Source organism: Muscardinus avellanarius, assembly GCF_963383645.1.
Source record: "Muscardinus avellanarius genome assembly, chromosome: 9".
Classification (NCBI taxonomy): Eukaryota; Metazoa; Chordata; class Mammalia; order Rodentia; family Gliridae; genus Muscardinus; species Muscardinus avellanarius.
This window is the reverse complement of record NC_137795.1, coordinates 32,829,976-32,974,154: the sequence shown is the minus strand read 5'-3', so window position 1 is coordinate 32,974,154 and position 144,179 is coordinate 32,829,976.

The window sequence follows — 144,179 nt, the reverse complement described above, 5'->3', positions numbered from 1 at the left end:
CACACGTGGCCTCCAGAAATAGGTCAGGTGGTATTAGTATTAAAATAGCAGATTGAATTGATCTATCATTCTATTACTCTTACAAGCATTTTCTCTGTATCCAAAATTACTATTGTAATTTTTTAAAGTTTTTAGGGAAGATAAAATCCACATATTTTAAGCCTTTGTTTTGGCAGAAAAAAATAGGACTTAAGAATCTGCAATTTGTTCAAAGTGCAAATATGCTGTGGCATTTGGGCGTTATTCCAAGGGCACAGATTTAACTTGGAATTTTGGTGACTGTTGCTGGGAATGTACTGTTTATCAAATTCAGTGTTAACTGCACAGTTGAAGATTTTCTAGCAAAACTCTTTCTCTTTTTAACACTTAAAAAATCTTCCGCCAACTTCTAAGGGTTGATAAGTAAAAATTCATAAGGAATTAGGCCTTTGATGCACAAATCTTCTATTAAAGGGTCAGTGAGGTCGTTTTGTAGAGTTTGCATAATTGGGATTTGGCTGATCTGGCCTCTGCTAAATCCTCATGGCCTTGCATCTTAATGGAATAGTACAGGATGGTGTCGGTAGTCCTTTGCTGTCTTAGTCTGTTGGGCGGTAGTAGTTACTCCTGAGAGGTTTATAGGTGGTATTTTAATCAGGTGCATTGGGATTCTCTGAACTGTGAGGGTTTGATTCCAAAGAGTGTCTAAGTAATGCTGTTTCCTTATGTATAAAATATCTTGAAAGGAAACGCTATGAACAGGGAGTGCCTTTCAGCCTGTTGTTGAAGGTCTTGTGAGCCTCCTTCTTCATTGCTTTCAGAATCTGTCCCCCTTCTGTGCTTCTGCCTTGTCCACTACGACAGGTCTTGCTGGTGTCCTTCCCTCTCATGCACTGGAACAAATGTCTGATTGAAAAGCTATTGACAATAGGGATCATAATTCTCCCAGCCGGTCACACAGCAGAATTCAAGAACCTGTTAACATAATACATTCTTCTTAAAGACAGTACATGGTATCTTCTCTTGGGGCAGTTTGTTGTTGTTGTTGTTGTTGTTAATCTACAAAGGGTGAAAAATGGTCTTTTTAAAATTCAAAATACTAGAGGATTGATGAAGAAATGCCCTTATTATGCTCCCTAGAACCTGTATAGGAAAAGGCAAAGGAATTGGTGAATGTATAAAATGTATAGAATGAAATGGGTGCATTATAATTCTAGGGCATTTTTGTCATCCTTGGGCTAAGGCCCTAAGGGAGTCAAACCCCTTGTTGGCGGGACTGATTCCCTCCGGTTGTGTTCATTCAGCATTCTTCTTCTCTTTCAACCTGTATCTTGGGGGTTTTACTCCCCCTGCTGGCTCTTGTCATGCATTAGAGTTGAGCCTTTCATTGCCTCTCGATTGTCTTTCTCTAAAGGAAGTCTCAGGGCTTAGTAATGTTTATATGTTCCAAACACCGCAGCAACCTTGTGAGCATAAAGGTATGGATTTTACGTGTGCAGAAACTCATTACTTTGCAAAGTTTTCCTAGAGAGGCGAGAGTAGACCAATGCTAATTTAGGACATACAGAAAAGACAATTTGAATTTTTGAATGCTAAATGTAATTGGTTTAATTACAAATCATTTGCTAAAAAAAAAGTTATGTTCTGGTCCATAATGAAGAAAGTTTCTTTCTCCCTCTTAAGATAGCAGTAATTGTGCTACAAAAAAAGAAGACAAAATGTTTGCATTTTAAAAGAATTCATAAAACCTTTGAAAACTGATAGCTTGATGTTACAAATACACTGAAGTAGATGATTTCAGAGTAAATTTAACTTGACAGTGCTTTGAAACAAGGATCGCCCATTATCATTATATCTTTATGGCTATTTCTTTATGAGAGAATTTGGGTCATTTAAATCTCAAACTTTGTCACAAGCTTTTTTTGTCTTTGTAGTTTAGAGTTTTTGGAGGCCTCAACTTTTATTACACAATTTTCTTTTTTTTTTTTTAATTTGGTTGAAATCAAAGATGAATGTGATCATTTCCTGAGAACCATGTGTTTTAGTTTGAAGAGCTGTGGTTTTCATTTTGTTCTTTGGATGTCACAAAAAGAAAAAAAATCATTTGACTTGGAAATAGTATTTTTAATCAATACTGTCTCAAAATAGTCTTTCTATTGGAAAATCTTTAGAATGTCATACCTTGTTCTTCATAGTGAAATTGAAAGACCTCTTTTTTTCTTTCTTTCAACATTTGTAATAGACATTGTCAAGTGTTTTTGATGATTTCCATCATTTAATACTCACTGATACTTTACAGCAAGAAAAGGTAGACATTTCCCTTTGTTGTCCTGGAGGCCAGGGGAAAGGCAAGAGGAGGGTAGCTAGCATGCTGCTCTGATTTGTTTTCTGAGTCTAACAAGCTTGCTAGTCTTTCCTAATTCCCTGGGCTGCTATGGTTTGAATGAGTGTCCCCAGGGTGGCAGTGAGAGGTTCATAGGTCACTGGAGTGTGTCCTCAAAGGGGACTGTGGGAACTCAGTCTCTCAGTATGTCTGTTCCTGGTTTGCGATGAGAATGGTTTGTTCTGACATACAGTGCCCTCAACAGAGGCCCAGAGTAACCTGATCTTGGACAGGAACTTCAGAACTTTATAAGTAAATTGCCTCAAGTATTTTGTTTTACCAATGCCAAGCTGACTAGTACATGAACATTCATAGGAGGGTCACGCAGGACAAATATAATAGGATAACTATTGGACAGGTCGACTTTTTTTATATTATTACACAGGATGAGAGTTTTTTTTTCTTTAAGTATTCTCATTTGTTTTATGTATGACCACACAGAATGATTATCTTACAGAACCTTTTGGGACACAAAATTTTATGAAGATATAATAAATCATCATACTAACATAGCACCATCTAATTCAATCCTAGTTATCAGCACTACAAAATTTTCCCACCACTCAACAATTGCCAGAATATACAGCCATGTGTATTTTTAAAGCATATTAAAAACTTTCCAAATGAAGACTGTTTTCCCACTTACCAGAAAGAAAGGAAAAATGAGCACTTCATTGGCAACAGTCTTAGTAATGTTACCAAGAATTAAAATATGAATTGAAATTTCTTGATATTATAAAAAACATGATCATGACTCTCTGGGAGTGATTATAAAGGGGTGCTTTTTACAGTGAGCCCATGTAGGAATTTCTAGCCCTAGAACATGTTTCCTTAGACATTTGCTTGGATTCACAGTAGTGGAAAAACAAACTGTAAACAACAGCTCCCATATAAGTCAGATTCACTCCCATCCAGTTAAAATAAATAGGGATCTTGGACAAACTTGATACACTGCAACATTTTTAAATCTATATTTTAGAACCCTTTCTCTTGGCAAAACAATACATTAAATACTGCTCTTAAAAATAGGTAGAGAGTCCAAAGAGCCAAGCATTCCTACTCTCTCTCTTTTTAAAAAAGAGAAGAACAAGGTAACAAATATAGAGCTAAGGGTCGCATTATGCAGTAACTACCCAGTGTTTCTCAAAATTCTCTCATCATAAACATTATTTGTGATACTTCTTAAAAATATCAATAGATAGATTCCTCCATGAAAGAGTCTGGGTTCTGCAGTACAACCCAGAAAACCACAAGCACCACAGGTACTTCTTATTATGAGGAGAATTTGGGAAACACTTATCTGATTTAATGAACTATAGAAGCAATATCAGTGATTAAGATGAAGGTGTGATTTGGAGTAAAGATTCTTATGTTCTATTTATTAATATTTATTGAGCACTTACTGTGGACCAGATTTGTCCACCCTTACTAGATGTGTGATTTTGGATATTTCTTTTACCTTCTTTGAATCTGTTCCTTTTTTCAAAAATTTATCTAATATCTCAACTATAACTGGGGTGATTCAACTATATATGTCCTAAGAAAGATGAAATTTTACAAAGCTGATATCACTGTTTTTATTCATTTATTATGCTGGAGGGGAAGTAATTTAATTATATTAATTAGCTGTTTGTATTGTATACCAAAGTCTCTTTATCATTCAAACAACTCACATGTTGTTCTGATATATCATCATTGCTGGCACCTTTAGGAAACTTACAGCAAGATCTCAAGAGTTCCTTCATGTCTTCTAGGATTCAAAGCCTGTTTGAATATTAACTTTCCTCCTGTTCTTTTTTGTCAGCCCTTTTAAGATTTATGTATTTTCTGCCTGAGCTCACTTGTTGCACTTCTGAAAACACTGTTAAATCAACAACTGCCAGGTGTGGTGGTGTACACTTGTAATCCCAGCTCTTGGGAGGCTGAGACAGGAGGATCACACAGGTTTGAAGCCAGCCTCAGCTACTTAGTGAGGCTCTCAGCAACTTAGTGAGATCCTGTTTCTAAATAAATTATAAAATTGGGCTGGGGTGTATCCCAGAGGTAGCAAAACCCTGGGTTCCACTCTCCAGTACCACAAAACAACAACAACAAAAAACTGCCCTTTATTAAGTACTTACTAAGTACTTACTATAATTCAGGCACAGTCTAAGGTGCTGTTTGTAATACCTAATCTTCCCACTAGCACTTCAGTATAGGTGTTGAGAAATGTGCTACTTGGGATAGGATCTTACAGGTATGACAGAAAATAGAAATCATTTTAAACCACATATGCCTCTCTTCAAGTTCATGTTCTACTTAAAATAGAAATTATTCTTATAATTTGGACGCAGTCATTTTTTTCTCAAGACTAGAAAATGCATCTTTCACATCAGCTTCCCATTGGCTTTCCCGTCTCCCAGGTTAAAGTTCAAAGTCCTTATCAATGGACTGTGCCTTACATACTCCAAAACCCGTGCACTTGCTCCTCCCTCTGCCTGGAACAACCTTCCCCTCCACGAGCCACACAGCTGCCACCGCTTCACAGTGCGATGGGGTAGGAGCGCGTCTGCAGGGGGCACGCAATGGGGCTTCTCCTCCTTGCCGCCTCTTCTCTGTAGCAGTGATCAGCAGCTGAGATAGTATTTGTTTTTTAAATTTATTTTTAATTTCTCCCTAGTTTAATATAAGTTTGCAAAACAGTGATTTGTTTATGTTCTCTGCTGTATGCCCAGTGCCTAAGGCATAAGATGAACTCAAGAAATATTTGCATATTGAACCTTTTGAATTGGGGACATATTTCATATTCATTTTATTAGGAATTTTATTTAATTTCCATTGAAGTAAAGCTTAATACATAATTTCTTGGTAATTACCCTTACATTGTCTGTATTAGCTGTACTTTTCATAACAAAGTTCCTGATCCAAAAATGTGCCATTGAGTTTCAATTTTTTTGGTACCAACTGGAATATCATTATGTAGAAAATAAAGTGTATCTTTCAAGATGGAATATTTAGGGTTTCTATGAAAGGATTTTTAAAAAGATTCATTAATCAAGTAACTATGTGGCTATTCATTATTAATAGTGTATATCCCTTGGTCTCTTCCTTTAGGAGCTACAGCATTGGAATGTATGTGAGCATGACCTCAGTATTATGAGTTTCTTTGCTGATAAAATGTTTCATGTGCATTAGCTTAGGTCATCATCATCATCATCATTAGTAGCAGTAGTAGTATATAAAACATAACTTTAATTCCAAAGTGTGTGTGTGTGTGTGTGTGTGTGTGTGTGTGTGTGTGTGTTACTGGAGACTGGACACGGGGGCATTCTACCTCTGATCTACACCTCCTCCCCTCTTTATTTTTTTATTTTGAAATAGGGTCTTGCTAGGTTGTTGAGAGCCTCACTATGTTTCTGAGGCTGACCTCAAATCTGTAATCCTCCTGTCTCAGCTACCCACATACTGTGATTACAGGCATGTGCCACCACACTCAGATCCAGAGGGATTTTTTTTCCTCTGCTAATGTCTTCTACTCTGCAGTTTGCCATTTTAACAAATTGAATTTGAGTGTCAGAATTATTGTACAATGTTTAATTCAGTGACTTAACAGTAATTATTCACCTTGTCTTTTTTCCTTTAAAATATTCAAGTAGATTTGGGCAACATCATTTCAGTGAATCTTACGTAATGTTAATGCTAAATTTTGAAAGGCAGTTTTTTTGGAGAAAGCAACATTTTTGAATATGTAGACTCCATGAAAAAGATAAATTTAGAAGCTGATCCTGCACCAGGTCTACTGGCATTCATGCAGATCACATGTAGCAACTATTAGTGGCACTGTCCAGCTGATTTCCTTTATCACTAACTTGTCAGTCATGTGCTTTTGTCAGTGTTTTAGTTAGTATCTTTTTCCAGATCCCTTTCTGAATTTCCTTCCTTATCCTCTCTTTATTACCCTCCCTCTAAGTTACTTTAAAACTTAATAAGAATTTAGTTATGTTTAAGATGCAAATCACTTGGAGAACAAGGGGGTAAATATTTAAACATGTGTTCAGTTACTGGAATGGTTAATACAATTCCACTGCATTAAGGGGAAAATCCAACTTTCCCAGAAAGAAAGGTCAGAGACATGGAACAACTATTTTATTATTTGCTTTGAAAACAGAGGAGATATGATTTATGTCACATAAAAGCTTACATCATAGCTGTGCAGGTGCTGTGGGGATGCTGTGACCCCATCTAATCCCCATAACGACACTGAGCATTGACCACGGTGGCTTTGTAGTTCCCGACTGCTTTCCCAGGGGCCCTCTTGTTTCTGAACCCTGCCACCTGGTTCAGAAACTGCCTAGTGCTTGGTGCAAAAATATTGTTTTTAATGTGCAACCTGAAATATACTTTATCATCTTGTGTGAATCAACTATAGGTTTGTGATGAAACCCCTGTGACTGATGATAAAATCTTCTACTAATTTTCATTTTTTTCTTCATGAAATCAGTCATAAGCTATAAATAATATTTTCTTCAGCTTTTAAATTTTTATTGTAGGAAACATAACCACAGTTATTTATTTAAAATAGCTTGATATTTATAAGCAGTTAATATCATTTGATATTTATAATTTGTTTTCTTTTTGCGGTACTGGGAATGAAACCTAGGGGCATGTTACCTCCAAGCTACACCCCTATTTTTTATTCTTTATTTTGAAACAGGGTCTCACCAGGTCTCAACTAAGTAGCTGAGATTGTTTGGGAACCTCAATCTTCCTGTCTCAGCCTCCCAAATGCTAGGATTACAAGGGTCATTCCCAGATAAATGTATATTTTATGTTGAGTTTGATAAGACCTTAGATTCATTATTGGTATGATTCATTTTTGTGACTAAAAACAGTTAATATTCTTTTATATTGTTCAATATTATTTTTCCCCTTGAAGATTAATGACTTACTATTTACAACTCATCAACAAAAACGTTTTACAATTTTATTCTTTCAATCTATCAGGGTTTTGATACTTTTACATATTTCTATTTGCTACTGTCTATAAATAAATTATTTTAAATTTAACTTTATTTGCTGGGCGTGGTGGCGCATGCTTGTAATCCCCACACTTGGGAGGAGGAGACAGGAGGATCGTGCAGGTTCGAAGCCAGCCTCGCTGGCTTAAAAGACCCTGTTTCCAAATAAAAAGTATAAAATAGGTCAGTGAGTGTAGCCTGGAGGTAGAAGGGTTTCCAGGAACCCCATTACCACCAAAATAAAGTTAACTTTATTTAAAAATGTATTAGTGCATTTTATAATATATAGGAAATCTATGTATTTAAATTACTATGTCAAGAAGTTGAGCACCAGGATTTTGCAGTTAAATTCTTTGAGTTTGAATCTCAGTCCTGTCACATCTCAGCTCTGTTATTTCAAAAGAATTCCTTATGTCTCATCTGCAGGAAAAGTGGATAATAATAAATCTAATATCTTTCATAATATGATGATAATTAAACATGTTAATACTTGCAAAACCCTACATAAGTATTAATTAGATCAAGTTTAACTTTCCCAAGTATATTCTTTTCGTCCATGTGTTTTGAGTCATTCATACAGGCACACAGGTTATTACAACTTTTATCAAGAGACTATTAGCTTTGTCTTAAATTTAAAAAAATTAAATCATAGTGAATAAACAGAAAGTGACAGTCCCCCGAATCACCCCCCTATTTGAAATAGCATGTGGGACAGAACAGAAGGAGATTACATAGCCGTAGAGAACAAAAGCTTAAGAAGAAAAAAGTTCAAAATAAATTTGTATTTTCCTCACAATAGCTGTGGGCACCCTTCAAGCTTCTGTGAAGTGATGACAACATAATTAGACAGTAAAATATACAGTTTGTGAGCTGTTCCTTTACGTGCCTGTAAGTCATCTCTGAGGAGCCTCTGCTTGGTTTCCTCGGGGTATATGTTTAGTCTGATCTCCCTGAAAAATGTACATAAATAAACAGGCCCTCCAACCAAAGTAATTAATATTTAACACTTAGTAAATGTTATAGCAAATATTACTTTTGAATAGAACAAAAAGAAATACGGTACGATAGAAGAGTGAGAACAACTGAGTAATCCTCTCAGAGGAGGATGGAAGGTTGTCACTGTTTGATATTTTTAAAAGTATTTGAGAAGGGCAGACTAAGATTGCCATGAGGATTACCATAGCACCGACCTTGGTCCTCCAGTCATTAACTGATCTGAAGTCCTTGCCAAGGAGTCCCCTCTGGAGGGCAGTGCAGTCTCACATTTGTAGTAGAAGCATCAGGTACCTTTCTTTAAACTTTTCAAAAAGCCCTTTCAAAGATTCCTACTTCATAAGATGTGACTCACTGTTGTAAATACTCAAAGGGGCCACAAAAGTCAAGGTCAGGTCTTTCTCTGTTAAGATAGTTAGCATGCTAGATCAGGGGCTGAAACAGGACTTTGAAATATCACATGGAAAACATGCCGTGTCCTGGGCCCACAACGCTGAAGCTGGAGTACAGATAAGGAGCTCACTGATCTTTTTCCCCCTTGGTTCAAGGGGAAAGTTTGTGTACCCCAGTTTTATGATCTTTGTTTTCTGTCTCTGCTTTACTCTAAAATACAAATTTATATATTCTAAAAAATTCTGTTGACAGCCTAACTATACAGGGGTCTTGCAGAAGGTCAGCCCTGCAGCCAGCAAAACGTATCGCCCTGTACCTTAACAAATTAGCAAAATATTTTGAGAAATGCTCTACTTTTATGAACAAATACCCTGATAATTATTTGATTTGCCATAGCATCTAAGGTTTCTTTCATAACCGTAATGACCTTCACATGCTATTGTATTACAAAACCAACTCTTTATGTAATCTACCCAAAGGAAGGATGCTTAATTAGCTGTACATGACCCAACCTGATATGTAGGCACACAAAAAATATTTTCTGCAGCACTATCTAACCATTATACAGAGAAATTTCTTTATACAACAACAAGATCTGGAATATTTGATGTCTGACTCTCTCTCTGTGCATATATATATATATTTATTTATATAAATATATAAAAATATATATGAATAATATACATATATAAATTTATACATATATATATACATATATATATATATATATATATATATATATATATATATATATAAAATTTCTGACTGAAGGCTGAGAGTTTTCAGCAGGAGGAGACCATGTGGAAGGTGCCTCAAATCCTAACTACAAGTGTCACAAAAATGTGTAAGCTATGAAAGACTTTTTTTTGTGAGCAAAACAACTGTTCTTTTCAGCCCTAAATCATGGTAGTCTTGTTATACCACAAAGAATTAAAGAATGCTAAGTAAATGGCTTTCTTCCCTTCCTCTGTGCCTCTGAGGATAGTTATTAATGCCAGTTCTTTCTGCTGAGTGATCCTAAAGCTACTGTCGCAACCTTTTTATTCCCTGAGTACAAATGAATCCTTTATGAGGTAATTGAAGGAAATTGATGAAATTATTTGCTGTATCTTGGGTATCAACAGCATGTAAATGAAAAACACAGCAGAAAGACTGTTCTGTGTTACTATATGACTAAACATTTGAATTAAAAAGATCTCAAACTTTCTGCCTAGGAAGACTTGTACTGTTCTGTAGCAAGTACACAATTGTGTGTGTGTGTGTGTGTGTGTGTGTGTGTGTGTGTGTTACTAAGAATTGAACCCAGGGATATTCTTCCTTCGAGCTACACCCCTAGCCCTATTTTTTTATTATTTATCTTTTAATTTAAAACAGGGTCTTCCCAAGTTGCTGAGGGCCTTCCTAAGTTGCTAAAGCTAGCTTCAACCCTAAGATCCTCTTGTTTTAACCTCCTGATACTGGGATTACAGAGGTTTACCACCACGCCCAGTGGGTACACAACTTTTTAAGGTGATGAACTCCTGGTATTAAATAACCACCACCTGATATAAGGTAGATATTTATATATTCATACCATATAATATTATATTATATATCTTATATATTATATATCTATAATATAGATATTTATATATACATACCACATAAGATACATATAATATACATTATAAATGGTATATATACATACCATATAAGACATATAATTTATATATAAAATATATAATTTATATATATGTATATATTTGAAGCACAAAGAGCCCGTATTTATTCTTTTCATTTTTCTCTGTTTATTTTAATGTTATCTTCATAATCTGAATAGTGACTTGTTTTATGTTCTTTTATTTTGAATATTTGTGCATGCATATCCATGAATGGCTTAAGCCTTTGTGTTAAATCTTGCCATTTGGGAAATAGAAAAATCTGGATTGTGTGTTTTAGGAGTGAAAACATACTAAAGAAATTAACTTTTTTTTGTTGTTAGAGGGTACAGGTGAATGATTTAAATAGAAAATCTATTTTACATCAGCCCTATTCAATGAACTATACTAAATGAACATTCATTTACCTAGCAAAAAAAAAAAGTCATCATAAATATGGTCTTTGGTTGCTTTCTTTTTCATTTATTACATTTGCCACGTTTCTGTGACCTTACGGTGACCTTGTAGTTTATGGGCGAAAGGTAACCATTATGCAATAATGAAAATATGCGGCCTGTGCTTACCACCTAGAAAAAATTGGTTTCTTATATTTTGTTTAAATTAACACACTTTGGTGTTTATAAAACCGCTCCATGGTACTTGAAAGAGGAGAGAAACATTAATCTCAATTAATGCACAGATTTGGGCTTTTAGAGACTGTGTTTAGTGGAGGTGAGTCAGCAGGCCTAGTTATGTTAATTATGGTTGTGTGACTCTCCACTGGTTTTGATTCACAAAGATGCACACTGTTCCTAAGTTGATAATGCTTTACAACATACATTGCTTAGAAAATCAAAATGAAACCTAAAAATCAAACGATTGATACCCATCTTTGCTTTCTTGCCTAGTTAGATTTATTTTATTTGTCTAAATCTGAATGTATTCCACTTCTGCTGTGATCTCATAATCTGCCATTTTTGAGGTGAGCAGCTTCTCATTTGGATGCAGTGAGGGAAACACTCCTCAAATGATCCCAGAGCAAGGACCACAAAGAAGCTTGACAGGAACACTGGTAGCACAACAGCTCTGGTGTGGCTTGTTATCTTTGTAAAGACCAGTGTTTGAATTCTCCCGGGCTTGGTCCTTAGGTTTGGAAATGAACTGGGTCACAGAGAGCCTTTGAGGATCCACAAAACATGTGATTAAAAACAGTTGTAAACTGCTGATTAAAAATCTTTGGTCTGCTTATTGCCAGCTGCTTTTCTACTATCAATCATAGATTCAGTCTTTATTCTCAATAGATGTGAATATAATTATCTGTGGTAAAATAACTCTCAGATAATATTGATTACAGATAGACACTGTGGGCAGTTTCAAGCATCATCCCTACCACTACTACACACAACATAATGACTCTTATTATTTCTATTCCTCCAGAAGGAATCTGAGATACAGGAAAACTGAGTACCCTGCTCAGGGCAACAGAGTAAACTTCAGAGCCCAAAGAACACTGTAGTGGTCCTGGTCTTCACATCCTAGAATCTGGGATCTCGAGGCGATCTTCATTTTCAGCAGAGGGTCTGTGTCGTACCACCTCAACTGAAATGTTCTGGACAAATCTGAAATAGATATTTAAAGAAAAAGCTTATTATTAGTGAAGAAGAAAATTTAGAATTTTTGGACATTTACTTAAGATGGGGTTTATGAAATGAAGGCAAATATTAAAATCATAAATTATTTATAAATTTTGGATATAAAACTTTATTTTTAAATGGACTGGTAACTTGTACACTAAATGTATACCCATGGCCAGTTTTCACAGAGATATTAGAGACAGATTTAACATCAGCCTCAAATCCTCAGCACATTATGCTATGTGAGATGTTGAGAATTAGGCATTTGCAAGATTTTCCTCCTAGAGTTTTGTTTGGCAAGGGATTTACCCCCCATTTTGTGATACTGATCAGGTCAAGGCATTTTGAAGGAAAACAAGTACTACAAAAAAAAGAGAAATTGTCTTAATGGTTATGTTAAGAAGTGTTTAATTCAAGACTTCCCTATTTGAAAAATGAAATAAGGGGCTTCTCTGTAGAGATACAAAACAACTTTCTGGTTTTCAAGGGCTGGGGTAGAAATGTACATTAGCCATAAGTTGACAGGAGGAATCTCACTAGGGATGATTGAAATGTTTTAAAACTGAATTGATTATAGTGGTAGCTGCACAGCTTGGTTTAAATATACTTTTAAAACTACGAGATTATACCCTTAAATGATTAAATATATAATATGTAAGTTTACTTCAAAAAAGGTGTTTAAAATGCATATCATGCCGGGTGTTTTGTTGTATACCTATAATCTCAGTATTTGGGAGGCTGGGACAGAAGGATTGCAGGTTTGGGGCTAGCCTCAGCAGTTTAGCAAAATCCTCACCAACTTAGTGTAGGTTAGAACTACTGCACCCTGGGTTCAAACCCTAATATTCCCTCTCCCAAGTACATATCATAATTAAGAAAAAAAGACCCAGTATTGTGTTTTCATGCCAAATTATTATTGGAATAAAATTTCAAATTTACTCCCTAAGGCTTTTATTTACTTTTAAAATCTAAAGTCTAGCTGGGTGTGGTGTTGCATGCTTGTAATCCCAGCATTTGGGAGGTGGAGACAGAAGGATTTTGGTTTGCGGACAGTCTCAGCTACTTACCGAGGCACTCTGCAACTCAGTGAGATCAGCTTCTTAGAGAACCTTTGCTACTCAATGTGACCCTGTTTCAAAATGAAGGATAAAAAAAAAAAAAATAGGACTAGGGGTGTAGCTTGGAGGTAGAAAGCCTCTGGGATTCATCTCCACACAAAAATAATCTAAATTCTGACATTAAATGTAGTATGTTTTCCAAAAAACAGCAAGGATCAGCATAACCTCCTGTTTCTGTTCCCCTTTTCTTTTTCAGTGTTTTCAAGTTGAGTTGTAATTCCTTGCAGCCTCCAGAGGGCAGCACACGTGTTTTTATTTGAAAGATGAATGCCATCGGCTTGGCTTTTCAGAGCCAACTTCAATAGTGATTCACTAGCATCAGAAAAGCCAGGTCCCTTCAGGTGAATTTTCCAACCTCAGGGGTTCATCCTGGGGAGGTAGAAAGTCAAGGCCCCTCCTTTAGCAACTCTTAAGAATTAATCCGCTTTTTTCTGTGTCTTCCACCTCTGGTATTTATGTCCTGGGAACATCTTTTAGCTCCCTCTCCAAGGGGAAAGAGGAGTGATTTCAGTTTAGTAAAGAACGATAGTCAGTTAAAGAATAAAAGCACTATTTGCACATAGGGACGGTTGGGGCTCAGGAGGCTGTGAGCGTAAATCTTCTGTATAAAATTACATTGGAAGAATTGGTTTATGCCAAAAGACAAGCACAATGTCAGAGCTGTCATTAACATGAACAATCAGAAGTGCAAAACTTAAAAACCTGTAAGAATTTGGAAGACGTAAACATCTGGTTTGTCTTTTGTTTCTTTTTTTCATTTACTATTATTATGATTGATTCATTGTATATAGTAGAAGTGGACAAATAATGGTTGAAGAATAAACTAATTAGCATGAGGTATCTACCTGAGGTCATTTTAAGAAATGACTCCCCTCTTCTTATCCCCACAATAGATGGCTTTTTTCCTTATAAAGACTTAATTTAAAAAATCTATAAAATTATATCATTCTGGCATTTTATAAATTCTCATGGAATTCATAAGCATTGCCTTCAGTGGTAAGGATCTGAAATAATTTTGGACCCTCAACATTTCTTATCTTTGCTGTAGTTATGAAGTTCTTCCTGTATATCCAATCTAATATATATGCGAAGAAAAGGCATCATAAATAGGTACAAAATGTAAATAGTAAAAAGGAATGAGAAATGAGTTGGGTGTGGTGGTGTATTCCTGTAATCCTGTACTTGGGAGACGGAGTCGGGAGGATCACCAGTTTAAGGACAGCCTGGGCAACCTACTGAGATGCTATTTCAAAATAAAAATACAGGGTGTATTCTTTTCAAGTCACCCCCCCCATGCCATTTTGGCATGGGGCTGTATTTCTATTTTCTGTATTTCTATCTTTCTAATAAACTTTAAATCTTAAAAAAAAACCCAAAGTTTTGGTGTGTAGCTCAGTGATAGAGCATCTTTGGGTTCAGTCTCACCCCGTCCACACACTAAATGAAAGAAAGGAAAAGAAAGAATGAGAACTGGTTGAACAGACTCCACAATCCAATGATTAAAAATTGCATGTGGGTGCACATACTGCTTACATTAATTTCTCTTCTTTTTTCTTTCCTTCTCTCCCCCTTTTTTCTTTTCTCTCAGTAAGTATTGTATCTAATTGTGTGCCAGATATTGCTTGATTTCACCAGTACAGCACTATGAGCACAAACACAATTTCCACACTTGTGCAAGTTTATTGACTGTAGGCAATAGAAAAAAAATCGCATATAAAAATCTAATTATGGGTGGAAATGAATTTTGAGGAGAAAAGTGATGGGAAGTGTCTGTTGGCAGACTGTAGGCTGGGGAGTTAGGAAAGAACTTGGGGTGAGGTGACTTTAGATGTTCCCACACATACAGGACTGGGCAAAGAGTTCTTCCAGCCAGGGAACAGAGTGTGAAAAGGCCTTGAATGGGGAAGGACCTCAACTTGTGAAGCTGGGCAGATGTCGAGGTATCTTACTGTGAACAAAAAAGCAGACATAGGGGGGAGAAGTGACAGGCAGGGCCAAAAGGTCTTGTAAGGAGTTTGAATTTTTTTTCTAGGTTCAGTTATGGCCTTAAAGGGAAAAAGAAAAACGGTCTATTGTCCGATTTAGCTTTTGAAAGGGTCATTCAGGGTTTTCCATGGAGAATGGATTGGAGAGACTCAAGGGGATGGAGACATTAAGAGAAGGTTGTAACCTCAACAAAATTTTCTTCTAGTGGAATTTCACCTGCACTTGAGGTACGAGAAGTAATTTATTGAGTCTACAGATGTAGGGAGTAGAAGTAAAGCTTCATTTTTCTTTGAAGGTATACAGAGTTTTCAACTTGTTAATGTGGCCATACTGGGACAGTGGTTAATGATTAGTGGGATATTTTAAAGTATTTTTGGAAGTCTGAAATCTTTCAGTAACACATTTAAATAACATAGATATATACATTTGTGAATACTGCTAAGCCATTATATATGTATATCAGTCTAGATCAAAGCATCAGTGCTATTGAAAAATTTCATTTTTAATATTGCATACCTAACTGATAAGATTCTTTCTTGCCAAAGTAATGCTAAAAATAAAGCTATCACATATCTCCATTGAAGCACCTCTGAGGGACCAGAAGACAGCCAAATTCCACAGCATCCTCAACTTTACTATTCTTCCCGGTTTTTTTTTGGGGGGGGGGTGGGGGAGGTTAATTGGGGATTGAACCCAAGGAAATTTTACCTTTGAGCTATATCTCTAGCCCTTTTAAATTTGTGTTTTGAACTTGGTCTCACTAAGTTTCTGGGGTTTTCACTAAATTGCTGAGGCTGGTCTCAAACCTGTGATCCTTCTGTCTCAGTCTCCCAAGTACTAGGATTATAGAAGTATGCCACTGTGCCTGGCTTGTCTCTCCTAATTAAGGAAGGTGTTGTCTACAGGAATGAAGGGTTCAGACCCTGGAGGTAGCCATCTGGATTTAAATCCTGGCTTACTAGCTTTCTGACCCTGAGAAAGTTATTTAACCTTTCTGTGCCTCAGAGTTTGTTTTTTTCCCCTTTCTCTTTATAATATACCCACCTTTTGCAGCCTTGGAATGATTTAAAGAGTTGTTCTATGCAAAACTCTTTTTTGTTGGGTTTTTTTGGGGGTGGTGGTACTGGGGTTCCTGAAAGCCCTTTTACCTCTGGGCTACACTCCCAGACCTATTTTATATTTTTATTTGGAAACAGGGTCTCCTAAGCCAGAGAGGCTGGCTTCGAAGCTGTGCGATCCTCCTGTCTCCACCTCCCAAGCACGGGGATCACAAGCATGTGCCACCACGCCCGGCTATGCAAAACTCTTAAAAGAGTGCCTGACATATGTGAAGCGAGGTGCCGATGTTGGTCATATTCCCAGTAACACCCATTAGTTATGGAGGCTCCTTGTGAATCTGAATACATCACACAATGTGTCATCATCAGGTGCTACGAGGCGCTTCTTAGAGAATCCTGGAACCATTGAGGCATGGTCATTTCCATTAAAAGAAGCCACAAGAGCTTTGAACAGCATTGCTCTCAGCTGACACTAGAGTAAATGACCTTAGTCCCATCTGTAGAGTTTGTGACTCAACTAAAAGTACTTATATATTGCTGACCCTCTTAGTCATTTTAAAACACTTTGAATTAGTTACCAGAATAAAAATTCTCATATTGATGTCCTTTTGGAAAACTGAAGATCCATAAACATAGACTTGCTTTATGCATGACAGTCATTGGCTGGCACTGAGTGTTGGCGGTTCCCCAAAGCTCAGAACATAGTTGGGTGGCTGTCCAGCCCCTGGGTTCATTTGTCACCTACCTGGATCTTGGAGGCATTTGACTTTAAGGAATCTATGGGTTGGGTATATGTTAAATAAGATGTGTAGAAGCAGAGATGTAGAAGGTGCAGTGTCTGGGATATGGTACTTATACCTGGGAAGCCATCACAGGGCATGGGATAGTACATTCCACCATCAGTTTTTCCCTCTCCACAGCATTTAGTAGTGAAGAACACAGACTCTAGAATAGACAGTTCTAGTTCGGATTCCTGGCTTTATGTTTACCAGCTACAGCTTTAAACATCTATACCTTCACTGCTCTTCCTAGAGGTGAGAGTTGTGAAACAGCCATTTGGTAATAGTTGTAAAGATTAAATGAAATACGATGTATAAAGTACCTGTCATGCAGCATTCAAGAAATCCAAGATTAAGTGATTTTCTCAAGGACAACAGGTAATAAATTGCAGAGCTGATGTTTTAGCCACACGATCTAATGCCCAAATCTGCACTCTTAGTGGCTGCCTTTAAGTTGGGCATTCAGGTATCATTTTTCTCCACTCTCATTCACATTTTTTTTTTAATTTAAGGAAACTTTCAAAATCTCACAGTAGAGAAACTGGTATAGTGACCCTCCATGTAGTCATGACACCCAACTAAGCTTTGGGGATTTTCTACCCAAATCCAAGAGTGCTTTCTTAATCTCACCCTTCTCCCCTGTTGAGGCTCCTGCCGATGGTGCTTCCTCCTCCAGCTTGAGCATCCTGGGCTCTCATGCACTGCTCTGCCACCTTCTCCAGCCCCCACTCTCCCCCAACACCTCTGTATTGCTTGCTCCTTTGCTTTTTTTTGTTGAGATTGTTTTTAAAAATTCCTTATTATTTTCTTGGTTTGACTGTGATTCCAGTTTAGGGATCAATCTCATTTTCATTCCTAACCTCCTAATCCATGTATATTTCTACATTTTTCAGTCCCTTTTCAACCTTTCTGAAAAAACTCATCATCTCCCTAACCAAATGAACTTCTTTCAGGCCATCCTTTTTCTCGTTCACACAAGAGACATTTTGAAGTTTTTCTCTACGCTTTCAAATCCCACCATTAACTCTTTATCTACACTGGTATGTTTTTTGGGTATTTTCTCCTTACTTTATTTTCTCTTCTCTAGAAACACTGTCAGCCTCATGACTTATAACCTTTACTTTAATTTTTTCTCCTAAACTTCCTCAAACATATCTTTCATCAAAAGTTTCCAGAGGCTCTCACTGACTACACAAAAGAGAAAAAATTGAGAATCACCATTTTCCTTCTTTGCCTCTCTATCTAATATCATTTTCTCTCTTTTTTTGGTGGTACTGGGGTTCCTGGAAGCCCTTCTACCTCCGGGCTACACTCCCAGACCTATTTAACATTTTTATTTGGAAACGGGGTCTCCAAGCCAGTGCGCGCGGCTGGTTTCGAACCTGCGCGATCCTCCTGTCTCTGCCTCCCAAGCGCGGGGATTACAAGCGTGTGCCACCACGCCCGGCATTCTAATACCATTTTCTAATTCTCACTTTAGTAAGTTCTTTATATCTTCCAAAGTCTACTCTGATGTCATCTCTCTTTTGAGGACTTCCGTGTTCTTCCCTCAAAGAATAATTTCTTTCTTTGGATATTAGTCATTCCTAGTTTACATAGTATAATGTTGACAGTTTTTACTCATTTGACTTGCTATACCAATACATGTTTATTTTCGAGAACTACAGCGATTTCTTTATACTTACTTAAACTCACTGTAAAGCATTTCTTTGTCCATAATTCTTGAATTACGACTCTCGCACTGGCAATGTGGCAGGAGAATTATCCTTGTTTGATATCCATTTGTAACATGCCACGATTACAGGCAAGTTTTCAGTTTATTGTACCTATTCCAGAATAACCTGTCTTCTAGTGTAAAATGGTGCTTCTCCTCTGGGAATTATAAGAAAGTGTTTTAGTTAGCAAAATATGGTTTTACTGTCAACTGTGTTTGTCTCCATATCTTCTAACTTCTATAAGAGTATATTTATAGAATGTACAAAACTTTATGAAAGCTTTTAGAATTTGGAATTTCTTTCTTTCTCTGGTCCAGCCTAGTGAGGAAGGAAACGGGTTTTTTTTTTAAGTAATCCACAGGTAAGTGCAATTAGAGGTGAATCGCTCCCTTTTCCCACTCCTGCCTCTTGCCTGAGGTTACCCACACCAGAGCTCTCCGTCCCTAAAACACCTAATCCATAACATGTTGATTTCATCTTGGGATAACATTCCCCCTATTAAATTTTAATTTCAACATTCTCATTCTGTATATTTAGTAAACAATTAAATTCACTTATATTACACCAGGGAAAGCAAAAGAAACATTCATTTCTCTTATTTTAGAAACACAGACTCAATAGGTATAAAATCTTACTGAGGATTAGATTTCTGTTCAATATATGGTTGATACCACTGCCTTTTAAAGCAAGGACCTTAACTTTAATTCACACAGCAATGCTGTTGCAAATGAATAATTTTCCAAATTGTCCATGGTCCACAAAATACTTTAATGTACTATTTCCTCTATTACAGGGAGAGAGAGAGAGAGAGAGAGAGAGAGAGAGAGAGAGAGAGAGAAGCATTTGGGCAGAAAGCCAGATTATTAGTGATACACTCAGGAGACACACTGTCAGTACATGATATGCTGTTTTCCTCCGAGTCCTCCTTATTTCTTCCCTTCTCTCCTTGCCAGCTCCTCACCCTTCTGGAATTTTTCGGTTTAAGGACAAGTGCTGACTCAGCCCGGGCCACCTTCTCAGGCTAACCTAGAGCTTTGCCTCTCCTAAGGAGCTGCCTGGGGGAGCAAGTGAAACACCAGCGAATTCTGCAGTGCTCCTGGGAGTCATAGCTCTCCACGCTGATTATGAATTGTTTCTGGGAAAAGAGAATGAGCTGTTAGGCTGCAAATGATCTAACATTTCCTACTTGACCATGTGGGCTTGCAGCATTTCTTATGTTGCAGTCCTCATCTCTACATTCACTACGTGACTGCAGAAGATGTAGTATTCTGTTCTGATCACAGAATAGAAATCTGTGACGCTTACCTGCTACAAGCCTAGTTTCTCTCCGTATTTGTGGTAGGGAAATGTGTTACATCCTTATATTATGTACATAGAAGAACCTAGGCTTTTAGTAAAAACAAATCAAACTTTGTAACTTAGAAGCACAAGTCGTTTCTTGGTAACTTGGATAACTCAGTCATCATCAGAATCATAGTAAAGGTTCTAAACGTTGGGGAATTTAAAGATTTATTATACATAGCGTTATGAAAAATCAATGGGTGTAGGTTATACAGATATAGATAGCGTGACATTGTTAGGAGTGTAAATGTTAAGAGTACAAGCGATAATTTCTTTTATAAAGTCAACAAAAGTTGACTTGAGAATGCTAAAGTTTTGTTTTTGTAATCCTTATTTACATTATACATCAACTTACTATGCTAATAATTTTTAAATTAGTTGATTTATTCACTTATTCATTCATTTATTTATTTTGTAGGGCTAGAGATTGAAACCAGGGCCTTGAGCACGCAAAGGAGGCATTCTACTCCTGATATAAATGCCCAACCCCATTTAGATTTCATACACTGGCCTTCATGCTGTGTTTACTTCTTAGCAAGAATTATTCATGAATCTCATAGTTGAAGGTAGAGCAATCCTGAATACTAAAAGTTCCGGCTTATTTTTTGAAGGTCAGAAAAATGCTTTGTTATGTTTAGTTTATATCATTTTGTGCCTAACAATTATCAAAAGTGTTGAATTTATGAAAGGAAAAAAGAAATTTATCCAAGATTGATTGAAGTACCTAGAGGTGCCAGTTTTAAACATGTGTTGATAAAGCTTATTGAAGTAATAAACTCACTAATAAGCAATTTTGTATTTTTGATTGATTAGAGAATGTTTATGACAAGAAAAGCATGTTATGAAAGTAATTGCAACCATTAATTATAATTAATTCTATTTATCTCTTTTAAGGCAGGGCAGAATTTAATAAGGTGGTTTTTCCTAGAGCCTTTAATCCATGGCTTTTATTTTAGCCACAGTGGATTTTCAAATAATTTCCTTTTTTACATTTTCTTAATGTCAAAGGAGGTATATATCTTTTGTAACTTCCTAGTCTCTGGTCTTAGGTATATCTAAAGCGGATTGTGAGGATTAATGGGAAAGACTTCTAAATAATTTTGTGTTTTTGATAAATCTTTCTATCTTAGAAGAACTGGTATACTTTTGCCCATGTCATAGAATTGGGTCTAAATTAACAACAACAAAAAAAGAACTTTCAGAGACTTGGAGACTTTCTGTTGTACATTTTCTTAGGAAGGAAAGCACCAGTGTGTGTGTGTGTGTGTGTGTGTGTGTGTGTGTGTGTGTGTGTGTGTGTGTGTACACGTTCGCCTGTGTGTTTTAAGTTTGCTTTAGGGACTATGCTGTACAGATAAATCAGTGGGGTTTTTTTTGAGTTAGGCTCAGTTTTGAAGTTCTGTTATTGATTCACTAAGTACCACTAAGTCACTGCATCTGCTTCCTATTTACAAAATGGTGATGTTTTCTGCTTCTAATTTGCCCCTCAGAAGTATAGTGTTGTAAAGATTAATTAAAGAAGACCAATGGGCTGAAGCTTGAGGAAGGAGCACAGACAAAAGGCGACATGACCAGGTATCTCCCCTGTTTGTGTGTTGGCTTCCAATGCTGAGAATCTGCCTTCTGCATTTTTTATGCAAGGTTTATCACACTGTGTCAGTTCATTCAGTGATTTGCATTTTAGGGACCTGAGCTGAATTCAGAGTTTGATTTTCCTGGAGAAATGACTGATCTGATCATAATTTTTTTTTTCCTGAGTCTCCTTTTCTAAACATCTTTAGGCTCGGAAATTTTATTTTGAGTGGATTATTACATCAGATTATTTTGCAACAGCAATCAATTTACTGTTCCACATTGTCTGTAGGCAGATTTCCTTTCATAGCCTTTTTGCAGCCTCTCGCCCATCTTGACCACACTTTCTGTCCACTTACTTTCTGAACATAAGGCTGGCATCCCTGGACTTCCGCGTGGCTTCTTAAACAACATTGTTGTGAGGCAGAATAGCCAAGGTCAAAATTCTAGGCTTTCCAGTTAAATTCCTTGGGGCTGAATTTCTTTTCCAAACTAGTTATGTGTCATTGGTGATGCTATCTTAAGTTTTTGTTGTTGTTGTTTTGTTTTTTTTGCGGGTCTGGGGATGGAACCCAGGTGCATTCAACCTCCGAGCTACACCCCCTGCCCTATTTTCTATTCTTTATTTTGAAACCGGGTCTCACTGAGTTGCAGAGGGCCTCACTAAGTAACTGAGGCTGTCTGCGAACCGGGATCCTCCGGTCTCAGCCTCCCTAATGCTGGGATTACAAGCATGCGCCACCACGCCCGGCTAAGTTTTTATGTTATTGTAAGAATGAATTAAGATACTAGGAGGTCTGGGTCACAGTGACTGGCACTTCTAATAAATGCTTAAAATAATACTATTATTTGTATTAAACATAGAAATTTAAAAAGTAGAGACAAGGAAAAAGTCAACAATGAGACAGAAAATGGAGAGAAGCAGAATGAGGATGGGTATGTTTTGGAAAAGAGGTGGAGACTCACAGATGGAGAGTTGTACATAGCTGAGCTGCTCAGAGTGTGGTTTGTGGATTAGCAGCTCGGAAATCACCTGAACTCCTACTTGAAAGCCAGAATTTCAGGCCCCAACAAGCCCCGGGGAATCTAAATCTGCATTTTAACAAGATTCCCTAGGGATTCACATTAAAGTTTGATAAATCCGGGTCCACAACTTCAGGGGCAGCAGAGTAGACAAATGAGATTTAAGACTGAACAACCCTTTGAATTTGTCTGCCAGACCTTAAGTGGAGAACAGAATGGAATGAACGGTTGGCAAAGAGTAGAAGTAGATATTGGTAGCTTTTTTAAGAAACTCAAAAATTAAGTCGTGTTTGAAAAATGTTAGGTGATACTTTTAAAATGTAGTAGGGTTGAGGGAAAATTTATCTTTGTGAACAAGAAGGTGAAGAGTCATTAACATGCCAAAGTGTCACACAGTGGGTGAAAGATTGTACTGAGTAAGTAAAGGTATGGATAACTAAGAGATGGGGCAGAGAGTTTTCAAAGAGCATTGACGACTGACAGGTTTTAGAAATTAGACAAGTGTGAAGATGGAAAACATTTAAAACCATTGAGAGGGAAGACAACTGTGTTCTAATTAGATGTTGTGGAGGCTGCAAGGGTACCTGCTGGAAGCAAGCAGTGTGGGGATATTTTGGTGACTGTTGTTTTGTTTTTGTTTTGGGGGATTGGCCCCAGAAGCATTCTACCTTCTAGCTATACTCCTCCAGTCCTTTATTGCTTTTTTTTTTTTCCTTTGGAACAGGATTTTTTTTATTTATTTATTGGTGCACTGTATTCATACATCATAGTGGAATACAAACTTTTGTAGACATACATGCACACATCGCCCAGTCAGCCCCCACCCTATCCCCACCCCATTCCCTCCCCATCCCTCCTTCCCATGCTTGGTTTAGTGGTTGACATCTAGTATTATAGCAATTTATCCAAAATTAAAAATGATAATCTCACATAACAGTTTCATTTGTCTGATACCAAGCTTTTGATGACTTAAAGATAACATTTCAATATTTCTTTTTGCTTTCTTTCTTACCAGAGAATATTTTTTTCTATTTTTCTAGGTGAAACTATCATATATTTATATATTTATTTTTCAGAAAAAAATCTATCCTAATATGGAATATGGATTCTAGATACCCAAAACGATCTTGAAAAAGAACAAAGCTAGAAGATATATATTTTCTGATTTCAAACCATATAATGCTACAGTAATTGAAACAGTGTAGTACTGTTCCAGAGGCAGATATATAAACCATTGGAGTTAAATAAAAGCCTAGAGCTAAACTCTTCCCTATATTGTCAAGTTATTTTTGACAAGGTTTCCACGAACATTTGGTGGTGGAAATAATAATCTTTTAACTAAATATTGTTGAAAAATAATAATTACATGGAAAAGAATAAAATTGGACCCTTACCTAATCTCATATACAAGTATTAACTCAAAATAGATAAAAGACCTAAATATAAATCTTAAGACTATAAACATTTAGAAGAAAATCTGGGTCATAAAACCTCACAACATTGAAACTGGCAGTGATTTCTTGGATATGATTTCAATGGCACAGGCAACAGAAGAGTATACAAACTCCCTAAAAAAAAAATTGTATATCTAAAGACGATGTAAACAGAATTAAAAGTTACTAATAGAATTGGATAAAATATTTCCAAATGCTATATCTGAAGGTATATTAATATTCGAACTAGAAATCCTAAAAATTAACAACAATAAAGGCAAACAATACAATTTAGAGATAGGTAAAAGACTAACATAAATAATGAATCTCCACAGATAACCAATCTTAGTTGTCTGTTGGGTGGAAAATCTTGTTCCTCTGGTTCTGGTGTGTGTTACCTATTTCTTCTTTGTAGTTAATCTCTTTGAGTATTTTCTCTAGCGCTGGTTTTGAAGACATAAATTCCTTCAGTTTCTGTTTGTCATGGAAGCTTCTTATTTTTCCATCTAATTTGATAGAAAGTTTTGCTGGGTAGAAAATTTTTGGCTGGAAGTTGTTTTCTTTCAGAGTTTGGTATATGTTACTTCAAGCCCTTCTGGCTCTCATGACTTGGTTTGGGAAGTCTGGAGTGATTCTAATTGGTTTGCCTCTGAATGTCACTTGGCCCTTTGTTTTCGTTGCCTTTAAGATTCTCTGCTTGGCTTCCACATTGGTCATTTTGACAATTATATGGCGTGGGGATCCTCTTCTCCGATCCTGTCTAAAGGGAGTTCTATAATTTTCCTGGATCTGTGTATCAACCTCTTGCTCTATGTTTGGAAAATTTTCTGCTATTACTTCCTTGAAGAGATTGTTGATCCCTTTGGTATCACTTTCTTTTCCCTCCTCTATTCCAATTATTCTTAGGTTAGCTCTCTTAAAATGGGCCCATATTTCTTCAATGTCAGATTCCTGCTGTTGGATATTTTTTCTTAGATTAGAAACTATGTGTTCATTTTTGGAATGATCATCTTCTAAGAGCGAGATTCTGTTCTCCATGTGGTCTAATCGGTTGTTTGTGCTTTGAATTGAGGCCTTTACTTCATTAATTGCATCCTTTATCTCTTTTTGGCTCTCTCTGAGTTCTTTTCGAAGCAACTCTATTATTTCTACAGTTATTTTCCTGATTTGATCTTCTAGCAATCTCTGTTTTTCTGTTTTATCGGGTTCTGATGTTGTGGGGTTGTGGGCATTCATTGCTCCAGTGTTATTCCTCTTTCCCATGATTTTGGAAGTTTGTGCCTTCTCTGGGTTCTTCCCTTGGGTCACTATGACTTCACTTAAGATTCTCTGGATCTCAAGTCTGTAGTATATCAGACCCCACTACTCCTTTACTGGGATGTATCACAGTGTCTCCGACCCACTGAGTCGATAGAGGCTGCTTTAGACTATGGGGAGTGCCAGGTTGCACATTCTCCTATGGTGTGATATCTCTGCCACGGCCACTCCCCCACTGGGTCAAGTCCCAGGAAGTACAGTACTGGGATTTCTCCTCTGTGGCCCGCAATTTGACTCACTGTTCTTGAGTTCGCAGATGTAGCTGTACTGGACTCGTTGAATTTGCTGCTGCTGCCGCTGGTGGCAACATGGCGCTGCTGCTACCCCCTCGGCCATGAGGCTGGCTTTTTTCTTCTTGGTTTTGAATTCCACTCTGAGTCCTCGCAACGTGTGCTGAGCTCAGCCACTGGGAGCTTTAGATGTTCCCTGTGCTGAAAAATCCTGCCTGGCTGTTCCGCAGCGGCTCGCCTTGGCTTGCTGTAGCCGTCTGGTGAATTCGCCGCTGCCGCAGGCAGTATGGCACTGCTGCCGCGTCCTCAGGCGTGAGGCCGGTGTGTCTCCTTTGTGGCTCTGAGCTCTGTTCTCAGTCCGCTTTCTCTCTGGAGCCTGGTGATTTTTTTGTTTCTCTGGTGATGGTGTTTTCTGGCTATGAAAGGCGCTGATTTTGTGGTAATGGAGATTGGTTGTTAGCGGGGCTCTTAAGCCCTGCTTTTCTCAGTCGCCATCTTCCCGGAAGTCCTGGAACAGGATCTTCCTAAGTTGCTGAGGCTGGCATCAAACTTCCAATCCTCCTGTCTCAGCCTCCCAAGGATGCTACAGGCGTGTGTCACCAATGCCTCGTTGGTAAATGGTATTTTGATGAGTTTGTAACTACTGTGCCCAGTGAGGACCAGAGAGATAAATAAATTGCTGATTTTGTGTGGGCTGTGAGAGGTAGTGGCTTCATGGAATACTGTGTTGAGAAGAATTCTCAGGCCAACGTAATATAAGCAAATAAAAGAGCTGTGTTTTATGAACAGGTCTTGACATTAGTACCCAGGAAGGAGTGGTGGTGTATGTTCCATACATTCATTACCATGATTTATTTTTATTTTTAAAAATTTTTATTTTTTTTAATTGGTGCATTGTAATCATATATCACATTGGAATACAAGACTTGAGAGGATATACAAGCACACATCATCCACTTAGCCCTCATCCAGCCCCCCTCCCATTCCCTCCCCCTTCCTAGATCCCATGCTTGTTTGGTGATTAACTTTGATACATTTGTTTATGTACCTCCTGCGTTTTAAAGAGGCTCCATCCTCCCTTATTCCATACCCTTTGATTTGGTCACCATAGTTGCTTCACTATAGGGCCCTTTCTTTAGCTCAACCTCTTCTTGTTGCCCCTTTCCTCCTAGTTTTTGCTGACTAGGGGAAGCATCTGATTTTTATTTTCTGTAATATTTCTCTGTGCATGCCGCGTTGCAAGTACCAATCCCACTCTTGATAGCCCCAGTAGTGGCCTGGCTACCCGGTGGACTGATCCAGACCTTGTTGGCTCAATGGGAGGCCCCGATTCTGGTCTCGCTGGCCCCGACACCAGCCTAACCCCTCAGCAAGCTCCGATCCCGGCCTCAGAGGCCCCAGTAGTGTGGCCTTGCCTCATGGCAGGCTCTGATGCTGGCCATTGGCCCCGACTCTGGCCCAACCCCTCGGCAGGCTCTTATCCTGGCCTCGGAGGCCACAGCACCGGCCTTGCCTCATGGCAGACTCCAATGCCGGCCTCGCTGGCCCCAGCACTGGCCTAACCCCTTGGCGGGCTTCGATCCTGGTCTCGGAGGCATCAGTAGCGGCCTTGCCTCACGGAAAGCTCTGATGCTGGCCGCTGGCCCTGGCATCAGCCTAACTTCTCGGCAGGCTGCAATCCAGGCCTTGGAGGCCCCAGCACCGGCCTTTCCTCCCGGTGATCTCCGATCCCAGCTCTGGCACTGGCCTAACCCCTTGTCAGGCTCTGATCCCAGCCTTGAAGGCCACAGCACCGGCCTTGCCTCACGGCAGGCTCCGATGCCAGCCATTGGCCCTGGCACCGGCCTAACCCCTTGGCAGGCTCCGGTCACTGCCTCGAAGTTCCAGCACCAGCCTTGCTTCAAGGCAGGCTCCGATCCCAGCCTATCACCCATGATTTAAAAGAGCTCCTGGTATTGTAATTGTTGAGCAGAGAAAAAGTAGCTATAACGCTAAATTTCTGGTGAATCAATCTTGCAGTATTATTTGACCATTTTCCAGTAATACTTAGCCAAGGAAAGAGAAATGTGGCTGAAGAATGCAGAGCAATACTATATTACTGATTGATTGTACTGGGACTTGAAACCTCCAAGCTACACTAAGAGCCCCTTTTTAATTTATTTTATTCTGAAACAGGGTTTCTCTAAGTTGCTGAGGGTCTCACTAAATTGCCGAGGCTGAAGCTAGCTTCTAACGTTCAATTTTCCTGTCTCAGCCTCCTAAGTACTGGGATTACAGGCATTTGCCACCATGCCCAGCAATGCATTTCATTTTAATGGTCTGACTATGAGGTCTATTTTTTCATAGAGAGGTAAAATTAACTTTGTCCTAGGGTGAGATGTTCAGTTTCTTCATATTTAATATAGGATAATAATAGTAATTTTGTATCAGAGTGAAAGAGAAAATGAAGTGAATGTAACATAATGGCTGAAGTATTATCTCATGTTGTTTTTCTTCTTTTATGCTATTTATCAGTGTGTGTGTGTGTGTGTGTGTGTGTGTGTGTGTGTATGTGTGTGTCTGTCAATTTCTCCTCCATTAAAAAAGGTTTTCTCTCAGCACCCACAACAACCAGGAATCATGGTCTAGAGCTGAAAAATGGGATAGCAGGATACTTTTTCCTTTCTCATTTCCACTATGTAATCTAATTCTAACTCCCAATATTCTTAAATTTTTTGTGTGTGTTTTGTGTGTTATCTTTTGCATGGGTATAAGCTGGAAGAAAAGTGAGCATGGGGTGTTGATGCTTTGCAGAATTATTGTGAGCAAGGCTTATTCAGAAACTGACAAGTCCCTTATCAAGTGACTCATCATGGGTGGGGAAGTTCTATTACAAATAGAGTCAGTTATTAGCCGGCAGTGTTTTATATGTTAGAGAAGCAAATAAAAGTATGACATGTTGTAGAATCTTGGGATTAGAAGTATCTGGATTAGCAGCCAGCCTAGGATGTAAGAACTAGAATTTACACCAGGGGAAGGTTTCTGCTTCAAAATAACTTGCTGCAGTACAAATTAGACCTACACTTGCACTTCCATGGGTTCCAGCCTTTCGGTTTCACTTGGCCAGAACCACCTTGGCTGATGAGCTTTTCTGCATTCTAGAGGAGCTTTCCTGAGAGCCCAAGGCGGGCATGCCTGATCTATCTAGGCTCTTAGTCACATCTTCACCTGCTTTGGTCTCATCTTCTATATACTGCATACCTCCACCACCACCTTTTTCTCTTGAATTTTCTTGAAGAAAATATATGTCATTGACAGATGATGATAATTTTTGGCAGGGCTAGATGGCCCTTGCTACAGAGCAACTTCCCATCTTTGTAGCTGCAAAGTTGTAACTCGATTTCTAAAAGAAATGTTCATAGCTATCCACTTAGTTCATGTTCCATTTTCAGCTTGAAATTCCAATGTATTGACTCTTGTTTTTGTGTAAAGTAATGCTTTTAGTTAGATGCTTTTAGTCATTATATATATATATATATATATATATATATATATATATATATATGGCATAGTTTATTAAGTTTAAAGTGGAAAAAAAACCTATAAAAATCTTTTGGGTTAAGCATGTTCATAAACATTTTCTAAATTTGCCTAGTTTTATTAACATACAAATCTTAGGCCTGGTACTGCACCCATGTCATCACAATATTTAGGAGGCTGTAAGAGGATTGTACATTCAAGGTCAGCCTCAGCAATTTAGCAAGACCCTGTCTCAAAATAAAAAATATAAAGGACTGGGAATGAAGCTTGGAAGTAGAATGCCCCTAGGTTCAATTTTCCAGTGTCAAAACAAAACAGCAACAACAACAAAGCAATTTGTGGGGAGGTATACTGGGGATTAAGCCCAGGGACATCAACCTTTGGACTATACCCTTTTTTAAAAATTTTTTGTTTAGAAACAGGGTATCACTTAAGTTTCTGAGGGTCTCACTAAGTTACTGAGACCAGCCTCAAATCTGTGTCCCTTCTTAGTCTCCCACATACTGAAATTATAGGTGTACACCACCACACCTTGCATTAATATACAGCTCTTAATGTGTAACATATATATAGTTTCTTATTCTCTTTCCACATATATAAAATACCTGAACTTTTCTCTTAGGATATCCATCAAAATAGTGCTTTTGTTTCTTTTTTTTTTTTTTTTTTTTTTTTTTTACAAATAATAGGTGTTTACTGCAGAAGAATAAAAAGGGCAAACAAGCAAACAAAAGAAATAAAGTCATGTTTAATTTCACCATAGCAAGATAGCCATTGTTAATTCCCATGTATTCTGGGGGGTTGTAAACTAAAATGCTTAGAGAGGCCAAGGTGAGGCCAAATCAAACAAGCAGGTTAGGTTGGGACCTTTGGAAGAGAGAGAGCAGGTTTTATCTGGCTCCACTAATTTCTGCTTTGCACCATGAAAGCATGTGGGCCTAATGCCACTAGTTCTATTTTTCAGGAGAACAAGGGTACCACATTTTTATATAACATATCTCATTGAGTTGCCCATCAACAGATGAATGGATTTCAAAATTATGGGATATATACTCAGTAGGAATTCTACTCAGCAATAAAGAAGAACAAAATGATGTCATTTGCAGTAAAATGGAGAGACCTGGAGAACATTATATTAAGTGAGATTAGCCAGTCACAGAAAGTGAAGGGTCATATGTTTTCTCTCATATGTAGAAGCTTGGGAGTAATCAGGATATCGGGGACGTCAGATAATGGAAGAGAAACTGCAGTGGAGCCAGGGAGGTGGTCTAAGAGAAGTGGGGGAGGAAGGATCCATGAAAGAAATCACTTCAATGAGCATTATGTATATATGTGAGAATATCAAAGTCAATTTCAATATCCTGTAAGGGGCAGAGGGGATGGAGAGAGTTGGGGGGAAGCCCATCAAGTGCTGTGTGCACGTATGACACCATCACTATCAACTACCTTAGGATGTGACACTATAATGCACCAATAAAAGTATAAAATATCTCAGTAAAATTCAAATGGCATAGAAATGAGTAAAAACACCTTGGAAACCAAACAAAAGAGATATGTAAACCTTCCCCCCTTTCTTTCGTATATATACAATGTAACATTAGAAATTATGATGGATATACAACTGGTGATTTATACTGAAACAAATGCTTGTGAATCTACCGCTCAACTTCCAATATCTGCGGTGCTCTCTATTTCATAGAAATGTAATCCATGATATCTGCTGCCCCTCAACCTCCCAGGGAGATTTATATTTTATTCCTGTTTGTTTTGTAAAAATAAAAGCAGTCATTCTTTTGGTTTTGTGAGTTGGTCTTGTAAACACGGAAGGATAAAGTATACAGTCTTTTGCAACTTCCTTTTTTGCACCAAATATCTTTTTTTCTAAATTCATCAAAAGAATACTATGTGTAGCTGGAATCTGTTCATTTTTTACTGCACTGTAATATTTCATTACTTAAATGAATCACATTTGCTTACCTAGCTTTCTTCTTGATAGGTATTTGCATTGTTCTGGGTTTTCAATGACCTTCTAAACATTCTTGTGTGTATGTTTCCTGGTACAGGGATGGCTTTTTCCTGAGGACAAATTGGAAGTGGAATTGCTGAGTCACAGGGTAGATACATACTCAATGGAACGATTCCAATTTCTTTTGAAAACAGTTGAAATCAATTTAACTGCCATCCACAGTGTAGGAGAGTTCCTGTTGTTGCACATCTTTCTTCACACTTGTATATTTAGACTTCTAAAATTTTTTGTCATCTGGAGAGTGTTCATGTGATCTTAATTTGCACTCTCCAAGTTAGCATGAGCTTGAGTATCTTTTGATGTGTTTATTCAACATAGTGTTTCTTTGAGTGGGAGATTTGCCTCTTATGTCTGTTTCTCTTTGAGGTTGTTGTTATCGCTTATTGACTTAATAGAAGTCGTTGAAATGCTCTAAAACTATTCATATGTCAATTTTTTGTTGCTAGTGTGTTTTCTCAGATTGTAGGCCATCTTTTCTTTTGGTGTTCTTTGATAAATGGAATTTCTTTCCTCTGAAATATTATAAATATATCCTTATCTATGTTATTCTAAGGTTAAAGTGACATATCATATATCACTGTTTAATCCATCTAGGATTACTTTTGTGTGCAGTGTGAGGTAGGGATCCAGGTTTGTTTCTGTTTTCCACTTGGCTAACTAACCAGTTACTAACCTCTTACTAACCAGTGATCTATACTGCCACCAATGCCATATAGCACATTTGTCATATATAAACGCACAGTTCTATTCCTGGATTCAGGTTCCCTTGACAAGAGCTTTGCTTTCATATATACTCACCATTTGTAACTGTGCTTTATTTTCTGGAAAAAAATAGTTTAAATTAATTTAATGGGAAAAGGCTATGGGTTTAATTTCACAACTTTGGTCTCTTTTTACTGGTATATGTATTCGTTTTCTCCATTGTCCGAGCTGCATCAAGGTCTACTGAATTATGATGGAGAAGAATGGACATGCCCAATTTTTAGGTACACACTCAGGGCAGCAAAACTGAATACAGAAATTCTTATATGCCCAATGGCCATAGCAGTATGGGTGAGTATCTTGCTGGAAATATTCTTATAGATATATAGAAACACTAATAGTAAATGATTCCTTATATCCATCTGCCATTAGTTGAAAACCCTACTAAATTTTTTCAGCTCTGAAAAATCTACCTGAGTAAGTGCTTTTGCACTGTTTCTATATGCAATATTTAGGATTTTCTTAAATTTCCTCTTTCTCTATTTTAGTATCTTTCCTGTATTTAGAGTGAAAACTGCACCCAAGCTTTCCGTATCTCTAACTATAAAAAGTGTTTATATCATGTAATGTCTTCCTCTATTTTTCTGAATTAGAAATGAAATGAAATTCCAAGTTATTGCTAATGAATAATTTTGAGTCTCTTCTGTCTTGATGTGACAGTAGAATAGGGAAGTGCTTATGTAAACAATTTTTTACACTTTCAAAATGTCTTATTAAACTCAAAGAAAAAATTAATTAACGTATGTCACTGTTTTCAATAGCAGTATTTTAAATATTGTAATAATAAGCTTTCTCTGTTCTTAAAGTGAACCAAGAGAGTTACATTAGAAGAGATCTTGTCTCTTTTTTCCTTCTCTTTTCCTCTGCCTTTTCTCTTTCCTTTTTGTTTTTTACCCTTTTTCTTTTCTCTTAAATATTTATAAGCTAGTGTTCTTACACAGAAATCCTGAGAATACTTTACCTTGAGCTTCTCATCAGGACTTTATTGACTTAGTGACCCCTTCTGTGGGATTTCTAATTGTATTTGAAATAAATTTTCCCCAAATGCCATGGATTTTGCAGTAAAGGAGGCTGCACCTGGCACCAAGACACTCAGGATAGCGAACATTGTTATTCTAAACCTCTTTTCAGAATGGTGCATACCATGTCCTAAAAAGCATTTTATGGTCCACTGAGGAGAGACACAGGGGTGACTGAAGAAGTGTGCTACTCACAGTGCCTGTCCCTGCCACCCTCCCCAAACGGGATTGTTTGTATCAGTGTAACTGCTATTTGGAAGGAGAAATAAGTTTATAGAGAATCTCTAAATAATGATAGGGTAGAAAAGAATTCTACAGTTAATTTCCCCACCATCCTTGCCAGTGCAGGGGTATATGTATATGAATACACACACACACACACACACACACACACACACACACACACAATTTTGTAGGCTCAAAGCATATTTACAATAGTTTTTCTTAAAGGATTTTAAAGACTATTTTTAGTCCCCCCCCCTTTTTTTATAGCTACAAACATAACTTGTCAATGGAGATACTGATACTCCAAAGGGGGAGGAGCTCTTTGAGTTTTAGTAGGCTGGACACAACTTATTAAAATAAATTTATTTCTGAAAACCATTGTGCATGTATTCCTGTAGGTTCTTCCAGCCCCAAGTGGGTTACCTCCTTCCTGTACTCACTAGCAAGCCAGTCAGTGTGGTTCTAGTTAGAATCCCATAAATCTGTAATATAATTAATTGCATATCCTTTCAAGCTAGCAGCGAAAGGAGTAACATTGGCCAGGATTTTGATGTTTGGCCATATTATAAAATCAACATGATGGTATACGACACTGCTGAAAACATTAATTTAGAGGGTGGCAGAAAATATTGAACTCCAGCTAGTGAACCCAAACATTCTCATTTTCCCCCCTACTCCTACATCAGAAGAGTCTGTGTAGTTAAAAATTCATTCCAAATCTAACTCTCTATTTGAAGTATATATGCATAAGTCCATATATTTTTGTTTAGCAAGCTGAACACTGCTTCTCATAATATGAGTCTGTAAATCATAAGTGTGAGGCAAATGGAGCATTGTGTTTGATAAGGAGCACAGTCCACTATAGCTAGTTTATTTTATTTGACTTTTATTTAGCCCTTGCTGGAACTATACTGGATTTTGTTTGATTCATTCTGCATAAGGGCTCTATTTGGCCCATAATTGTTTGCATAATGAACTATTTGTCCTCTTTGAGATGACATCCAGTTATTTAAAATCTATAATGAGACATCAGGTGAACGGCACTGATTGGCACTGATGTATGGACTTGGTGAAATACTGCCGAGTTTTCTGAAGAGGCATAAAGGAAAATGGCTGTTCAGAGATTTGAGTCTCCTAACCATTGAAACCGTAATCACATAAACAGAACCACTTCTGCGGGCCCAAGGTGTCATTGTGAATTTTCTGGCTAATCCATCCATTCACCTCAATGGTCCAGAACTTGTGCTTCATGTCACTTTTTGCCTTTGTTCTGCACTTTGATCTTTCAGGATGTCTGTCAGAAGAAAAGTGTTTATATTGAATTATGTGTGGTGAGGGGTAGGGAGCATACTTCAGAAGTCTCGCATGAAATTTGCTAAACAGACCTTGCCAGTTGTTCTGCAGCAGTGATGGAGGTACGGATTTCAGTTTAACAGTATGTAGGTATATGATTTTCCCTTTGAAAATAACTTTAATGTGGGTGTTTAGGTACAGGAGAATTCTTTTTCTTTCTGTATTATGCATCTACTGCTCTTATTGTTAACTTTTAGAATAAATATCATAGGAAATAAATAATTTTAAAATCAAAATTTTATTCTAAAATTCTGACTAGAGGAGTTAACTGAATGAATACTTATGATGAAGCATCTTTTTGTGTGCGTATTGATCTCATTGGTTCTGGTGTTCTAGTATAAGATAGTGAGTTTATTTTGCTATCTAGTATGTCTATTATAATGCATGTATTAGAACACACTCAGAATTCTGCAATAAGACCAAAAATAAGTGATAGGAACTAATTATACTGAACATACTATAAAGATAAAATAGTGGAAAAATGGGTGAATTATTAATTGCTGCATTCTGTCACAGCTATATTTTCTCATATCTTTAAAAATAATTATAGAATCAAGGGTGGGAGAATTTGCCTATAGTATCTGAAATGGTTTAAGAACTCTGAATCAGTTTTTATTGATATAATATTATGGCCAAGAAATTGGTCCATTTTCCAGATTAATTTACCTTGTAATGGGCAAAGTAGAATATTGTGACATTGGTCCTATATCTTTCTGCAATCTGGAGACCGAAGTAATTAATGGTGTTTTCTGTTGCTGTGTTCTGAGCTTCTTGAGAGAAAGGCAATTCCTATGTCAAGTTTGTGACCCTTTGGGTTGAAACTGAATTGTAACCTGCAGCCATAGTGGTGATCTTCTTGAGTTAGTTCTTTTCTCACTACCACTGAGGCATTCATGGAGTCTGCATGAGCCCAGCCAGTCCAACAAGACAACTCACACTCAGTCAACCCTGACATGGTATTTGATGAAATCTAGGAGTGAGTCATCCTTCAAGTTTCCCAGGTGATCCCAATGAATAGGCAGAGTTGCAAGCCACTGGGCTAGGGAGATGGAGCACAGTGGATGCAGTTGTGCTAATCTTGACTTTCCAGGAAGAATGAAATAAATGGATTCAGATGAATCATCTGGAGTGGCAGCCTGCCCTGCCGCTCTTCTGAATACTTCTCCATCCTGAAAACAAGCACAGGCATGGCAGGGAAAGGGTTGAACCTCAGCAGAAAGTCTGTGAGATAGAGTAGGCTGCATTTCAGGTCTGGATTTCTTCCTATCTCAAGATCACCTCAGATGTTGAATAAACTTTTTGATTCTTCACAAGTGTGTGTGTGTGTGTGTGTGTGTGTGTGTGTGTGTGTGTGTGTGTGTTGGTTTCGTGCTCGAATCCAGGGGCATTGTACCTCTGACCTATATTTTTTAAACAGGGTTTTGCAAAGTTGCTAAGGCTGACCCGAAACTTGTGGTTTGCCTGTTTCAGCCTCCCAAGTACTGGGAGGAAAGGTGTACGCCACCACACCCAGCTCTTTACAGATTTTGACTTGCTTAGTATACATACTTCTTTCTATTGCTAGGGCCATTTTGATAGATCTGTTGACAATACTATATTATTTCTTGCAACATTTTAAACAGGAGAATAACTTAGGCCAAAAGCAGATCTAGCCTGGTCAATGATCTACTAGGACTGGCAGGAAAAAACAAAAACAAAAAAATTTTTTTTGAGCAGCTTATAGCAAACTGTTGTATTTAATGGTTTATGTTGTGATAATGGCAGTGCTGTGATAGTTGCTAGCTGTTATAAATTAAGGAGGACAAAGCATTTTGCCGACAAGCACTAGCAGAAATCATATAACTGATTTCTCTATCCATAGAAGCTGTTTTTAACAAATCAGAAATTAAATATTTTGAAATTAGACATTTACTTAAGCATTTGTTTAGTAGTTTGAATAAGTTGGAGTCCAAAGACTTGGATTTCTTATTTGCAATTGTAGTACTTTCTAGCTGAGCACTAATGAGGATGTTACTTTTTGCATGAAAAAGTGGGCATGTTTGTTCATGCATTTAATTTCAGGTTGTTATTTATGTAAGGTCCATATGGTTTCAGAAAATTTTTAATGAGGACCTATGGTATATTTTATATAAAAACTAGCTTACGTATGTCTTTGTGCCTTTTTTTACTCATCTGTAAGAGGGAGGATAGTAACAGTGTCAACCTTCTGGGATTATTATGATAGAAAAGTATGTATATTTGGAAATCCTTAACAATGATATTAACAACTATTCTGTTGAGCTTTGTGTCCAAGTAACTCTAAAATCCTGTTTAACTTTCTTTTGTTTGAATATTGAAGTCACTTTTCTGCTAATAGTATTTCATAGTAGATTAGAAATTTTATTGCAGGAAATGAGGTGTGAATGCCACATTAGCAATGCTACTTCCCTTGATGCCCAGGTGAAACTGGATGAGCTTTGAAAAAAAGAATGCCCCAAAACTTGAACTCTTGAGGTAACCCTTCTTTGTTAATCACTGACATTTTTTTTAGTTTACCTTGAAATTTCATTTGTTTTGGAAAAATTGATGTACTTTTTCTGGCATTGAAAGCATGCTAATTTTTAAAGAGAAACAGTAGACTTATACTTATGACTCAATTTTTAAAAATCAACACTATATTTGTACAAATAGGAGGAGCATTAGAATTAAATATTTAACCTGAGTACTCCTAAAATTAAGGTAGGTGACATTAATTTATTGGCTCTGTAAACATTTTTAGAATATGGTGAATATAAAACTCAAGTATGGAGAGCAGAATGGAATTAAAAATATTGTACACATTTTAGAATATAGTGAATATAACAACTATTAAGAACAGAATGGAATTTAAATATAACTAGTTCTTTATCAGATATGTTTATTTTATTTGAATGAATGCTATTCATTAAACCATATTATATATCCATATACATATAATAAATACTTATGCATATAGTGTGTCACACACACATGCTTTAGTGGAGAGATATGCCTGTGCATGTGTCTCCTCTGCTCTGCCATCTGTGGCATAGGTAGCTGAGATAGAAATGTTCCAGGAAAAGAAGATAGGCGTCAAGTTCAAAGAGGATTACTTGGTTTGCGTTTTATTTTACCCTCTTTATTAGCTGTGTAGTTGTGAACAGGTAACTTAACCTCTTAGAGTTGTATTTTCTTCTTCTGTAAAATTAGCATGGTAAAACCTACTTCATAAGGTTGTTTGGGAGGATAAATGAGGTAACTGATGTAATGTACTTGGTATATGACAGGCACTTAATAAGTTGTACTTTGCCTTTTTCCTTGGCTGGGCCATGGCAGAGTGGTCCTGATGGTACTTTGCACCTTGGCTGCTGGCTAGGAATGGGTATTGCATGGTAGCTTGCTCTCCTTTTAATCATCTCAAACCTTGGCGTGGAACCTCCTTCACATTAGGCTGAGATGCTTCTCAGAGCCCTGAGGTCAGAATCTAAAGTCGAGGCTTGAGTCCTGTCAGGCCCTGATGATGTCTCCTAACTATATGATATCCATTTCCTCAGCTATACAAAAGGCCTTAGCATCTGTCCTCTAATGCTAATCATCCTTATGTAATATTTTAAAGATGAAGTGAAACCAAATCTGGGGGAGAATAATTATAGCATTAATATGTTATGACAATTCCTGTGTAATAGTTTTTTTGGCTGAAGAGTAGGCAAGATTAAAAAAATATTCAATTCTTGGCTGATCTCACTTAACATAATATTCTCCAGGTCTTCCCGTCTTCTTACGAATGACACGATTTTGTTATTTTTTATAGCTTAGTAGAATTTCATTGTGTTTATTTCCCATAATTTTCCAATCAATTCATCTGTTGATGGAGACTTAGGTTGTTTCCATATTTTGGCTATTACAAATTGTGCTGCTATGAAAATAAGTGAGATCAGCCAAGCACAGAAAGAGAAGGGACATATGTTTTCTCTAATATGCCCAATCTAGAGAGCACTGGGGATACCAGAGGGATTCCAGATAATGGAGGGGAAACCTCAGGAAAGCTAGAGTGGAAGGATAGGAGAGGAAGAAGGCTGAGGTTGATTAATGGAGGAACTACATTCAAATATGTGTAAAAGTATGAATGTTGCATGGTCAACCTGGACACTCATTGTTGGGAGGGGGAAAAGGAAGAGGGGGAGAAGAGGGCTCCAAGCACAGTCTGAATGTATGAAATTTTCAATAATATCCACATAAATAAATAAATATTCAATTCTTGACATTGAGTATTCTTGTTTAGTTAGGTTTTAAAGAAGGGGCCAAGAGAGCTTTCTGACTCTCCTGGACCAGAGCTGTGTGTTTGAAGATCGAGGGAGGAGGTAGTCTACGAAGTAATAATGCCCTGGAGGGCATGGGAAACGTGGGAGGCCACTGTGACCGGCAACAATCAGAACATGACGTTGATGTTGCTTAGGCCCTCAAACACTGTGAAGGAAGAGAATGGGTATGGTGCTCACTTATAAAATTTATCAAAATAAAATCAGTTTAGAAGCAAACTGATTTTAAGTAAATTTTTAAATTTATACATTTAAGATAGTTTGTATCCAAGACATAAATATTAAAAGACTACTAAATTTTTCCTGATGCCATAATTTTGATTCTGTGGTATGGCTACATAGTGTTTTCACGATTCATATGCAGACTGCTTTGATTCACCATTTTTGCTATTGGGATTGCCGCCACCCTGAATTAATGTATATTTCCATTTTTATTGAATTATTGAATTAGTTATTATATATTTCTGTTGCTTTGTGAGCCTGGAATTTATTTAGCGTATCGGTATGTATATGTGTATTGGTAGAGATTAAACCCAGGAGTGTTCTACCTCTGAGCTACACCTTCAGTTTTTTCTATTTTTTAAATTATGAATCAGGGTCTTGTTAATGCTGTTGCTAAAGTTCTCACTAAATTGGTGAGGTTGGTCTTGAAACTGCAATCCTTTTCTCTCAGCTTCTCAAGTACTGGGACGATAGGCATGCACCATCATGCTCGGCTGAGCCTGGCATTCATGAGATAATTCTGGCACCATACTGATTCTGGCTTCTTTTTATTAATCAAATGGCCAATGGGGTACTCTCTTCCCTTTGCTTGAATTAAACAAAAGCTAGCAGACACTGTGACTAAGATCCAAGAAATTGTAAACTGGAAACTATAGATCAGCACTTTGTTCATCTCTAACCTAGAACTTGTACTTTAGAGTTACTTTAATTTATCAGTAATGATAGGCTCTTGCCACTAAACAACAACACTGGTGTCTTAGCTCTGGCTGCTATTATAACAAAATACCATAAGCCAGATGGCTTATTAGCCATAGAAATTTATTTCCTTCAATTGTGGAGGCTGGACATGCTTGAGTTTGAGTTTTGGTGTTTCCTTCTTCATTCAATGATGGCTCCCTGCCGGGCGTGGTGGCACTTGCTTGTAATCCTGCGCTTGGGAGGAAGAGACAGGAAGATCGTGCAGGTTCAAAGCCAGCCTCGCTGGCTTAAGAGACCCTGTTTTCAAATAAAATATAAAATAGGTCTGAGTGTGTAGCCTGGAGGTAGAAGGGTCCCATCTCCAGTACCACCACCAAAAAAAAAAAAAAAAAAAAAAGGAAGGCTCCCTTTTTACATCCTCCTATCACAGTGGAGGTTAGAATTTTAACATGTGAATTTGGCATTCAATTTAGCCATCCTTTACTCTTCCTGTAAGCCAGGTGGACTATAGGGACATATTAAACAGCTATCTTGATCTACTATCTGTGTTCTGTCCTCCAGAGATAATAATAATAATGTAAGGATGGTTTCTTAAGGATGTGTTACATTTAGGTATTTAAAAAATCTACAGTTACTCATACAAAGATAAGGATTTTGTTTTTTATTTATTTTTTCTTTCGATCTTCAGATTTAAAGTAGAAGCTTGGTCCTTTACATGGACAAAGGGACATAAAAGTGGTTCAGTTTTATAGCTTGAAAGATACTTTCATTTCAAAAAACCCAAAGGAGATCTCAAAGTCCTCAGTAGTGGAGCAAAACTCGTAAATATGGGAGACTTGAAAACGGATAATATCTTAAATGATTAGTCATCAAATTAAGTGATTGAAGGGTTTTGAGGTAGCAAAAAACAAAGGCACAATAGAGGGGCAGTGTAGCTTGGTAGGTGCTGCTCTCTGTGTAGTTAACCTCAAGCTGATGGTACCCAGGGGCTAGCAAATAGATTAGATGACTTAGTACAGATCTAGGGAAATGTAAGAGATTAAAGTCACTACCAGATGACAAGTGGAAGGAGTTGCAAGTGTCCAAATGTTAAAGCAAATAGAAATTTTCTTTCAGTATCAGCAAATACCACCACTCAGTTTCTGAGAGTACATCACTTAATGTGTATGCATATATCTATTTGAATGTTTATATATATGTTATATAATAAACCATGTACTTATTTTTATATGTTTATATGTATGCTTAGAAAGTACATATATTTTGTTTTACTTAATTGCAGATCATATTAAAGTATAGTTTTTCTTAATAATGCCAGATAAAAATATCTGAAAATAGATTAAATCCACATAAAAAATAATTACAGGGTCGAGTCTAACTACCTAATGTCAAATTTTAGCAATAAAATTTTTTTCTGTCAGCTGGGCGTGGTGGCTCACGCTTGTAATTCCCGCGCTTGGGAGGCGGACACAGGAGGATTGTGCAGGTTTGAAGCCAGCTGCGCTGGCTTAAGAGACCCTGTTTCAATAATAATAATAATAATAATGATAAAGTATAAAAATAGGTCTGGGAGTGTAGCCTGGAGGTAGAAGGGTTTCCAGGAACCCCAGTACCACCAAAAAAAAAAAAAAAATTTTTTTTTTCTGTGTACCAGAGTAAAATGTAATGATACACAGATACGTACATATATACACACCTAACTATATGTTTATTATTTAAGCCAGGGTATTTATATGCATAAATATGTTTATGGATATGCATAGTCTCTATTTTACAGTAAACATGAATTAAAAAAAAAAAAAAAAGGCCATACCAAAGCAAAACAAAATGCCTTCCCTTCAATATGCCTGAGTATTTGAAGTGAAAAAGCAGATAGCAAAAGAAGCTTGTTTTTATTAAATGACATCTGTATTGTTTTTAGTAGAACTAAATATGGAAAGCCATCTCTTAATTTGATTTTATCTAAACCTCTAATTTGTTATTTCATATATGGGCTTGTCAGTTTTATTCAAACACCTACCTAATGAAACCAAAGTTTGTTGTTTAAAATATTTATATCTAAAAGTCATTATTTTTATAACATATAGGAATCTTTTTTTAGTCAAGGTGTAGTTTTTGAAATTTCTTACCTTATGACTCATAAATTATGTCCCTCTTGAGTGATAATTTTGAAATTCTAACACCAAATCAAGAATTTGGTTTTGTGAATAATAGAAAATGTACAAAGGAGAATGAATAGAAAAGCTACACTCTATTAGTATGCCCTTAGTTTATGTTGGTTTTTAGATAAATATAAATTAAAACTGTGACCACAGCATCTCATGTTATTTGTCACTGTTCAATATATAGTATTCTTTATTGGTCAAGCAAACACCTAAATTCATCGAGCATAGCCATGTATGGTGGTTTATGCCTGTAATACTAGTATTTGGAAGGCTAAGACAGGAGGATTGTGAGTTTGAGGCCAGCCTCAGCAACTTGGCAAGACCTTATTTCTAAATAAAAAAGCCCAGAAGTATAGCTTGGAGGTAGAATACCCTGGTTTCAATTCAGAGTACCAAAGAAAATAAATAATAAATAATAAATTTACCCAATACAACAAATAAGCCAGCAGTGCATGGATATGGGGATACAAAGTGTTTTGTCGTCTTCTTTTTTTTTTTTTTTTCAATGCAGGGGCCTGGAAGTCAGGGGTATTCTACCTCTGAGCTTCATCCTCAGCCCTATTTTTGATTCTTTATGTTTGAAACAGGGTCTCACTGAGTTGCAGAGGGCCTCACTGCGTACCCGAGGCTGGCCTTGAACCTGCGAGGCTCCTCTCAGCCTCACAAATGCTAGGATTACAAGTGTGCACCACCACACCCGGCATGTTTTGTCTTGCAAGGAAAAACCTGTTAATTTTGTGAGCATCTTCTTGGGTAAATCAAAATTATGTTTTCATAGATTCTTGAACACATTACACTCTTCTGCCTTTGAATGGCCTCTTGTCCTATCTCAGAAACTGAACTGAGGTAAGGAATCGGGTAGCCTACCAGTTACGCAGGATTGACTCACATCTTGGCTTCACTCTACAGTGTTCTTGAATACGTTTTCCATTTCTCTCTTAGATTCAGAACCTATTACAAGAACACTGAAAAATTTCCCCTAATATTTGTTTTACTATTTTCTCCAAAGAGAGAGCTGTCTTTCTTCAGTATAGAGTTTTTCTGGGGCTCACAGCACAGTCTTGTTAAATAATGACAAGGCCTCTTTTTCTAGACCTTTAGCTGTGGTCTTTGAAACAAACCTTAGAGATCTCTGTTTCCCATTGGCTGCAGAACTTCTGATGGATCAGTTTGAACTTCTGGAACATCCTTGGATTTGGGTATTCCACCCGACCCTTTTCCAGGAAATCACCAAGTGAGAGTTAAATCCCTTATTCTAATACTTTCCATGGGAGTAGAATAAGTGGAGTGACTCCTTTTACACTTACTTTAAAACCAATAGTATCTGTTTCACAAGTAAGATCGGAGTGAATACAAATGTGTCAGATTTCTAAATTAAAAGGCAGAGGCTCTCAGATTAGGTTAAAAACTAGTTGTTTCTAAAAGGCACACAAAAATGACACAGCAAAGTTAAAGTAAAAAATGAGTTAAAATATATCTTAACTGATACATAGTCAATAGGGAAAATGATATAACGACACACACACACAGCTAAAGACAAAAAATATTAAATGAGGAAAAATGGGCTTTTTATTTATTTATTTATTTATTTATTTATTTATTTATTTATTTATTTATTTGATGGTACTGGGCTTCCTGGAAGCCCTTGTACCTCCGGCTACACCCCCAGACCTATTTTATACTATTTTATTTTTTGAAACAGGGTCTCTTAAGCCAGCGAGGCTGGCTTCAAACCTGCGCGATCCTCCTGTCTCCGCCTCCCAAACACGGGGGATTACAAGCGTGCGCCACCACGCCCAGCTGGGCTTATTTTAAATAATTTAAATAATTTAAATAATTTAAATAATTTGCCAGGCGTGGTGGCGCACGCTTGTAATCCCCGCGCTTGGGAGGCGGAGACAGGAGGATCACGCAGGTTCGAAGCCAGCCCGGCGCGCTGGTTTAGGAGACCCTGTTTCCAAATAAAAATGTAAAAATAGGTCTGGGAGTGTAGCCCAGAGGTAAAAGGGCTTCCAGGAACCCCAGTACCACCAAAAATAAATAAATAAATAAATAAATAAATAAATAAATAAATAAATAAATAATTTAAATTACGACTCACAGTGAAAAGTATCCCAATCACAGTTGGGATACTTTAAAGTTTATTTTGGTATTAGGATCGAACCTACGGAAAATCTACCTCCAAGCTACATCCCCAGACCTCTTTTAAGTTTTTATTTTAAAACAGCATCTCACTAAGTTGCTGAGGCTGGCCTCAAGCCTGTAATCCCATCTTCCCAAGTACTGGGATTACAGGTGTGTACTACTGTACCCAGCAGGTCATACTTTATATACCAAAAACAAAAAACAAAGAAAATAGCATCAAATTGAAAAGCATTGATGGAATTTCATTATTGCAGTTAAGCAATCCAAATAAGCCAGTAAGTGACCAAAACATTACTTCCTCCTACAGATTCACCATAATATTCAGCAAGGGCACTTGATTAAACACAAGAGGAAGGCTGCAGTGGTTACTAAGCAGCTTTCCCTTTGTCCCAATTTCAGCTGCCCTTTATCTCTCCTTGCACAGATACAGTCCAGGTATGGTGCTTGCAGTTGAGAAGGAGGCAGAATAGTTGCTCTGTTAGAATCTGTTTGTACATGAGGTTTCATCACCGTTTGAGAAACCAAGAGTAACATTCTTTAAGCTTCCTTAGACTGATTAAAAAAAAAAATCCTTTAAACAAGCTCATCCTCTGCCAACTGCATTAGAATCTGGGAGGAAAAAGCCATTAGTGTCCTGGAAATTTTTAAAGTATATTTTCTTTCAACACTCTAGAGTTCTAGAAAGCTGTTTCTTCATATACATAAAGTGAAACTTTTGAAAAATAAGATTAATTGTATTAGAAACATAGTTTTTCTAGACCTTTGATAAATGGTTTAGGAAAAAATTTGGAGGATGTAGTTAATATTGTTAAATAAATATATCAAACTATAAAGAGCACAGTTTACATTATCTGACCACAAAGCAATACGGTATAAATTAATAATGAAGCTTTTAAATAAGGAAATTACTAGAGACATAAAAAGAAAACCACTCTTCTAAATATTTGGACAAAAATGAAACTAAAACTGTAATTACTGACAATTAAGAAAATAATGGCAGTGATGGGATAAAATATTACAATGTGGTTTATGACAAAATTATAATTAACAGGCATATTTCAGACCTAAGCTTTTTAAAGAAAGAGATAAAATGAACTGTGCACTTAGCACTCAAGTTGGAGCTGTGTGCATGTATCTCTATAAATCTGAACTTTGTTAAGATGTGAGACTACAACGCACCAATAAAAGTATATTAAAAATATTGAGAGAAAAATGTCACAGATTACAAATAGGTTGAAGAGTGTGTTTTAGGAAAATACATCTGAAAATAAAGGTCTTATGTAAGGATTTGATGGTACGTTTAACAAAAGAAAATAATTTACTCTTTTACATATTTTTGGTGCTTTTTTCATATTTTTCACCTTAGATATATGACTTCTTGGGTAGTCTGAAAGGCTTTAAAGCGAGTGGACTTCTGGAGTTAAACACAAAATTGTGTTTGAGAAACATTCTTCTGAATAGCGTCAATTTTAGCATCTTAAATTGGTCTGAACTCCCCCTCCTCAACTTATCCTAAAATCTAGTTATTATTTTCACCGAAACAAAATATTATCTTGGTTTACGAAAGATGAAAGCAACATGGGGATCTTTTAGAAAATCTCAAAAGTAAAGTCTATTTTCATGCTGTATTAGGATGAAACAAAAGAGACACATAAACAATTAAAGGAAGCACTTTGATAGTTGTAACAAGTTATTCCCAACCCAACAGTTAAATAGCAGTGTTATATAATAGATGGCAACCTTCTCAGTTGAAATGAGAAAAACAAGGAAAAATAATGTCCACCTTCACCACGGTATTCTTGAACTTCTAGGACTTCTAGTGAATGTACAGTCAGGAAATAGATATTTAAGATATAACTCCTGGAAATATGAAGAAAACATTGCTATTATTTTGGAAAGATTTCATTTCAAGAAAGCAGTAATCAATTATTTATCACACATCTACCATGTGTCAAGCCCTATTTCACACAGAGGAGCACGCAGCACAGGCAAGGCCTTGCACTGATGGAGTTGTCCTTGAGAGGGGAAGTGGAGAAAGACAACCAATAAGGAAACAAGTGAGTCAGACATGATGTCATTGTCTACCTAGGAACTCAAATGTGTCAGCAGAAAAGTTACTAGAAATGACATGAAGAAATAGTAAATGATTATTTTATTTGAATTGCACATCAAATGTTTAATAAAATAAATAATAGGATATTTGAGCTATAAAATTTGAAGTCTATATCATAAGGCTTTAATGAAATTGAGCTAAAAAACCTAAAACCAATAAACCAATAAACTAGATGGGACATTTATGGCACATTTACCATCTTGTCATCATGGCAGATGTTCACTGATAATGATGTTGACGCGCTTCCCATCCAGTCCTGAACATGGCCTCAGAAATCTCAAAAATAAAGTCTATGTTCATTCTATATTAGGTACTAATAGACTATCAAAGTTGTCATGTGAGTTAAAGCGTTTTGGCACTCTGTTCAGGTATACAATAAAGTGGTATTTAAACAGCAAAGAAGGAAGCTGGGCGTGGTGATGTACACTTGTAATCCCAGTACTTGGAAGGCTGAGACAAGAAGGATTGCAGATTTGTGGACAGCCTCAGCTACTTACTGAGGCCCTCTGAAACTTAGTGAGACCCTGTTTCAAAATAAAGAATAAAAAAATCGGGCTGGGGGTATAGCTCGGAGGTAGAATGCCCCTGGGTTCAATACCTAGTACTGCAAACAACAACAACAACAACAACAACAACAACAACAACAACAAATAAATAGTGAAGAAGGAGAAAGGATTATTTCAGAAATGATTCTGGGAAAGCTAGCAAACTCTTTGGGGGAAAAAAGGTGTAGTTTTTACTTCACATTATATACTAAAATAAATTCCAGATGGATCAAAGGAAAAAAGCAGGAAATATCTTGATGATAAAATAGATATTTAACTAACATAAAAGTAAAGACGGTCTTTTAGCATGAAGGCAAAGGAAAGAAATCAATAAAAGATTAACATATTAAGTACTACATTTTAAATTGAGTCAAGGATACTTGTTACAAATCATACTGTTCTCGTTTTACAGTATTTTATGAAATAGTTGAATATATATATTATATATAAGATATGTATATGTATATAATATATATTAAATTGAGGAGGCGTAGTGGTGCACGCTTGTAATCCCCGCGCTTGGGAGGCAAAGAAAGGAGGATCACACTGGTTCGAAGCCAGCCTCGCTGGCTTAAAAGACCCTGTTTCCAAATTTAAAAAATATATAAAATGGGTCTTGGAGTGTAGCCAGAGGTAGAAGCATTTCCAGGAACCCCAGTACCACAAAAAAATATTAAATTGAGACATTAATTATTTTAGTCATTCATTAAATATTGAGAGATTTTATTTTTTGCAATAAATATATTATTTTTAAAAGGTGTATGTCAAGATTTTGAAGGGAAACATAGGAAACTAATATATGTTTCATATATGATATACAATATTTTTACATGTGTTATTTGTAAGTTTCCTTAACAACCAATATTTTACTTTAAAATGCCAGGCAGTTGAGATTCAATGAAATTAAATAGATGCCCACATATCCTTCAGGTAGGAGGCAGCAGAGTTGTGATCAGAAGCCCATGGTTCTATAATCCCATGGGTTGTTAACCAACATCAGTCATAGATCTCTGTCCTGCTAGATGTCAGAATTGGAGAAGAAGGATGGAAGGAAGGAAGGAAGGAAGGAAGGAAGGAAGGAAGGAAGTTAGTTAGTTTAAATCTAGGCCTGATTTTTCATCAGCAGGAGGTGGTTTATTTTATTCTACTTTCTGTGCCTTCTTCCAATTCTATCCATGTACCTCCCATCAAGTCCTTCAAGGATGTGATAAAAATCTCTGCATTACTCCTGTAAATGTTAGGCTTCTAGGAAGCAAACATCAGAGTTGGATAAAAAGTGATCTCTTTCTGTTTCTGTTTACCTTTTACAAATGTGATTCTATGCTGGGTGATAATCATTCCATCCTTCTTTGTCTGGCCCACCAACTTGTAAAGCTTATACTCAAATTTTTGTGGTTGCCAAGAATGTTAACATTGAATAAAAAAGGTTATACCCTTATTATAGATATTCTGGAGTTCTTAATTCTATGTGTTAATGACACCTTGCTGTAAAAAGAAACACAGCAATAGAGTCAAATGTATGCATTACAGCTCCAGGTAAGAAATAAGCACTTCTCAGATGTAGAAGTATTTTGAGACTGCTAATTATAGCAGATAGGTGTGCGTTCTAGTTGATCTTTCTCTTCTCAGACAGCATGTTTGCTTCTCATATCCCATCATTTTCCTTTGGGATAATAGCACTATAAGATGTGAATAAATTTGTGTTAGTATGCTTGTGAATGTAGCCAGCTTTCAGTTTGGGTCTGGGATATGTTCGCTTTACTAAAATAAGTTTGCATGCATTTTGGAAAGGTATATCACTGTGAACATGGTATATTGTTCTCTGGCTTGAGTTTGGAGCTTTTTCCTGCTTCTATTCACAGGAAAGTGTTACTTGAAAACATCTCACTAAATAAAATAAATTTCAAATTGACTAAAATAAGAGCCATAGTTATATGGAGGATTGTGTTCCTCTAAAGCTGTTTGCTGACAGTATTCTTATAAGTTGGCTTTTAAAAATTCCTCTAAACAGCATGATCCTGAGCATTTTGTTGCACAAACATATCCGAATCCCTGAAGCCTCTGATTCTTCTATTTTTAATCACAGGAGGCTGTTTGTAATACTGCATTCTCTACGAACTAGAAGGGAGAATTCCTGAGTATAAGGCCTTCTGGTCCGCTCCAGTACAGATAGCATGAACTCTCCCTGGGCTCCTTTCTTCCTTCCAAGTCTTCCAGAGAGTTTCTTCACTGCTTGTAAGAAAAAGCCACACTCCATATAGCCCAGGGCTACTTTTATTATTTAATGTGCCCTCCATTTAGCAAAACTGTGGCATTTAATGTTCAGATGATAATAGTTATCCATTTTCTGTTTGCCCTGATCCTCTTGCTTTTGGTGTCCTGGTATATCTGCCTTCCATTGGTCTCTGGTGAAATCTGTCCTGCCTAATCTGCCCAGCTGAGCTCATCTTTGCAGATTTTACACATCCCCAAATCTGAGCTCCTGGCTTGATGGCTTCTACTTCCTAAGTTATGTACGTCGTGTAGACTCTCTTGTCAGTTTTCTTGTTGTACCTGTGGCAGCCCTCCATGGTCACCCTAGGCGCCTGCATGACATGTCTGCGGTTTTCTCAGCTTTTTCTAGTTTTCATTCTCTTGGATAATTCTTCACTCCCTGCCCCATTGGTTTCTATTTTCATTAACTACAGTTTTACACCTTTAAATAGGGTTTTATTTTATTGAACCTGCACTGAAAACCTCATTTTGTAATTTTTATTTTGCAACGGTCTCTCCAGGATAAGTCTTTTGCCCTTCTATAAGTCACTTACTTGAAACACAGGTCACTCTCACCTGGAACTTGCCCACCTGCCAGAGGAGGAGAATTAAACACTGAAAAAAATATGACAGTCGTGTGTGGAGGCTCATGCCTGAACTCCCAGAACTGGGGAAGTTGAGAGAGGAGGACCACAGGTTCCTAGCCAGACTTAGTAACTTTGTGAGGCCCTCAGCAACTCAGCAAGATCTTATTTCAAAATAAATAATAAAATAAGGGATGAGGTATGGCTCAGAGGTAGAATGTCCCTGAGTTCAATCCCCAGTACTCCAAAGAAGGAAGGAAGGAAGGAAGGAAGGAAGGAAGGAAGGAAGAAAGAAAGAAAGAAAGAAAGAAAGAAAGAAAGAAAGAAAGAAGAGAATATCATACTCAACAGCACATTCTATGAGGTGATTCCCCAGCCCTTTTGTTCTTTTTGCATCTCAAGAAGGACAAAAAAAAGTGACCTATCATAATTAAGTTACAGCAGGAAAGGAGTTTGTTCACTCTCTCTAGCTTTAAGCAATTCTGTCCCCACTCCTGTGAAGCCTTTGGTTTAAAAATTCTCCTCTGGCCTTCTTTAGTTTTTTTTTTTTCAGTTTTTATTAAGTTCCACTCATGAAATTTAATCCTATTGTCTTGGGGTACATTGCATGGCCAAGTACATTCTCTGTTTGGGCAGAAAAATCCCTCTGGGTCAGTTCCATTCAGCTTTCCCACCATTTTCCTACCCTTCCCCAGTGAAGCAACTTTTAGGCCATCTTTTAGACTTGGGCAAGCCTCTATGCCTTTCTTGTGTTGTGTCTGGTGCGCGCGCGCGCGCGCGTGTGTGTGTGTGTGTGTGTGTGTGTGTGTGTGTTATTGGGGACTGACCCCAGGAGCATTCTACCTCTGACCTACACTCCCCAGTCATTATTATTATTATTATTATTATTATTATTATTATTATTACTTTAAACTTTGAAACAGGGTCTCACTAGGTTTCTGGGAGTCTTACTAAATTGCTGAGGCTGGTCTCTGACCTGCTATCCTCCTTCTCAGCTTCCCATGTCCTGGGTTTCCAGGCATGCAGCAGGATGCCCAGCTGGGCCTGGCCTTTCATGGACATTGTTAGTATCATATCTGTCTGGTAGTTCTGGTAGAAAGAAGTGTGAGCCTGAGCTTCTGAGAATAAAAAGAAGACCCCCCCAAAAAATAATATCTCCTTCTCAAAAACAAAGCCTATTTCTCTATCTTGGCTTTAAACATCTAAATATACCTTCTTCTGTTAAAGAATCCGAGTACAATTAAAGCTTTTTTTTCCCCTAAATCGCCTATGTTTTATTTCTCAGTCAGAAGCTTGCAAAGAATATTTTAAACAGTTGTCGTGTGGGCTTTTCCTGAAATGCCATGTCACTCCAAAAGTGATACTCTGCTATTTTGACTACTCATAGAAAATGAGAAAGGAGGTAGGCTGAACGGAGAGAAATTCCAACAGAAATAGTACTCTTGCCAAACCAGTGGTAGAGGAGCATTGCTTATCTTTAGAATTTTAGAAATAACTAAGGCAGCATGAACTTTTCAAATTTTTCCTTTCAGTGGCAAAATAAATAATTAAACAATACTAGTAGTTGGCACAAACTATTGAATAATACATCTCCTGTTTTGATGTAGTTATATCATTTGTTGGGGACCATATGTATGGGAGTAAAACAATAAATTATATTATCTTTTTACTTTTTATTCTTTTTTAAAGTTTTTTATTGGTGCCTTGTATGACTATACATTGACTGGAAGTCATATATCAAAACCTATTCAACTGGGTGTGGTGGTGCACACTTGTAATCCCAGATTTTGGAAGGCTCAAACAGGAGGATTGTGGTCCGCAGCCAGCTTTAGCTACTTAATAAGGCTCTTTGCAACTCAGTGAGACCCTGTTTCAAAATAAAGAATTAAAAAATAGGGCTGAGGGTGTACCTCAAAGGCAGAATGCCCCTGGGTTCCATCCCCGGTATTGCAAAAGAAAAAGAAAAAGAAAAACACTATTTGAGGGATGTATGTATGACTACACATCTTAATGGGATACAAGATGATGGAGACATACATGCACACATCACCCAATTAGCCCTAACCCATAACTTTAAAACTTTAACATTTTTATGTGTCAAAGCTAGTTATAGAGGACAAAATAATCTATAGGAGGGAAAAATAGCTTTCCATTCACATTAGGTTTTAGTAAGCCAGTGATTCTTGATACTTTAAATGGTTATTGAAATTTTAGTTTTAAATGAGAGTGGTAATATGTTAAGTTATACTATATATATATATATATATATATATTCATCTTATCTAGGAGAAAATGATAATCATGTGGGTTTTAAAAACAATATCAGTATTCTGACTGAAAATACCCTGCTGCACTTGTGTGTATGGCTAAGGTAATCAAATGATACTAAATTGTCCCCAGAGCATTATTTTACCCCTAAATTGTTCTAAAATCAGCACCAGGGCATTTAAGAAATGTCCTCAGTGGCCCCATCATCCTTTGGGAGTCTCTCCCTTCTCCATGATCCCCTGTGAGCACAGCTGAGGGGGCTGTGGGGAAGGTGATCTCCTTGGGGCTGCCTGGCTGCCAGGGCCCTCTTCTCATTAGTAAAAGTTTGCAGCCCCATTGTTACTGTGTTTAGCTGGTGATATTGGAAGAACAATGAAGAATGAAATGTTTTTAAAGTCCAGCTTCAAATGCTGGTTGGAGATTCTGATTTTGATCAGAAAATTTTCTTCTCTCCCTGGTTTCATTACTGGTCCAATTCCCTCAAATAGTGTTTTGTTTTTTTTCTTCTTTTTCTGAGGTACACCCTCAGCCCTATGTTTTAATTCTTTATTTTGAAACAGAGTCTCACTGAGTTGCAAAGAGCCTTATTAAGTAGCTAAAGCTGGCTGCGGACCACAATCCTCCTGTTTGAGCCTTCCAAAATCTGGGATTACAAGTGTGCACCACCACACCCAGTTGAATAGGGTTTTTTTTATTAATTTTTTTTTATTGGTGCATTATATTCATACAACTTATTGGGGTAAAAAACTTGTGTGTACAAACATGTACTCATCGCTGATTTAACCCCTACCCAAATCCCACCCCATTCCCTCCCCGTCCCTCCCTCCCTTGCTTGGCTTAGTGATTGACTTCGATATGTTTAAGTACATTGTGTGCTTTAGAGATTTTTCTCTTCCCCCTCCTTTCTCTTCCTTTAGGTTATCTTGTTTGCTCCTCTTTTCTCCCTAACTCTCACATATTAGGGAAAGCATCTGATTTCTTATTTTTTGTGACTGACTAATCTCACTTAGCATAATGTCCTCCAGTTCCATCCATTTCCCTGGAAATGACGTAATTGAGTTTTTTTTGATGGCTGAGTAAAATTCCATTGTGTACATATCCCACAGTTTTGTAATCCATTCATCTGTTGATGGACATCTTGGCTGGTTCCATAGTTTGGCTATGGTGAATTGTGCAGCTATGAACATAGATACACATGCATTAGTTTGGTAGTTTGGTTTCTTTTCTTTTGGGTAGATACCCAACAGTGGTATTGCTGGATCAAATGGTAGGTGTGTTCCCATTCTTCTGAGGATTCTCCATACTGTTTTCCAAAGTGGTTGCACTAATTTGCAATCCCACCAACAATGTTTTAGAGTTCCCACTTCTCCACATCCTCGCCAGCATCTGTTGTTGTTTGTGTTTTGAATGATTGCCATTCTAGTTGGAGTTAGGTGAAATCTCAGGGTAGTTTTGATTTGCATCTCTCTGATTGCCAGTGATGTTGAGCATTTTTTCATGCATTTATTGGCCATTTGAATTTCTTCTTTTGTGAAGTGTCTATTTAGTTCATTTGCCCATTTTGTTATTGGATGCTTTGTTTTCTTAGTGTTGAGTTTCTTGAGTTCTCTGTATATCCTAGATATTAGTCCTCTATCGGAGGGGTAGGTGGCAAAAATCTCCTCCCATTCTGTTGGCTCTTGATTGAGGTTCTTGATAGTTTCCTTTGCTGAACAGAAGCTCTTCAGTTTCATGCAATCCCATGTATTGATTCTCCTTTTAATTTGTTGTGCCTTTGGGGTCTTATTGAGGAAATGTTTGTCTGTGCCTATGTGTTGTAGTGTTGGACCTATGCCCTCTTCAAGGAGCTTCAAAGTCTCTGGTTTAATTTCCAAGTCTTTGATCCATCGTGAGTTGACTTTTGTACAGGGTGAAAAAGTGGGATTAACATCCAATTTTCTGCATATGGTTAACCAGTTTTGCCAACACCATTTGTTGAAGAGGCTATCTTTTTTCCAGTGTATGTTTTTGGCCCCTTTGTCAAAAATCAATTGGCTGAAAGTGTGTGGGCTTATTTCTGGGTCTTCTATTCTGCTCCATTGGTCTATATATCTGTTCTTTTGCCAGTACCATGCTGTTTTTATTATAATGGCTTTGTAGTATAGTTTAAAGTCAGGTATTGTGATTCCTCCTGCGTGGTTTTTGTTACTGAGAAGTACCTTGGCTATTCTGGGCTTTTTGTTATTCCAGATAAATTTAAGGACTGATTTTTCTATGTCTGTGAGGAATGATCTTGGTAGTTTAATGGGCATTGCATTAAATCTGTAGATCACTTTTGGGAGGATGGCCATTTTAATGATATTTATTCTGCCAATCCATGAACATGGAAGATCTTTCCATCTTCTAAGATCTTCTTCGATTTCTTTTTTCAGTGTTTTATAATTTTCTTTGTAGAGATCTTTTACCTCCTTGGTCAAATTTATTCCTAGGTATTTTATTTTTTTGTGGGAGATCCTGAGTGGAAGTGTTTTCTGAATTTCTTTTTCAGTGGATTTATGGTTGGTGTACAGGAAAGCTTCTGATTTTTTAAGATTGATTTTGTATCCAGATACTTTGCTAAATTTGTTGATCAGTTCTATAAGCCTTTTGGTTGAGTTTGTTGGGTTTTCTAAATATAGTATCATGTCATCAGCAAATAGTGAAAGCTTAAGTTCTTCTTTTCCTATTTGTACTCCTTTGATTTCCTTTTCTTGCCTTATTGCTCTGGCTAGAGTCTCTAGCACTATATTGAAGAGAAGTGGTGATAGTGGACATCCTTGTCTCGTTCCAGTTTTTAGAGGGAATTCTTGAAGTTTTTCCCCATTTAATATGATGCTGGCAGTGGGCTTGTTGTAGATTGCCTTAATAATGTTGAGATATGTTCCTTCTATTCCAATTCTCTGCAGTGTTTTTTATCATAAATGGATGTTGAATTTTATCAAATGCTTTTTTAGCATCTATTGAGATGATCATGTGGTTTTTGTCTTTGATTCTGTTTATATGATGAATTACATGGATTGATTTTCATATATTGAACCAGCCTTGCATCCCTGGGATGAACCCTACCTGGTCGTGATGAATGATTTTCTTGATGTGGTTTTGAATACGTGTTGCTAGTATTTTGTTTAATAGTTTTGCATCCAAGTTCATCAGAGATATAGGCCTGTAGTTTTCCTTCCTTGAACTGTCTTTATTCGGTTTGGGTATTAGTGTGATGTTGGCTTCATAGGATGTATTTGGGAGAGTCCCGGTTTTTTCTATTTTTCGAAATAGTTTGAGTAGTATTGGGATTAGCTCTTCTGTAAAGGTTTTATAGAATTCACTTGAAAAACCATCTGGTCCTGGGCTTTTCTTTGATGGTAAGCTCTTTATTGCTGTTTCAATCTCTTTGATTGTTATTGGTTGGTTTAAGTGTTCTATATCTTCTTGACTCAGTTTAGGAAGGTTGTATTTATCTAGGAAGTTGTCGATTTCCTCCAGATTTTCCATTTTGTTGGAGTATAGTTTTTCAAAGTAGTTTCTGATAATCCTCTGGATTTCTACACTGTCAGTAGTAATGTCTCCTTTTTCATCCCTTATCCTCATAATTTGGGTTGATTCTCTCTTTTTTTTAGTTAGGTTGGCCAGTGGTTTATCAATCTTGTTAATCTTTTCAAGAAACCAGCTTTTGGTTTTGTTGATTTTCTGTATTGTTTTTTTATTCTCTATTTCATTAATTTCTGCTCTAATTTTAATAATTTCCCGTCTTCTGCTGGCTTTGGGGTTCAATTGTTCCTGCTTTTCAAGGGCTTTGAGGTGTGTCGTAAGGCTATTTATTTGAAGATTTTCTGTTTTTCTTATGTGAGCACTCAGTGCTATAAATTTTCCTCTTAATACTGCCTTCAAAGTGTCCCAGAGGTTTTGATATGTTGTTTCTTTATTTTCATTTGTTTCTAGAAATTTCTTGATTTCACCTCTTATATCTTCTATGACCCATTCTTCATTCAGAAGTGTGGTGTTCAGCCTCCACATGTTTATGTTGTTTCTTTGGGTCTTCTTATAGTTGATTTCTAGTTTCATTCCATTATGGTCTGAAATGACACAGGGAAGTATGTAACATTTTTTAAATTTGCTAGTGCTCATTTTGTGTCCCAGGATGTGATCTATTTTGGAGAAGGTTCCGTGAGCAGCTGAGAAAAATGTGAACTCTGCTGTAGTTGGGTGAAATATTCTATATGTGTCCAACAGGTCCATTTGGTTAATGGTGTTCTTTAGTTCTGAGACATCTTTACTGACCCTTTGTCTGGAAGATAGGTCTAGTATTGTGAGAGGTGTGTTGAAGTCTCCCAGTATTATTGTGTTGGGATTTATGTGTGACTTCATGTCACAAAGAGTTTGATTTATGAAAGTAGCTGCCCCTATGTTTGGGGCATAGATGTTGATTATTGTTATTTCCTCTTGCTGGACTATTCCTTTTACCAGTAAAATGTGACCTTCTTTGTCTCTTCTAATAAGTTTGGGTTTGAAGTCTAACTTGTCTGATATCATAGTTGCTACTCCTGCTTGTTTTCGAGTACCATTAGCATGGATAACCTTGCTCCAGCCCTTTTCCTTGAGTTTGTTCCTATCTTTACTTGTAAGGTGTGTTTCTTGTAAGCAGCAGATGGATGGATTCTGGCTTTTAATCCATTTTGCCACTTTATGTCTTTTTATTGGGGAGTTGAGGCCATTTACATTCAGTGTGATTATAGAGAGATAATTTTTAATTCCCAACATGTTAAGATCTTATTTCTGTTTGAGATACTGTTTATTCTTCTTTGCTTAGTTGTCTGCTGGATGGGAATTCTTGTTTCTTTGGTTCTGGCGTGTATTACCCATTTCCTCTTTGCAGTTAATCTCCTTGAGTACTTTCTCTAGCGCTGGTTTTGAAGACATAAATTCCTTCAGTTGCTGTTTGTCATGGAAGCTTCTTATTTCCCCATCTAATTTGATGGATAGTTTTGCTGGGTAGGAAATTTTTGGCTGGAAGTTGTTTTCTTTCAGAGTTTGGAATATGTTACTCCATGCCCTTCTGGCTTTTATAACTTGGTTTGGGAAGTTTGGAGTGATTCTAATTGGTTTGCCTCTGTATGTCACGTGGCCTTTTGTTTTTGTTGCCTTTAAGATTCTCTCCTTGGCTTCCACATTAGTCATTTTGACAATTATGTGGCGTGGTGATCCTCTTCTTTGATCCTGTCTAAAGGGAGTTCTATACGTTTCCTGGACCTGTGTATCAACCTCTTGCTCTATGTTTGGAAAATTTTCTGCTATTACTTCCTTGAAGAGATTGTTGATCCCTTTGGTTTCACCTTCTTTTCCCTCCTCTATTCCAATTATTCTTAGGTTAGCTCTCTTGAAATGGGCCCATATTTCTTCAATGACAGATTCCTGCTGTCGGGTTTTTTTTTCTAAATTAGAAACTATGCGTTCATTTTTGGAATGGTCATCTTCAAGAAGCGAGATTCTATTCTCCATGTGGTCTAATCTGTTGTTTATACTTTGAATTGAAGCCTTCACTTCATTAATTGCATCCTTTATCTCTTTTTGACTCTCTCTAAATTCTTTTTGAAAGTCCTCTATTATTTCTAGGGTTATTTTCCTAATTTGATCTTCTAGAGATCTTTGGATTTCTGTGTTATCAGATTCTGATGTTGTGGGGTTGTGGGCATTCACTGCTCCATTGTTATTTCTCTTTCCCATGATTTTGGAAGTTTGTACCTTCTCTGGGTTCTTCCCTGAGTCACTACGGGTTCACTTAAGATGTTCTGGATCTCGAGTCTGTGGTATCTCAGTCACCACTACTCCTTTACTGAGTTGTATCACAAAGTCTCAGACCCAGGGAGTCAATTGAGGCTGCTTAGACCGTGGGGGGTGCCAAGTTGGGTGTTCTCTAGCGGGGAGTTGTGACTATGGTATGATATCTCTGCCACTGCCACTCCCCCACTGGGCTGCACTGCTAAAATCTCCGACCCAGGGAGACTATCTGCGCAAGTCCCTGGGAGTGCAGTACTGGGATTTCTCCCCTTGGGGCCGCAATTTGACTCACGTTTGTTGAGTGCGCTGATGGAGCTGTAGTGAACTCGGTGGATTCGCTGCTGCCGCCACTGGCAATATGGCACCACTGCCATGCCCTCGGCCGTGATGTGGCCTATTTCTTCTCTGGTTTTGAGCTCCGCTGAGTCCCTGCCAGGTGTGCTGTGCCCGGCTCTTGGGAGCTTTAGACGCTCCTTGCACCGGAGAAATTGCTGACTGCCGCCCGGCTGTTCAGCAGCGGCTTACCTTGGCTCGCTGTCCACCCCTCCTCTCAGGCGTCTGGTGGCTGGTTGTGTGTGTTGGTCTAGGGCCGTCTGGTGAATTCGCCGCTGCCGCCAGCAGTAAGACGCTGTTTCTGCATCCTAGGCCGCGAGGCCACAGTACCTCCTCTCTGGATTTGAGCTCTGTTTTGAGTCTCCCTCCTCTCTGGAGCCTGGTGCTGCTAGGGGAGATGTAAGCTGCGCCGCTCCGGCTGCTCTGCGCTGTGGCTCAGGCTGCTCCGCACCACGGGTCTGGCCACTCTGGCCTCTCTGGCTGCTCTGCACTGCGGATCCGGCTGCTCCGCACCGCGGGTCTGGCCACTCCGGCGGTTCCGCGAAGCGGCTCTGGCTGCTCCGGCTGTTCTGGCCGCTCCTCTCTGGCTGGTCTGGCCGCTCCTCTCGGCTGCTCCGGCCGCCCCGCTTCGCGCCGCGGCTCTGACTTCTCTGCGCTGCGGCTCTGGCCGCTCCGGCTCCTCTGGCCGCTCAGCGCCGCGGCGGGCGCGGCCCTTCGGGCTGGTTTTTTTCTGGTGTCTTATTTTTCCAGCCCTTTTTCTCTGTCCCTTGTATTTACCGTTTTTATTTCTTTGCTGGTGGTGTTTTCTGGCTCTGAAAGGCGCTGGTTTTGTGGTAATAGAGTTCGATTGTTAGCGGGACTTGTAAGTGCCGCTTTCCTCGGTCACCATCTTACCGGAAGGAGAATAGGTTTTGATATATGACTTCCAGTCAATTTCATGGCCAGAAAACACATCCCGAAACATAGTTTTTTTTTTTTTTTTAAACTCTCCTGTTTTTTTCCATTTTTTATTTTATTTTTTTTTTGGCACTGGGGGTTGAACCCAGGAATATTTTACCTCTGAGCTATATTCCTAGCTCTTTTTATTTATTTATTTATTTTGACACAGGGTGGGGTGGCACCTGCCTATAATTCCAGTACGTGGGAGGCTGAGGGTTACAGGTTCAAGGATAACCTCAGTAAGTAGTGAGATTCTCAGCAACCTCAGAAGATCCTGATTCAAAACAAAAAATAAAAGAAAGGGCTGGGGATGTAGCTCAGAGGTAGAATGCCCCCTGGGTTCAATCACTAGTACAACACACACACACACACACACACACACACACACACACACACGCACACTATTTTGAAATATGATTTGTTTTCACTAAATTATTGAGGATCTTGCTAAATTGCTGAGGCAGTCCTCAAACCTGCAATCCTCCTATCTCAGCCTCCCAAGTATTTGAATTGCAGGCAGGCACCAGTGTGCCTGACAACTTTGCTTTTTTCCCTCACCATCTTTCATCTTTCTTTCTCCTTTTAGTGGTGACTCCCAAGCCTACCTGAAGAAATGAGGGAGGCAGTATTATCTAAAACAGCATTGTTATCATGGAACTAAGTCTTTTGTTTAATTGGGACATTTAAATTGGCTTTACCATTACAGATTACCTTTTACCATTGCATTCGTATTTGCTGTTTGGATATTAGAAACAGTCTTGTCTCTAGACCTACAACATTTCAAATTTTAGGACTTCTTCTATTCTTTTATATTTCTGTCTACAAGCCAGTTAAATTTTTTTTCTGAATTAATCTTTTTTCTTGTCATACCTTACAAAAAGCAATAAGGAATCAGTAATACACAAGAACATAATGACCTTTTGAAATCTCTTCCTCTGGATCTGCAGTTTCTCTATGGATTTGAGTTGTCTTTTGAGTAATTGTAGGTTTCAGGTGTACTATATTTTCTGTGCATGGGTTATCAGCTTGTGTTTTTTGTGAATTATTTTAAAGTTCATGTTTTAAAATATTAGTATGTGGGTCTCTATGTTCTTTACTATTATGTCTTGAAAGTTACACACACTCCAATATATGCCCCTACATATTATGAAAAATCCCATGTAGACTATAGCATTTCTCATGAAAATCCAATATAGCATTTCCCCTCTGCTATTCTTAGCATTTGAGTATCTCCTCATATCACTAAAGTCCTTTTTGTTTCTCTCTAGCATCCACATATAAGTAAAATCATATGATCATTGGTTTTCTGAGACTGGCTGATTTCACTTAGCGTAATGTTCTCTAATTCCATCCATGTCCCTACAAATGACATTACGTTGTTCTTTGGCTGAGTAAAATTTCATTGTGTGTATATGCCACATTTTCTCTACCCATTTGTATCTTGATGGATACTTAGGTTGGTTCTCTATGTGGCTATTGTGAATTTTGCTTCTATAAGTATGCATGTATGATTGTAGTGTTATGAATTTAATTTTTTGGAGTGGTATAGATGGGTCATATCATGGTTCCATTCTTGGTTTAGTGAGGAAACTCCATACTGACCTAGAAAGTGGTTGTACTAATAATTTACAATCCCACCAACGGTGTATAAAAGTTCCTTTCTCCACATCCTCATCAGAATCGATCATTATGTGTATTTTCAATGACTGCCATTCTAACTGGAGTTAATCTCAATATAGTTTTGATTTGTCTGTCTTCTTGCCATTAGATTCAGGCCACTAAGCCAATAGTAAAGTTTGGGAGCCACGCATGGTGATGCACAACTGTAATCTCAGTACTTGGAAGGATGAGACATAAGGATCACAGATTGAAGAACAGCCTCAGAAACTTACTGAGAGTTTTATCAACCTAGTAAGACCTTGTGTCAAAATAAAAACGGGGACTGGGATATAGCTGAAAGATAGATTGCCCCTGGGTTCAATCCCCAGTACCACACACAAACACGCAGAGAAAAGTTTAGGGCCTTTGTTACAGTCCCAATTCCATATCAATCTGTCAGTTCCATTTCTGTTAATCTAGGAGAGGTATGGATATATAGAGAGCACAAAATAACCAGTGGATTTTCACAGTGAAAGGTTAGTTCTCATTTTCCTTGGAGATGAGAGTCTTAGAGTTACGGGCCTTTAGTTTGGCAGAACAGCCAGCCCTCTACTCCTCTGATCTGTAGGATCCCATCTTGATGGTAGTTTTGAAATCTCCAGCACATGGCTCCCAGTGCTGCCCTGATGTCAGCATCCCAGGCACCAAAGGGAGGCACTGAAAGGAGACAGCATCAGAAGGTCATTCTGCTGGAGCTGGATCTGGAATGGCATATGCTACCTGTGTTCAAATTCCCCCGGAGATAAAATCATTACTTCCCATAACGATCAAGGAGGCAGGGGTGTGTATAACAGAGGACAAGCACTTCTCATGGCTGGCTACTAGTGGTAGAGAATGATGGGAAGAAATGTCTCTCTGTGAAGGAGATGCCTAAGAAAAAAGGAAATGAGTATCTTAAAGGCAATTAGTCTCAATGACTCAAGATAAGGGACTAAAAGATAAAAAAGGAACCGTGACTTAATAATCATTCATATAATGTGAGATTATGAAAGCTACAACTTTTTCAAACTTTTTTTTAGTGCAGGAAGAGAAAAGAGGGTGTTAATAAAAGGTGGTCTTGAAGAATCTATACTTTGAAGAGTGCATGACTTCCTGAGGATATAGTTTTTTTTAATTATTTTGGAATTTTGTGAACATGACTAACATGTTCTATATACACAGCAGTTAGTGTAGTTGTTTTGAAAAAATAAGATATTTTTAGTCTGTTGTGCTTTGTGTTAAAAAACAAAACTCACACGCAAACACAAACACACACACACACACACACACACACACACACACACACACACAGAGTTCAAAAGGGAGGCAATGGAAGATGAGGCCAAGGGTGAGAACTAAAACTTTGTTCAAAGGTTTGATCATAATTTTCCATGATTTGCTTGCCTCCTGGGAAGGAATTTATCTGCATTTTAAATTAATAATCTGACAATGACTAGACTGACTATACAGAGTTTATGTGGCTCTTTGGAATAAACTGATAGACTGGGATTCAGCAAGGCCTTGGGCTTCTTCAGACCTCTAGCTGAGATCCCAGCAGGCCGGCAAGTCTCTTTCAGCAGCTACTGGCTCCTAACATTGCCCAGGTTTTCTGTTTTACTCATGATTTTCTTCTTGCTTCCAGCAACATCCTAGACACTTGCATCCGTTCCTGAATTTCTGTGGTAGTTTTATAAAGGCTGCTGATGTCTTAGCACTTGAGTATATTCTGCACTGTGCTTTTTGCTGCTCATAAAAGCTCAATTTGCTCTCTATTGTCCGTTGGCCACATTTCACGGTCTCTCCCTATCTGTGCCTGGACAGAGCCTGCTCAGCAGCCAGTGGTCTTTAGTCCTGCTTTTGGGCTTCCCTCCTACCGACTGCATGGCCATGGAGAAATCCTTTAGGGACTATAAGGTTCTCCAGCTCTTCTGGGAAACAGTAACTATTTCTTTGCCAAAACAGATGAGAAAACCATGGGCACTATTTCCCTGTCGTTGTAATATATAATTATGTAATAATATATTTTAAAGGTACTGAGAAGGTCTACTGCAATGTGAACCTGTTTATATGGATTTCACCTTCATAATATACAACACATTACCATTCTAAGCAAACAGTGGTCCCTCAAAGCCACACTTGGAAATAGCAAATTATTTAGGTGACAGGAGGGACCTTCCAAAATTTTTTCTCCTTCTTCATTCTCATTTATTAAAAAGGGCAGCTCTGGAATAAGACACTTGGATATAAATCCAAGATTTGTCACTACTACATGGACGACCTTGGGGAAGCTATTTAACAATTCTTGTTCCCTTGTTTCTTCCATCAAATAAGGGCCACAGAAGTTCTTACGTTATAGGGTTGTTTTCGGGGCAACCTGAGAATCATGCATGTTTAGTGCTGAAAACAAAGCCTGGCGGAAAGTAAGCACTCAGTAAATGTTGCCATGACCATTAATCACGTTTTTCTCCATGCACCTTTTGCTTTCCCTTTCTTTTACTTTACTTCTATATTTTCCTCTAGATCAAATTACTTTCTTATCTTGACGTAGCTAACATGTTTTTGAATGAGGTGAGCAAGATACAGCTTAAGAGAGCAGTTTTTAGAGTCACACAAATTCATGTTCACATCCCAGAACCACAATTTAGAAGTCGCGCTCCCTGAGTAAGAGATTGTCTACCTTTGACACAAATTCCCTTGCAAACTGTGATTTTTGTGATGATCCACAAATTGGCTGTGAATCAGTTATTCATTCATATTCATGTTCAATTATCTCTCATTATTTTTTCTCTCTCATACACTCACATATACACACTCACAAATATACATTATACATGGATAATGCTAATTTCAGTCACCAGCATCAATTGGTATTTGATTTCTATTATTGAATTATATTATTGTGATTTGCTTTTTGTTATTATGAAATGATTTCTATTATTATAATTGTTGTGTTATTAGATTAAATGCTATTCTCACTTTTTTCCTGACCCCTGCAAGTCAAGTGATGAGATTTTTTAGAACTCTAAGATTATACTTATGTGCATCCCACATTCACATCATTTGATTGTTGACATTTTTTAATATTATCCTTTTAATTATCAACAAAGCCTTTGAAGTTATACTTTTCATTTTTTAGAGAATATGGTATTTCACTTTTTACTTGAGAGGGACTCAGTTGGCTATAATTTAGCCTAGAAAGAGCCAGAGGAGGCCAGAGGAAGGCAGCCAAGTGTGCTTTTCCTTCTGACCCTGTTTATTTGCTGGATTTGACATTCAGAGTTAACAGTTCACTTGAGGGCTCAGAAGACCTGGAGGATTGTAGGTGTTGATGTAATTTTGGATATGATTGACAAAAAGTAATTGAAAAGATTAATAGATTATCAAAATTTCTGTGAAGATTTATAAAAAAACAGATGTGGAAATACATAAAAACTTTATTATAAATGGAAATGGTCAAACACTGACTTAAAAGAGATGTTAAAAATTTAAATATGAAAAACTATGTGCTTCCAATTTGAAAACTTTAGATAAAATGTAGGCTTTTTTTTTGAAGTTGTATTTAATGCTTCATTTTTTAAAAATTTTAAACAAATTTTTTTATTGAACATAAATGGTATACATTTAAACTATATTTGGTGCCCTCTCCCCCCCGCCCCCGTTTTCCCTTCCCCCCTCCCACCAAGGGTTGTCCAGGTTAACCATGTCGTATTCATAATTTTACACATATTCAGATGTAGACCCTCATTAATCAAGATAAGCCTTCCTCCTCTCCTATCTTTCCATTCAAACTTTGCTGATATTTCCCCTCCATTATCTGGAGTCCCACTGGTATCCTCTGTGTAAAACGTAGTTTTTAAAAGAGAAAAATATTGTTTCAAGGTAAAACAGAAAAGCTAAGGGCCATTAAACACAAAGAAATTAATTTAGCCTAAAGGAAAGCTCAAACTGAAATAGTAAAATTTATCAGAATCATCCTGAAGAAAAGGTAAAATATAAAATTGGTCAAAATTAGAATTAGAAAAATTTGTAGTGGAGGTAATTTTGGCTTGATAGAAAGTTTCCACCAGATGGATAGGATCTAGCTGGTCAGACAGAAGAGGGAACAGAAGAAATTAAAGTGGTAAAATATTAACCTGTTTCAAGTCAAACATTCTTCTCTTTATTTTTGTTACTTTTCTAGAGATTGGAAATATCCCTAAGTTTTGAATTAAGTTTTTAATGATTAGATGAGGCAAGGTGGGGAGGAGCAGCATTTTGGATGGGGATCTGAACCCTGTATCTGGTGTAAATTCCTGTTTGGAGTTCAAGAAGAGAGTGAGCTAGAATTAAAATCATAGAATTTCAGAGTCTTTTGTGAGCCTCCTTTTGTGAAGCGCTGACAGCTGCTTCAGTGTTGAAAGCTGAGGAAGTTTATGGTAGTGTTATAAGTGAAATAGTTTTGGCCTTTTTTTTTTGGTTATAGGAAATTGTTTTGGTGAAAATTTCCTACAGGCAGCTTAAAAGCCATGCGTGGAACAATGGGCCCCGTGGCAAGTAAAATGCCTGTGAGGAAGTACTTAAGAGTTTAATGTGAGTTATTTTTATGTCCTTTCATAGACATGTCTCAGTGAAGTTCAAATTATCCCTTGGACAGTAGAAAGCAGTCTGTTAATTTAAAGCTAGACGTTTTTGGTTCCATAAAGCCAAATTTAGGATGGATTTGTAAAGTTAAATAAACAACAGTCTACCTCCCCATTAAAAATGAGTGTGTCGGGTTTCTGTGTACTTAAGTCTTTAAATAATCCCCACTTAGCATTTCTATGTGAGACCTTTAATATTTAAGAAAAGACCAGCCTTTCCAGTCACACCTTGTTGGCTAAAGAGACACTCAGAGTTGTGGGGGACTTCTTAATCTTGTCACTAAAGTTTTTTAAGCGTCTTGTTGATTCGAACAAATTAACCTGGAGGCAGGGAACGTTGTATTTATTGGGGGTGGTATGACTGTGAAATATTGAGAAGGAGCAAAGGCCGTGATCTTAAGAGGGAATACTCGGTGTTTTGTATAATATTACTTTAAAAAATTTTCAGAAGAAATAAATTTATACTTTAGAGCAAGAGCCTGAATCTTGACTTTTAATTGGAATCCTCTGTAGGGTTCTTAAAAAATCCATATACTGGGAGCCCTCTTTGAAAATCCTGATTCGGTACCTGAAGGGGTATGTGTATCCTTCCTGAGCATGCGCTACGTACACATGCATCCTTTGCATGCTGTGCCTCTGCATAAATGTGCAAACTTCCACAAGTTATCCTAAAGCAGATTCAAGGATCAAGGGCTATTACGGTACTCTAATTATCCTCTCCGTAAAAATTCATTGTTTAAAAACTGTACTCTGCAGATCTCCTGCGTGCTGAGCTAGAACAAGGTTTCTGCTTACAAGATGCAAGGTAAAGCTCTAGTAGAACTGTTTGTACGAGTGTGTAATTTTTCCTAACAAAGGATGCTGTGCGAATCAATAAGCAGCAACACAGCTATTTGCATATTTATTCATTAAGTAGGTATTTCAGTTTTTACATTTTCATTTAACATAATTTAGCAAAGTAAAATGAAACTTCTACTGAATTAAATAACAAATTTTAGGATATTTGACAGTATTTTGGTTATCATAATGGTTGACATGGTCATACAGAAAAAAATTTGGTCAAAATAATAATAGAGTAATTTTACGGTGTGCATTTAAATTGATAATTGCAGGCCGGGCGTGGTAGAGCACGCTTGTAATCCCCGCGCTTTGGAGGCAGAGACAGGAGGATCGTGCAGGTTCACAGCCAGCCGCGCGTGCTGGCTTAGGAGACCCTGTTTCCAAATAGAAATGTAAAAATAGGTCTGGGAGTGTAGCCCGGAGGTAGAAGGGCTTCCGGGAACCCCAGTACCACCAAAAAAAAAAAAAAAATTGATAATTGCATTTTTGCCGTTCTACTGAATGAAGGGCCCTGTTAAAACATTGTGTCATGTGGAGACAGGATGAACTGAAAAAGACATGGCAGCTGAAGTGAGCTCAGGCTGTGAGTTGTGGTTCTACCACTAGGTCTGTGATCTGGCAAGTAATTTAGCCTTAAAATAGGGCATATCAACCTTACAAGATAATTTTAAGGATTAAAGAAGGTAATTTGTGGAAAGGTTACATACATATAAAGCAATGCCATTACTTGTTTGGATTGGACTTTGCACATTCTATTGGCAATCATATGTATATGTGTTTGTCATGCAATTTTGTGTATGTAGATTGTGGGATTGCAGAAGAAATGCATTCAGTCAGGTATTTTTCACATTTATACTTTTAGCAACCTCAGGATTAAAAAACAACAACAACCTAAGTCTCTCAGTATTCTTTTTGGAAGTAGAGCATGCTTTGTTAGGGTATTTCCAGGTATGATGATTTTCCCCAAAACTGGATTTTATTGATATTATTATTATATAAAAGATATAGTCCATGTGTTAAGAACCTGACATTTTTAGCTCATATTAGAATTTTTTAGCATGTTGACTTGGTAAACTTTCAACCACTGTTTTCCAAAGCCATTACCTTATTTTAGGAAAAAAGCCCGAAGCTTTTAATTTTGCCTTAAACATTCTAGAGCTGAATTTTATGTTGACACCAGTAATATTTAATACAATAATTGCATGTGAGAAAATATGAGAGGTTCCTTTTGAAAGACTTATATATTGATCTAGTAGTTGATTGTACCTTAGTTATATCTTCTCACAAGAAAAATTATGATATTTTGAAATTTACTTTTTACTGAGGTTTTGAGGACAAGGCATTTTTCAATGTGATTTTTGGTTAAGCAGAGGGTTTTGATAGTGACTCCCAAATTGTTAGTCCTCCTCTTCTCCCTCCATGGCTGTTTCCCCTTCCTCCCTTCCTCCTTTCCTCTTCCCTCCTTCTTCTTGTTCCCTCCCTCTCTTCCACAAACATTTAGTGTTTGCTGAGGGACACCATGTGCCAGGTGCTGTACTCAGCACCAGCACTGGAAAGTCAATGTGAATAAGAAACACAAAGTTGTTTCTGTTCCTACAGAAACGGACAATAAATATGTTGAAATCTGCATATAAGACGATTACAGAGTGCTGGGGACTTTGAAATCATTATCAGGGAGCTGTTATAGGGGCATCAAGTGGTGGTATGGATGGGCTTGTCATAGTGTGTATGACAAAGCTTACAATTATCAAGATCCCCAGCGGCTCGGGAAAAAGAGGAGCTGGTACCCACTCCAACCCCCACCTTCCCCATATATTTACCTCTATAATTTTATTTACCCTTTGAGGCTGCTCTTGCCTTTTTATTTGAAGCACATTCAATCCTTGTAAATTGTTTTAAAGGGTAAAGGTCAAGGTGCTAATTTTTACCCTTCATGGGCACTCTTCTGAGATGAGGCCCCAGAGTTTCACACTCCTTTATGGAGACTAAACTTAAACATTCCAGGTGTCCGATTAGTGGCGATAATCATGTTCAGTTCATCAGTACATTAAGGACTGCTAAATATTTGAAGTTTTACTTCGGAAAAGTACTTCAGTTACCATTTTACAGAAGATCTCCTGATTGATTTTGCCTACTTTGATGGGTGAATTTACATGAGCCAGAGGTTATCATCTTTTTGAATATATGTGCATTGTTTTTTTTACTTAGTTTTTAATGTATGTAATATCTTCTCTTACGGATCTACCTCCTATCTTCGAGGATTCAATATTTTAAGTGAGGTAGATCAATCCTGTGTTGGAAAAAATCATTTTTGCTTACTATCTTAGGGAGAACAATAAGATATAGAGAGAATATATTTAGATTGCATGAAAGCAGTGATTAAGGGAGGTATGGGTAGAAATGAAAATAGAAGATATGTAGGTTTTAAATGGGTGAAGATGTGTGATAATAGGGGGCAGAAATGAGTGGTAATTGCATATTCGTGTTTGACTGATTTTTCAAAGAAAGGAAAATAGTATTGCCACATTAGCACTAAGTTAATTAAGTACTTATTTGTTAAAATACCAGTGTCATTCAATTTACAATGCACTGAAGACAAGCGAATGCTTGTTCATGACAGAAAGAAAAATATGTCACAGAAACTGGAAATGGCAGCCTGAGATCAATAATGTTCTTCATCAAGTGTGATCAGAAGAAGGATTATTCCCTGGGTAAACTCTTGTCAATTTATCTACTGTTTTTGCAAAATTTAGGCATCGCTGCAACCTCCTAAGAAAGCATCTAGGTTCTTCTCCTCTCTATGTTAATTAGTGTCTGAGAATGCAAAATTTTATCAGTCATTTGGAAATACAATCTCCTTTTACAATTTGCATAGTAGATAGGAAAATTAAAATATAAGGCAATCTTTAAATGTTTTTCCATGTACAAATACATTTTCTATGACACCCTCCCCTCCTTATCTCATAACAAAAGGCCAGTTTTAGTGAAGTTTACATCTGAATTAAGAGAAAAAAAAATTCCAGGTACCTAATTATTACCAATTCAGTTGTACCATTAAATCAGTTAATATGACCAGAGAAGCCCGAGTGGTGGCACATGCTTGTAATCCCAATACTTGGAAGGCTGAGGCAGAAGGTAGGTTTGCAGCTAGCCTCAGCAACTTAGTGAGCACTCTGCAACTTAATTAGAACCTGTTTCAAAATAAATAATAAAAATAGGACTGGGGAGTGTACCTTGGAGGTAGAGTGCTCCTGGGTTCAATCCCTCATACCACAAAAAATAAAAAAATGATTGCCCGAGAGAGAGCTTTTCTGTGTCATAAAATGGAAGTTTCCCAAACGAGGTACTTTTTGTATATTTCATTCCATGGAAGGGGAACTGGAAGAGATACTGATAATCATGAATCCAACCCCATCATCTTAACCTCAAAGAATATAAAACCTGCTGAGGTTATTTATTCCCCTCCCTCAAGATTATAATAAAATTCTTTTATTTATTTTTTGATATTGGGAATTGAACACTGGGGCATTATACCTGTTCTACTAATGAGCAACAGACATAACCCTGCCTTTTTTTATTTTGAAATGGGGTAGACAGGTTAATGAAAGTCTTGCTAAATTGTCCAAACTGGCTTCAAAACTGTGATTTCTCCTTTCTCAGCCTCCCCAAAACTGGGATTACGGATATGTGTCATCATGCCCAGCTACAATAATCAATCTTGAATTCTATGTTTATTCCAAAGTAAATTTGTATTCCAGGGTGACATAATTTATTTCTAAGTCCTAATCCCGGAAGACATCCCTCTGGCTTCCATTTATGACTACTTTCCACAACTGCTTCAAAGTCCTTTTTTTTTTATTCTTCAACTTAGGTCATTTCACAGTAATCAAAAGCTATTCATAACTTCAAGAGAGGATATCACGCATTAGCACTATTTGATAATGAACCCTATCTATTTTTAATTGACTCTGTATTTTCCTTATATTTTAGCTGATGTCTTCCTATTTTCCACACAGAAAAGTAAGTATTTTTGGTGTGAACATGGGTGAAATAAGGACTTATTCTTCAAAAGCTCTTTTACTCTAAACCTCAGAAAGTATAGTACTGCTTTAGAGTTCAATTTGATTGCTTTGGTGTTTTTCTTTTGCTACGTCTTTTTAGAGCACAACACATTTGCCAGATCTTTGCCTAGAAACACTGGTGAACTTTGTAGATACTTGGCTTAGACACATGGGCAGATAGAGGATACTAAGTATAAACTTTTTTTCCCCTCAATTCAGCAGCTGAGCCTGCTATATTCTATACAGCATACTTGTCATAATTTTATCATTTAAATGTGACTAAGTTGTGTTTAGCCAATTCTGATACATGTTTTAAAAGAATGTGATTCTAAGTTAAGACTCTATATGCCATATTTCAGCCCCGAGCAGATTTTTATGACAAAGTAATAAACCCCTGGAAACAGGTTTATAATGGAAAATGCAACTTTACCTTAACTAAAGGAGCCCAAGTGCACCTTACAAAAAGGCTCATTCTTGCAACACACACAATCTCTTTTTCCCAGGGGTGGTGTCATAGGAGAAAGGTGTATAATAATAGTTGTATTTACCATAAATACCTAACATATTTTATGATGATTTGATTGTATTAAAAAATTTCACCTTATAGATTTTAATAAAGCTGCCCATGGACAAAATTATTGCAGTTGGATTTCTTTCCCTTTGCCCACTGGTCTCAGTGGAGAAAACCTAGCAACCCTTATAAAAGGCTTTAGTTTTTAGTACCTGGTCAATAAAAAATAATTTCCTCTTCTTTGGACTTGTTCATGAAGCTGAAAAATGACTCCGCAGGTCAGTGGTATGTGGCAAAGCTAATTTCTATAAGCTTTTTATCAGGTGGTACTGAGTAAAACAATATGGGGAAACTGAAAAACCCACCCTTCTATACCAAATTTACAAGGGTGAGAGCTATCCCTTGTGTGACAAAAAGAAAAAAAAAAGTGACACTATTTTTCCTTCTTCTTCTAAATTTTTAACATAACAAAAAGAATTCCAAGACTTGAAAGGTACAGAAGGAAAAACTAAAGCCTATGGAAATTTCCAGTCAAATTTAGATTTTTGAATTTGACACAAATGGCACTCCTTGTTTAACACACAATAAAACTCAAGTTTCATTTGTTGTTTCTGTTGACAAGAGAACCTCACTCATGAGTGAGGTGACATATATCATAGCAACCAGGAAAAAGATTGTCATTCAAATAAATCTGCTCCTCTGCCAGGCTGCTTTTCCCCAAGAGCCACATTTATTAAGAGAATATTCTTTTATTTATTTATTTATTTATTTATTTATTTATTTATTTATTTTGTGTGTGTGATGCTGGGGATTGAACCCAGGGGCATTCTACCTCTGAGCTACAACCTCAGCCCCATTTTCTTGTTCTTTATTTTGAAACAGAGTCTCACTAAGGCGCAGAGTACCTCCCTCGTAAGCTAAGCTGAGGCTGGCCATGAACCCCGATCTTCCTGTCTCAGCCTCCCAAATACTGGGATTACAAAGAAGATATTCTAATCAAGGAAAATCGGATCCCTTCTCTTGGGGTTCACCAGTGTTTTCTATGTGTCTCACAGAGTAGATCAGAGGTGCACCACACCCCTCCTTGTCTCTCCAAGATATTCAGATGCACACTTCATGCAAAGCAGCTGGCCCCAAAGCTATAGAAAATGCCCAAACACCTGTGCAGCAGGCGGCTCTGCTCTCAGTAAGCCTGAAGTCCCATTTCTTTCTCCAGCTCTCAGGCAGGGAAATGAGTCACAAGGATGCACTGAAACAGTTCATGCTTAGTAAGTAATGGGCCCCCTTCTTAACCTTTTTCTAAAGCCCCAAGAAGAATCAAGCCCCAGGAATTTGGAGAGTTGATAGTGAGTTTTCTTTCACTGTATGTATGTATGTATGTATGTATGTATGTATGTATGTATGTATTGGTACTGGAGCTGGAACCCAGAGGCATTCTACCTCAAAGCAACATCTCCAGCCCTACTTTGTATTCTTCATTTTGAAACAGGTTCTCAGTAACTTGCAGAGGGCCTCACTAAGTAACAAGCTGGTTCAGTACCTGCAATCCTCCTGTCTCAGCCTCTCAAGTACTGGGATACCAAGCATGAGTGAGTTGGCATGCCTGGCCTCACTGTTCTTATTTGAACAGCTATCATGAAGAGTCAGAGAGTATAGGTGGAAGAGGGAACATGCTATTTAGAGCCACATCTTAGATGAGGGGGAAAAGAGAAACAGTTACAATGCCTGTAGAAGAAGTAGCCAAAGGGTTTGCATTACTTTTTTCTAACCCAGTTTAGCAAATAGATAGAGGCAATTGGGTGTGGTGCCACATGCCTGTAATCTTGGTACTTGGGAAGCTGAGGCGGTGGGATCACAGGTTTCAGGCCAGCCTCAGCAACTTAGCAAGACCTTGTTTAAAAAAATAATAAAAGGGGCTGGGGTTGTAGCTCAGAAGTAGAAAACACCTGGGTACAATCCTCAGAACCAGAAAAAATAAAAAATAAAAATCAAAGCTGGGTGTGGTGGTGCATGCTTGCAATCCCAGAACATCCTGAGAAAGGAAGGTCACAGGTTTTTAGTCAGCCTCAGCCAACTTAGGCCATATACAATTTAGTGAGGCCCTGTTTCAAAATAAAAACTAAAGAGAGAGAGAGAGAGAGAGAGAGAGAGCGCGAGAGAGCGAGAGATAGGGTGTAGCTCAGAGGTAGAATTCCCCTAAATTCAATCTGCAGTACTATACACAAAAAAATAAGAGAGAAAGAAAGAAATAAAAGAAAAAAAGAAGAAAGAGAATACAGATGAAGGTATGTAGTATATAGATGTGATAGACATTTTTAGACTCACAGGTTAGAAATAAAAAGATCACCCATATAGTGCTGCTCAGCACCTGTGGAGTTGGTTAGGAAAACAATGGGCAGGGACATGGGAGACAGGTACAGATGCATGTGGACTCAGACGGGATTGTCGTAGGAGCTGGGGTTGAGGGCATTCCTTCCAGACAACTTCTTAATTTAACTGTGAAGTTGAACAGCAGTCTATCACTCAGGGAGTCCAGAAGGTATAAACAAGAACTTAGAAATAGTGGCTAAGAGGTAATTAGAGGTATGGGAGACAATGCTGACCAGTGACATAAGACATGGGAAGCCCTCTTTTTATTTTTACATAAAACTGTATGAGTCAAGTAGAGAATGGTTGGAGATGAATTGGGGCTCTATTGGATGGATGAGGCAGAGGAACAAGAAGTGTGGCAAAAGCAATAATCCCAAGGTCTGGAAAAGGACAGACCATCTTCAGTGATAGTCCACTTTAAGAACTGGAGATTGTGCCATACAAATCAAGTCTGTATTTTGCAAAACTGATTTTCTCCTTGGGTTTTTCTCTCCTTCAGTAGATTTTAGAGCATGCATGATTAAGTTGCCAGCTAACATAGTGGAATATGAATTTTTAGAATGATCTATGATATATTAAATAAACACAGTACAAACTGAGTGTCTCTAAACTGAATGCTGAAAACCCAAATATGCCAAAATCCAAAATTATTTGAGTGTCAACATGATGCCACACCTGACCTCGTGTGACACATTGCATTCACAATTCAGGCACATTGAAATTTTTATTTAAAAATTACTTTCAAGTCGGGCATGGTGGCACACTTATAATCCCCACATTTGGGAGGTGGAGACAGGAGGATCACGCAGTTTTGAAGCCAGCCGCGCTGGCTTAAGAGACCCTGTTTCCAAATAAAAAAAAATATAAAATAGGTCTGGGAGTGTAGCCCGGAGGTAGAAGGGCTTCCAGGAACCCAAGTACCACCAAAAAAAAAAAAAAAAAAAAAAAAATTACTTTCAAGCTGGCTATGATGGCACATGCATGTATATCTCAGTACTTGGGAGACTGAGACAGGAGAATCACAGGTTCTCAGCTAGCCTCAGTTATTTAGAGAGGCCCTCTGCAACTTAGTGAGATCATGTCTCAAAATAAAATAATAAAATAGGACTGAAGATGTAACTCAGAAGTAGAATGTCCCTCCTGTTTTCCATCCCCAGTACCATAAATAAATAAATAAATATTATTTTTAGGCTTTGTGTGTAAAGTATATATAAAATATAAATTAATTTTGTCTAGACTTGCATTCCATCCATATATCTCATTGTATACTATGAAATAGTCCAAAATCTGAAAATAAATCTAAAATACAAAGCACTTCTGGTGCTAAGCATTTTGGATGAGAGATATTCAACTGTAATAGTTTGTATAAGCTTGGCTCATTTACCTTAGCTGTCACAGGAATGATGGGACACTGTTGAGTCTAAACTTAATTATTTTGGCTATCTGTTACTCTTCTAGAGACTTATAAGTCTTCCTACATTTTGTCCAGCTTTTGTTACTTTTAGTGCTTTTGGTTGTGACATGTCAAAGATTTGCTCTTTGAAAACTACTGGGAGTTGGTATTTTTATGATGTGTTATACATTTAAAGAGTGATACAGTTTTCAAATTATAGGCAGATAGGAAAAAAATGATTTGATGATCTCCTAAGGCCTCCTTGAACATGATTTACACTCAAGAAAAGAATAGTCCTCCCTAATCTTTTTGAAAATTTTATTTTGGTTATTGAACCTAGGGGCAATTTACCTCTGAGCTAGAGCTCCAGCACGTTTTATTTTGAAACATGGTCTTGCTAAGTTGCTGAGACTGACCTTGAACCTGCACTCCTCCTGTTTCAGCCTCCCAAGTACTGGGATTATAGGCATGCACCAGCAGGCTGGGCTTCTCCTTACATTGACACCTCTCCTCCCTGACCTGTACACATCTACTGGGCACCGTTTTCACTTTTACTCAGCTTCTTTGCAGATTCCCATGCCTGTTTACCTCTCTGTTAACAGAGGTGGAGTTGAGGAGATGGGAAAGCAGCAACTGTGCTGGGTTTGGGGCTGTGCTCTTCTTTGAAGCATCCATCTCTTCTGGACATTCTCTAAGCTGGGAGCTTTGTGCCTTGCACCATCATAATACTTCCTACTTAGATTTTAGCCTGATTTCTTTATTTACTTATTTTTAGTGCTGGGCACCTGCTCCTCTGCACCCCACCCTTAGCCTTATTTAAAGTGATGGAGCTGGATCATGCTGGTGTGGGAGTGGTGGTGATGGAGAAGAATGTGGATGCTTTGGTGGTGTTGGATAGACAATGAAAATGGTATTTATCCTCTTCCTGAAACTGTGCTCAAAAATCTTGCAGTATTTTATCCTTATTTGCATCTGATGGAGCTTAAACTCCTTAAATGCAGAGCCTCCAAAGAACCCCATGCTCTAGCCCTAGCCTCCTATTCCATGTTGTTCCATACTTTCTGTTATGTTTATTTCTCTTGGCTAGAATTACTTCTCATAGTTCACAACCTGTTGTTATTTGTCTCTGGAATTTATTTACACAGGCAGTTCCTCTGGCGATTTTTTTCATTTTTTTAATCAAAATTTTGCCCATTCCAAGAGACCCAGTTCAAACAGAACTGCTGTTGATGTTTTCAATCTGTTGTTTCCCCTTTCATCTCCCATTGGCCTTTATTTGTACCCTCCTTTGTGGCATTTCCTATATTTGCTTCCTGATTTATAGCTGCTTATATACTTGTTCCATTTCTTTTCTGCCAATCTATTTGGCAAATGCCTGAAGTACCTTTTGGAGCAAGGAAACGACTAATACTTAGAAAGCACCGATTTTGCAGTGAGCACCATGGTTGACCTGGGGGCGTGGATACCAGTGAAAAATGAGGCTTGCTTCCCTCTTTGGTTCTCGAGGATCTTGGTCTAACCAGGAGTGCAATATGTAAGCATTTATATTAAAATAAAGTAATAGGTGTAATGATACATGAACCTCAGATTGTTCTTGAGAACAGAGCAAGTATCGTAGCCCAGGACGGAGAGTTCTGACAAGGTTTGAAAGACTTCTAAAGTAAATCTTCGGGCCAGGTGTGGTGGCGCACGCTTGCAGTCCCTGCGCTTGGGAGGCGGAGACAGGAGGATCGCGCAGGTTCGAAGCCAGCCGCGCTGGTTTACAAGACCCTGTTTCAAAATATATTAAAAAAAAAATAGGTCTGGGAGTGTAACCCAGAGGTAGAAGGGCTTCCAGGAACCCCAGTATCACCAAAATAATAATAATAATAATAATAATAATAATAATAATAATAATAATAAAGTAAATCTTCAAGGTTGAGTATGAATACCAGACCAGACCAGGGTGGGGAGAGTTCTGGGCTGAGGAAATAATATGACTGAGATAGGAAGGCCTGTGACAGCACAGTGAGCAGAGGAATCAAAAACTTCTCAGTATCAGTCAAGTGTAAAAGGTAAGATTGGGTGAGGTGGGGATGAGCCTATTCTGAAAAGCAGGGACGAGTTCATGGAGGGTTTTGAATGCCAAGCCAAGGAGCTGGACTCGTACCCTGAATGTTTCGGAGTGCTACCACAAGGTCTCAGACATGTGAGAGGCATCATAAGATTGCAAGTTAGAGAACTGACTCTGGCAACCATGTGGATAATGAATCTGAAAGTAGGGAGCAGGTTACTGTTTGGTATTTCTGGTGTGAGGAGTGAAGTTCTGTATATGACACAGTTGAATAAAAGACCTTTCTTCATTGGTGAGACACCTCTTTCAAGAACAAGCTCAATACAAAGCCATAGAGATTATATGAACATTCAGAAAAAATATTTGGGGTGACACAGCAAGAAGAAAAATATCCCACAGGAAATCTGATGTTCTAAACAGAGTGATTATATAAAATGCTGGCTGTGGCTTAAGCAAATGTAATCAGAGAATTGCATAGCTGTGAGTCAGAGTTGGGTTGGTCCTTGAAGTCTTCTGCTTGATAGTAAATTAGTAGCTTAGGGAAATATGTTTACATTTCATTTCTTACTGTATATTTGATGACATATTTTGAAAATTAGATAGAAAATATCTTTATTTACAGATCTGGAGAGGGGAATTATATTGATTGTATATACATGCCAACTTAAATTCCCTGTTAATATATAAATACAGTGATGTATATCTTATATGGCATATAAGGTATTACTAATTTGCCATTTTATTTCAACTAGAAACATACCAAAGACATAATGAAATTCAGTGACTCATATGGTAAAATTTGTATTGCTATAGACTGGCATAGTATCTTATTTTTTTTCAATAATTCATTGGTAGAAGGAGAAACAGATCTAGCTATTTCTTAAAGAGACAGTTATTTTTGGTCCATATATTTATATGCAATCATTCATTGTTACATAGTTATACATGCACATATATAGATTTAGCTATTCTTAAAACTGCTTCTTCCCATGTACTCCTATATTTCTTTTCTATCATAAAATTAAAAACTCTGTTTAAGTCATTATTTTCTATGTCTTTCTTGTAGACTGAGTAATAGATGTGTGTATTCTGAAGGAAGGGCCTTCTGAGTTTTTGATTGTGGCTCTAAAGCACAGTGCTTAGACATAGCAATTGCTCCATATGTATTTGGTAAGATTGAGTGGCAAAATGAATTAACAAATAAATGAATGTAAATAAATACAAAAATTAAATCTAGGTGGTTCTGACCTCACTCATAATCATTTATCGAGTAGCTGCTGAGTTCTAAGTTCCGAGCTCGTATACCACAGAGAGCAGGAAAGAAGCAGTTTTTACCTTTAGAGTTCTTACTTGCAATAGCAAGATATATATTAATCAAATAATTATGGAAGAAAATAAGTAATTGAGATATGCTGTAACTGTTGTGGAGGAAAACCAGAGTGTGTTTTGTGGGTACTTCACAGAGAGATCTGACCTAACCCGGGAAGAGATTAGAGCAAGATTTTGAGAAGAAACAGTTTTCAGCCTGGGAAGAATAAGTTAGCATGGGGTAAACAAAGAGGAGGGAGAATTTGTAGGCAGAGGAAAAACTTGTTTGGAAGTTTGCAATAGGTGGGATGTTGGAAGGATTGACAAGCTGATTCAGAAAAGATAAAGGAAATAGGGCTCATTTAGAAAACGAGGGTGAGAAACAGGTGTGGTGGCATACACCTGTAATCTAAATACAGGTGGGGAGGATCGCACAGGTTCGAAGCCAGCCGCGCGCTGGCTTAGGAGACCCTGTTTCCAAATAAAAATGTAAAAATAGGTCTGGGAGTATAGCCCAGAGGTAGAAGGGCTTCCCTGAACCCCGGTACCACAAAAAAGAAAAAAGTGATAAATACAGGTGAGGTTAGGAGATTGAGACAGGAGGATTGCAAGTTTAAGGCCAGCCTCAGCAACTTAGTAGGGCCCTCAGCACCTTATTGCTGTTTAAAAATAGAAACTAAAATGAAGGTTGGGGTATAACTTAGAGGTAAAATGTCCCTGGGTTCAATTACTAGCCCCCCAAAATAAAGATGTTCTAACTCTATAATAATACATTTAATATAGCTTTTAAAAGGGACAAAATAAAGCAATTAAATAATTTATTTAATGATTGGAAGGCAGTATCAAAGCAGAAGTATGAATATAGGTTGTGTATTAGAGAATTACACTAGAATAATGCTAGGTTCTACATTCTACAAGGGTAAGTGCTATGACTAAATCACTTATGCATCCCTCATGACTAGTGCCTGGACAGGTGTATAAGAAAATTGCTAACAGTGATAAGTCAATTCTACTTCACTTGTTGTTCTTGAAATTAATATATCTTATACTAACTGTGTTTAGTAGCACAAGCTATACACGATTTTATTTAGGCATGAGACCCTGGTACTTTGCCTAGGTCTTCCTTCATACAGCTGCTTCAGGGTAGTTTTACATCCCAGGCCTGATCCAAACAAATATCAAAGTACCTCCAGTTTTCTAGGTACTCCTGTTATTGGACCAGTATTGGGAATGGCCTGGGAAGATTTGAGAAAGCTCTAATTATTAAGATATTTCAAAAATTGGGTGAGGGGAAAATCTGTGAAAGACTTGGTCTTGGCTTCCTTTGACTTGGCTAAAAGTAATTAGCAAGTCCATAGGAGAGGGGAGCTAGGACTTGCTCTTTCTAAGGACAGATCTACATAATAATCTAGCCAGGATGGGAGGAGGGGGTCGACCTTTGTGGAAGGAGACATCTTGGTGGGGGAGGAACCTTACAGGGATGTTTACTACTTCACAATTACGTGAACAAGATGGAGGACATGTGTATAAAAAAGTCTGGTTCACATGTTGTATCTTTGGTGAATTCATTCGGACCCCCCCCCCCACTTCTGAATGGCATGGGGCTTTAACTGTCTTCTGTATTTCTATCTTTTTTAATAAACTTCTTTAAATCTTCAGCAAGAGTCTGGGCTAGCCGGGTGTGGTGGTGCACACTTGTAATCCCCGCGCTTGGGAGGCGGAGACAGGAGGATTGCGCAGGTTTGAAGCCAGCCTCGCTGGCTTAAGAGACCCTGTTTCCTAATTTTAAAAGTATAAAATCAGTCTGGGAGTGTAGCCCGGAGGTAGAAGGGTTTCCAGGAACCCCAGTATCACCCCCCCGCAAAAAAAAAAGAGTCCAGGCTAATGTGTATTTATCCTTAGCTCAGGACAAGAACCTGTGTATTTTTATCTTTTATCTTTTTGTGTTTTGAGGGAAATTGTGTCTGGGACCCTAACAGGGGCCCCAGGAACAGTTTCCCCAAACTGTAACATATTCTCAAACAATAACAGTATAAAATAGGTCTGGGAGTGTAGCCCGGAGGTAGAAGGGTTTCCAGGAACCCCAGTACCACCAAAAAAAAAAAAATAATAATAATAATACAACTTTGATAGTAGTTTAAGCTCATCTTCAATTTCAGCACTTGAATGAAAGCAGTACTTTTTGAGTAAAAGTTAGCACTTTTACTTGTAACATAGAAATGTAGCATACAAAAACAACAGAACAAAAGGACCTCTGGGCTCAGAGTCAGATTTTGCTGGGTTTTCTGGTGATGGCTTTGCTACTCTTGGCTTCTAGTTGGGTTAGCAGTACGTCCCTGGCAGCTCCTTGCTTTCCTCTGACCAGATCTTTGGGTAACTTGCCTTCCCTCACCGTCAGACTTAGTGAGTCCTGTCTACCAGAAGTGTCACACAAATGACTACTCTTAAACCATCATTGATTGTATTTATTTTAAATATAAAAGCAGGACAACTATGGTACATAAGGCTTTTAGAACATAGAAAAAAATTCTTAAAATATACTGATAATCCAGCTACCATAAAATGAAATAGAATCTCATTTTGATCTATAAGTCATTTGCTTTACAATTACATGACTTTTCCATAACTGTGACTATAGTATACACAAAATATTGTCCTGCTTTCTAATCCAAACATTTTTAGAAGACTGGTATTTTTATTTTTTAATTTTTTTAATTTTTATTTTTGGTGGTACTGGGGTTCCTGGAAGCCCTTCTACCTCCGGGCTACACTCCCAGACCTATTTTTACATTTTTATTTGGAAAGAGGGTCTCCTAAGCCAGCGCACGCGGCTGGCTTCGAACCTGCTCGATCCTCCTGTCTCTGCCTCCCAAGCGTGGGGATTACAAGCGTGCGCCACCACGCCCGGCTGGTATTTTTATTTTTTTGCTGAAATATTTTTGCCAAACTTTGTTCTATTATCTAACCATATTGTGTAAACATTTCTTTTATGACTTAAGTTTTGAGTTCTCTCTTTCTCTTCCTGGCTATTAAAAATAATATTGGCAAAGAATATATCAATGAATTCAAAAGCAAAAATATGTATTGCTTAAAATGACTCACTTGAAATTGATTCCCAATTATATTAGGTAAATCTTTTTAGATGAAACAAAAGAAAGAATTTGATTTTATGCACTGAGACTGGACATATGTCTATGTAATCTCTACAGAGCAGTTAAAGGTGAAATAGTAAATACAGGAACAACAGAAGTAGTCTTTTTATTGGAATCTCCTGATTTCATTTTGTATATTTCTTTCTAAACCTCCCAAAAGGAGGCCAAGGTTTAGGGATTTTTTTTCTAAATCGTAATTTCTAATTTCATTTCCTTTTCAATCCTAATCATTGCTAATTTTCAGATTCTATAGACCTATTTATTGAGTTCTTTGTTCTACTTCTAGAAAAATTTCTGAGTTTTATTTGATAATATTTTTATTTTAGTTTAATTTCGAACTCCAGAATCATTTCTGTCAAATAAAAATGTTCTTTGAACATCATTCCCTGCAATAGGTATTATTTGTTCACCAGGAGCATACATCCATAGACATGTCTGTTTATGTATATATATATATATATATATATATATATATATATATATATACACATTAAAATTCTATTTAGCAGTCTTATTCTGAGGTTTCATATGACTGCCACAAATCTCAAAGTAGGGTTATTGATATATATATATAGATATATATATAGATATATATATATATATATTTGCATAGATATGTGTTGTGCATATATATATATTTTTTTTTTGAGAAAATAATTAAGAAATGTCTGCATGTTCAACAGAAACAGGAGGTTCAGAGTCCACACCCAGGCTTCTGTGATTGGCGGGTCATGAAGCAAGGCCTCTGACAAAGAACAGTCCCACTACTCAGACAGCCTCTAGTACAGTGTGTCTAGGCACTTCATAAATTACATTGTTTTGATTCTTAAAACCTTGCAAAGCATTTATGAGTTAAATGTGAGAACACCGAGATGCAATGATTCCATAGAATAACAGCTTGCAAAACTGTTTTTCATATGGCAATTAGGACTGTGCTCTGGACACCATTAAGGAAAAGGATGCTATCCCCAGTTGTTAAAGGAAATCTGATTGTGTTTCCTTCTGTCTAGATATATAAGTACAGCTGTCTTCAGGTAAAGATCCTTTAAGGTTGGATTATAAATTATTTTTCAGATAGAGATAATGAAGTCATAAGAAGCTATTAAAAGTCTGAGTGGATTTTTGTTCTGGTCATAATTGTTTGTAGATGGCAAATTACTTAACCTGATACTTCCAGAGTGCTTGTGTCATGAAATTCTTGGGAATATTAAATGAGATGATGTATATAGAATGTTTACGATGATATTTGGAATAAAGTTGACATTCAATACACATGACTTATAAATTTTATAAATTTGGTGCTAAAAAGAATTAATTCTGTTAAAATAAACCAGCCTAATGGGATTTTTCTCATTAGATTATCAGATACATGAGAGAGTTTTCTGTTTTTTGTCAACTGTTATATTTCTAGGATATAGTTCCTGAGTTATAGAAGGAACTCAGTAAAATAGACATGGATGAATGGCTTCCTAACTGGTGTCTGTTGGCCCTGAGTATGCAGATAGTCTCCCAGCTACAGCAAAATCAGACATCATATAATAATAATCCCACTAGCTCTCTGGCATAAATCTTTTAATTCCCCTCCTAGGAGGCTAGCTCACAAAAACAAAGCAGTAGAAAAGGAAAATAGCTCTGCCTGGTATGGTAAGTACAGAAAAATAACCAATTTCTTAATATGGTAGTATTTCCTAGTATGACTAGCTAGGCTAGGACTGAGACCAGGAACCTTGACACTAATGGGCCATTTAAGAGAGTTACAGAGCCTGAAGTCATCTTGCCGGAATGTCCTTAGTAGCTACTACCTCTGTTACATAAAAGAAGCTGGAGGCTTTTTCCTCTTTGCAGTGGTTTCTTTAAGTTTCTGTATTTTGTGAGTCCGACCTTTGGGGTAGTTTGGTTAGGTACCTAAGAGCAAATTGTCCTAGTAAATATATAATAAATTTAATGCAGCCTCTAACTAAAAAAGAGGCACAGATTCATATCACATGAAAGAGGGCACAGATTGGATTTGAAACAAAAGCCACCTATTCCAAATAAAATCAGTCCTTCAGGTAGCAGCTTTTTGGAGATAATCAAATCCATTTTCAGACTTGTATGTTTTCACTAACTCTATGCCATCAACGTGGACATAATTTTTCATATGCACCTATGTGCTTCTACTTCTTGGTGATGTCGGTAAAGAATCAGTCCTGGAATATAGTTACCTTGGCCCCTCAGAAAATATATCAAGGAAATGTTTTTTTGTGTTTTGCTGACTATGCCTTGGAAGCAAACGAATTATGGTACAGGACTGGAGCGTTACCTACTTGTTAATTGGCAGGTTAAACTTTTATGAGTTTCTGGTACCCTGGCGATACATGACTATTAAAAGTTGCAGGTGGTTCAAGGGGAGAGAGATGTAAGTTCCTGTGCTAGTAATATATCATAAAAGTGTGTACTTCATGTGCCTGTTGTGAAAATGGAGACTTTAATACTCTTACACAATATGAGCTGATTAAGGAATCTTTTATGGATCTCATTAACTATGGGTCTTTTTTCATAGAAATGTGAAAAGTGTAATGCTTATAGACAGAAGCAGAGAAGAAAATAATTAGCCCAGAGGTGCCTCTTTGAGCCCGAGTTTAGTGACACCCTCTGCATTCACCTTCTTGCTCTTGGAAACTGCCTCCCGCGTGTGATGTGGCTTCTACCGTAAATACTATAATTACTGACGTTCTACTATAAACCTGACATTTTTATTTTCCCTTCAGAAGACAGTGTTTGCTTAATTACACTTATGTTGTACTTAAATGTCAGCGCATTTTTTGAGCCCACCTTTTCATCAGGAAATGTAAGGATATAAAATGTGGCAAGCAATATGATACCACATAATTAACAAAATTTTGGAAAAAGTGATATGATTGTAATTCTTTGGAAACTATGTTTTCCTATGTTTTACATGTGGTTTCAGGAGGGAAACAACCCTCAAATATTTGCTAAATTAACCATTTTCCCCAAATCTTAGAAGTAGGTCTTTGTAATTAGAACTGTGGATGGTTTTAGCATACACATAGGAATAAAAAAAATAAGTTTTAAGTAAGAAAAGGCTAGAAGTATGAATAAGGGAATATATTTTAAAATTTTTATTTTACAAGTGTGTGTGTGTGTGTGTGTGTGTGTGTGTGTGTGTGTGTGTGTGTTACTGGGGATGAAACTCAATGGCTTTCTACCTCTGGGCTATACTCCCAAACACTAAGTAGAGGCTGACTTGGAACCTGCATGATCCTCCTGTCTCAGCCTCCCAAGTACTGGGATTACAATTGTGCACCACCATGCCCAGCTTAGTTCAAAATTTGGGGGAAGGAAATTTTTGTTTTTCTTAGTGCTAAAACATAATCTAAAAGTAATTCTTTTAGAACAGAAGGTTATGATTTAGTTTTGTCACTCTTGTTAAGTATATGTTTTAGTTGCAGGCACTGTGTCCATTTGTGCTTGCTACTAAGAAAGAAAAACAGAATCTTTCTTCAAACTTATTCTTTCTTAAAAAAGAAATTATTATCTTTTCATTTGGCTAGCTGAGGTCAGGGAGCAGCACAGAAAGTGAGATGGCCTGGGCAGGGCATGGAGAGGATGGACGATCGCATGGGTGTGTTGTGGGGCCAGCAGGAGGACATTGGTCAGCTTTAGCAGTGGAGGAAAAAGTGATACTGGATGGGCAATGCTGCTGGGTCTGTTAGTTCTGATATCAGTCATAGAACTGTCTTCAAAGCTCTGTCTTTCAAGAACTCACGACTCTTTGATTAGACAAAGAATGCAATCTGAGCTTGACAGTTTTATACATAGAATTACATGTATGTGTGTATATATATACCTGCATATATACACACTAATACACTGTTATGCATGCATACATAGTACATACATATATATGTGTTATATACATAATACACTAAGATACTAAATTTTACAAGAGTTCACAAATGAATGTTACAGTTTTTAAAGCTTAAAAAAAAAACTCAGTTTTTAAAAGCTGGTCATGGTGTCTCACACGTGTAATCCCAGCATTTGGGAGGTTGAGACAGGATTGCAGTTCACAGACAGCCTCAGCTACTTAGGCCCTTTGCAACTCAGTGAGACTGTTTCAAAATAATGAATAAAAAATAGGGCTGGGGGTGTAGCTCAGAGGTAGAATGCCCCCGGGTTTCATCCCCAGTACCAGGAAAAAAAAAATACTGTCTCAGAGCTGGGCATAGTGGCACATAATTTTGTAGACCAAACAAACTCGTGAGGCTGAGGCAGGAGGATGGCAGGTTTTCAACACAACTTACCAAGACCCTGTCTCAAAATTAAAAAAAAAAAATTAAAGAGCTTGGGATGTAGCTCAGTTATATAGAACTCCTGGGTTCAGTACCCAAGAACTGCAAATATATTTCTTAATATTTAACATATCTTTTATCTTTAATATATAAAGATAAAAATATTAAAGATAGGGCCAGGCATGGTAGCGCACACTTGTAATTCCCGCACTTGAGAGGCGGAGACAGGAGGATCCCGCAGGTTCGAAGTCAGCCACACTGACTTAAGAGACCCTGTTTCCAAATAAAAAAATACAAAATAGGCCTGGGAGTGTAGCCCGGAGGCAGAAGGGTTTCCAGGAACCCCAGTACCACCAAACCAAAAAAAAAAAAAAATTAAAGATATAAAATATGTATTTTTGATATGTATGTTTAATATATAAAGATATATCCTAATGTTAAACATAAAGCTATATATTAAAAATACATAGTTCTTTAGTATACATTTTTTTTAGGAGACAAGAATGAAAAATTCTTTTGGCCTGCTAACATATAAAGGGTTGGAGAATAGAATAGTTTATCAAGGCTTCTACCTTAATTTTTATTTATTTATTTATTTTTTTTTTTGGTGGTACTGGGGTTCCTGGAAGCCCTTCTACCTCCGGGCTACACTCCCAGACCTATTTTTACATTTTTATTTGGAAACAGGGTCTCCTAAGCCAGCGTGTGGGGCTGGCTTCGAACCTGCGCTATCCTCCTGTCTCTGCCTCCCAAGCGCGGGGATTACACGTGTGCGCCACCACGCCCAGCTACCTTAATTTTTTTTTTAATTTCAAAGGTATTCTTATTTATTTTCTTATCAAGCAAATCATCTTAGGAAAATGTGATAAAATAAAAAAAATTTAAAAATTTTTCACTGTTTTGGTCAGGGGTGTGAGGCACAGACTTAATTCTATAGGAAAGATGTAAAAAGAAAAGGAGATTTAGAGAATTATAACCCACTCAAGGAAGTATTTGGGAATCAAAGGCTACTTTGGGAAGTTATTGCTTGCCACGTGAAAAGGTGGTAAGCTGCGGAGCAGGGAGGTGTGGAGCAGAAACTGGTCTGTCATACTGGGGAGGTGCTAATAAGGTGATGAGCCAAGAGTTTCAGCTTGAGGGTTTGGTGTATCCGTGGAGTCCTGATGGGTACCTTAAATTAGAGAAAGATGCAAGTCAATGCACAAGGTCTCTCCAATAATACACACACATATTTTTTTGGGGGGTTATATATGTATATGTGTATGTGTATGTATATATATATAATATATATATACATATGTGTATATATATGTGTATGTATATATATAAACATATGTATATATGTATATATAATGATTGAGAATATTGATTTGAAAACTTCAGGAAGCTAGCACAATATAAAGCAACTTAAGGCACATCAATAACAAATGACACTCACCTCGGTTATAAAATGTGCCTGTCTTGAGAACAACTGAAAATGTGACTTAGCTTCAGAAGCAATTTTTAAAACTTCTCATTCAGGAATATATATATATATATATATATATATATATATATATATACACACACACACATATACACACATATATATACACATATATGTACACATATACATATATAGTGTGTCTATACTTATATTTTTTATAAATATAAAATATTTAAAATTGTATTAAATATAAATACATTTATATTTGTGTTTTTACTCATTGCCTATCTAGCAAAAAAATTAAAAATAGGCAATAGGGATATGTTTTCTCTTATAAATTCTTTATTTCCTACCCCAAACAAACAAACAAAAATACTTCTCTGAAAAATTTTAACTCACATACATTTCACGTCAGTGTAAAGATGGAGTGTATCAGTCAGAGGAGGAGGCAGACACACCTCCCTGCTCCGCAGCTTACCACCTTTTCACGTGGCAAGGAATAACTTCCCAAAGTAGCCTTTGATTCCCAAATACTTCCTTGAGTGGGTTATAATTCTCTAAATCTCCTTTTCTTTTTACATCTTTCCTATAGAATTAAGTCTGTGCCTCACACCCCTGACCAAAACAGTGAAAAATTTTTAAATTTTTTTATTTTATCACATTTTCCTAAGATGATTTGCTTGATAAGAAAATAAATTAGAATACCTTTGAAATTAAAAAAAAAAGCTGCCTTTCAGAAAAGGCAGTCCCCTCCCCAGCACTGTGGTGGAGGCTGTGTAGTCCACTTGGGGCTCTGTTGGCTGCCTTTCCACATGTGCCTTCTGATCACTTATTTTCATCAGTTAGTCTTACAAGAACCCTCTGAGGACAAGGTTATCCTCCTGCCAGGGGAGGTCCCTGGGGTTCAGATGGGTAAAACAACACACTGACCAGTGCATCCTGCAAGACTATTCACCTCTGACTTGCTCCAAAAGAAAGCAAGTTCTCAGACTAAAAAGTTTATCACAGGCAATAGGGACTCCTACTCCAGTTTTCATAATTCAATTATAAGATAAAAATAATACACAAATGGGAAGAAAAAACAAATCTCACACATGAAAACTCTTCATCTAAGTAACAACTTCAAAAAATAAAAAGGAACAGAAACTGTCCTTTTTATTACACTATTGTTTCAACGTTTTCAAGTTTTTACTAGGTAGGGAGTAATTAAGAGTATTGATTTAAAATATTTTCATAATTAAGTTAATTAAAATTTCATAATGATTGAGAATATTCATCTGAAAACTTTAAGAAGCTAGCACAATATAAAGCAACTTAAGCCACATCAATAACAAATGACACTCACCTCTGTTTTAAAATGTGTCTGTCTTGAGAACAACTGAAAATGTGACTTAGCTTCAGAAGCAATTTTTAAAACTTCTCATTCAGGAATATATATCTCTTGAAGTTTCTTTTGAGGCATATATTAGTTTTTTTTTTTGTGTGTGTGTGTGTGTGGTACTGGGGGTGGAACCTAGGGGCCTTCTACTTCCAGGCTATACTTCCAGACCTATTTTATATTTTTATTTGGAAACAGGGTCTCTTAAATCAGCAAGGCTGGTTTTGAACCTGCATGATCCTCCTGTCTTCACCTCCCAAGCATGGGGATTACAAGCGTGCACCACCACACCCAGCCATATATTAGTTTTAACTAAGTAAGGAAAGTTTTATAGTAATTTGAAAGATGTGCAAAATAATCACATATACTATTTTGATATATATGATTTTATATATATATATATATATATATATATATATATATATTAGTGATGGTACTTAGGATTGAACCCAGGTGCATCCTATCACTGAGATGCACCCTTAAGCTTTTTATGTTTTGTTTTGAAACAGGATCTCTCTAAATTACTGTATGTTGGTCTGGAATCTGTGATTCTCCTGTCTCAGCCTCCCAAGTACCGTGATTACAGGTGTGCACTACCATAGCCACCTTCTAATTTCTTATATAATATTTCAGTTGTGAATTGTATTTGATGCAGTGTCATCACAAAAGGAAGGTAGAGCATAAAGATATAGAGAAATGTAAGTTTGAGAAAACAGTGTGTAATAAAGATAGCAAACTGCTGGTTCCCTACTCTCAATTAAAAACTATAAGGAAAAAGGGCAGATTTCTTGGATCCGAATCATCACTGAAGTCTTATGAATTCATTCACCATGTTAAAAATTGTGCCCTTGTTGCTATTTTGAAAGTCTTAATGTTAGTACCTTTTTCATCCCGGTAGCACTAATAGGACTCGAACTGTTGCTTTTTTCACTTTTTGTAACAGCATTAACAATTTGATAACATTGTCATTTATATGTTTCAAAAGCTCTGATTGACTGTTTGTGTTTTGTCAATACAGCATATGTGCCCATATTAACTCTTTACAAAGTTAACTCAGTAGACAAAATCTTTGAAATAGACATGTGCGTGAGGAATGAATACTAAGGAAGTGTAGGATGAACAGGCTACAAAATCTAAGCATCCTGAATACTCAGACATCGAAGTAAGTAAATAAGATTTCTTACCTCAATGCAGAGCTGAGGACATTTTTTATCATTTGGGTTATTACTTAATAATGATTAAATCTGCAGTAGGTGCTATCAGTGTCTCTGTGTCAAGTTAAACATACTTTAATATTCGATACTTCTTGAATATTGTATAAACCAATTATAAAAAAAGATCTAAGTGAAAAGCTAATAAACTTACTTCAGACTAAGACCACACGTAAGAACATTCAGCTCAAAAGGAAATTAGAAGGCCAGAGGGAAGAAATTACAAGTAAATGAATGATGCTTTAAAACTGAGATACCATAAATATAATGCTGTTACTAAGATATTAAAATACTTACACATTTAAAAGACATGGTAAATTTTAAAATATTTGATCTAAGCGACGTTCAGATTTCTTTCATTTTGCTAAAGGAAATACTTTCAAGTGTTTTGTAATGATGTAGTGAAAATATTGACCATAGTGTTACATAATGTCCATTAAAAGAGGAAAACTAGGGAAAATGCAACTTTTATTTTTCTTAATCAAATAACAGGAGGTGGGTGTCTTCCCCATCCTTCAGTTTTTTCCCTTAGCCAACAAAAAACTAAATTTTATGTTTTGCTGAGGTAAATATCTTATCTCAGCCTAATTATATATCTTCTACTATATATTTTATTTGTATTTAAAATTTTTCAGCAATACAAGTATTTAATTATCTGTGTGACCTAAAATGCCCTTTAAATATTTATAACAAACAGATTATAAGTAAAGGAATAATACCTATACCTTTTTGCATCTTCTGATCTCCATTATATTGCCCAATCTTCAGTGAATAGGCACAGAGGCAGAATATTAAGAATATCAATATTCATTCTTATATAAAGAAAAACTACGGTAGGACCAAATGTTTCTTGGGAGAAATTGAGAAATAATGTAATTTAAATACAGAAGAAAAGTATTTATCATTTTTGAGGCTATCTGGGCTGAGTTTATATTTAATAGAGGATAGTTGACCTGGGTGTATATATATATTTTTAATCTCAACTTCTTTTTCTCCCCATCCTTTTAGAGAATTACCTTATTTGAAATATTTTACATTTGGTCCCAATTCTTCACTTTTTCATAGCATTGCCTGGCCTCTTTATTCTGTGACTATTTACTTTCTTTCCTCTACTCTGCTTTCTATCTTTCTTCTATGCACTTCCCATATCTTTCCCTTAATTTAGAATATGAGAAAATTGATAATCAGATGCATTAAGTAGCTTGACAGAGTTTACACAGCTGCTAATTGGCCAAGACTGGGATAGAACGCCCAATCTCCTGCCTTCTGCTACAGAGCACTTGCAAAATTTCTAATGAAGTTATTTCTTTGTATATGATCCTGATAGACTCTGGTATAGTTCTCGATTACTTAAAGTAGATGTGTTTTCTCTCTAATGTACATGTGGCCGATATTCTGTTTCGGTTTTGAAAGTATTTAAGACATTGAAATATTTTTATACTGGCTAGTAAGTGGTCACCTCTTCTCAGCTATACCTCCTTTTCCTTCAGTGCCCTCACAGTATCTCAGCATCCACACCTAATCTGCACTGACCTCACGCTTTGGCCAAGTATTCTCAAAATGAGGCGCTTAGCTACCAGTAGTCGGACAAAGTATAAGTAAAGCACATCAGCCTTTCATACAGAGCCACACTCTAACATATTTGTCTTTTTTATTTGTTTCAAAACTGCTAAGATGGGAAATGTATTCACCTAAATAAATGATGATTTAATTTAATTTATTTTTTTTGTGTGCTTTTGGTCCACTGAGATTCTTGGATCTGTGGGTTTATAGATTTCATGGAATTGAGAAAATTTTCTTTACTTTTTTCTGTACCCCTCCCATCTTCTCTGAGGACTCTAATTACAAATATGTTGTACTGCTTAAAGTTATCCCAGGGTTCACTGAGCCTTTTTATTATTATTGAATTTCCTTTTGTATTTGCTTCTGGGTAATTTCTATTGCTATGCCTTCAAGTTTGCTAATCTTTTCTTCTGCATTAGCTATGGTGTCATTTGGCCCATCCAGTAAATGTTTCATCTCACACATTGCACTTTTGACTTGTAGAAGTTCAGTTTCTATTTTTTGTACCTCCCGTATTTCCACTTAAATTTTTAAGTAAATGATTACTGTTGTTATGACTCTCCTGATGCCCTGGTCTGTTAATTTTAACATCTATTTCAGTACCAGTTCACTCTGGATTGGTTGTTTTTTCTCTTCACTATGGGACATATTTTCTGGTTTTTTTTTTTTTTTTTTTTTACTACCTGATAATTTTTTTTACTGAAAATTAGTTATTGTGAATTTTAATTTGTTGGTTTTTGAATAATGGTGTAATCCTATAGATCTTACTTTGATCTGAGATACAGTTAAGTTGTTGTTAAATGGTTTTATTCTTGGGTGCTGCTTTTAAGATACATTCATTAGGACTAATTATTTCCCAGTACTGAGAGAGCATCCTTCTGCATCCTCTACAGAATGCACCTTATTATTGGCATGGTGGGAACAGACACTCTTCTAGGTGTGTGAATGCTGGGTGTTTCTTTTCCCTACCTCAATTTTTTCCTCTACATGTATGTATTGATTTATATGCTGCTCAATAGTTAAACGAGACTCTGCATAGATTTTCAAAGTTCCATCTCTGCTGTCTTGTCTGTGGTACTTTATGCAGAAAACCTTGGCTACTCTTTTTTTCCTTGGCAACTCAGCTCTTTCTCCTCAAATCTGAGAGACCATGAGGCTCCTCCTGGACTCTCCCTTCCTGTGCCATCACACAGAAGCTCCCTTTTGGACAACCGTGGATGGTTCTTCATCTCTCATGAGCACTGTCTTTGTTCCCTCAAGTCAAATATCTTGAAAACTATCATTTTGGTTTTGTTTGTTTCACTTGTTTCATGCAGAATGGTCAACTGGGTTCTTGCAACACCATGTAAGTCGGACCCAGGGGTTCATTGATTCTTGGTACAGAGCTAAAGGTGGGGAGTCTCTGAGACCTCAAAGGAGGTGTCAGGCTTAGAAAGTAGAACTCTCTCAGAGAGAAGTACTTTGACTATTGAAAACATCTTTGCATTTATTTTTGTTTTTTCTTCAGAAAAGTACTTATTTCAGAAAAAGGGGCTAAGTGTGTAAACCAAAGAAATTCTGAATACAGAAACAAATATTAAAAATTTCTTCAATAATTTGGTGAAATAAATTTGTAGGCAGTGTAATAGATTATATAGATGGTTCCCAAAGTCATATGTATGAGTACTTATTTTTAAGGATTTCTTTATCATGTCACAAAAGAATAGAAAGAATATAGGGAGTTTTTCACAAAACTAAATTTATCCCATTTAAAGGTTTTATTTTTGCCTTTGTCTTTTCTACATTGGTAGTGATTAATTTGCATGCTCTATTTAATTGATTATTATAACTGAAGAATGGTAAGATTTGTTTTGATGCTAAACTCATTACCTGGCAAAAGTAAAAGTGGACGGTCCATCCCTTGTTGATTCCCATAAAACTTTACTGTTCTATGTGGTCCATCAGCCTGAAAACAGCTGTTTACTCACAAATAGATTTAGCTTTACATATTTTTATTAAGAGACTGATTAACATAATACTTTTTTCAGGAAACCAAATGTTTCTCTCTTTGGGCACCCTTATTTGGGTGATCCTATACTCAGACCTCTTCAACTCAGAATATGGACAATGGGCATGTTGGAATGGCCAGTTTATGTCACTTGTAGATTTTTCTGTCTGACTTTTCTCCACTGTAAATATGCAACTTAACTTTACCCGCAGTTGTTAGCAGTAGTATATGGAGAATTTATTTTTTATTTTGATTCTTTTCTTTTCTTTTCTTTTCTTTTCTTTCTTTCTTTTTTTTTCCCTTTGGTGGTACTGGGGTTCCTGGAAACCCTTCTACCTCCGGGCTACACTCCCAGACCTATTTTATATTTTTATTTGGAAACAGTGTCTCTTAAGCCAGTGCAGCTGGCTTCGAACCTGTATGATCCTCCTGTCTCCGCCTCCCAAGCGCAGGGATTACAAGCGTGTGCCACCATGCTTGATTGTTTTCTAATAATGTTCTTCCCTAGTATAGGAAAAGAAAACAGGAATTGACTTGGTATTTGCCTTCTTCGTTATGAGCATGTAGCCAATGAGAAAACTGCATTTTAAAATGGTCACGATAATAAGAAGAGTAAAACAACAATAGTAAATGTGCTAATTATCGATGCACTAAGAAATATATCATTTGATACTTAAAACAACTCTACAAGGTATACATCAGTCTTATTTTAAAAAATGAAGAAATTGAGTCTTAAAGCATTTAGTAACTGCTCACGGCGTCACAATAAAAGTAAAACTCTGGACGAGAGGTTAGGGTATCAGGCAAGGCTGTGATTTTTCAGCCTCCACTTGAGAAGATGAGTTTTTTGTGTTTCTCAAATTGTGGCGCCGTTTGTTCTTCTCCAGACACTACTCAAACATCCCGAAAATGGAGAAACGACTCTATTCTATGCACTATTTATTGCTCTCGTTATTATTCAGGGCTTTTATTTAAAGAAAAGAATGATAAATTACACTTTTGTTGAAATAAACCTTTTAGACCTTTGAAGAAAGTTGGAAACCAAAGGAAATCCACATTCCACTGAAGTGTGACCTATTTTTTTAATAAATCTTTTCTTTTGCTAAGATCTCCTAAAAATATTTCCATCTTTATAAAAGTGTTCTGGTTTCTTTGTGAAAATAGCTGCAAGGATATGTCAGTGAGTAGGTTCATTAAAAATTACAAGCACACACCATTACTGTGAAAAGTTCCCCTAGTCTGTTTCCTGCACTTTGGGAAGGGTGTAGCTTTCCAGAGATGGCTGCCCATGAATCTTTGAGGCCTGCACCTGCAGATTACAGCCGCAGGCACAGTGAGAACAGCCCTGTTTTGTAAAAAAAAAAAAAAAAAAAAAAAAAAAAAAAAAAAAAAAAGAAAGAAAGAAAGAAAGAAAGAAAAGAAAAGAAAAAAAAAGAATAAAAGCAAAGCCCTGCTGTACTACAGAAATGTTTAGGACAGAGAAATGGGGCCTCAATGAGATAAACAAAACTCACAAACTGCTGAGATTAGATAAATTGCTCGAGTTGTTTGGGCGGCCAGGCAGGAACAAACATCTCTTCCTAAATGTAGTTTTCCTGCACTTGGGACAAGCACACTATCTGATTACCCAGGATGATTTATTTATCTTTCTAGACTGTTGACATGAAGTCTGAATTTCAGGCCCAAGAATAGGTGTACTTCCTGCGGTTATTTTGTTTGCGGAAATCACTGACTTCTCTCCTGTTACCTTTTGTGATTGCTGGAGCTAACAATATCAAAACATAGTGTGCTCACCTCATCTGTAATAGTAAAATCTTAGTAAATTGCCCTGGTTTTGAAGTATAGCTCTGGCACAATGATCTAACAATAAGCAGAGTACCTGTTTTCTTTATGGTTTAAGTTACAGACTCATGTTGGTGATATTTCAGTTTCTAGTTGATAAAAATTCTTCATACTAATAACTCATAAAATTTATGCTATAGGGCAAGTAGCTCTTTTGAAAACATTCATTTATTTATTTGTTTTTTTTTACCAAGTCCACAAATTGATATTATACCCAATCTCTGCCAGACATTCTTGTGGCCATGGAGACTTGGGGGTAAAAAAAATAAAATTGTGCTCTTTCAGACTTTCTGTTTAATAGGGGGGGGGGGGTTGAATAAAATAAACCAGAATATGTCAGGTAGTGATACTGCTAAGAAGAAAGTAAAACAGAGTGAAGCAATTAAATATGCTGGAAGCCACAGGAAATTGTGTTTGAAAGGATGGCCCAGCATTGTGATGACACTTAAGGGTACCAGAATGAGAAACGGTCTGCCATGGGAAGATGTGATGGAGAACGTTCCAGGCAGAGGTAACAGCTAAGGCAGAGGTACAGCTGCAGTGAGGACACGGCGGGATGTGCATTCTGTCACCTTAATTTGCCCCTTTTTTCCTTTCACTTTATTGTTCAAAAGTCCCTTCTGCCCTCTGTCTCTACTCTCCCTTAACAATGCCACACTCTGCATTTCTAATGAACACTATTTTAGAAGTCTATAAAATATTGTTTAAGCTAATTGATTCAGTCGTGTTTTCTGGGAATTATTTCTTTTCTTTTCTTTTTTCTTTTTTCTCATTATTATTATTATTATTATTATTATTATTATTATTATTATTCTTTTTGGTTTTACTGGGGTTCCTAGCCCTTCTACCTCCAGGCTACACTCCCAGACCTATTTTATACTTTTTAAAAAAATTTTTGGAAACAGGGTCTCTTAAGGCCAGTGGGGCTGGCTTCGAACCAGCGTGATCCTCCTGTCTCTGCCTCCCAAGCGCGAGGATTACAAGCGTGCGCCACTATGCCTGGCTTCTGGGAATTATTTCATAGAATAATTTTAGAAACAATTTAACTGGACGTGGTGGTGCACACTTGTAATCCTAGCGCTTGGGAGGCTGAGACAGGAGGATTGCACAGGTTCGAAGCCAACCTCCGCTACTTAGTGAGGCGCTCAGCAACTCAGTGAGAACCTGTTTTCAAATAAAATAGAAAATAGGTCTTGGAGTATAGCCTGGAGGTAGAAAGCCTCTGGGTTCCATCCCCAGCAACACACACACACACACACACACACACACACACACACACACACACAGAAACAATTTAAGCATAGTTACTTAAGGAATCATTAAATTTTAAAACAGTTCCCCTGAAATCTTTTATCTTAAAATTTGCATTAAAATGAACAAATATCTTAAAACAAACAAAGGAAAGAAAGAAGAAAGAAAGGAAGGAAGGAAGGAAGGAAGGAAGGAAGGAAGAAAGAAAGAAAGAAAGAAAGAAAAGAAAGAGGGAAGAAAGAAAAAGCATAATTATTTTTATGCTGGGAAAGATACAAGGAACTGTTTCCCAAATGAAGTAACTTTGAGGTCGGGAGACAGATTCACACTTTCATAAAGTGAAAGTTGCAGGACATAATTTCTTAAATTATTTCTTTCACTGGCCTCTTGGTAGCTCAGTGTCACGGATGAGTGAGTTTACCTCACAAGTAAGCATTTAGCTCCCCAAGAACAGACTCTTAACCTTAGCTTGCCACATGATTAGACTTGGGGTGAATGCACAAGATTAATGAGCAGCCGGAGTGAAAACAGTCTCCTGTAAGGACAGCACTAAATCTTGAAAGGCTGGTTATTATTGTTTGTGGAGGTTTAGCCCTGGACCAGCTCCACAGGGATGATGGTGGTGGTGTGTCCAATCTGCATGCATCTTTAATGCCTGATCCTGTTTTTCTGTGATTGGCATTATGTCATTCTCTGTTGGAATCTAATTTTAGGAGCTACTGCATCTCCTTGTGTTTTCTCACTGTATCTAAATGTGGATCTTATCATTTTTTATACCACTTATTTTCCCAGATGATAGAAAGAGGACACATTCTTACATCTGGAAGTTAATGCCTTAGTTCTAATTTATTCTCCTTCCAAGTGTACTAAAGACTTTCTCTTCTAGCAATGACCTTCTAGTGGGCAATAAAATGTTAAGGAAAAGTTTCTAAACTCTTCCTCTTCTCAGTTTCTAATTGTCGTGTCGCCTTTCCCAATCCTGTATCATTGTAGAGAAAATATGGGACATTTATCATTAGGAAGAAAGGACTAGAAAGGAAAAAGCCATTGGCAAATTATAATCATCCAAGCTATAGCAACAAGAGAGTTAATATCGGCAGGCAAGAGAGCCTGGCTGAAGAATGCATACACAAATTGTAAATCGATAATAAACAAATAATTGTACACATATGGAAAATCTGAATCTACTCCACTCTGGTCATTTTCTGTCAATGGGCTACAAGTAGTGGTCTCTGAAGAGCACTCTTACTAGGCAAGAATGAGGCACTGATTTTATTATAGCAGAATCTTCAAAGGAGGGGGAAGGCACGCCTGTGGGGAAAGAAAGCAGAAGTCTGGCAATAGGTCATGGGAAAGGAAGGAATCACTGTAGGGTTTGGGCTTGGAGAAAGGAGTTAGCAGCAGGCCACAGCCCAACCTGTCATTAGCTTAAAAAAAAAAAAAAAAGTACACACACAAAACTGCCACTGACCTTAGAACTGATTGGGTTGAAGGTTATTTATCCCCTCTCTAGACTCATTTCCTATTTTAAGCTTATGTTAATAATTTCTTTGCTTCTTCACAGCCTTGAGTTTGGGGATGGAGGACTTAGGTCTTAAAACTTTAAATCTAATAGCTGTGCATATGCTCCCAAAGGGTTATGTCAAAAGAGTTCTATGGAGCTAATAGCCCCAAATACATCAGTTTTCTATCAGAAGTCATTTTACAGCAGATTGTAATTGGGTAATTGAGATGCACTTTCTCAAATTTGTAACATGTTTAGGCTAGTGGATTTTATTAATACTTATTTTTGCTTTTAAAATCCAATTATCTGGCAATATTACAGCTTACCCAGAATATTTATCTTTTGCTTTTATTACAAAAATTACATTGATTATTTTGATTAATGTTTAAAACTTAATAGCTCTATATGCTTTTTCATAGTGAAAATTCAACAATGATTATTTTTTTCATTTTGTGTATTTGTGGTGCATCATTTTTATCAGAAGTATTGTTATACTTATAGAGAATAATTAATTCTAGTTTATTTCTTCTTTGACAATATTGAAAAAGTATAGTTTTAGGTATTATATGACCTATTGGGGAGGGCTTCATTCATAAAATATTATAAGGTGCTTAAAGCAATGGCTTAAATGAACAGATTTAATGATACACTTTATTTTCTATGAGTTTGTGTACCATTATCCCCAAAATGGAGTTACTTAAAACCCAGCCAGTTATTTGCTCATGATTCTGCATTCTGAACAGTGTTTGGCAGAATGGTTTGTCTCTGCTCTCATGGCATTTAGCTGAGGTGAGGGATGGCTCATCCAAGATGGCCTTTGGTTCTCAGGACCATTCTGTACCTGGTCTCCCATCACTCCTAGTCCCAAGCTTCATATATGGAGGATGAATCTCAAGGAAGAGAGCGGAAAGCTGGATCTGTTTGAACATTTGTCTCAGCATGAATAGTGCCACCTCTGCCACATTCTGTGGGCCAGAGCAAGTCACATGGTCATCCCAGGTTCCAAGAGAGAGAGAGTAGGCTCCCCCTAATGAGGGAAAATGTATAAATTTGCAGAGAGGGAAGGAACTGCTGGTTGTTATGTCTGGAGACTAGAGAAAAACTCTTTTATGTATGTATCGTTGAATAGGATAAGATAACTTAGTTTCTTAATCACAAATGTCCTTTCCCTTGATGAAGCTGTAATATCATGTTTTTTTTTTTATGGTGCTGGGAATGAAATCCAGGGGCCTTCTACCTCTGGCCTACACTCTCAGACCTATTTTATATTTTATTTGGAAACAGGGTCTCACTAAGTTGCTGAGAGTCTCACTAAGTAGCTGAGGCTGGCTTCGAACCTGTGCGATCCTCCTGTCTCAGCCTCCCAAGCGCAGGGATTACAAGCGTGCGCCACCACGCCCAGCCTATCATGTGGTTTTGTATTCAGTTTTACAATAAGAACTTCTCTTTCTTGCTTTGGAGTTATAATATCCCACATTACTCATCTTTGATCTAAAAATCAAGAGCTGTACTTTTCATACAAGTCAGCTTCCCAATGTTCATAGTTATTTACCTGGTAATCAATTTATTTATTTATTTATTTATTTATTTATTTATTTATTTATTATTTATTTATTTATTATAGTACTGGGGTTCCTGGAAGCCCTTCTACCTCTGGGCTACATTCCCAGACCTATTTTTTTAAATATTTTTATTTGGAAACAGGGTCTCTTAAGCCAGCGCGGCTGGCTTCAAACCTGCGCGATCCTCCTGTCTCAGCCTCCCAAGCATGGCGATTACAAGCCTGTGCCACCACGCCCGGCTTCAACTAATTTATTTTTTAAAACATGTTCTTTACCATTGTCAAGTGAAAAGAATCTGAAGGCAGAGGAACTTTCTCTTATCAACTGTAGATATTTGGGCAAATTGCTTAAATTATTTGAATCTCATTGTTCTAATTTCTATGAGAATAACTATACCTTATTCACTAAGTTGGTTGAACACTGAATAAAAGTTACATATATCACATAATACAATCACTGGGATATTATCTAAGGAACGAGTAGATTTTCTCTTGCCTTATAATCCTTAAATGTAGCAATTTAATTTCTTATACAAATAGTTCTAAAATATATTAGGAAAATGTAGCCTTCTTCAGTTTTGCATTTGATTATTATAGTCAGCATTATAATAGCTCAGATGATCTTGATAATAATAGTATTCATATCAAGATCAATAATAGTATTCATGTCTAAATGTTTGTAAAACAAAATAAGTAGAATAATAAATTCGATGTAAATTTTATAGATTTTAGGTATTATGCATACTGATACATAAGGTTTATATGGAAGTTTCACTCTTCAGAATTCTTCATACTTCTTTATAATAGCATTACTCAAAAGTTGAAGGTACTCAATATTTTCATTTTGCCTCTGCAGATTTTATATGATCGTATTAAATTCTCAATAAGGTCATCAAAAATCTTATGAGGTATTTCTCCCTCCAATAGCCTTTAGTAGTTAAAGGAAGCAATAACACTAATAATATATTTCATGATTATCTTATTCAGAATGTTCTCTTTTATGTAAATTACTTATTTCATACTTAGGAGTTTGTAGCAAATATGTTTGTGTAACCTAGGAGATATTTATAAAAATATTTTTATTATGAATTTTATTTTCTATTATCTATAGTAGACCCATTCTTTTCTTGTCATAAAATAGCCTTCAGAAAGTTTAACCATGGCTTTCAACTGAAATTAATTGGAGGGAAACTTGTAGACAGCTTACGTGATTGTGTCCAAGTAGGTTAAAAATTTTAAAAAGGTGCAAAATTATTAATAACAATATTGCAGATAATTTTGTTCAAGCAGATAAAGATAAATTTTAAATGCCAGTTTGCATCTGAGATATATTACAATGACTGTATTTTGAAAGTCAGATAGGAGCTAAGATTATTCAGCAAGTACTCGTGTCACCATGAAAGAGAAAAACACAGAACCGAAGGTGACATGACACATTTTCCCATTCACAGCTGAGTGGGCAGGTGACACGTGTTAGGGAGAGAGCTACTTTCTGATTCTCCCTCTGATGAAGCTTGTCAACTAAATTGAATCTCAGGTTTTAAAATATCAGAATGGATGAAGTCTTTGGCATATTTTAGCATGTAACAGGGACTTACACACAGCTCAGAGGAGGATCTTCTTTCTCCAGTTAACACTAAATTATCAGTGCTTTGTCAGGAAGCAGAGAGTGCCAGGTGGGTTACGTTTCTGGAGAGTTAACACTGAAGAACTAATTGTACATAACATTTGTAGAAAATATTTAGGAGAGTGTCTCTCCCTGTTAGCTCGACCAAGGTTTGGGCTCTCTCCCGAATAAACTGAGTCCCTTTCGTATCATCCTTGGGATGTACATGTGTAGATGAGATCATCCCATGTCTTCTTACAGGTTTGTTTTGTACATCAGTAATCACATTTCTTGTGATGAGTTCAAACCCAATCTAACTTCTACCAGGCCAGCATATATCTTCAACTTTGGGAGGATATAACAGAAGGAAGGTTTGTTTTCCCTTCAGAAACAACCGAGCACCTGGGGAAAAGACTCCACCCATATGTTAGCAGGGCAGTATGGGAATACACAGTTACAGAAATGGAGACTCATTATTTTACATTTAATTTTTGGTGTAGTGTATCTTCTGAATAAATCAAGCATAATTAGAAGCCAGGGAATTGATTGGCATACATGTAGGGCTTTAGAAGAGAAATCTCTTTTGGCTTATATTTATTACCTTTTGTTCATGGGAACTTATAAGGCAACTACTGTATGAAAGCCATTTGTCATTGTTCTTTTTCCCTCTGTAAGGACCGATTTGCCAAGTGAGATTTCATGTAAGTGGCAGCATGTACACAAATGCTAATATGCTTTTTAACCTTAGAAGCAGAGACTGAATATTTTGCTACTATACAATGACAATGGCACTTAATATTAAATAGCAACTTTTATCCAGGAGTATCTACATCATTTGCAATTGAATTGGCACAAATTATTTATGAATTTTAAGGGCATCGGGCAACCATATTAAACCATAATTTATCTGACATCTGAGCACACTGAAAGGAAATGTGAAATGTTCGTTCAGCGTCTTCAAAGAGTAGAAAATGACTACCCCAGGCATATAATAACCAAGTTCAGTCACACTCACATACACAAGTATGGAATTGCTTTTATTTACCACTCTCATCCTTATTCTAAGTCTACTTGTATACTTTATGAATCCACAAATGATTGCCTTTATTGAAAGGTTTGTGTTATTCAAGATGACTTGTAAAGTTTACTCAATCTTCCCTAGCAAGGGAAACAGGAAATTCCAGAGAGCACTAGACTCAGCAAACCTATAAAATCTGAGAAAGCAGACCATTATTTCTGGAGACATTTCACATAACACTTTGGGAAGCAATGCCTAATTAGTTTTTGGTCTTAACAATAGCACTTTCAGGGGCTGCTTTCCCCCTTTTATAGCTTTCATATTAGGAAAAGAAGGAAAGCACCTCTGAATGATGAAATATTGGCAGCGCATGCTCTTGCTTCTCTGTAGGAGCTCAACTCTTTGATCCTTAGTACAATTATATTCATTGCCCGGCTGGTATAAGTGGGCTGCAGAGTAAAAACCAATTGGCACAGGCACGACAGCATCCTAATATGCTTTGCCTCTAATGACTGACTATTTCAAATCAAAGGCTCTGTTTTTTCCTATTCTGGATTCCATATTGTAGTAAGTTACACCCTAAAAGAAGTATAGGTGCTCATTTACACCCGAAGCATCATCTCGTTCATGGCAGCCCCTTGCCTAGCTGGCTACTCCCCAACTGCACTTTTTGCGTCTACAAGTTTAACTATTTTAGACATCTTCTATAAGTGGAATCATATTATTTGTCTTTCTGTGACTAATGTGTTTTACTTAGCATGAGATCTTCAGGGTTTATCCATGTTGGTGCACGTGACAAAATTTTCTTGTTTTTAAAGACTGAATAATTATTACACTGAATGTAGATATCTTATATTTTTGTCCATTCATTGGCCAATTGATATTTAGATGTTCAATTATTTTGAATACTCAGAAGTGGATTTCTGAATCACATGGTAGTTTTATTTTTTCTGTACCTTTATTATTTTATTTTATTTGTAGAACTGGTGTGGAACGCAGGGGCTTTTCTACCTCCAGGCTTTACTCCCAGACCTATTTTATACTTTATTTGTTAACAGGGTCTCACTACGTGGCTGAGACCTTCACTCAGTATCTGAGGCTGGCTTCAAACCTGTGCAATCCCCCTGTCTCAGCCTCCCAAGTCCTGGGATTACAAGCATGTGCCACCATGCCCGGCCGGTAATTTTATTTTTAAGGATTGTGTGTGCGTGTGTCTCAGCCTTCCAAATACTGGGATTACACATGTGAGGCACCAAGTCTGGCTTATTTTTAAGTTTTCAAGAAAACTTCTTTCCTGTTTTCCATAGCTGTTGCACCCAATTTGTATTCCACCCACCATTGTACAACAAGCTAAGATGCTTCTGCACAACAAAGGAAACAGTCGACAGAGTGAAGAGGCAACTTACAGAGTGGAAGGAGGTATTTGCAAGCTATACATCTGACAAAGGCTTACTTTCTAAATTATATATGTGTCTCTTAGAACTCAATCGTAAAAAAAAAATTAATAACCCAAATAAAAGGAGGCTTAGACTAGAATAAACATTTTTCTAAGAAAAAAAATACAAATAACTAGTAGATTCATGGGAAGCTACTCAACATCATATAAAAAAAAAAAATGAAGCGGGTGTGGTGGCACATGCTTGTAATCCCAGCATTTGAGAGGCTGAGACAGGAGGATTCGCAGACAGCTTCAGCTACTTAGGCCATTTTCAACTCAATGACACCATTTCAAAATAAAGAATAAGAAATAGGGCTGAGGGTGTAGCTAGGAGGTAGAATGCCCCTGGGTTCCATCTCCAGTACTGCAAAAAAAAAAAAAAAATCACTAGATAGTACTTCATACTTGTTAGGATACTTGTCATTAAGGAGGAGCTACATTCAAATATGTGTAAAAGTGTGAATGTACCGTGGTTAACCTGGACACTCATTGTTGGGAGGGGGAAAGGAAAGTGTGTGGTGGGAGAGGGCACCAAGCACAGTCTGGATGTATGCCATTTTCAATATGATCCACATTAAAATAAAAAAATAAATAAAAAGATAAGAGTTGGCAACACTGGGGGGTGGGGTGAATGGACTTTCCTAGAAATCATAACATGTTTACTCTCTGCTCAGAACCCTCTAGTAGGTTCTCACCTCTTTGAGAGTAAAAGCAAAAAAGCCTCCCAGAGCCCACAAGACTCCTTGGCTCTCCTCACTCCAGTCTGTCTCCCACCCTTTTCCTCCTGTGCATGCCTAGTACAGTCCAGCTCTTGCTGCTCCTGATGCTTAGGGAATTCATTTCCCAGACACCTTTGCGGCACTCTGCCTCCTATTTTCAGATGCATGCTTAATTGTCACCTTCTCAGAAAGGTTTTGCTTGACCCCCCTGTATAAAATAGCAATCCGAGCCGTAGTGGTGGCACGTCCCGCACCTGTAATCCCAGTACTTGGACGGCTGACACAGGCTCAAGGCCAGTCTCAGCAATTTAGCAAGAACTTGTTTCAAAATTAAAAAAAAAAAAATAAATAAAAAGTAAATAAAATAAAAAGAACTGGTGGTATAAGGTGGAGGAAGAATACCTCTGGGTTCAGTCCCTAGTACCAAACTAAAATAAATAGCCATCCTACATAATCCAAACTCCCTTTTTCTTTACCCCCTTTCTTCACTGCATTTATTACCAACCAGCAAGGTGTGTATTTGTCCAGTTGCTTATCATGCATCTTTCCCATTAGGACAAAACCTTCATGGAGCAGAGACTTAATTTGGAACTTCATATCCTTTGGCTAGAACAATGCCTACCATATGGTAGGGATCCCACAAATATGTCATACTAGTTGAATAAAAATGAATAATAATGCTGGGCGTGGTGGTGCACACTTGTAATCCCAGTATTCAGGAGGCTGAAAACGGAGGATTGTGGTTTGTGGACAGCTTCAGCTACTAAGTGAGACACTGTTTCAAAATAGAAAATAAAAATAGGGCAGAAGGTGTAGCTTGGAGGTAGAATGCCTCTGGACTCCATCCCTAGACCCACAAAAAAAGTGAATAATAAATGAATAAAAATCAATTCTTCTTGTCTTGCTCTTTTCTTCTTCTTGTGCCTCCTATCCCCACCTTCCATCAGTAGTCTCCATGTCTCAAAATTGTGGTATTTTCCTTCCGGGTTAATTATAAATGTGCTACCTAAACATCTGTTTTGGTAGAAAAGTTACTTCTTACTGGATGCTAGAGATTCATGTAATGTCCTCAATTCTAGATGGTCAGCAAAAGTTTGGCTGTGTGTGTGTGTGTGTGTGTGTGTGTGTGTACTTTAAACCTGTTATTACCCTGTAAGGTTTACAACACAAACAATGAAGAATATAGTTTACATTTCTTAAATATTTTCCCATGTTGTTACAAGTCATTCAAGAATAAATGCATGAAGACACTATAGAGGAGCAAATAAGGTGACCTAACTGAAGGGGATGGGAGGGGGAAAGAGGGAAATTATATAATGCACATGATGTAGTTTAACAAACATATCAAGGTAAATCACTAAGCCAAACATGAGAAGGAGGGAGGGGAAGGGAATGGGGCGGGAATTGGGTAAAGGCTAATTGGGTGATATGTGCACGTATGTTTCTACCATCTTGCATCCCATTAAGATATATGAATGCAATGTACCAATAAAAAATTAAAAAAGAGTAAATTCATGGCATAAAGTTTAAAAAAAAGAAATTTGAAATTCCTTTGACATGAATTATGAAATTCCTATGCTATTTAGATATACTTCCATCTGAGTCAGATAAATGGCATAGGGTCTAATTCTCAATAGACAGCTTTCTTCTTTTTGCTTTTCTTTTCAGTATTTAATTAAAATACTGATAACAATCCAGTTATATTCATCTAAGCTTTCCTAAGGGAGTACAAAATAAAATACTATTAATTTTTATAAATACTGTTTGGGTGTCAGGAGCTCTCATCTATCTATCTATCTATCTATCTATCATCTATCTATCTTTCATCTATCTATCTATTAGTTTAAAATTGAAATATTATACTTCACATCAGGAATTCGAGGCTTCTAAGAGGTTAGTTTGCCAGGTTACACAAAGCCAGGAATGCCAAGGTTAAGAAATAGATCCAGTCTAAACTTAGAGCTTATTCTTCTAAACCAGGGTCTTTTTAAAAATTTTTTGTAGTACTGGGTATGGAACTCAGGGGCATTCTACCTCCGAGCTACACCCCCAGCCCTATTTTTTATTCTTTATATTGAAATAAGGTCTCACTGATTTGCAAAGGGCCTTACTAAGTAGCTGAGGCAGTCCTCAAAGCGCAATCCTCCTGTCTCAGCCTCCCAAATGCTGGGACTACAAGCATGTGCTACCATGCCCAGCTCTTAAACCATTGTTTCAAAACTGAATCACAACCTATAGTAATAAAACAACCAATAATTATGATTATTATACACACATATAGTTAAACCAAAAGTATTATTATTAGATTATGCCCACATGATACATGATGTATTTAGTTTTTTTCCTCGTCTGTTTCAGCCCACCCTGGACTTGCCATGTCCACCCATCCCATCCATTCCATCCCATATTATCTCATCTCACCACCCGGTAAATTGGGCTCTTTATCACACCTACTATTTTAGTAACTACTTCTATATGTTTGAAGCACGGTGGGCAAAATCTGGCAGATAACTTACAAATAAAAGGAAATTAATGAGCAGATATAGTAATCATAAAAGTAAAATAAAAGTTAAATACAGGCTTACATCTATAATCTTAGTACTTGAAAGGCTGAGACAGGAAAATTGCAGGTTCAAGGCTAGCCTCAGCAACATAGGCCCTCAACAATAAAATATTTCTGGGGGTGTGGCTCAGAGGTAGAAAGCCCCTGGGTTCAATCCCCAGTGAAACACATACACACACAAACACACACACACACACACACACACACACACACACACACACACTCTTTGACCTCTGACTTTGTTACTTCTATGAGGGTGCACAAGAGAAAGAGAATGAGACTTTATAGGTCTCTTTTCAGATACTTTCAAGACTGCAACTTGAAGTTGTGAGAACTGTCTCTCATAATACAGACATACCATGGACATGCAATTTTTTAATTTTGAAGAGATTTTTAATATGTATGTATTATATTCATATGTGTGGCATTCTTTGAGTTCTTAAGGAAAACCAAATAAGATAGCCATGAATGGGCTTTGAAAAAAGGCTAAAGATGTGGAATGCATCATTGCTGATATACATGTCATTGCTAGCATTGTCACAATCCTGTTGTATTGCCAATGACATCTTACAAAATAAACATTAGATGCCTTCTTGCTATGTTGTTGAATAAGGAATATCCTTTATGCATCATCAACAGTATATAATTATATACTGTTGAAAATTAATGACCAGATATAGTAATATATAACATATATTGCTATATAGATTATATAATTATATACTATTGATGAACAAGTATTTCCTAACCAGTATATAATTATATACTGGTTCACTATGGCACATGACTTTTAGCATTGTGATCAAAACTGTGAATTATGTATCTATGTCTTCATGCTACATCATTAACTTCTCTGTTTATTGTGAGAAAGTCATTCATTCAAATGTTCAACAAGCATTTATTAGGAAATTGGTATGTACAGAAAGAGCCGCGTGCTGAGCACCATCCCACTGCCTGCATTGTACACTCAGAATTCCTTCATGTGTCTTCCCTTTTTACCTGTTCAACTTCATCTTCTGCACATTTCTCCTTACAGCCTTCCTGGAAAAATGGTTTGTTTGTTTATTTTCTGAATCCTGAATAATGAACCCATGCCTTTGTACCTTCACTCAGCTACTTAGCCTTCTCTATCTGACAAATCTTATCATCTCTTTCAAAATCTCCATCAGTTGTTGCTTTCTTTCTTCAAGGGAAAGTTAAGCCTTCACCAATCTATTAGCTTATCCAATTAACAAATAATTTCTGAGTGCCCACGAGACTCTATCTCAGAACTGGGCAGTCAATTCAGGCCAGCAAATCTGGTAAATTCTATGCCCTTGGGAAACATCTCTTTGTAGTTCTTTGTAGGTACTGGTCAATACCCCCATCTACTCTTCTGTTAAAGAAAAGCCATATGATATTTTAGGTATTCTGCTTGGCTGGTTTTTTTTTTCTGATGGACTGTGAACTCTTGTGAGGACATAGATTTCAATTTGTCTTTGGATTTTCAGAGCCTAATATAAGGACCTTGCACATGGCGGGCACTCAACAAAGGTTGAGTTAATGAATGTAGAAACATTCAGTAAAAATTGACATAGACTTCTCATCACATGCTGGGCGATGCAAGCCATTCCTGATTCCTCGAATTCTGGGCCTTGGTTAAATCATTCTTATGTGCTGACATTTGCATCTTCTAATTGAATCATAAATTATGCCATTGACCATTTCCTGAATTAGGAAAAGAAAATATGAATCTTCATTATGCCTAGTTGAAACATTGATGAATCATTCTTCACAGGATGATCAAAGTCTATGGTTATACCCAGTAGAGTCAAATAAATAATACTTGCACTGTATAAATAGCAATAAATGTGCAATGCTTATATTCATGACTCCATTGTGTTTTCTTCAAAGCTATGAAGTAATAGCTGGGGAATGAAGTTTTATAAAACCTATTACTGCTAAAGTTCTAAGAGGTTATTTAATCAAAGTTTGATTAATACATCCAAGCATGGTGGCATATGCCTGTGATCCCAATACTTGGCAGGCTGAAACAGGAAGATTGCAGGTTTAAAGCCAGACTTAGCAACTTAATGAGACCCTGTTTCAAAATAAAAATAAAAAGGGCTGGGAATGTACCTTGGAGGTAGAATGCCCCTGGGCTCAATCCCCAGTACCATTTTTTTTATTAGAATGATAATTTTGAGGAGATTTCTACTTAAAATAAGATTATGTGAAGATTATTGTTTGGTCCCCCATCTCAAAGATTTAGTCAATAAGCTGACTGAAAAAAAATCTGCAATTGTTGAAAATTGGTTTAGTCTTATTAGTAACTCTTGTGGGTAATGGTAAAATAAATAGGAAAGTATTCCTTGATTCCATTCATTTTTTTCATTTAAAAATCCATATATGGTTGTCTTGTTTTCACACTAATTTTTGATAGAGTTATATTTTTGAATCCATCTGTCTAAGTGATTTTAAATTGCAGAATTGTTATAAGGGGCTGTTTGGTGTTCATGAATGCAATAAACATTTCATTTAACTTCCTTGCAAGAGAAAGGATGTAAAGCATTTAGCATCTGCTATGAATGGTTGCACCTTGCAAATTGCAAATTCAGTAGATTATATTTTCATGAAAAATTCACATTTGCTAAATGAAGTCTCATTGTAATACATAATTTATAGTTAAATCATCCATGTCTACGTAGTATCCAGATAATGTAATATAGATGGTGGCTTAGCATTATATATATATATATATATATATTTTGTTGTTGTTGGTACTGGGGTTCCTTGAAACCTTCTACCTCCGGGCTGTACTCCCAGACCTATTTTTATATTTAGAAACAGGGTCTCTTAAGCCAGCGAGACTGGCTTCGAACTTGTGTGATCTGGTAAAATGCTTCTAGGTTCCATTCCCAGAATGACAAAATTAATAAATTAATTTAAATATTATACTTTTTCAGCAATTTAACTTTTATAATCAACTGATATAGGAAAATATTTATACATTTATAAAAATTAATACATTTAAGCTTTTTATTTGCAATTTATAAAATGATTAGAGTAAGGTAAAACTGTTATACATCTATAATTAGAATGAGAGACCTATAACTAGACATGAAGGATGTCTCGAATATACTGCTGACAGGACAAGTGGCGTGCTATATAACATATATGCTATATATAATAATATATAGTATATATGCATCTGGGTGCAGTGGCTAATGCCTGTAATCACAGTACTTGAGAGGCTAGATAGGAGGAACACAGGCCAAGATGAAGTAAGTTAGGGAGGCCTTGTTTTGAAATAAAAAGAGCTGGGATTTTAGTTCAGAGGTAGAATGCCCATGAGTTTAATTCCCAGCAAAACACACACACACACACACTAATATATAATATGCAATATTACCTAGCATTATATATGTATATATTTGTTTGTATGTATTTAGTGTGTGTGTGTGTGTGTGTGTGTGTGTGTGTGTGTGAGCATGTGGCATGTATGTAGAGATGATCAGTAAGTGGTCTGGAAAGATACACAAAATTTTTTAAAATTTTTTGTGAGTCTAGGGATGGACCCAGGGGCATTCGACCTCTGAGCTATACCCCCTGCACTATTTTTTTATTCTTTATCTTGAAACCGGGTCTCATGAGTTGCAGAGGGCCTCACTAAGTAGCTGAGGCTGTCCACGAACCGCGATCCTCCGGTCTCAGCCTCCAAAATTCTGGGATTATAAGCGTGCGCCACCATGCCCGGCTCCACAAAACATTTCTGATAGCTGCTAATCCTATTGACAGAGACTTCCCCATTTTACTCAATAAAATTAGGAATTGTTCTTATTTAAACCCTATATGTTATGGTTAGATAATATCATTAGTGGATAAATCCATTATAATGAATTTGTTGGGTGGTGACCTAGACAGGCGGGATGTGGCTGGAGAAGCTGAGTTCCTGATAGAGCCTTAGGAGCTGTGATTTTGCCTTTGAATCCTCTTCTTGCTTGTTGACCTTCTTGTTTCTGGCTTCCATGCTGTGAGAGCAGAGACCTTCTTCTCTCCCTCTCTCTGCCTTCTGCCCCTGTGCCCTGAGATCCTCAGATGGTGGCTTCATATGAACTGAACCTGAAATCTCCAAAATCTGAGAGCAAATAAATCTTTATTCCTATAAATTGTGTGGTCAGTTGTTTTGGATTTCATCAGTGAGAATGTTGATGGAGACACTATAGAACTTCTATATTACTATTGCTTATATTATAGCAATTATATTAAACCCTAAATGAATCAACAAAGTGAAGATTATTTTTGAACACACTGCACAGTAACACATAATGTGAATGTTCCATGTCATGGCATGGCTTTGTCTTTCGTATCTGTACTTAGTTTGAAAGTGCATTATATGTTACTTTAGATGAGTTTGAATAACTTCCACTTAGCAAGCAGTTAATTTGTCCTTCATAATTTATTGTTTATTGATTACAGGGTTTTGAATGATGCTATATATTCCCCTATGGTAATCCCCAAGAATCAAAATGGAAAAACGCCACACTTGAGAGTTTACAGATCAATGTCTTTTTTTCATTCTCTTTAATCTCACCCTCCCTTCTTCTCTACCTCCCCAGCCTGTTCTTCTATTCTGCCTCTTTATTTCTTCTCTCATTCTTTCAAATTTTAAAAATATTTGTATCAAAGTATTGGAACCAAATTGTAACTTGACTTCCTCATAGTAACATGACTTGAATTTCTTTCTGGGAAAAAAAAAAACCCTTCTGTTTGCTTTTGATTATACATGTCCATAGGGATAAGTTAACTTATACTCTATCACTGTTTTTGTGCACTGTGATGAAATGAGCATAGAGAATTATTTAGCAATTTACTATAACTTTATTTACTTTTGTGACAAAAATTAAACCAAAGAAGACTAGTAGTTCATAAGCATCAGATTGGAAACTGGTTATTTTTGAGGGAAGAGACATACCCACCTCAGAGAATAAAAACGTGTTAAAAAAGGGAGTTAGCATAAGTAGACTATTGAATATGAATTTTTTTTTAATTCTTGGATTTTCAGGTATATGCATACAGGATATATATTACATTAATATATTAATATATACTTTTAACAAGACACAAATATATACTTATAGATATACACATATACATATTTAACCATATATATATATATGTATATATATATATATATCTTGTTTAAAGCCAATTTAACTCTTATTTTAAATAGCAAAAGTCCACCTTTCATTTATTAAATATAATTTCAGAGCTTAAATATGTTTTTAAGACCCAATTCTTTTTTTATTGGTGCATTGTAGTCATACATCTTAATGGAATACAAGATGGTAAAGGCATACATGTACACATCATTTATTTAACCCTTCCCCAATTCCCACCCCATTTCCTCCCTCTCCCTCCTTCTCATGTATGGCTTAGTGATTGACTTTGATATGTTTGTGAATGTAAATCATGTACATTTTGAATGACAATAAAACTCAGTTTAAATTTTCACACACACATAGAGAAATATTATGCTTTCTGTGTGTATAATAAATACTTATCTTTAAAAAAATTTTATTGGTGCATTGTATTCATACATCATAATGGGGTAAAAAACTTGTGTCGACATACATGCACACATCACCCAGTTAGCCCCTACCCAATTCCTACCCCATTTCCTCCCTATCCCTCCTTCCCATGCTTGGCTTAGTGGTTGACTTCAATATGTTTATATACATTGTGTGCTTTAGAGAAGTATCTATCTATCTATCCATCCATTCATCCATCCATCCATCCATCCATCCATCCATCCATCCATCCACCTGAAGCTGGCCATTAATAATAAAAACAGTGATTTACTATCAACAGTAATAATGAAATAATAATGAACAATAGTAATTTAGATGCTTCTGAATAGGCATCTCCATATGTATTGGCATATCTTGTAAACAGAAGGGAAAAGCTTGATTAGTATACTTTATCTCAAAACATCGTACATCCCATGCTCATCATAGTATTTACAATTACTCTTTCCAAATACATTAATGTATTTAGGCATATGAAATGAAATGATAGTATCTTCGTTATAAAGCTGTCTTGTTTTTTACTTTGCTAGAAATTATTTTTCTCTGATAGGTTAATAATTCTTTATACTATTTCATGCCCAAAGGAATCACTAATGCACAAATAAAATAGTGTGAATTATGATGTTTGGATGAATGTTTGGTACCATAATTTAAGTTGATCACATTGGGTAACTGATAATACTTTTCTATTGCCATTTTTTCTCTCTAAGCAGGGTTTTGCTAACTACCTTTTCTTCCTTACTATCGAGCACTATTTGTTATCTTTTATATAATGTGACTTCTATCCATTTACTTTCCAATGTGAGAGAATACTACCTTTCTTCCCCCCCCCCTCTTCTTTTTTGGTACTAGGGATATAACCCAGGGACATTTTACCTCCGAGTCCTAACCTGATTTTACATTTTATTTTGAAACAGGGTGTCACTTAATTGCTGAGAATGACCTCAAACTTGAAATCTTACAGTCTCAGCCTCTTAAGTACTAGCATTATAGGCATATGCCACCACACCCAGCCATCATCTCTTTCATAAAATGACTAAATATCCTCAAAACATACAACTGACTCAGGGATGCATATGTTAGCTACATATGAACTTCTTAAATTATACAAAGCCTTTATCATTCTATGACCTGAGAAAGGCCTTTCCTGTTGCCAGTATATGTATTGTATTCACTCTATCAATAGTACAAGAATTCAAGCTACAGAAAATGAATTATGCATTTTCTTAACACAATAATTATATCATGGCAACCGATTATGTATTTAATCAACTGTAATCAGCTTTCACTAATCATGAAGGTAAAAGTAGTTCTATTAATTCAAGTAACAACTTTCTTTACATAGTGATATAAATCCAATTATACTGAGATATTATAACTTTTTTGATAAATACTTCTTTGTTTTCTACTGCAGGCAATTTTTAAATGAGTTGTGTGATTTGTTTATTATTTAAATTATTGTCTATATGATGGTGTTAATCTACTTTACATATTGAGATGTTGCTAATTTTCTGCTCACTAAAGAATTTTTATAAGTTTTTACAATATACATAATTAATGCTAAATATATAGGGACTGGGTGGCCCCTATAATTGCATTTTAGATTATATTTGTCATTATTGAAAGGAAAAGGTACCTTTGATAATATGAGTTAATGTTTAGAGAATTTTTTGAGTCATTTCTAATGAAAATTTAAACAAAATAGTATTCATCAATACCTGTAACTCTTCTATTATGTGGTATAATCAGGCCTATCTGTTTCCAGATGTCCAGAAGCAGAGCTGTTTACAGATAGCATTATTTTGAAACTTTAGCTTGCCTGAATTAAATACCTTTATTTTATTCATCATTAGTTAAATTGGCCAAAAAGATAGTTGACAGCCATATTTGGAATTATCCTGAAAATGGTTTGACCTTTTCATTAGGTGCTGAAAAGAAAAGCAGAGAATAATAAAAAAAAAAATAAGGCTTTGATTTACCCTTTTGAACAAAAACCTGCTTACCAGTCAAACACATCTTGGTGTGTGCATGCGCTGCTGATGGCACAGAGGCTCATTCGCTCCTTAAAGAACAAAATTCAAGTGTAAGCAAAGAAAACCTTCCTCTGGAACAAGAAGCTCTATTTACAAAGTGTAGGTCTCTATTTAAAGAGAGTAGGGCTGGCAAAGGCCGCTGTCATCTGGCCAACCAAGAGGATAATGTGCGGAGAGATTTAAATTCAGCGGGACAAACACTACCCTTTGTTGGCTCTCTCTCTCTCTCTCTCTCTCTCTCTCTCTCTCTCTCTCTCTCTCTCTCTCTCTCTCTCACATACACACACACACACACACACACACACAACTTCCACTAAAGTTAGAGGACTGTATCTAATTTGGAATTCAGAAGATGGTCCAAAATAAATAGTTTATTGTCGTATTCCGATTATACTTATGGTTTTCTAGGTTAGCATGTGTGACATCACTGCCTCAAACGCAGCCATTCATCAGCATCAACATCGGGCACTGTTCTTTCATATGCCCAGTGGGGGGACAGGTTAAAAAAAGAAAAAAAAGGGGGGGAAAGGGGGGAATATGTTTAGAATAGATTTGACAAACATCAGAAACGAAAAAGACCTTGGGATTCATTTTGGACTCATATATTCTTTTTTAGTCTAAGCCTGGCCCTCATGTAAACTATATAGAAATATTTCAGGTTTTTCAATTACAAAAACAATGCATGTTAATTTTTTAATATATCCTCTTATGAGTAAATTAGGGGAAAAAACAACTAAAGCTCGCTTTTGTCTCGATTTCCATTTCCTTGGGAAAAGGTCTATTAATGTGGTTCTTTCAAAAAAAAAAAAGAAAGAGAGAGAGAGAGAGAGAGAGAGAGAGAGAGAGGATTTTTATGCAAAATTTTTAAAAACTCAGTGATATACTGATATACAAAGGAAAGCCTTCCATGTTAAAGCTATAAATCCTCTCAATATATTTCAGCAGTGTCACGTTATCTACTGTGTATGTGCAACATGCACAGCCTTTTTCCTAAGACTGGGTATTTGTCCTGTCTGCACTTTTTCTCTATTACAAAAAAGGGCCCCACTGAATACTGACATCCATATTATGAGCTTTGCATTTAAAAAGTTCTGAATATTTGGGGAAATGTGGAATTATCATGTTGATAGATTATTTCAGCCATAAAATAATATAGGATTACTTATATACTTAAAATAATTGAAATGTTTATTGACTCTAGTATGTTTGTGACATCAATGACCCTTTAAAAACTCAAGTCTAGATGTAAGTCAATGGTATGAAAATAAAAATAGGAGTTTAAAATGATTTATGCTGAAATATATTGACACCGAAAATAAACCCTATGCAAAGAAAAATACTTCATAGTGTTTATTTTAATGTGATTCCTGTATTTTCCAGAAACATTTCTATACCCCTTGCCAACATGGTAGTCTCTACTATTAACTCTTTTACTGTTCTTTAATTCCAGAGGAAAAAATATTGTTAGTTTTATGCTACTTATAAAACAGAAGAGATTATGATATGTCTAATTTAACCACTGTTGTAGAACCATTTGGATTATTCACTCATGTGAAGGGAAAAAAAGAAATGTAGCTATGTTCATCACTGTTTTAATTCATGTGTAATCTAGAATTTGAAATACATAAAAGTAAACCTTAAACCAGGCATAGTGACACATACTTGGGAGTCACAGCATTTGGGAAGTTGTGACAGGAGGGTCACAATTCACGGACAGCATCAGCTACTTTGCAACTCAGCGAAACCCTCTTTAAAAATAAAGAACAAAAAATAGGGCTGGGGTTGTAGCTCAGAGGTTGAATGCCCCTAGGTTCCATCCTCAGTACCACAAAAAAGAAAAAGAAAAAGAAAAGTCAAAATTAGAGTAATGACCTTAGCTATGCAAATTTAAATTTGAGAGTATTTTCATGAATATCATAATTATGTATCTTTAAAGCTTTTATGAACTATGCTTTATCATCTCGACTGAATATTATATAAATAACTTTATAATTAACCATAATATGCACCTATAACACCAGCATAAATTTTCTAAAATCCACAAGTTTCTGCAAATGTCAGAAAGAATTATAAGAGGATCTGAAGGTATTTATCTTGTTTAGAAGACACAACCGTACTATTATAAAATATCTCAAGAACTCTCATATGGGAAACATGTTAAATTCTGTGTAGCTACATAATGCAAAACCAAGACCAACTAGTGATATTGAAAGGGAAGCAGTTCAATTTTAATTTGATCATTATGGATGTTTTCTGGTCCAATAATACATATTTACTATAAGAAATTAAAGTTTTAAAATGAAACCTCTTATCTCCCTATGAAGAGGTATAGTACTTTGGCACATGTTCTTTTAAGATTTTATGTGTATAGTTATATTCAAGTTAGTTGAATTTTAATTAGACTTCTAACAGTAATTAGGTCATAAAGTGAAGAACGGGTTATATCATAACTATTTCATGGGATTTTTTTTCCATTTTCATAGTTTTCTTAGTTCTCCACTTTATTTATTTATTTATTTATTTATTTATTTATTTATTTATTTATTTTGAGGTTCTGGGGATGGAACCCAGGGGCATTCTATCTCCGACCTATACCCCCAGCCCTATTTTTTATTCTTTATTTTGAAACAGGGTCTCACTGAGGTTCAAAGGGCCTCACTAAATAGCTGAGGCTGGCCTTGAACCATGATCTTCCTGTCTCAGCCTCCAGAATGCTGGGATTGCAAGCTTACACCACCACACACGGCTCTCCACTTTTTTTTTTTTTTTTTTTTTTTTGTGGTACTGGGGTGGAACCCAGGGACTTTCTACCTCTGGGCTATACTCTTTTATTTTGAAACAGCGTCTCACTATAAGTTGCTGAGAGCCTCATCAAGTAGCTGAGGCTGGCTTCGAACCTGTGCAATCCTCCTGTCCCAGCCTCCCAAGAGCAGGGATTACAAGCGTGCGCCATTACACCCAGCTTCTCCACTTCTTTTTAACGGACCCATTTATGTAATTTCCTTCTTGGTCAGTCTCCTATTAATGTCTAGATACAACTTGAGATTATTTTTTTAAAATGTATTGCAAATATGATACAAAGTTATTTGCAAAGTTAATTTTGTAAAGACAAAAAAATGGAAAATTCAAGATTTTATTAACCTGATGGTGACATTGCAGAACAACTTAGATAGCAAAACTGAAATTTTGGCAGAATTTGACCTGTTGATAGTTCAATAAGGTAAAAACTACAAGATTCTTGGCATTATAGATGTTAAAAAGAAATATGGGGTTGGGGATCAAAGAGAATGATTTGAATGTCAAAGGAGTAAAATAATATATTGGGAAAAATTAATAAAACTCTAGAATATTTTTACAGAATTGTTATTAAGTCTTACCTGTTTTGTTGGTAAGACTTAAACCTAAACAGTTAATACAAACTCTGAACATATGCATATACTAAGACCCAGCATACACCTTTAGATACATACCCAGTAAAAATGGTTATGTATCTACATCAAAGTGTGTTTACCAAAAATACATGTACATTCCTGTTTATAGAAGTCATTTAATAATAGTAAAATGTGTAAAGAATCATGTGTTTTGAAATCAAAATGGATAAATAATTATGATATACTCATATAGGGATATATTATATAGAAGAGAAAAATGAATGTTGTTACAGAAAATATTTGTAAAATTAGTCACTTCATAAATACAGTGTTGAAAGAACAAGATGTGAGAGTTCCTAAAGTATTATTTAAATTTTATAGGGTTAAAAAGCAGGAAAATATAGTCTGTGGTTTTAGAATTCTGGCTAGTACTATAGTTACTTTGAAGGGATTTTGTGATGGAGAGGGCAGGAAGAGTACTGCTATGGGCTCAGAACACTGTCTCTCTTGATGTGGCTGGTTTCTTGCCGTGTTTACATGTGTTAATACACTAAGATCTATACCTATGGTTTTCCTAGTTTTCTATATGTTTATAGCACTCAAGAGTATATATATATATATACTCCCCTCTATCTGTTTTTCAGGAAAGTAAACAAAACAGGGCATTTAATTCATTTGTGTTCATTATAAGAAAGAGCTAGAAGCTGGGCATGGTGGCATACACTTGTAATCCCAGTACTTGGAAGTTTGAGACAGGAGGATCATGGTTCGCAGACAGCCTCGGCTACTTAGTGAGGCCCTCTACAACTTAGAACCTGTTTCAAAGAATAAAAAATAGGGCTGGGGTGTAGCTTGGAAGTAGAATGCTCCTAGTTTCAATCTGCAGTACCACGAAAGAAAGAAAGAAAGAAAGAAAGAAAGAAAGAAAGAAAGAAAGAAAGAAAGAAAGAAAGAGCAAAAGCAAAGAAAGAGCTTAGCGTTGTAAAGTTAACTGAATTTGGATTATGGATATAGGTCAGTGGTAGAGTACATGTTTAGCACGTGTGAAGTCCTGGGCTCAATCTCTAGTATTGTAAAGCAAATAAACACACATTAAACTTTATTAAAGATATATTGAAATTTATTCATTTTTATGTTTTACCTAATTTGAGAAAGTATTTCTCCTTCTGTTCACCTCCCAATGGTTTCTTATGAAATTTAAGTTCACTAGTGATCTCTTTTTAATATCCGAGATAACGAAAGTTTGGAGTATACCTGTATTCTTATTTAGCAAAACTAGAATCATCATACCTTTTTATGTATAAGCTTTCACTCATAATTCTGTTGTTATCATTTTCCATGACATTAAATATTTTTTAATTAAAAGTGTTTCATTGGCTGGAAATATTATTACTTTTTCCCTATTTGAGGGATTTTAAGTTATCTTCAGTTGGATAAAGACTTTCTAACAAATATGATAATAGATGGAGCAAGTATCTCAAAAGAGCACATTCTTTTTATTGTAAACATTTAACCTGAGGCAAGGGGCCACTCCCCAGAAAAGTAAAGAGAATTAGAATGAGATAATGACTGGCAAAAATATTAGACTCTTCTGTCAGTGGGACGACTTAGGTTTTTGAAGTTCCTCTAATTCTGATGCCTGGGAAAGAGTTTATCCAAAGGAATAAGGGGAACAGAAATCAGGGAGACCTGGACACTGGGAGAAATTGTGGATTTGGGGAAAGCATGGTGATTTCATCCAAATCTGCCCAGTCCATCTATCCACATGGTCAGTGTTTACCCCTGGAGATTAAAATAGATGTTGTGCAAAAGTGTATGCCTCAAAATCTATGTGCAAAAGTATATGTAGGACCCCCCTGAAGTTTATATTCTGCATGTGAGCTTCAGTCAGCACCCTTGAGATGGTGGTCATAGCAGTGAGTGCATGTGCCATGGTCAAGTTGGAGTCCCAAGGCCGGCACAGAGTAGAGCACTAGTGGCTGGCCAGGGCACCAAGCAGTGAGCCCAGTCCTGGTCTGGGCTGCAGTAGCTGCACACACGCTAAACTCAAGCAGTCGGCAATTTTGCTGGAGCAGAAGCAGGCCTGAAATAGCAAAGGCATGTGGACAGAACAGAGAGTAAACGTGGGGGTAGGAACACTGGCAAGGTGGACTGAGAAGAACACATGTAGGGTTCTTAGAAAACTACCACAAGTGTGCGAAATGAATCTTGAGGTTGAGGCCCATGCATGCTGTGCAGTGGGACTAATAAGTTGTTGTGTGGGCCTGATTCATCCAAGCCACCCTGTGGGACTCCCCGGAGAAAGAGCATGGGAGCAATTAGCAGGCATAAACTGAGTCAATTCACAATGTAAACTCGGGAACATGGGATAGAACCTTGGACGCTCCATCAGGAAAGCTCACTGAAGTGTTATATTTTTCAAAGCAACTTTGCCAGGCTTTCACCTTTTCCTTGTTAATTGTAATGCTTTTTACAAAACAAGCTATACAGTAGTCATTGAATGAATTTAGACCTTCTGATCAGAATTTTCCTTAGGAATTTCTCTAATCTTGGGATTAGGGTGAAAATTGCTTTTTTTATGTCTTGGGTCTCAAAACACTGGAAATTATAGTATGTGTTTTACTTACTCAACGGAGCCACCTGCCTGTTATGCACTTCTCACATTGGATTATTTTTAATAATATTAAGCTACTTCTAGGTATAGTGATGATAAATACACAAAGGTCAGTTTGAATAAAAAGGAAATGTGTAGCCGGACGTGGTGGTGGCACAGGTTTGTAATCCCAGTTCTTGGGAGGCAGAGACAGGACGATCTCAAGTTTGTGGCCAGTCTCAGTTTTTCAGTGGGGCCCCCCACAACTTAATGAGATTCTGTTTAAAAAATAAATAGCTGGGCGTGGTGGCGCACGCTTGTAATCCCCGCGCTTGGGAGGCAGAGACAGAAAGATCATGCAGGTTTGAAGCCAGCCGTGCACGCTGGCTTAGGAGACCCTGTTTCCAAATAAAAATGTACAAATAGGTCTGGGAGTGTAGCCCGAAGGTAGAAGGGCTTCCTGAAACCCCAGTACCACCAAAAAACAAAGAACAAAAAACAAACAAACAAAAAAAACCAATAAAAAATAGGGCTTGGGGTGTAGCTCGGAGGTAGAATGCCCCTGGGTTCAATCCCCAGTATTACCAAACAAAAAAAAAAAAAAAAAAAAAAAAAAAAGTTAATTCTAGAGCTAAACACATCAAAAGCATAATTTAGTAGGTACATATTTTCCTCCTTGAATATCAAATCCACAGCATTGTTAGCAGCTGCCTGGAGTCCAGGATTAAGAAAAGAGTCTGAGGCTGGATTAAAAGAAGTACTTATCTGGGAATGCTAAATTAGTGGCTGGGAGGATGTGTTGGCCCAAGTGCCACACATTTGCCAATCCTACAAGTATAAAACATCCTGAATTAGTTTATTTAGTCCACTGTCACTGTGTGGTATCATAACTTATTTTGCATTTTATTTTCTATAATTTTTTCATGCATTAGATTATTATTATAACTTTTTAATGAATTACTACAGATAAATATCTGTCAGTTGTTGTGTATAGTTATCTGGGACCCAATTATCAACATTTGTTAATAAGATCTTATTTAAACAACCGACAGATAAAAAAGAGTCTCATTTAGACCTGCCTGCCTATGAACAAAATGTAAAGAGCCCAGAAGTTTTGAGTAAATGGGGGAAATTGTTCCTTTTCAGTTTGGTTGCAGAAATATCTATTTAGCAAGTACTAAGATATTCTTGGAATTAGATTATGCACTGAGAGGCTCACAATCTATTATAAAAAGGCATGTTATTCAGAAAGTATAACTGACTAAATTAATAATTATAGAATTGCTAAAATTTTCAAGGGGTTAATTAAGGAATTAAAAGATAGTTTAGATATAGCAAAATAGATCTAGGATTTATGTGAAACAATTATTGAACTTATGAAAATATTAGATATTTTAAAAGTCAGACTTTTTAAAAATATTTTTGAGCTCAGAAATCTTTGAATTAATAATTTGATGAATTTCAGTTCTTGGGCAATGTAATTAACCTTCCAATTTTAAATAGGCCACTCCAATTTGAGATTAAAACTTTAGACAATTTTATAGTAGCAATACTTTATATTTGAGTAACATTCCACAATTTGCAAAGCACATGTTTTCAGATAATTTACTTGGTAATATAAATAGGTTAAGTAGTGCCTCTCTATTTTCAATGTAAGAGTAAATAAAATAATTTAAATTATTTCATCAGGTTTGCAAAGCCAAAGAAATTGGAAGTATTTGGGTTTTCATTCTTAAATCTTTTTTTTATGTTTCACTAAGTCTAGCATAATGTATTCTTTAAAGTGGCTTAAAGTATAAGTAATTGTAAGGCAAGATATAATTTTATTCATTTGCTTATCAATTACTAAATTAAGAACCTGTGGATAATAGGAAACTTGCTTTATTAGCTTCTTAATTAAACAAAATTGTCTTTTACTTTATTATGGAGCTGTTATTTTCAGCTTTCATTCTTTCAAAAGTGGCATTTAATAATCAACTAATTGCACAAGTTTTATTTAACAAGCCCGTGTTCTCATTATTGGATTTAATCTAATCATTTTGTGATTATATAATATAAAAATTCTAAACTGTGTCATGTAGAGCATCTGAAATTCACTTTCAATGCAGAGCTTGGTTCTTGCTAAGAACAAATATTCAAAACAAAAGTTTTCTTTCACCAAACAAAGAGGCGGATGGCAACAGAATTTACTTTTATTCTCTTCTCAGTTGGCTTCTAATTAGTTTGATGCCTCTGAGCACACTGATCATACATAATTCACAGCTATCTGTTGTCAGGATTTTTTCTCCCTTCCTTCCCTCCTTCTTTCCTTTTTTTTTTCTCCTTCTTTTTTCTTTTTTTTAGCTGAATGATTATTTGCTTCATTCAAAGTTCAGTATTTGGATAATCAGGATCAGGAACTTGGATGTGAAGAGCATAGTAAAGAGGACAAATCACTTCTTGTTTGTTCTGAGAAACTGTAACATTCTGTAGCTCAAACACAGTCATATAAATAAAATAAAAATAAAATGACTCCTCTTTTACTTTAAGTTCAAGATGATACTTAAAATAGCATTTTAAAACTCTTAAGTTTAACTCAAGGAGTCCTGTAAAACTTGAACTAGAAGTATTTATAGCTTTGACACCCTTGGCCTCTTTTACCATTTTGAGTGAGATTTTAGTCAAGTATTGATTTCATTACACAATCAAGAAGTCCTGTATGAAAAAAGTATTTAAATGAAAGGAAAAATAAAAAATATGTACTGATGTTTATTTCTTCTCCTCTAAGCTCAGAAGTAAATTTTTTTTCCAATGAGGATCTTCTAGACAATTCTGTTTCTGTAATAATAAGAAATTTTAAATTATACTATAAATAATTGTTTGTATCTTATCAGTTCCCAAAAGATAGATATAAGCACAAAAATCTGTTGTACATCCAGAAGCAAGTACAAGAAGAATGAGATGAGTTAGGGATGTAGCCAGCCATCTAATTACACAAATACATTCACAGCACAGTTGGGTCACAAATTATGTTTCTAAACTTAGGCAATGAATCTCCACCATAAATTATTGAAAAGCACTCTGTGGTACTCCTCTCTCCATTTCTCACAAATTGAATTTACTGGGAGTTATATAGCACCTTTAGAAAGTGTTTTCATGCTGTTTTAAAATTTTCCTTTATCATCAATTAGTGTCAACCTTGAAAATATCATTTCTGACAAGAAAATATTGAAACTAAAGGATAAAATAAAGAAACAGGGGAACTATTTATGGAAGAAATAGAAGCAGATTTTTAGGCCTGCTAGGTAGATTTAACTGACTAATGAATTTCTCTGGGTTTCAATATCCCAGTTTCCATGGTGTAGAAATGTACTAATTATGTGAGTAAGTCCCACACTGGATTTCCACATTGTTTTCTATTGTTTATATACTAATCATAATTAAACGAGAATATGTTTTGTGAAGATCAGTTCATGCCACCATGCATGAATACCTTGTTTGCATTATTGGACCATATTTAGTTTTGCATTTCCCTATAGTAACCTCTTTTGTTCATAAGATTCATGAACCTGGCACACAGTTGATAGAAGATATTAGAAAGTAGGGTTATGAATGACACTCCAGTAAATTTAGTTGTTCTGTTGAGCTTAGGATTTTCTCTCTGCTTTCTCTTTTTCGGTTTATCAAATGGGAACAATAATCCCTTTTCTGCACTTAGTTAATTGGGATGATTTACAGGGTCATTATTGGTGAAAGATTATTTATTTATTTATTTATTTATTTATTTATTTATTTATTTATTTATTTATTTTGGTGGTGCTGGGGTTCCCGGAAGCCCTTCTACCTCTGAGCTACACTCCTAGACCTATATTTTATATTTTAATTTTTATTTTTGGAAACAGGGTCTCTTAAGCCAGTTCAGTTGGCTTCAAACCTGTGCAATCTCCCTGTCTCCGCCTCCCAAGCACGGGGATTACAAGTGTGCACCACCACGCCTGGCTGGTGAAAGATTTTTAAAATTTGTTTTATATATTCTAAATTGAATATGAAGCAATGTGTCATTTAGGACTCCTTGGTTCTAAGCTAAAAATATTCAAATCAAACTGACGGGTAAAAAAGGTATACATGAGCTTACATAAGTGGAGTTTGAACCAACTTCAGATACAGCTCTATTCAGGAACTGACTAACGATTTTGATTTTGTTCATCCGCTTTTGTATTATATCTAGTATACTGACTTCAAACTCAAGGTTTATATTATAGCAAGGTGGCAGTGCTGTTCAATTGCTTACACTTTTGAGATCATAATGTAGTCCTAAATAGAAAATCAACGTTTCCAGGGTTCCCTGCAGTTGCTCACTGAGTCCCAGATTTATTGGTTCACATGTTATTCTTCAACCCTTTTTTAAGGAGCAAAAGGGGAATATATTTTTTCCAGCTCTCAGGAGAGGTGCATGCAGTTCTGTTTCCATTTTTCCTATAGCATTTTTTTCTTTCTTTTTTTTTTTTTTTTGGTGGTACTGGGGATGGGACCTTTCTACCTCTGGGCTACACTCCCAGACCTATTTTATACATTATTTGGAAAAGTGTCTCTTAAGCCAGCGAGGCTGACTTCGAACCTACATGATCCTCCTGTCTCTGCCTCCCAAGCGCGGGGATTACAAGCGTGCGCCACCACGCCCAGCTTTCCTGTAGCATTTTGAGTAGACTGCTTCATGTTCATTCTGTCAGTCTAGTCTATATTGCCTTACTCTTTTAATTTGGGGGTAAAATACATAGTAACTGAAAGGGAAAGCACTTTGCAATACATAAATTGACTAAAATAAAGTTTATGAGACATTATGAACCTATCTGCTTTTGAAATTTTAACTTTTAAATTAATTATAAAATGTGTTTTTGGAAGAATAATCACATCATTCTTGAACTTTTAATTAATGTTTCTTTCTGATTAGTTCTTGCCTGTCTTTGTGCAGATGACCCATCATATTTACAGATTGGTTGGTTTCTGCATATGGACCTTAATAGTCCTATAATTATATGCTATAAAATCTGTTCTAATTAATTTTCTTTCATATCAACTGAATTCAGCATTCTTGTTGAGGAATTAGTGAGTTTAAAAAATAATAAGTTTATATAGAGTTCAATGTTGTTGATTAGTCAAAAGTATTACTGACTAGATTTCATTGTATTTGAAATGGCAGATAGGCATTTTTTAATTGCTTATTTTTTTGCCCCTGGATAGGTCTTACTCTGCCAGGTATAAGCTCCATCTCTACCACTGGAAGCCATCCTGTATGTATAGCTCAATGGAATACAAATGTATGCAAATAATATTGCACTGATATTAAGAAATATGATATTTGAGTTCTTCCCGTCTCTCACTTTGAGGTTGTGTGTAGGCATGCACACTTCAGGTGGAGTTGGTTTTTACAAAAACTTGTGACATTTGCTGCCTTATCATCAAATGTAGGTACCATTGTGCTGAAATTCCTTGCAATTTTGCCCCAGAAGTGTGTTAGCAAAAGATGCAGTCACCCTATCCCTGTCTGTGTGCTGGTTAATTATAATGTGGTCCTTTGACCACAATTCATAGGAGAAGATGATTTAAAAATATATTAAAATGAAAATCCTAACTATGTAGAGTCATCTCTAATGAGCAAGAAAAGAACTTTTCAGATTGGTAATTTACGTGAGCATATGTGAAATACAACTAATGTTTCTGAAAGGAAATGGTTACTAGGAAACTATGAAAATCACCCTAATTATGTTTCCGCCAAGCTATACCAATAAATGCAGAAGTCATATCACCTTCTTTTAGAGCCCCCACTAACTAACTTACTACTCTTCTTCATATCTTTGCAATTTGTTTCCAATGGAAGTGAGATGTACCCTACTTTTAACTATTGGATACCAACACGTGAAGACTGGATCACTCCAAAGTTCATGGCCAATGCCAATGTGTTTTTACGATTGCATTTTTGGATCCCTATTGCAGTCTTCTACATCACGGCTAAAGTTCACAAAAGAATATCTCTAAACAAAGACATTTTTGTTCTTTAGCTGGTCATGACCTTAAGTTCATAAATGGTAAACTTTCCCAGGGCAGTAGAGAAGGGACAACTACAGGTGGGGTTCTTGTGTGTTCCAGCTTCCATGGAGGCTCCTCCCTCCCTCGCCAGTACTCACGTGGATCCCTTACTGCAGCTGCTGTTCTGTGGTCACTGTAATTTCTTCCCTGGTAGAACCAGACCTCACCCTGCCTGCATCTTTGGTTTCTTTGGAATTACACTGAGCACAAGTGGGTGGCTTTCTTTCCCAAACTATTGGTCCAAGCTGTGGGCAGTGGCAACTTTGGTCAAGACATGCTTGATCCAGTTCAGCTATGGGCAGCTGACCAAGAGGGTGCTGTTGGAAGCAGACATAGTTCAGAGAGGCAGGGTTATCAGCTGAGCAAAATTCACAGCAAAGCTAGGTAGATCTTTGGATCTTTTTACCTCTCTGTTCATCCCTCCTTTTTCTTCTTCTTCTTCTTCTTCTTCTCCTCCTCCTCCTCCTCCTCCTCCTCCTCCGCCTCCTCCGCCTCCTCCTCCTCCTCCTTCTTCTTCTTCTTCTTCTTCTTCTTCTTCTTCTTCTTCTTCTTCTTCTTCTCCTCCTCCTCCTCCTCCTCCTCCTCCTCCTCCTCCTCCTCTTCCTCCTCCTCCTCCTCCTCCTCCTCCTCCTCCTCCTCCTCCTCCTCCTCCTCCTCCTCCTCCTCCTCCTTCTTCTTCTTCTTCTTCTTCTTCTTCTTCTTCTTCTCTCTCTCTCTCTCTCTCTCTCTCTCTCTCTCTCTCTCTCTCTCTCTCTGTCTCTCTCCTTCCTCTTTCTCCCTCCCTCCATCCCTGCCTCTCCCTCTCTTTCTTCCTTTCTCTCCCTTCCTCCATCTCCCTCTTTCATTAACTTCCTACTTCAGCTCCCTAAGATTCCATCTTCTTCTTAGTCTCAAGTGTCTGAAACTTGTTACTTACTATTACATTTTGTTTTGGTTTTGGTATTCTTTGACCCACTCTTCGTGATCTTTTTAGTTTTTATTTCAAAACAGGGTATACGTTGCTAAGGGTATCACTAATTTGCTGAAGCTGTCTGTGAATCTGCAATTCTCCTGTATTAGCCTCTCAAGTATTGGGATTACAAACATTTACCAGCATGCCTGGTTTTTATTAAGTTTTAACAGTTAAATCATGGGTACAAATGCTAAGAATTAACTTTTGTCCTCCTTGCAGATAAGTTTGATTATGCATGTGTGTGTGTGTGTGTGTGTGTGTGTGTGTGTGTGTGTGTGTGTGTGTGTGTTTTAGTGGGGATGAAGCTCAAGGGCATTCTATCTTCAAGCTATAACCCCAGTTCAATTTTTTATTCTTTTTTTGAAATAGGGTCTCACTAAGTGGCTGAGGCTGGCCACAAACCCATATCCTTCTGTCTTAACCTTTTAAGTACTGGGATTACAAGGGTGCACCACTATGCCTAGCTCAACAAGTTTGATTTTTTAAAAAATTATATAGCGTGGCAAGAATTGAATAGAGAAAGTATACTATTAAACTACTAAAAGCAAAAGAAATTTTCTATGAAAATGATAAATAAAAATGCATTTTGGTAGTGTACTTGCTCAAATCACTTATTTTTATTTTTTGAGAGGCCTGTCTCCTGGGGAAGCAAACTTTTAACAGGTAACACAAGCTTTATTTTACTGACTGTAATTGACTAATGGCAACCATAGAAAATAGCCCCTAGCCACCAATTTTTGTTCCTTGGCCAGTGACTCAGCCTGCCTAGGGTGATTATTTAATTTTCATGGTATTTGAATTACAAATTAACATTTGAGAGTGTAGATTTGGAGGATTGTATTGAAGTCTAGTAGAGTTCTCTGAGGATGATATATATGACCCCTTAGGCTACATCATATAACTTTCTTATTAAAGGATAATTTAGTAAGAAAAGTTTAGTTTTCTTATGGCAGGACTTCCAGTCATCAAGTATCAGATATTCTATCCTACAGAGTATTCAAACATCATTGCTTTTCCCATTTTAATATATTTTAGATCTTCATTTTGTACTATACTGTTGTAGAAGACCTTAAGTTAAAGTGAGTGGGAAATCCAACTATGTGTTTACTTCTAATAAGTGCATTTTTTTTTTTTTTTTGCAGTACTGGGAATTGAACCCAGGGGCATTTTACCGCCAACTCTCCCACCAGGATAACAAGAGTCTTGCTAAGTTGCTGAGGGTGTCCTTGAACCTGGGGTCCTTTTGTCTCGCATCCCAAATACTGGGATTATAGACATGTGCCACCACACCCAGTTTTAATAACTGCAGTTTTAAATATGAAATTCTACTTCATCACTATATTGATGATAAAGATAACATTATTTGTAATTGTACTTGTAATTTAACCTGTGGGATATTAAAGTGAGTAAACAAAGCTTTTGACAGTGACTAAGCTTGATATCAGGACAAGATAAACAATTGTTTATTCAATTTTATAAAATTTTGTGGAATTATTACATGCAACAGCTGCATTTAGTGGGCAGAATTCATAGTGTTTTTAAAATATTTTTTGGATTTCAAATTAATTGTTAGGTAGGGTATCAAGTGTAAATTTTTCCTACATTCAGAAAATATTTGGAGGATAATAATAGGATGTTTTCCTGAGAGGTAGATTGAGTAGAAAAATTATAAAAACAAACTAATTTTCTACTATGACTAACATTTGCAACCGAACTTGTTTAATAAGACTCTGGAAAATAAACAGTTGTTCCTGGGGAACACTTAAAAGCCATAAAAATAAAATTAAATTAGTAGCAATCTTTCTGTGGGGTAGCCTATTAACTGGAGGAAAAGAACAACAATGTCAAATAAAATCTAGCAAAGTTTCTTTCCTGTGTGTGTGACTTTATGTGTGTGAATATATAAGTACATACATATTTCTATGAGACATGCACAGATTTAAGCAGTCAGAAAAAATTAGAGCTAAGTATTTGGTTAGGTGCTGGAAATAGGTAGCAGATCAATTTAGAATGCAAAACTAGGTCTTGTAAGGTAGATTGTAAGCTAGATATTTTTGACATTGCTTGATCCTATTACAAAATTACAAAATCTATGGAATTTAAAAATAAATTTTTTTTGTGCAGTGCCAATGTAGGTCTTGGTAATTGTAAACTAGGATTAAGTTAGTGATGAAAATGGGAATACTGATGTGTTTCTTACAAAATTGAAGATTTTTTAAGATATTCTGTGAACAATTCCTTAAAAAGTATTGAGCTCAAAAGATTTTACTTAATTCAGTGTTTTCCAAATGTTTACAAAATTGTAATCTGGTGGCATTAGCACCTGTGCCTGATCTTGTTAGTACCACTATTGTTATATGCTTGTTAATACTAGAATTGCTATTTTTATCCTATAAATTAACACTTAACATGGAAATATGCAGAGAACCTGCTTTTTAAAAATTTCCTTATATTTCACTGACAAATTTGGGCCAAAACCATAATTTTCCTAGGATTTATAATACCTACCTGTATATCCAGGCAGCATCCATTTATTGGTTAAAAAGTGTAGGTGGAAGCTGAATGAAGAATTTGTACAACTGTAATTTGGATTCAGGTGACTTTTGTTTAAGCAAAAGTAATACATTTTTAACATTTCAGATTTTTAACATTTCAAATTATTTGATTGAAACTTGCATTCTGAAAATGTGCTTAAACTAATATGACTTACTAATTTAAATGATGATGATGATGATGATGATGATATCAGCCTCTATTTAATGGTGCTTACTGTGTGCCAGGCATTCTGCTGAATGAGTTAAGTAGATTATGTCAGTTATTTCTCCCAGGTACTACATTAGAATGAGAAAACTAAGATCCAGAGAAGTTCATGGTCACTAAATTAATAAATGATTATGTTTGATAAAGTATATATTACCCTTTTTTTTGCGGGTTTTGGGATGGAACCCAGGGGCAGGGCATTCGACCTCCGAGCTACACCCCCTGCCCAATTTTTTATTCTTTTATTTTGAAACAGGGTCTCACTAAGTTGCAGAGGGCCTCACTAAGTAGCTGAGGCTGTCTGGGAACGGCGATCCTCCCATCTCAGCCTCCCGAATGCTGGGATTACAAGTGTACGCCACCACGCCTGGCTGTATATATTACCATTTAATGTCATCTATCTTCTTTAATTATAAACTTGAGTTTGAAGCTTTGGGTCTTGATATTTTAAAAGAACGGGCTGGATGGGTACAGTGTGCATGCCTGTAATCTTAACACTTGTGAGGTCAACACAGGAGGATTGCAGGTTTAGGGCCAATGTGCAGTAACTTAGTGAGATCCTGTTTCAGTTATAAAATAGAAAGGGCTGGGGATGTATCTCAGTGGTAGAGTGTTCCTGGAACCAACCCTTAGTATTATGACAGATAAAGACAGAGATAGATGGAGAGAAAACAAACTGGACACTTTTAAGTCTGTCATATGAAAGTGTCTCTCTCCCCCAACCCCTTCTTATTGCTTCTATGAGCTGAGCAACTTTCCCCTCTCTGCCTTGGAGCCAGTCAGCCAGGAAATGAAATTGTGAACCCAAATAAACCTTTCCTTCTCCAAGTTGTACATGCCAGGTATTGTGGAAGCAGAGATGATGAAAAGTCAGCACAGATTCAATTAAATTTTTCTGAAGAGTCCTATAAGTGAAAGAAATTGGGCCCATTCTTTAAACTTATTTTTTGGATTTTATTTCATACATTTGTTTAGCATTTGACTTTGAGGTTCATAAACAAAATTTTTAATTTTCTTATCTTGAAATTCTCATGTTATAGTTGGTAGCAAGGCACACCCGCAGAGAAGGGTTAGTGTTTCCTCTTTTATTTCTTAGAAGAATTTGATGTTAAATTTCTTTCTTTTGGTTTTGGTATAGTTTAATAATGACACTATTAGCCTGGAATTTTCTTTGTAGCGAGATTTTTTTTATCATTGGTGTGTGTGTGTGTGTGTGTGTGTGTGTGTGTGTGTGTGTGTCTAGAGATTGAACCAAGTACATTCTATCTCTGAACTCTATACTCAGCCCCTTTTATTTTTACATGGTTTTGTTTGTTTGTTTGTTTTAAAACAGGGTCTCACTAGGTTGCCAAGAGCCTTGCTAAATTGCTGAGGTTGGTCTTCAGCCTGTGATCCTCCTATCTCATCCTCCCACGTACTAGAATTATAGATATGCATTACCATGCCTGGCTCAGATTCAATATTTTTAATGGCTATAGAAATATTCAGATTTTCTAATTATTCTTGTGTCAATTTTGGCCTTTATAGAATTTTTTTCCTTTTATGTTTTACATTTGTCTTTTTCCTTTATTATAAGAAATCCTGTTTTTGAAATATCTTTTTATATTCCTATGCATTGTTATTTTACTTTTCTGAGTCTTAGTTGTGTATTTTTTCTAATCAAATTTCTGCAGTTACTTTATTTCTTTTACAAATTTCTTTATAATTAACATTTGGCTTTGCTAATTTTTGAAGTTATGATTACTTACTGATTTTATTCCTTCCTTCCTTTATGTATTGAAGACATCAAAAAATTTAGATCACAACTTCTTAGCCTTGACAGAGATTGCACTCTGATTTCATTTATGGAAAGTAATTGATATTTTTCTGATAAATTATTATAAATGGTATGTAAGCACTTGAAAGAGGTGGTTAAGTTTTTGTCTATATGTATACCATTTACTAATAATATAATTTACTGTTAAAATTTTCTTGTAGAGCCAGGCCTGGTGGTGCACACTTGTAATCCCAGTATTTTGAGGGCAGAGACAGGAAGATCTTGGTTAGTAATCAGTTTCAGTTACTTAGTGAGGCCCTCTACAACTTAGTGAGAAATTGTTTCAAAATAAAAATTTAAAAAAATAGGGCTGTGGATATAGCTCAGAGGTAGAATGCCCCTGGGTTCCATCTCCAGTACTGAAAAAAAAATTTTGGTGCATGGATTTGTTTATTTTACACTTATTTCACACACTTTCCATTTTTACTTAGATTTCTAATAATGCTTTTTTTCTTGATAGTAATTTAACTACACTGGTTTTATTTTGGTTCATGTTTGCATAGTATAAGTAATGTTTATGCATCTTTATAAGTAATGTAGTTTTGTTATAAGCAGTACATGTTAATCCAGCCTGAAAATATTTTTATAGAAATAAGTCTTTTAAAGTGCATTTTGTTCACTCATGCAGTATAATTACAGCTAAATTTAGACTTTAAACTACCATCATCTTTGTCTTTAGTTCTCAATAGTGAGTCATGGTCTGCAAAAGTTCTCAAAATTCTCTCTCTCTCTCTCTCTCTCTCTCTCTCTCTCTCTCTCTCTCATTCTCTCCCTCCCTCCCTCCCCCCTCTCTCCCTCCCTCCCACCTTCCCTTCCCTAGAGTATGTTATATATGTTTTTATTAATATCTGCTTTGGGTAGTGCCATTATTTAAATATGTTTATCAGTATTATCTGTTATTTCTCTTGGTCATGTATTTTTTCACATAGTGTTAGGTGTTCTATATTAAAATTCTTAAAAATAGTTTGAAGCCCAGCATATTGTTTGAAATATATAGTTCTTCTGATAACTGACAAGGAACACTTGCAATACTAGATCAAATTAATTCAAATTCTATGATTGAAATTATTTGAGTCTAGGCTTCCAGTCATGTAGAAATAGTTTATGTTCCCTTTTATTTCTGAGTTGTATTACCCTGGGAATCTCAACTCTTCTGGAATGAGATTTCCTAAGGGAAAATAGGACACCAAATTTCAGGAATACATCTCTGAATATCTTCTTATGCTGAATCTTATCTCTTAATACTTCACTGCATGTTTGAGACATCTTGAGCATTTGGAATCTGCAGCTTAATGTCTTTCATCAGTTCCAGCAGCTTTGAACAAACACCTGTACAGTCTTTCAGCATCATACCTTTGAGCTACACTCCCAGACCTGTCTAATTTTATTTTGAAACAGTCTTGCTAATTTATCACATTCTGGCTTCTAACCTGTGATCCTCCTGTCTCAGCTTCCCAAGTGCTGAGATTGTAGGCATGGACCACCATGCTTGGCTGTTTGTATACATTTGAACTTCACTATGATCTATAATTTCAATGTACCAATAAAAGCATAAAAATTACCTTTAGTCTCATGTCTAGAGAGATACTTTCTCTGTCTTTCCTAGATACTCTTGTTTGTTTTTTCACAAAGTTTCAATGACCATCTGTCTACCTATGATGTTTAAATCACTTCTCTGAGTGCCAGTCCCATATGTAAAACTACTTGATATTTCTACTTGGAGTTAATAGATCATCTTCCTTCCTATTTACTCACTCCAAAATGATGGACTTCTGATTTTTTTCTTTGTCAATTAATGGTCCACTGTTCCAAATAAGGTACACAGATCAGAAGCCTAGTAATACATTTTTGTATTTTCCCTTGTCTTATACATACCCAACCTCTATCAGTCACAGACTTATCAAGTTTTTTATATTAACTATCCCTTGGATATCTCTACTTTTATCTCACTATTATATATGCTAGTCACCATCTTACACTAGGCCTCTGCTGTTTTCTCTGAAACAACTCTTATATTTCACTGTCTACCCGGTTTTTTTTTTTTTTTGCAGGTCTGGGGATGGAACCCAATGGCATTTGACCTCTGAGCTAAACCCCCTGCCCTATTTTTTATTCTTTATTTTGAAACAGGGTCTCACTGGGTTGTGGAGGGCCTCACTAAGTAGTTGAGGCTGTCTTGTCTGGGAACTTCAATCCTCCTGTCTCAGCCTCTCAAATGCTGGGATTACAAGCATGTGCCACCATGCCCAGATCCTATCTCTTTGGGCTGGATATATTAGATTTGTTCTTTAGACCTCAGATAAATGTTATTTTCTCAGAAAAAACTCTCCATGAATTCTTGGGCTGTCATCACATCCTGTATTTGCCACTCATATTACTTATCACGGTTTTAAATGATAAATTATGTAATTTTATGAAATAAGCTTTTTACTGTTGAAGCTTTTAGATTTATAGAAAAGTTGCCAAGGCACTTCTCAACTCCTTTTGCCCTATGTATCAATATCTTCTCACATTCTTATACTGCATACATTACAATCAAGGAACACACAGTTCTTCATTACTATCAGCTACATTCCACACTTGGATTTAAATAATTTTTTTTGTTCTTTTTGTCCTTTTCCAGTTTTCCATCTAGGATGCCCTGCTACATTTTGGTATCATTTCACCTTAGCTTCCACTGGTCCTGGAAATTTTCTTGGGCTGTCCTCATTTTTGATGACCTTGACTATGATAAGTTATAGGTGGACATTTTGTAGAATCTTACCAACTTTATTTTGTATGATTTTTTTTTCTCATTGCGATAGGTATTTAGAGGAAGACCATGAAAGTAAAGTGCACTTTCCCTCACAGGATATCAGTGGCCATATATCAATATGACTTACCCCTGATGATGCTAACTTTGCCATCTGGATGAATTATGTTTGCTGGACTTCACTTTAGAGTTCTTTTTTCTTCCCTTCCCTGTTCCAACTCTCTGGAAGCAAATCACTAAATGAAGCTCATAATCAAGGGAATGAATGTTAAGCTCCTACTTAAGAAGAGGGTGGCTATATAAGTTACTTAGAATTTTTCTGTATAAAGGATTTGTTTCTTCTCTCCCACTGAGTTATCCAACCACTCATTTATGTCAAGATGAACATATGAACATTTATTTTATTATTTTTTCAAATAGTTCTTGATTGTGTTACTCAAATTTGACAGCTTTAGACATTGGATGTAATTGTTTTTAATTCTCTTTTTCTGGTTAGGATGTAAACTCTAGAATAATGTGTATCATCTTTGTTTTTAAATTTTATTGAGAAACCTAGCACCTTGTAGAAATCAGTATTTACTTCATGCATAAATCCATGCCTGCATGCATACATAAGGCCTGTCAGGATGAGAACATGGCATCGTGCTTTTTAGTGTTCAGTGATTCCTGAATCGCCTTCAGGTTCTAAGCACATAGTTATTTTTCGTAGTCTCTGAGTCTCCAGACTACTGTATAGGTGCGAACCAGATGATACAAAAATAAACTTAAATGATAAACAAATCTCTACTGTTAGACTTGTGTTGAGAAAGATGAAATCATTGTTACCTTAGTCATCTACCTCATTACAGACTTTTATTTATACTTCTTAGTCATCTTCCTATCCCTTGGTGTATTGTAATTACCGACTCTCTATTGATTCAGACCTATGTGTAATTGTTATTGCCTCTGTAATTTCTCAGAGTTAGACATTGGGTTTTTTATAACTTTTACTTTTACTTTATTGGGCAGTGGGACTAAGTAAAAATATATGAGGAGCTGGGAAGATTTTTGTGTTGGGGCCTACATATATATATGAAGTTATTTATTTTTGTCTCTGTGCTTCAAAGAAGAACTGTGATAGCTTATTTATATTTTACCACTTTCTCTTTGGGGAATGCAGTACATTTTTTTGGTTTAAATTTGGGAACTTCTCACTATTATTCACCATCAAGTACAGATCTCATAAATCAAAGAGAAGTATTAAATGTCATATTTGTATATGCTATTTCTGGGAAACGCCAGATCTAATGTTATTTTGGGAAACTGTGGGTTGACCTAGCAAAACTCACAATAACAAGAAAAGAAATAAGAGCACATTTTAAATGGTGACACATCCAACTGGGAACTTAAAAGACAAGAGAACGTGTGTAGGTGTTCAATAGTAACAATCTAATCGTACCACATTGTATTTCATGAATGAAAGTAATTCACAAAGTTCCCACAAAAAGGACCTCATACAAGAACATACCAAATCACTTTCTTTCTCTTTCCTTTTTTCTTTTTAATTTTTTTTTTTTTGCAGTACTGATTGAACCCAGGGACATTCTACCTCTAATCTACACCTCCAGCCCTATTTTTGATTCTTTATTTTGAAACAGGGTCTCACTAAGTTGCAGAGGGCCTCACTAAGTAGCTGAGACTGGCCATGAGCCTGCGATCCTCCTGTCTCAACCTCTCAAGTACACAAGGATGTGCCACCACACCCAGCTTTCTAATACCTTTCTCTGTCACACACTGATTCACATTTTGTGAGTCCTCACTAAATAGCAGGCAGGGTCTTGATTGCTGATATAATAAAAACGATTGTATTACAATCCCTTCCAGTATCCAGCTCAGTTTGGTGGGGAGGGGGGGGATTCAGTACTTACTGGTAAATTGCTTATTTTATTAATTATAGGACTAATGAATTGTAGGTAAGATCAACTTTGAGAGTAAAATCATGTCACTCAGACTATGTATCTTCTTGCATTTAATAAACAATTATAAACGAAGGAAACAATAAGGAAATATGCCAGAGACTTAATAGAGGTAATGTCTGTATTCCATGGTTTCTAAAATAAGTATAAATTTATTTTAACTTAAAGAACAGAAACCAAACAAAAGCCATTTGTAAATGACTATAGAAAGCCTCTTATAAATGATTAAAAGTTACAAGGATAATCTCAATGTTCCTTGTATTTACTCTCATATGCTTAGCTAGTTAAGGAACTTTTAGCATTAAAATAATTTTTTGTGTTATGGCACTGGAGGGATATTCTACTTCTGAGCTACATTTCTAGCCATAGTTTATTTTCTGTTAGAAAACAGAGTCTCACTAAGTTGCAGAGGGCCTCAATAAGTTGCTGAGGCTGGCTGCGAACCTGGGATCCTCCTGTCTCAGCTTCCCAAGTACTGGGATTACAAGCCTGTGCCACCACACCTGCCTAAAATAATTATTTTTAAATAATTAGATTATAGAGGTAAAAGAATCTTTAACTACAGACACAAGACAGCTTAAATGAAAATCAATTAAGGCAGAGGTTGAAAGACTTTATTAATCTTTTATTTGTACATTGTAATTGTATATCTCAGTGATTCATATATAGTTGCACAGTCACTTGGATCCTTTCCCTACCCATAACTACCCCTCTCACACCTCCTATAAATGGTAGTGAGATTCATACTGATACACTCATATATGCATATAACATTATTTAGTTTTCTTCCCTAAGCCAACCAACCTTCCTTCCTTCCTTCCTTCCTTCCCTCCTTCCTTCCTTCCATCCATCCATCCATCCATCCTCAATCCCCTTCCACTCTTTTATGGCTTATTTCCTCATTTGACTGAAGTCCCCTTTCTTCTTTCTTTCTTTCTTTCTTTCTTTCTTTCTTTCTTTCTTTCTTTCTTTCTTTTCAGTACTGGGGATGGAACCCAGGGGCATTCTACCTCCGAGTTACACTCCCAGCTCTATTTTTTATTATTTATTTTGAAACATTAAGTTTGCTAAGGACCTCACTAAGTAGCTGAGGCTGTCTGCTAACTGTGATCCTCCAGTCTCAGCCTCCCGAATGCTGGGATTACAAGCGTGCACCACCACGCTCGGCTCCCTTTTATTTCTAATTTTCTCTCTAGCTTCCACATGTGAGAGAAAACATGTAGTTCTTGATTTTCTGAGTCTGGATGATCTCATTTAGTATGAGGCAAACTTTTTATACAAAGGGCTAGTGTAAATATTTTGGGCTTTGAGGGCCATATGTTCTCTGACACAATGATTCAACTCTGCCTTTTAGCATAAAAGAGCCATATATAAATGGGTGTGTCTTTGTTCCAATAATACTTTACTTAGAAAGTCAGAGTTGAAACTGCCATAGTTTCCCCAATATCTGACTTATGGCGTTCATTAAAACTGTGAAGAATAAGTTTTTATACTTCCTGAATTGGATTCTAGAGAAAAGCCTTGGGAATCTGCATATTTAACCAGTTGCTATTATTATTATTATTATTATTATTATTATTATTACTTAAACTTACTTTTGAGATCTTATATTTCATTCACCTTCAGTGTAAACGGAGGCAGGAATTTGCCTTTTCAATATCCCTGAAAGATTATCATTTAGCTTAAATATTTACTTTGAAGTTTGTGGAGGATACTATTATCAGATAGAACTGCTAATTAAAATAATCGAAAGAGAAAATATTAAAGGGAAGTTTCCATTGAGTTAAAGCCCAAATATGAAAACCCTAGAGAGCAAGAACCTTTCTCCCATGTTTATTGCTGTATTTCTGGCACCTAAAACAATGTGTGGCACAGGGTAGGTGTTTTGAGAAATGTTTGTGTAATGAGAATGCACTTTCCCATTGCTTTCCTCTCTGCATACTATAACACCCTAGATTCAAGTAGCCTCATGTCACCATAACTGATAAGCAGGCAATCAAGTCCTATCTCCAGCTTTTCTGCTTTTATACTTTATCTTTTAGTTTTAAATTCTACATCCCACCTCTTTTGAGAAATTTCAGGGTTATGAATCTTACCCTTAAGTGTATCATTCCCACATCCATTGCTCCAAACCACATGCACAAGCACTGATGGATTTTATTAGCTAAGGATGCTTTGCTATAGTCAACAGAAGGGAACATGACCACTTGAAGAAGTTCTGTGTGTGAGGTGAGGTCTCAGGAGCCTCGGTGAGACCTCTAGGTCTCACTCAATGCTTTACTTTCTCCTCCTTTCTCCTACCTCCTTTGCACTCACTGCTCTGTGCCTGTTTTGAATTCCTGGAAAGAGAATTGGATTGAGCCACCTAAGATCAAGTGCTTTAATTATTTGGCTAGTAGGTAAGGGGTTCCATTATGTTTCCATTTAGGAAAGAGAACCAGAGGCTATTACTAGCAGGATATAGGAGGAAGAGATTCTAGGAAGACTCGTCTAGCTTAAATATGGGGATTTTGGTGCCTATTTTTTTTAATTTGTAAATGACTGTTTACACTCTAATTTTCCAAAGTCCATTTCCATGTTTCACATTCTATTGATGCAAGCCCATCTGCAAACCTCCAGGACGTCCATACTAGTACCTTCCTCTGTATCTCCTTCTCCACTGTACATAAGGCTGTTCCGTAGTCGTATGGACTTCCTCCAATCCTCCTGATGTGATTTGGAGCCCTGCTTTAGCTGCCTTTAGCTGGAAGATTTGATTTTGAATCCTGTTTGTGCTTTTAGATTGTATTTATTTATAATATCTATCTCTGCCTACTTCTAAGAAAATATTATTACTGGCAGGTTTCAAATGGTACCCAAATGCCACCAATAATATTCAGATTGTTCCCTCTAATCAACTCACTCTTTGATGCTGCCCTCCCTTAGCTTCCCTCGCATGATCCCAGGCCTTCTCCACGAGGTCAGGACCCTTGGAAAGAAAGGATGAAGTTGTTTCCCTTTATGACCCTGCTGCCTACATACACAACCTTTTTAGATCTCAGTTCTAGTATCCCCTACTTAGCTAGATATGCCTTCTCCACTTCCCTTTTTAAATGGTCCGTGCCTTCTAAGTCACTCCATATCCCATTACCTTGGTTTATTTCAGTGTTGTGATGGTGATTAGGTAGAATCTCACTTCTTGGTATACTTGTTCATTGTTTGCTTATCCCACTGAAAATGTCCCTGTTCCTGGTTTCTCTCAGATGGACAGAACAGTGCCTGATGCACAAGGTACTCAGTTGTAGAAACGAATGAATGAAAGTTACTTGGTCATTTCTAAATCATTTTTGATACCTAATAATCTATATGCATAGCCATCTAGACAGGCTTCCCTATCTGAGATATATCAGAACCAGGGGGATTAAAGCTCCATAGTAGGTACCTTTCAAACTATGTGGAGTTAAGATTACTTGACTTGCTGAATCTCTGGTCCCAGGAAAAAATGTAGGTAGAGATTGCCAGCGTTACTTAACACCATTGAAAGAAAAGTGCTGGAGATTTCCAGAAACTTTTATGCCCATGCTCTTTCATTACTCTTCTTGATATCTATGTCAGCATGTATGCAGAGCTCAGCAAAGGAAACTGCCAGGCTGAGAAGAAGTAGCATGATGTAGATATGAGGGAACCTTAGCACAAGATATGCCTCTAACATTAACTCAGGGGACTTACTTATTTTTGCCCTCTTATAAGACCTAGCATTTCTATTTTTTTCTAAAGCAACAGTACCTATGTACACACTAGCCCCAGAAGTCTCTAAGAGACAAGATTTCTTTTCTACTCATATGGGAATATTTCTTTCCTACTTACACGTAATCTAAATACACATTTGCACGAACACATAGTTTTCAGTGTCACTAAGAAGTGTTGGCACAGGACACTATTTATTATATATCACTAAAACCACCTCTAATGATATAGGGAGTGATTCTTTTGGAAATTTTTAAGGTATAAGTTAAAGACATGAGGTTTGCTGAATGGTCTTTAACAAACTAGATTTTTTTTTGCTCCAGTAGCTCTTCTTGGACCATGCTTAATTATTTAAATAACTGGTTCATTTCTTACTGACTAAATGTTTCCTATACAGCTTCATACTGATGGATTGACCATGCTGATGGTTTTAAATGTTCTTAAAATGCTTCAGAAATCAGAGCTTTTGACTTCATTAGGTATAATCTTAGAGGATCGTACGCTGGGTAGCTGTACAGTAAATGATGCTATAATGAGGCTTCTCTATTTTGTCTTGTGTTCCTTGTGTTTCACACTTTAAAAGTAGAAATAAAATAACTAGGTCTGTTTGTCAGGTGTGTACATCTCCCCTTCTTATTTATCTGTGTTACTGGAGACCATCTAAGAAGTAATGGAAGAAGAAGATGGCCTCACAGTGTTTCTTTTTAAGACTGCTATTTTTGTCTTTCTGCCTATGGCTGATTTTGAGTGTTGGCAATATTTTACAACTTTTTTCTGCAGGTATGTAATCATTTTATGGAACTTCAGCCAATTAAATTTTAGAACAAAAATATAATGTGGCAGAATGTTTAAAATGGGTAGATCTAGGTCTAGGTTAAACAGGGTTCTTTGTACTATCCTGCACCTTTTTTTTCAGTTTTATATTATTTAAAAATGCTCAACAAAATATCAGCACTATCCAGGGCACCAGACTTGTGTTTTAGCATCTCAGTGTCCTTTGTAACTGTCCCCACATCCTCATCCCCTGGGCAACTCTATTAGCCAAGGTAACCTCCAGGCCAGGGTAGGCTTTGCCAAACTGATCAAATCAGAGCATTAGGGAAATGGAAGTTTGAAAATACAAAGTTTGTGTCTAATATTTAGAAAAAACCAAAATGTTCCTGAGGAAACAATGTTTTAAAACAATTGATTTTTAATATATTCCTGTATTTGTATATATTTTATTATCTTTGAATTATAGTTTCCTCCCTCCACTTTGGGGGAGGGAGTAAAGCAGGTTCATTACCAAATTTTGATAAACCTTTACATTCTCAGATAATTCAAAATCATCCTTGAAACAGGTAACAATTATATGTTTATCTTGGGCTGAAATTCATATCCTCTGTTTTGAGGATATTAGAGAGCTACTTCTTAATAACTGCAGCAGTTGAAACTTGAAAGTCAAAGATGCAACAATAGTGAGAATTACAACCTGCTGCGGTCTGGAATATGTAGAGGATAAAAAGTGAAGGAAAAGCTAATGTGAAAGAAAAAAGGAGGAAGAAAAAGGAGGAGAGAAATTAGAAAGGGAAAAAGATGGAGGAAAGGAAGGAAGGGAGGGATAAGAGAAGATAAACTGTCAATATGGCTGTCTCTACTTATCAGGAAGTATATGATATACCTGAAGATGTATAAATGTGTTAGTAGAATTTTAATCTCAAATTACTTGTGTGGCGTGAATTTACTCTATGGGATGTGTGGAGGCTTGGGCTGCAAGCAAGGCCTGGTGTAGTGCCCTGAGCAGGTATGGCCCTTTACAAAAAAAAAAAAAAAAGCCTGGAAGGATCTTGAGTTGGTCAACAGCCAGGCCTGATCTTCCCACCCCAGAAAGCTGCTGCCTGAGTAACAAATCTCTGAAAAGGGAACCTGAGCCATTTAATTTATCCATTTAACCAGTATGGAATTTTCCTGTCTATGGAATTCAATTCTCCCAGTCATATTTTTATGGAGATGTAAGAGTTAATTTTACAGAGAGCACCATTCTTCTTAGAAGCATGGGTGTGGATGAATTTTTTTGCTTCCATCTCCCCTGTCCCTGAAGATTCCTGATTTCATTATCAGAAATTTATTTTGGCTGAAAGAGACTCATTCTGCAGCCCCAAACAAGGCAAAGGTGGCAATTGGACCATAAATCAGTTCTTTAGCTGTCAGAGTGGAGATGCTATGTGTGGTTTTTTTTTTCTTCTTCTAATTTTGCTCACTCTCTAGCCAGTCACCATGCCTCCCTGGTCCATGCAGCTGCATAATTATACATCAGATCTCCAAAATGAATTAGTTTATTTTTAAAACAGCTAATTGCCTTAGTGGAGTCATGTTTTACCAGAAGTACAAAAGGGCTTTGTTCATTGCAGGGAAATTTGCTTCTGGAATGACTGTGTTAGTCTCTAGTTTCTGTGAATGTCAGTCATAAACAGCAAAATATCAGCAAAATCTGCTATGAACACTAACACTCCAGAGCATCTCAATGCAACTTCAGCATTATTTTACTCTACATGTGGCTATGTGGGATCTTAAAATGTAAGTGGCATATTTAGAAATATTTTGTGACACAATGATAAGTAATAAGGCTTCTTTTATTTGTATTTTCAGTTACCCACTTTAGATCATTTCTCTTGAGACACAACTCTGTACTTGTAATGCAAAACCCCCACTGCCTATTTGGTGTCCTTCACAGGCCAATTTCTCAGACTTAAGACTTCTCTCTGTTACAGTCCTAAACTTGAACTTCTGAGTTTTGTTTTCAGATGCTATTTGTTCCAGTCTGTTTCTTGATGCTATAACACAATTCCATAGACTGGATAATATACAAACAGTACTAGTTTATTGGCTCCCAGTTATCAGCTGGGAAGTCGAAGGATGTGGTGCTGGCATCCAAAGAAGGCCTGCATACCGCTTTATAGCACAGCAAAAGGGCAGGTATAAGAAATAAGGCTGAATCATCCTTTTATCAAAATCCACTCTTTCAATAATTAACCCAGTCCCTCCATAACACATTAATTCCATTATAAACTAATCCACCTCTTAATACTAATGCAATTACAATTAATTTTTTTGGTGGTACTTGGGATGGAACCCTTCTACCTACGGGTTACACTCCCAGACTCCCAGAGCTATTTTTTTTTTTTTTTTTTGGTGGTACTGGGGTTCCTGGAAGCCCTTCTACTTCTGGGCTACACTCCCAGACCTATTTTTACATTTTTATTTGGAAACAGGGTCTCCTAAGCCAGCGCGCACGGCTGGCTTCGAACCTGCATGATCCTCCCGTCTCTGCCTCCCAAGCACGGGGATTACAAGCGTGTGCCACCATGCCCGGCTCCCAGAGCTATTTTTATTATTATTATTTTTTTAAATTTGGAAACAGGGTCTCTTAAGCCAGTAAGGCTGGCTTCGAACCTGCGTGATCCTCCTGTCTCCGCCTCCCAAAGAGGGGGATTACCAGCATGTACCACCATGCCTGGCTACAATTAAATTTTGATATTAGTTTTGAAAGTGAAATTCAAATCAAAGAACTATTATATTGAATTAGAAGTAGCAGGCATACAATGCATATAATATTACTCTATAGGAGTAATGGTCTCAGAAAACATTTACTGAAGTTTGAGTGTAATAAGTCCCTGCTGGATGGCATTACCTTAACAAATCCACATTAGCTATGTTCACAAAGAGAGTCAGCCCTAATACAAAATGAATGCTTACAATGACAATTACTCCAAGAGTCAGTGTCATCATGGACTCAGAAGAGCAACTTCTGGAAAACCAGATTATAACTGGAAGGATGATGGTAGACTTCTGACTGGATTTCTTTCCTGTGAGTTCTGGGGCTTGAATGTTCAGTAGCCTGAGGCTAAGAAGGCTGGATGAACCTGATTCTTGGGACTCAAATGTGACTTGACCCCCACAGAGCCTCAGATTTCAACCGAAATCCAAAATAAAGTAAGATTTTGGACTTCACTGTACTCCTTAAAGCAACTTTAACTGTGTAAGCATTAGATTTAAGGCAGTGGAGAGTATTTGATTCTACTGTAGTGTGTAAGAAGAAAGATGATTACCAAACAGTAAACTCATTTTAAAAATCTCCATTAAATAACTTGTTTTTTGACTGGGCGTGGTGGTACACACTTGTAATCCCAGCATTTGAAAGGCTGAGACAGGGGGATCATGGTTCGAGGACAGCCTCAGCTACTTAGTGAGGCCCTCTGCAACTCAGTGAGACCCTGTTTCAAAAATAAAGAATAAAGCCGGGCGTGGTGGTGCACACTTGTAATCCCCGCACTTGGGAGGCTGAGACAGGAGGATCACACAGGTTCAAAGCCAGCCTCAGCTACTTAGTGAGGCTCTCAGCAACTTAGAGAGACCCTGTTTCCAAATAAAATATATA